Source organism: Eretmochelys imbricata, chromosome 7, assembly GCF_965152235.1.
Source record: "Eretmochelys imbricata isolate rEreImb1 chromosome 7, rEreImb1.hap1, whole genome shotgun sequence".
NCBI classification, from domain to species: domain Eukaryota; kingdom Metazoa; phylum Chordata; order Testudines; family Cheloniidae; genus Eretmochelys; species Eretmochelys imbricata.
Window position 1 is genome coordinate 121,144,721 of NC_135578.1, and position 104,768 is coordinate 121,249,488.

Genomic DNA, 104,768 nt, shown 5'->3' on the forward strand with positions numbered 1-104,768 from the left:
ACATTCCTGACGGCTCCGTGCTGCCAGATGTTATCTTGTTCTTTGGTTCTCCCATTCTTGAGGCTGTTGGGTGGATTCCAGTCTGCCCTCCGGGGGTCCTCTGGTTATTTCCACTTGACCTCTTCTTCAGCCGATGGACACTGGATTCTTAGGCTGGCACCTCCCTGATCATTCAGTTATTATCCACACCAAGCATCCATCCACATACATCCTCTATCTCTATTTTAATCACAATTGTTAACAAAGCGAGATGAATACAACAAAAGGGCGGGGAGTCTCTGGGTGCTGTTTCTGTTGTTACAGAGTATTGCTTTGAGTCTCTCTCTGTGTGAGTAGTTGTTGTTACAAAGAATTGCTTTGAGAACAGACTCTGTCTTAGAATGTACTAACACAATTAGCAGCTTGCAAGTTTCACACATAGAGGGAGAGAAACAGTACTAAAAACCAAGAGACCTCTTAATTAGTAATACCCTGGAATTTAAACTATGGGGAATCAAACTCATTCTTGATTTTAATACAGAACTTCTTTAATATGATCCAACAACAGCTCACTTCATTGGATGCATGCAGTGGAAAATACAGTAGGGAGCTTTTCTATACACAGGGAACATGAAACAATGAGTGTTACCATACACATTGTAAGGAGAGTGATCAGGTAAGGTGAGCTATTACCAGCAGGAGAGAAAACAAAACTAAAAACCTTTTGCAGTGATAATCAAGATGGGCCATTTCCAGCAGTTGACAAGAACGTGTGAGGAACAGTAGGGGGGAAAAATAAACATGGGGAAATAGTTTTACTTTGCGTAATGACACATCCACTCCCAGTCTTTATTCAAGCCTAAGTTAATGGTGTCCAGTTTGCAAATGAATTCCAATTCAGCAGTCTCTTGTTGGAGTCTGTTTTTGAAGATTTTTTGTTGAAGAATTGCAACTTTTAGGTCTGTAATCGAGTGACCAGAGAGATTGATGTGTTCTCCAACAGGTTTTTGAATGTTATAATTCTTGACGTTTGATTTGTGTCCATTTATTCTTTTACATAGCGACTGTCCAGTTTGACCCATGTACATGGCAGAGGGGCATGGCTGGCACATGATGGCATATATCACATTGGTAGATGTGCAGGTGAATGAGCCTCTGATAGTGTGGCTGATGTGATTAGGCCCTATGATGGTGTCCCCTGAATAGATATGTGGACACAGTTGGCAATGGGCTTTGTTGCAAGGATAGGTTCCTGGGTTAGTGTTTTTGTTGTGTGGTGTGTGGTTGCTGGTGAGCGTTTGCTTCAGGTTGCGGGGCTGTCTGTAAGCAAGGACTGGCCTGTCTCCCAAGATCTGTGAGACTGGTGGGTCGTCCTTCAGGATAGGTTGTAGATCTTTGATGATGCACCAAAAAATCTTCAAAAACAGACTCCAACGATAGACCGCTGAATTGGAATTAATTTGCAAACTGGACATCATTAAATTAGGCTTGAATAAAGACTGGGAGTGGATGTGTCATTACGCAAAGTAAAACTATTTCCCCATGTTTATTTCCTCCCCCTACTGTTCCTCACACGTTCTTGTCAACTGCTGGAAATGGCCCATCTTGATTATCACTGCAAAAGGTTTTTGGTTTTGTTTTCTCTCCTGCTGGTAATAGCTCACCTTACCTGATCACTCTCATTACAGTGTGTATGGTAACGCCCATTGTTTCATGTTCTCTGTGTATAGAAAATCTCCCTACTGTGTTTTCCACTGCATGCATCCGATGAAGTGAGCTGTAGCTCACGAAAGCTTATGGTCAAATAAATTTGTTAGTCTCTAAGGTGACACAAGTACTCCTGTTCTTTTTGCGAATACAGACTAACACAGCTGCTACTCTGGGACCAGAAACGGTGCTCAACAGTGTGCAGCTGCTCTGTGACTGTCAGTAGTAACTGTGAATTGCTTTTTTCAATGGCTTGCAGCAGGGCTGCTTGCAGGACATTGCTATGTTCTGTGCAGCAGACCCTACTTCGGCTCTGGAAACGCTGCAGGAGAAGGCGCAAGATGTTTGAGATGCTCGCAGCAAGAGTGCACAACTGAGCAGGCTCCATGCTTCTGGGGTTCTGGTGCATGCGTTTTAAGGCGTGAAAACCACTGAGTTGTTTGCCATTGAGTGGGATGCCGACACAATGTTCCTATTCTCCCCAGGACAATGTTTTGGTCCTATGAGGCATTGCACAAATTTCCCAAAACACACTGCGGCAAGTTGCACTTTGGGATAGCTACCCACGATGCACTACTTTGTGCATTGATGCAGGCACTGCTACTGAGGACGCACTCCATGGAGACAATGAGCATGGTGTGGCCACGCACAATCGACTTAATTCATTCAGAGGCTCAAGGTCGAATTAGATAAAGTCGACTTAATTTTGTAGCGTACATATGGCCAACCCCATCAACTGCTTCGCTACTTACCCCATGCTACTGTATCATCTGTTCCCCCATAATCACTCCCACACACTGCCGCATTTTTCATCCAGGCCAGAGAACATGCAGCTTTTGATATTTTACAGTATTTACCATGCACAAAAGAACCAACCAGCTCTCCAGCCACTTGGCCAAATGATTGTCCCTGATTCCAGTGCAATGGGGTGGCCAGCCTGGCACCACCAGCCCTCGTTGCAAAGCCATTGGGATGGGGAGACTGGTACCGCCAGCTCTGATTGTTAATGTCACTGAGAAGGGGCACCCTGCACTACCACTCCTGTTGCAGTTTGGGGGGCGGGGGGCGTACATGGCAAGGAGCAAAGACTATGCTGCAGACGCTGAGCGAAAGGCTAATCAAACTGCAGAGGTGTAGCGGCATGGGTTGAATCCGGGCGGAGTGCTCCAAGCACTGTGTGAAGCCAGGGTGTGATTGCTGCAAAGGGCTGAATGCATTACATCCTCTTCTGCACACAGCCCCCAGTCCCCCATTTGCTTTGGGGTTGATCCTGGCGCCACTCCCTAGATCACCCTCCAGGTGTCTCCAGGAGAGGTGCTGGAACAATTTGTATAGTGGGGGTGTTGAAAGCCATTGAACCAAACTGCAGATGCTGTGTATGATGGGAACCAGGAGGTTTAAGCCAGGGGGTGGCAGAATCCGTGTGCGGTTGTATTGGGGGGTTGCACACGCTCCCCGGTCCCTGGCAGGGTCTGTGTGCGGCTGTATTGGGGCGTTGCACACTCTCCCCGGTCCCTGGCAGGGTCTGTGTGCGGCTGCGCTGGCGGAGTGGGTGCTCCCCCCCCCTCCCCGCTCCACGTCCCCTGTCTATTGGCTACGGGGCGGGGCGCACGCCGCGCCTGCGCAGTGCGGCCGCCCCCGTGTTGCGGCTGTGGTGCGGTTTATTTCTTCGCAGAGCGGCTGCAGGTGAGGAAGCTGGGAGTCCGGGACCCCCGCCGCGAGAGACCCCCTCACCTAGGGAGTAGCCGAGGGCGGGACCCCCCCACACGCCCCCCCCTCGCGCGGGCAGCGCCCCAGGGCAGGACCCCCCCACACGCCCCCCCCCCTCGCGCGGGCAGCGCCCCAGGGCAGGACCCCCCCCTCGCCCCCCCCTCGCGCGGGCAGCGCCCCAGGGCAGGACCCCCCCACGCGCCCCCTCCTCGCGCGGGCAGCGCCCCAGGGCAGGACCCCCCCACGCGCCCCCCTGTCCTTGGGGTGCCCCCTTTTGCCCCAGTCGAGCTGCTCCCTTGTGCTATCGCTGAGGGGATCCTTGGGGATCCCTGAGGTGACCCGGGGGGGGGGTTCTCTTCAGCGTGGTTACTGAGGGGTGCCTCCACCTCAGGAGAGGTGCCCCCTTTCCCTGGCAGTGACTGGCTAGAGACCAGCTTGAGGACCTTCCCCCCCCCAAATCGAGTGAGCCCCTGAGGCTCTCTTCCCTGCAGCCTCCAGGCTCACCCTGGCTTCTGGGTGGAGAGGGGGCCGCTTGGCTGAGCCCGGGAACCCCTTGTCGTTTATTTCCTCTCATGGATGTTGGGCTGAGCGCCCCAGCAAACCAAACTGCAGCTGGACAGTTCATCCCTGCTTCCCCCTGGGGCTGGGGATTGAGGGAGGGGTGATGCCCTGTATAGAGGAAAGCAATTGACTTGGCAGGATGGGAAGTGTTTTCAGGGTAGCCTTGCATCAGAAGGTGGTTCAGTGTCACTTGCTTTATTTGAACTGAGTTGGCCTTGGCAAATGGGTCCCTGTCAGGCTTGAACTGATAACCCAGAGAGGACAGGTGGGAACCAAATAAATATCAGGTGTGCTTTCATTTTACTTGTCTTTTTTTAATGCCTCTACTTCTGGCAATGTTGTGTTGCAAAATGTACACCAGTTCTGCATTAGCTACTGATATATTAAGGGATTTAATAGGTCCCTTCCATCTCTCTTTTATCTGGTTCAGGCTCTTGTAAAAATGTGGAGGTGATGAATTCCTCTAAAGGTGTTTACATTTAATTGACTCTAATGTGGATGCTCCAGGATGGTACTTGGCCTGTTGGTTCTGGGTTTCATATTCATGACTATGTAAAAATGGCACCTTCTTCCTCAACCCCCTGTGAAGTGAAAAATATATCTTGTCATTAACTAAAATATATTTTGCTGCTTCTTACACCTGTTAGCTCTGGGAGACGGAGCTGTGTTCTATTCTGGGTCACGTATTATCATGCTCCTCTTACTAGAATTGTTAACTAGGGGCCTGATCCTTCAAATACTTATTCACATTACTCATATGAGTAATATGAGTAATGTTAAATGTGTATAAATGTTTGCAGATCTTTGTTGTTTGTGATATTGTAAGCCAGAAAGAGGACGTAGCTTTTTTTTTTTTTTTACTTCCATATTGAGTTTGCAGTGGTGGCAGTTAGAAAAAACGTACACACATTTTCAACTTGTCCACTGAGCACTTTTGCTCTGGAAATATTTGAGAAACAATCCTAATAGTCATGTTCTAGAGCAGAACTCCATTGTAGCTAGTCTCGAGGTCAAAAGATCAGTTGGGAACTTATAACAACAGTTGGAGTTGTCAAGCATAAATGTAGTTTTGTTATATACTACAATACAATTTTTATTTGTATCCTGTCACCTAAATGTACTGTATTCCAAAATGCTCCATGGAGTAACATACAGTTACAGATATAAACAGGGGTGAAAAATTTTGAGAGCGAGAGAACCTTTTCAGCTGAGGTTTGAGATCAGAAATTGTGCCAATATATTTGCTTTTCTAGCATTACTATTATAAGGCATTTGCTAAAGATCAGTTTGAGGTGAAATTTGTCAGGCAGCTTTTCAGTTTAAAGCAATTTTTTAAAATAAAGCTTGTTTAAATAAAGTGTGAAGGATGTCTCCAAATTTAGGTTTTGGAAAAATAAGCTTTATAAAAGCTAAAACCACTAGAAATATTTACACTGGGCTATTTTCAAATGTCAACTTAAAGTTTTCTTTAAAAAAAAAAAAAAAAGTCTCCCTTAATGTTTGGAACCTGAACCTTGAAACATTATTCTCTTTGGGAAAATCTCAAAAGTAACCTTTATTTAAAAAATGAGAAGAAACAAAAGTGAAAATAAATACATTTTCATGTCTGTGCTGAGAGAAATGAAGTGTTTGTGCGGGAGACAATCTCAAATACCATGGAAAAGGAAATATGGGCTTGTTAAATATGATTTTTAATCTGATTAATAAAATGTAGTTTGTAATAGAAACTATTGTCTAGGGAAGAGACGGCTCAGAGGATTGGTTATAGTGATAGCTCTCAACCTTCCAGATTACTGTTTTCAGGGGTCTGATTTGTCTTGCGTACCCCCAACTTTCACCTCACTTAAAAACTACTTACTTACTTTTGCATTTTTATTTCTGATTTTGTATCACAGCACACTTTTACTGTAAAATTGCTTACTTTCTCACTGTTACCATATAATTATAAAATAAATGGCTTGGAATATAAATATTGTACTTACATTTCAGTGTATAGAACAGTATAGACAAGTCATTGTTTGAAATTTTAATTTGTACTGACTTTGCTAGTGCTTTTTATGTAGTCTGTTGTAAAACTAGGCAAATATCAACATGAGTTGATGTACCCCCTGGAAGACCTCTGTGTACCCCCAAGGGGTATGTGTACCCCTGGCTGAGAACCACCGGGTTATAGATTAGGCTCATAGTGCTCACAAGTTAGTTTGCAGGTTCAGGCTCAGCTTAAGTTTTGAGATCCCCAGGAGTAACACAAACTGCTCCAGAATATGTACGTGGGAGGAAGGTTGACTGTTGGCAGCTCCTCCCAGATAATCCTACATAGGTAGAATCAGATGGATGATGTGCAATGGAAGCTAAACTGCCTAGCCAGTTCTGCAGACTTGGAATCAGAGAGTGCTGTGGGACATCGGTGATCTGATATAGCAGAGCTTTCTGCTACTTGGCCATTGGTTAAAATCTAGCAGAGCTCTGTAATGATCCAAAGCTGTTATCTGTCTCAGCTGTTTGGCCTTCTGGGAAGTGAATGAGTGGTTCTAGCTCAATTCCTCATGGAAAGTTCCACATCCTAACAGGCTCCCTGTTTGGCTGTCTTAAAGAGAACAAGGATTGAATGGCCTTTGGGACTGATCTCCTGTCGCACTCTTCTATGTCTTCACTCTCTGTTAGATCTGAGACACATCAGTAAGGCAGCGTGGGGGAGTTTCCACTTTGTATACCCTGTTATCTGTTCTTCCCCCAGTTTGTAGTGGTGTGAATCATCAGCATAAAGCTCACTTGAAAAATACTTGAATTATTGGCATCTTTTAAGAAGACCAAAGTATTAATCTTTGATACTTGGCTACTCTGTGTCTAGGCGTAACTTGTTCTTTGGATATCTCCATATTATGAATTTTCATGTTAATTGTTCTCAGTGTAACAGACCCATTCTGTGCTACTGAAGAAACCGTTATTATGTATTGTGGGTAAGATCCATGTATTAGTGGTTTGTATTATTTTAATATTATGGATCATCATTCATTGGAATGATTCCTAAAATGTTAGGCTGTTTCCTGCCAATAGAGAGCACTCAACACAAGTTTATTTTTCTTTTCCTTTATTACCACAAAGGAAGTTCAGAATGTACAATAAACAGAATGGATGCAATATCTGGAAAAAAATTCAGTGTTTAAGGTGGCTGCCATGAGCAGTATATTATCTAAATATGACTAAATTAGGGTAACCACTCTGCCCCAAACTCCTCACTTTCAGACTGTATGTTGAAGGGTCAGGCCAGTGCTATGAAAAACTTTAGCATTTACGGTATTGAAGCACAACGGGGTAAGTTAAAGACCGTACATATATGGGCAATGATATCTTGCCTCAGATGATAGGCGGGGCAAGAAGGAGCATAAGTCATTCTGCCCGTCTGAGAAGCACAATAATCCCTTAAATATAGACAGTCTTATGACTACCATATTATGTAGTAGAATGTATACTTTATAATATATTCAGTAGTAGATTTGCTGTGCATTGTCCTGAGTATTAGTTCCCTGACACTTAGCCACTGCACCCACTTATTTAAGTGTAGTACTGAATGTCTCTGTGCCTGGGTAAAGCCTTCTGCTGCTATGTCACTTGTTAAAATCTGACATAGATTGGCAGTGACTAAAAGTTCTTGCTAGTTGGCAATCTTAGTCCAGTTTCTTTTGCGTAGGTACATCTGTTGCAAAACTCACTGTCACAATTGCTGATATATAGCTCCCTGTTTTGGTAGAGACCAAGGACTAAAGGGGCCATTAATCCCTTCTCCCCTATATTTGTTTATACGGTGCTGCTATGCACACATAGGCCATTAAAATTAATAGGTCCTTGGCTTGTGGATCTTACCAGCTAGATCAAACTTAACACAGCAGAGATACAAATAAACAAAGGTGGAGGAAGAAATATGGGGGAGTGAGGGTTACAGTAGTGAAATATCGGTAGATGTAATATTGCTGTTTGCACATCTTGTTTGGGTTTTTAAATCAAACGTATGAATGTTTGAGCATAGCATCTCTAACTTTGGGTGGGAGTCAGGTAGAAGGCAAAGGCACAAGCTTTGAAGAGCCCTGAAGATATTCTTTCCAGAACCAGGATGAAGCACTTTAGCAGGGTCTAGTGTGTGGAGTCTTGCCCTAATGCTGCCTGTGCTGTACCCATTCTGTGGCTAAACAGAGGGCTTCAGCCTGCAAACCTGCCAGTCTGGCTCCTTTCACCAGTACAAATTCATCTGAAAAAAGAGAAGGGGATGGGGTGCTCCACTGTGCCCAGCTGTGTCCTGAAGTCATTTCACAGTCCAGGTATAATTTAGTTGTCTAACCACAGGAATAATATTTACAGCTCCCAGTTATGCTCTGAATGTTTCAAAACAAAGATTTATTATACTGAGTGTGTACTTAATAAGCAGATTGTAGGGTTGGCCTGAGGGAAAGGAAAAAATAGAGATTTAGCTTTCCTTAGGCGCTCCTACAAAGTGCTGTGAAATAGTCTAATTTTTCACTGTTTGCTTAAGAAAGCAAAAAGAGTAGGCCCTTGAATTAGCTGGCTTTGGCCCAGATGTTTGTAGCTCTCCACACTGACATCTGTGTAATGTGTGGAACACTTTATATATAAAAACATTCCTACAGGGTTTAATGAAGTGGAACAAAGTTGAACCCTCAAGTGAAGACATGCTGTGAAAGTGCTATCCATAGCAATCACGGTGAGGTAATTGATCCATCCAGCTCCATTAATTACTAACAAAAATAACTCAGTTTTGTGGTCAGTTTTTTAAGTATTAAGAGTTGGAAGTATCTGAGGGAGATCAACTCTACTGATAGCTTAGGATATATCATAATCCCTAAACCCAGTTGAGTCTAGCTGCTGTGTTCTGGGTTGACTCAGTCAGCTAACCAGCCCCAGAAGTTCCCAGGGAAAAGGGGCAGAGCAGATCATGTGACAGTCCAGCCCACCGCTGACTGAAAAAACAGGTCAGAAAATAAATTAACGGTGCTCTCTTTATCTAGAGAAACAACATGCTGTAACTGCAGTTAAATACAGATATGAATGTCATATTACCTGTTTCCTCATCTTCCTGCTTGTTCAACCGATAGGTCAGTGTGGCTTTTTTATCACATGTAAAGTGCTGCAGGGTTACCAGATTGGATTGAGCAATTAAGGCCAGAGCACAGTTCAGGAGATGTATTTTATCTAAATTCACCGTTAGCATATAATGAATGATAAGTAAGCTACATAGATACTTTAATCATTCACACTTCATTTGGGGAGAGGGGGGATGAAAAAAGTGGATTATGTCTATGGGTCGTATCTTGAGACCCTCAGTCTGATAGGCTGGGAGTACTGCAGAGGCAACATGCTCACTCCCTTGGCTAAGGGAGCATTTCAGGTTCTCAAAGGCTAACTGAGGAGTGGTATTGAACTTAGGGTGGATGCAGCTGGTTCCTGCCATTGTCAGTTGAAAGGCTGGGGCCATCTAATACAGAGCTTTTGGGAGAGTGGGGTGGGGGGAAGAGTTACAATAAAAAATAAGGGCAAAAAAGGAGAAGCCCAGAAGACTCATGGTAAGCTAAGTGCCTGTTGTGCTCTTGGTGCTATATGAATAATAGTACCCCTTAAAAAGAGATCCAGCAGGCACCCCTTTGATATCTGGTTACTATACTATGTATGGATTTATCTTCACAACACCCCTGTGAGGTAGGGCAGCATTATCTCTGTTCAAGAAGAGAGGCACAAGAGATTAAGTGACCTGCCCAGGATCACACAGGAAGTCTGTGACAGAGCTGGTTATTGAGCCCAGGTCTCTTGAGTTCTAGGCCAGTGTCTTAACCACAAGTCCACCCTTTCTCCATTGGACAAATGATGTCCTTGTCAAAAATTCAGTGCCCCGGACCATTTACTAAAGTGTGCGAGGTCACAATATATACATCCTTTGAGACTCCCAAAAAGTCCTCTAGTAAAACCAGGAAAGACCAGAGCTAGTATTTTGATATCTTTGGTAAAATACAAACAGAAAAAAAAATCCTTTTAAATACAAAATTAACTTGGCAGTGCAGATCTCAGGATTATTTGATCAGCTTGGGATGCTGACCACTGATAATACATGAAGACTGCTCTTTGTATAGTACATGTTAAAAGATATTGCAGTCATTTATAGAGCTTATTACTAAAGAGCGGCCACATGAATGTGTAGGGAGCTGTCCTGTATTTTTTCCAGGACAAAGTTGGTGTATAACAAAACCTGTAGCATAGAAAAGTAAAAGTCTGCCAGTTTACGAGACGACTGATGGATAGCTAATATAACACCGATTTTTAAAAAAGGCTCCCGAGGTGATCCTGGCAATTACAGGCTGGTAAGTCTAACCTCAGTACCTGGCAGATTGGTTGAAACTATAGTAAAGAATGCAATTATCACACACATAGAACACGGTATTTTGAGGAAGAGTCAACACAGCTTTTGTAAAGGGAAATCATGCCTCATCAATCTGTTAGAATTCTTTGAGGTGTCAACAAACATGGACAAGAGTGATCAAGTGGATATAGTGTACTTGGACTTTCAGAAAGCCTTTGACAAAGTCCCTCACCAAGAGCTCTTAAGCAAAGTAAGCAGTCATGGGATAAGAGGGAAGGTCTTCTCATGGATCAGTAATTGGTTAAAAATAGGAAACAAAGGGTAGGAATAAATGGTCAGTTTTCACAATGAAGCCCCAAGGATCTGTACTGCAACCAGTGCTGTTCAACATAGTCACAAATGATCTTAAAAAGAAAAGGAGTACTTGTGGCACCTTAGAGACAAGGTGCCACAAGTACTCCTTTTCTTTTTGCGAATACAGACTAACACGGCTGCTACTCTGAAACAAATGATCTTGTGTCAGCTATAATGTCAAATCAGCCTTTGTAGCTGTTAACCGTTGATATTGCACAGCAGTAGTAAAAACAAGAATAGTTTGTACTGTCTGTGCATTTTCTTTGAGGATCTCAAATCACTTTGCAAAGATGGATAAGTATTATCGTCCCCACTTTCCAAGGCAACTGAGATATGTTGTAGTTCAGGGATTTACCCAAGGTTCCAGGAACAAATCAGTGACAGAGGATGGAATCACACTTTTTATTATTTACATTATTGTAGCATCTAGGGCTCCCAGTCAGGGATATGGGTCTGGCTGTGGTAGGTACTTCGATCAAAAATCAATTCCTGGTCTTCAGCTAAAACAATTAAATCCGTGGTTCTCAAATTTTTTCATAGGGTGGAATACATTTTAGCAGAAAGATTAACTTAGTCTCTTGTTCCTAATCACATAGTCACCCCTGTGGCAATTAGAGCAATTGCTTGCATGGAGAATAATAAGCAAGGTTTCAGAGTAACAGCCGTGTTAGTCTGTATTCGCAAAAAGAAAAGGAGTACTTGTGCCACCTTAGAGACTAACCAATTTATTTGAGCATAAGCTTTTGTGAGCTACAGCTCACTTCATCGGATGCATACTGTAGAAAGTGTAGAAGATCTTTTTATATACACACAAAGCATGAAAAAATACCTCCTCCCACCTCTCTCTCCTGCTGCTAATAGCTTATCTAAAGTGATCAATAATAAGCAAGTATTTAATGAGTTTTAGGTATGTCCTTATGTAATTTAGCAGCTGGAAACAAGGAGCAAAGACGGCACAGTGTGACTGGCCAGACTACCAGAAAGCACTCAGTGCATCACAATTTGGATAACTCTGCACTAAATCATGCTGTACATTTTTAGGGTGTCCTTTTCTGTGCAAGACTTTTTTAGGAGTTGAGCATTATTCTAACAGCAGCATACTGTAAAGAGGGAGATTTTAATGGACTTCAGTGCAGTCTTCATAGATTTCAAAGCCAGAAGGGATCATCTAGTGGAACCTCTTGTATAACACAGGCCAAGAGGCCATAGAACTTCTCCAAAATATTTCCTAGAGCATATATTTTAGAAACACTTCTAGTCATGTTTTAAAAATAGTCTGTGATAGAGAATTCACTGCAACCCTTAGCAAATTGTTCCAGTGGTTAATTACTCTCATCATTAAAAATTTACACCTGATTTCCAGTCTGAATTTGTTTAGCTTCAACTTCCCCTCACTGGATTGTGTTATACCTTTCTCTGCTACATTGAAGATCCTATTATCAAATATTTGTTCCCCATGTAGATTCTTATAAACTGTAATCAAGTCTCTCCTTGACCTTTTCTTTGTTATGCTAAATAGATTGAGCTCCTTGAGTTTATCATAAGACATGTTTTCTTTTAGAATCCTTTAGTCAGTCTCGAGGCTCTTCTCTGAACCTTCTCCAATTTATCAACATCCTTCTTGAGTTGTGGACAGCGGAACTGGACACCTTATTCTAGTAGTTGTTACACCAGGGCCTAATAGAGAGGTAAAATAATGTCTCTACTCTTACTTAGGGTTCCCGTGTTTTTGCATCCCAGGGTTGCATTAGCTCTTAATAGAAGGAGTCTTAATAGAGTGAGTAGAATAGGTGCAATATTGAGGACTCTTAAGTCTTGTCTTGTACTGTATTCATTCATTTACAATGAGCGGAAGCTTTTTGTGCACAGTACACTTTGAGATTCCCCAGAAGCAACCTTTTGTCCATACACTGACCTTGTATTAACAACTTCAAAGCATTTTCTTGGTTTTGTGGTCAATTAGTATCATTGTAGAGGGCAAGAGTCCCCTTTATTCGTAGATTAGAAAGCCAGAAGGAACCATTATGATCAACTAGCCTGATTAACACAGGTCATAGCACGTCCCCAGTTCATTCCTATTTCAACTAAAGCATATCTTTAGAAAAACATCCATTCTTGAGTAACAAAATTCTAGTGATGGAGAGTCCACCACAACCTGTGATAAGTTGTTCCAATGGCTAATTACCCTCACTGTTAGAAATTTGCATTTTATTTCTAGTCTGAATGTGTTTTGCTTCAACTTTCATCCATTGAATATTATTATACCATTGTTTTGTAGACTGAAGAGCCCTCTATTATCAAATTTCTGTTCCCTACGTAGGTACTTATGGATTGTGATCAAGTCACCCCTTAATCTTCTCTTTGTTAAGATAAGCAGATTGAGCTTCTTACGTTTTTCATTATAAAGTATGTTTTCCAATCCTTTAATCATTTTTGTAGTTTTTTCTGAACCCTCTCCAGTTTATCAACATCTTTCTTGAATTGTGGAAACCAGAACTAGACACAGTATTCCAGTAGCGGCTGCACCAGTGCCAAATACAAAAGAAATATAATTTCCTACTTGATATTCCTCTGTTTATACAGTACAGAAACATATTTACCCTTTTGGCCACAGCATCACACTTAGCCATCGTGGTCTGTGAGGCCTTCTCAGAGTCACTGCTTCCCAGGATAGAGTCTCCCGTCTTGCAAGTATGGCCCCTATTCTTTGTTTCTAGATATATGACAGTACTGTGCACGCGTGGTAGAGAAAGCAGAAAATTAGTGTTACATTAACAGTACACTGGGGGTAAGAGGCATAAATTTGTCAGTTGGGAATGATAAAGCCAGAACTGATGTTAGAGTACAGCAGCTCTGCAGAGGATATAGAGATGCAGAAGCTCCATGGACACTGGGAAATATATTAATTAACTTATCAGAGGTTTACGGCTCCTGTTTCAAGACAGACAAAGCTGTTACAACTATCTGAGGGAGGATGGGTGGTCTTGTGGTTCAGACACAGGACCTGGAGTCAGGAGATCTGAGTTCTGTTCCTGGCTGGACTCATTAGGTCACGCTGTGACCTCACATTTATCACTTTGTGTCTTTCTGCCTCATTTTCCACATCTGTAGAATGGAGATAATAATACGTGCCTACTCCACAGGACTGTTGGAAGCCTTGAAAGTTCCTTGGCTAGGCATTGCTGAAGAAATGCTAAATATTATTATTAGCAAGCAAAGAATGTTAGTTTTTATCCGTGCATCATATGTAGTATTAAAAAATCAAAATCTCTTAGGTTAATAATAAACCCTTTGATTTGATTGATATCTTTGATGCTATGAAGAATTATCTCCACAAAGGCAGCATAAAAGAAACACAAGCAGCATTTATTAAAAATATGCCAGAATGTTATAATAATAACTAGTAGGGATGTTATTAATACTCTTTGCTTATAGTGCCTTCTCTGTGAGGATCTCAAAACGTATTATGGACATTTAGTTAATCAAGCATCACAGCACTTTGTGTTGTAGGGATTAATTACAAAAAATAATTGTGTGTGTTGGTACAGATGTATAGACTTTTGCCTGGCTCAACAATAGGTGACAGCTCACCTCTAATTTTCTCTTTTTTCCTGGGTGGGAGTTCCATGACCGATATTTTAAAGGTTACGTATATATGGTGCAAGGCTGGCTCTATGTTTATGGGGCCTTATTCATAATAAGTCATGTAGGGTCACCATCAGAATTCCTTCTTTTCTGTGACCAGATCCTCTCTTCTTAATGGCTTGGCCAGTGGTACTGTTAGAAGCACCATGGCTGGGTGGTCAGATGTATGGAGCACGGGGTCCTATGTTACTTTCTAGCATGATGACCTTCAGGTCATCACTGATAGATTTTCTGAAGCATCCCAGCTCTTTGGCCTCACCATCGGTCTCAGGAAGACAGAGGTCTTGTTCCAACCAGCACCTCATTCTACTGCCCCAGTGCCGGCCATCTTCATCCAAGGCACACAGCTGAAAAGTGTGGATCAATTCAAATATTTGGGCAGCACCACCTTGAGTGTCAGTTCCCTTGCTAAGGAAATTTCCTCCAGAATTAGTAAAGCCAGCCAGGCCCTTAGCTGTCTCTGAACATAAATCCTTAACCTACACAACATTCGTCTCTCCACCAAATTGAAGATCTACAGTACAGTGGTTCTAACATCTCTCCTGTATGGATCTGAGACGTGGACTCTTTATAGACATCACATTGAACAGCTCAAACAATTTCACACATGCTCTCTCTGCTCAATAATGAGCATTCACTGGCAGGATAGAGTGACTAATATTAAGGTCCCTGAGAGAGCAAATACAACCAGCATTGAGGAAATGTTACTGAGAAGACAACTTAGGTGGATTGGACATGTCATCAGAATGGAAGACCACCATCTCCCAAAACGGATCTTGTATGGGGAGCTGAGTCAGGGCAAAAGAAAGAAGTCATCTGAATAAGCGCTTCAAAGATAATCTGAAGAGCAGTCTCCAGTGGCTGGCATCAATCCCAAAGAGCTTGAGCAAATGTCTCACTGGTGGTCTCTGACAAGATCAGCATGTAACAGATTTCAGCGGGATCGACAAAACCGTCTCCACGCTGCACGTGAAAGGCGCCCCAGAGCTGCATCATCAAACATCACAGATACAGACTTCCCATGCCCTCAGTGCGACCGACTCTTTGCATCAGGGTTCGGACTTCAGAGTCATATGTGTAGCCACAGATGAGAACTGCGACAATATCCTCCTCCTCCTCGTCGTCAGCGGTGGACTACCAACAGTATATCTAAACAATAAAAAATGCTATCGCTGGTACTGATGGAGAGAGCCAAGGCAATCTGTAAGGCTGCAGGGTCTAGAGGACTGAACAAGGAACTCCTGAATTTTATTCCCATCTGAGACATGTTTCACTCTTTGACCCTATGCAAATTGCTTAACTTCTCTGGGAGACAGAAGAATATAAAATGTGATGGTAAAAATGTAAATAATGGCTGCTCCTCATCTCCCCTTCAACTTCCTGCGTGGATTCCACAGAGCTCTGTCCTTGGTCCCCTTCTCATCACCCTGTACACCTTATCTCTGTGTAATCTCGCCCATGAACACCAATTCAACTACCAGCTCTGTGCTGATAACTCACAGATCTAACTCTCTGCTCCACACCTCTCTCATTCTGATCCAAGTAAAATTTCAGCTGGTCTCTTTCATATCTCCTTGTGGATAGCTAGCCGTCAGCTCAAACTCAACATGGCTAAAACAGAGCTTTTAATCTTCCTCCCACAGGCTCTCCCCCCACCTCCTTTTTTGATCACTGTGGTCAACACCACTGTCCTGCCTTTCACTCAGAGGTGTAACCTGTTTGTTATCTTTTACTCAGACCTCTCTCTAGGTCCTCACATTCAGGCTATGTCTTGATCTTGCTGATTGTTTCTGCATAACTTCTCTGATATGGCCTTTTTTAGCCATCCACACAGTAAAAGTGTTGTCCACGTTCTCATCATCGTGCGTCTCTATTACTGCAGCGCCCTTTTCTCTAGCTTTGATAAATACAATCTTGCCCCACTCAAACCATTCTGAATGTGGCTGCAAAGATTATGTTCTTAGCCTATAGCTTTGACCATGTCACCCCTCTTTTTGCATCCATCCACTGGCTCCTGCTTCTCTGTCACATAAAAGTGAAGACAAGAAGCTTGTTTCAACACCCTCTCCTCCTTCACCCATCTCTCAACTCCTACCTCTGTCAGTGAAGCCAGCCTTCATCTCCCATCTGTTACATGTTAAAACAAGCAACTTCATGCTTTCTCCCATGTTGCTTCTCAAGCTTAGGAAGAGGTCCTTTTTAAACATCTGCAAAGCCTCCTCATTATCTTCCTGCAAATCCCTCTTCAAAACTCTCCTTTCCCATGATGAATAAAAAAACGTGACAAGGGTTAGGCTGCTGGTGTGCTGAGACCATTGCCTGTCCTGCTGATCAGTGTTGTCTCCTTATTTCATTGTACTCCCCCGTCTGTCTCCATTTCCATGTGTTCTCTCTTTTCTTACACTTAGATTGTAAGCACTTGGAGGCAGGAATGGTCTTTTGTTCTGGGTCTGTACAGTCCTAGCAAAGTGGGTGTTGGTTCATGACTATAGTGATACAAGTAATTAATAATATTTTGCGTAAGTGTGTCAGTACTCCATTGTGTCTGGAAAAGACATGTAAGTTAACAAAAACTGGTTTGTTTAATTAATGTAATAGTTAATTATGCAGCAATACCATAGCACCTGTGTGCACTACACAGAGGATATTTGGCCAGAAATTAAATCACTGTCCATAATAGACTCTGTAAACAGCTTTTTCCCTCTGCTACCACACCTATCCAGAAATAACCCGCTAGAGACTATAGTCTGTAAACCAAGCTATAACGAATATATAATGCATGACTGAGAAATGTTTGACCAGTTCCCTATGGACTGTTGGCTAAGCAGTCTCAGCCACTGCAGTGGTGCACAGGGAGAGAGAGAGGCCCTGTGGCAGACATGATCCAAACCACATCGGTCTTTATAGATCTTAAATAACACCAAGAAATGGATGGGAAGCCAGTGCAATGAATGGGGCCCAGGTGTAGTGTTATGAATCCAATTATATCTTTTAGTATAACTTACAAACTACAGGGCATATTTTCAATTCAATTCATGCACATCTCCAGTTAATGTGAACAAGAATTCAACAGCAAATTCCTTCCTGTTAATAGTATTTAGCTGTTATATTGCACTTTTCATGCTCAGAGCCATCTAAAAACATTAACTAATCGCTGTGAGTTGAGACTATGCTACCTGTATCCCATGAAAATAATTATTGTTCCAGGAAGAGGATCTTATTTGCTGTCATCAAAAGAATAAAAAAATGCTCTCAAAGAGGCAGCCCTTTAGGAGTAAAACTATTTAAAATGAGGAATTTACACCAGGCACAAGGCAGAGAAAATAACAAAATAACAATTTTTCTGGTTTAGAGAAAGGTGAGTGAGGTAGTATCTTTTACTGGACCAACTTCTGTTGGTGAGAGAGACAAGCTTTCGAGCTACACTGAGTTCTTCAAGTTTAGGTCATTTACAGTCTTCTCTACCTACATTTGGAAATTTTGGGCTTTCACAAAATTGCTAGCGTTTTAAAGTAATTGATGTTCTATTTTTTCAAAAGTATCAGTAATTAAAACGCCCTTCAGAAATGATTTTGTGATTGGCTACTAAACAAAATTAGTGTCTGATAAGCTGAGAATGATTTGAATTGGCACAAAAAAACCCAAGAAATGTGTAAATGAAGAGTTAAGGGAATTAGTTTAATCCTTCCAAAACAGTGAAATTGAGACTGGGAATTGGAACTCCATTTTTTATCCATGCAGTTCTTTCTAGTGCAAATGACAGGTCAACTGTGTATTGTTTGGCAAAAATGAATGGGTAAAAATAAGTTTCAGACCCATTTTTAGATTTTGTTGTTTTCATTGGCATAAGTCAGTGCTGACATTATTAGACCATCATACTTTGGGAGGTAGTTTGTTTTTAATTTTTATGATCATATTTTAAAAAATAAAATATAGGTACCATCGACAAGGTGAAAGATCCAGGTGATAGTGGTCCTAATACCATTATTTATTTATTTATTTATTTACAATAGCACCTGTGTTAGGTGCACCCCAAACTTTCAAAAATAGTGGTTCCTGCTCTAAGGAACTAGCAATCTAGAGAGAGAAATTAGGGAGAAGGGAATAACAATAGGCATTTGGGTATGTCTACATTGTAATTAAACACCAGTGGCTGTTCCGTGTCAGCTGACTCGAGCTAAGGGGCTCAGCTGAGGGGCTGTTTGTTCAATTGCAGTGTAGACATTTGGGCTCAGGCTGCAGCATCTACACTGTGATTAAACAGCCCCTTAGCCTGAGCGCCCGTCAGCTGACACAGGCCAGCTGTGGCTGTTTGACTGCAGTGTGTAGACATACTGTGACTCAAGGTAACGTATACATATTGGGTAAGTAATGCGGCAGAGGTGGGCCTTTAAAAAAGAGGACTTCAGTGTGCATGAGTTCAATGTAGTCATACCACACTCTGCATTGAAGGGACTGAGGTGATAGAAGCTGACAAACAAGTAGGGAAAGCTGGGAGCACTGTTGAAACAGAGGGGATAACAAAAGGTCAGTGCAGAGTTTGGGAAGAAAAGTAGGGAGCACTAGAGTTGTGTGGAGATTAAAAGATGCCTTGTTAATGAACCTGCTAAGACTGAGTCAATCTAAATATTATTCTGGCAAGCAGCACTCCATAGCTGTAGAAGTTTGAGTATTTATTTAATATGATCTGGCACTTTCTTAAGACATTGAACTTCCATACAATACAACCAATGCTAAATATTAAAATCAGAATACGTGTATGTTTGAATACATATTAAAATATCTCACACATCCTTGAACACACATTATAATGTCACACAATGTGTATTAGAGGTGTTTAGCCCCACTTTGGGTATTACAACACCCACAGTGGGAGTGCAGTATAGTGATTAGTGCAGAGGACCAGGAGTCAGGACTCCTGGATTCAGGTGACACCTCTGCTGTTGACTTGCTTTATGACCTCAGTTAACTTCAGTGACATGCGGTTCACCTCTCTGTGCCCCAAGGTCTCCAGCCTGTGAAATGGGGATAACAACACCAATTGTCTCAGAAGGGTGTTATGATACTTAAGGTTTGTAAAGGGCTTTGGGATCCAGAGATGCCAGGTGCTCAAGAGAATCAAGGTTAGGTATTATTATTCTGTCCATGGTGTGAATGCCTAACAGTAGTATTAACAATTATATTATGGCTTTCAAAACTGAACACAGGAGCCCAGAACAGTGCTTGGTAAACTTCTTGTGAATATATTGAAACATAGAGGTTTAGTGCTGGTTTTGTTTTCTGTTTATAGACTCTCTGAGAATGTACTATAAAAGTGGGATTGTCACTGCTGTTGTTTATACTTTTTTGGCATGTAATCCTATGAACTGACTTGTTCAAAGTATTAAAAACAAAATCAATTGAACCAAGGACAGTGTACCAAAGCCAAATAAATATATATATATATATTACATATTACATATTACTCTGGGATGCAGAAATTTCTAATGATCTGCTAGAAAATGAAGGAATGAAAAATAGCCAGTAAAAGTCCCCCTGAAGGGGAAAATGTCAGTGGCATGCCAACACTTGCAAAACTTTTCCATGGGTAATTCTCTAAATAAGGTATGGTCTAACAAAGAGGGAAATCAGTTTATTTCAAAATTTGTGTTAAAAATCCCATGTTCTTCTGCAGAGACTCTTGTGTGTCATGTGCTAGCCTGGGTCAAAGTTTCACAGGAAGCTTTTTTTAAATACCTCTCAGAAATGAGCTCTGTATCAGAAACACTAAGGTGCTTAATTATGACTGGATTAGCAGGAGCTACAATTATAATAAATCATAGGGAGATATTTCTAAAACATCTTATCTAGGCAAAGGTTTCTATTTTTTGTGGCGCTATTTACAGATGATTAATCTCAAAAATAGATTTGTAACTAAAGAAAGATGGATCATATTTCATTTGCTCAGAGTTGAAAGTCTTGACTGGCCAGCTGCCCACTCAGCTAGATATTTATCCCAGTAACTTACAAATGGATGGAGCAGATTAGCCCATTTTATTTTTAGTCACTATCCTTGGCATCAATTTAAAGAGGGATGAAAACCTAGGGCGGCATCTTTTCACTCTTATTCACACAGGTAATCTGAATCTACAACTCTGATTTACCATCTAATCCATAGATGCAAGATAACTGCTTTAAGATTAATCCAGGAAAGACAGAGGTCATGCTGATAGGTTAGGTATGTTGAAGCCACTTGAAGAATTGATGGGCATGTCATCTTAGTCTTTGTGGTTTGCAGTCTTGGGGTCTAAATTTGATCCATCATTACTCCTAAGGTCCCAGAGCACCTTCTAAACATCAGCTGACCTGGAGTTTGCAATCCTTCCTTTCTCTCCACAGATATGTTTGCTTTTTGTCTCTTCCTTCCTGGACTACTGCAATTATTATTGTTGTTTATTATTTCTATTACCATGGTGCCTAGGAGCCCAAGACATGCAATGCTATCTGCTTATGAGTATTCAGTACTTGTGATTACTCAGCTTCAGCTAGTGCAGAGTGCCTTGCCGTTTAAGCAGACCAGGTTGGTAATTGAATGCCCTGTGTTCTGTACTGCCATCCATTTGTCTTTGGGTGGAATTTAAGTTGTTGGTAATTTTTTATAAAGCCCTAAATGGCCTGGAAATGGGCTATTGCAGAAACATTTTCCCCCTGTGTACCTTGTTGTGGAAGGTTTCAGAGTAACAGCCGTGTTAGTCTGTATTCGCAAAAAGAAAAGGAGTACTTGTGGCACCTTAGAGACTAACCAATTTATTTGAGCATGAGCTTTCGTGAGCTACAGCTGATCTGATCTGATGAAGTGAGCTGTAGCTCACGAAAGCTCATGCTCAAATAAATTGGTTAGTCTCTAAGGTGCCACAAGTACTCCTTTTCTTGTTGTGGAAGTTGCAGTTGGCTGGAATGTTCCTGCTGTCTGTTCCTCGGAGTTTGACCTCCCGGGTGTGTAGCAGGGAATTCTTGGTAGAGAGCTCTCAGCTCTGGAATACCTTTCCTCAGGCTGTCTGCCAAAGCCTGAATCTCGGAGGGTTCAGGATGTGGTGCAAGATTTACTTGTTAAATCTTGTTTTTTAGTAACTGGAAAGTCGTCACAAAGTGCTGAGTGTGGGACATATTTTTGTAGCCAAATTGTCCATGGTTTGATTTTTATATCGTTTTTTCATGGCCATCAATAAAATCTAGATACAAAACACACACACACACAAATTAACATTCAAAACTGTTCTCTTCAGTTTTAAAACTATAGATCTGGTGTAACCTAACTGATAATCACCCCTGTTTGTGACCTTGTGAAAGTCATTTAACTTCTCTGTGCATTAGCTTCCCATTTGTAAAAGGAGGGCAGTAAATACCTACTTTACCGGAGAGTTGAGATGGTTAATATTTGACTCATTAATATTGCATACATTGCAAATGTGCCTCATATATTACCGGAGTGAAGCTGAAAAATGATACCAGTGTAAATTATTACAGTTATTTCTTTCTACTCCTCTCCCCATTCCCTCTGCTTGCACTGTGCCCCTCTTTCCTGTGGCCTTGTCTTCACTGCTAAAATGTGTATTTGTACCTTGGGGTAACTAAAGTGTGTGAGCTATCCCAAGGTATAAACACAAGGTAAAACTTCTAGGCAAGATCAGCACTAGACCCCCACCTGTGGTTGACCTCACCTCATTTACCTCTCTGTAAAACTACAGTGCCTCGTCTTCTGTGTGTTTTTTACCCTGTGATAGTTCATGCGTTAGTTACCCTGAGGTAAAACAATTCTGATTTCTTTTTGTAGCAGCAAAAAAAAGGCCTATGTCTCTAAACACACCTATGAAAACCTCTGGAATTCCAGCCATCTGGAATAGCAACACTGCATCTCTCTGCTTTATTGATTCTACATCTCATTTGAAATCTCAGCTGAAAACATCTGTTTTCTCCCTTCCCCGTATGTTTTAGCTTCTATCCCCATCGGATAATATTTATTATTTACATCTGAAACTGCATTATTTAACTCTGGGGAAACATTTTGGGGTGCAGTTTGTATGAAAGATGCTATATATGGTAAAGTTAAATTGGTATTTCAAAGACATTTGGAGCGGATACTGGGCCTGATATTTTTAGTTTGTGTTTGGTGATGGCATCCAGAGCAAAAGTTTGTTTTCTGGGATTCATGTGATTGGAAGTGCAAACACTTCTTAGTGTTTAGACATCGCCGGTCACTTCCTTTACAAGTTTGACCTATAAACACAAGTTACAGCAGGCATCTTGTCAAATTTTCTTAGTACTGTAAGATCCTTTTGTAATCAGAAAACAGCTGTACAATACTCTTGTGAAACATGTTGCAGGTTAAGCAAATTTCTCTCTTTTCTCTTCCAGAATTAAGTGACCATTTAAAAATGACAACTTCATGGAGTGACAGACTCCAGAATGCAGCAGATCTTCCTGCGAACATGGATGGGCACGCTCTGAAAAAGTACCGTCGGGAAGCCTATCACCGGTATGTTGTTCATGTAATGTAAACTGTGCCCATATTTTGTAGGGTTAGGGAAATGAAATGTAAAGCAAATTTTTGATTCCATCTTGCTCACTGGTAGAAACTTGAAAAAGACTTCCCCGTACCTATTCAGGAGTTATTTACTGAGCACCAATAGACTGCTCAGTGGTATACAACACATAAGTCAACATGAAACCTACCTGCAGGAATTTACAGATTAGACAGTTGAGCTACATGTGGTAAACTCTCAGTGGAAAGGTTAATCACAGGTCAAATTTTGCAGTGGAAACTATCATTCATTTTTTTCAAGTTGATAAATACCCAGTAGCAAAAATGTCATAGTAATTGTTCCAATTCTTCCATATTATTCCAGTGCGAAGTGGGAAAGCATAGACACTATTTAGACAGTGAAGGTTATAAATATAAGTATGGGGGAAGTGAAATACAAAAACAGAGGTTATTTTAGTATTACATCTTATAATATTAGTATCCGTATTACAGTAACACTTAGAATCCCAAACCCAGATCAGGTAGACACATTGTGGTAGACACTGTACAAACATAGTAAGAGACAGCCTCTGCCCCGAGGAGTTTATACGCTAACTAAACAAGACAGTGAAATAAAGAAAATATTATCCCCATTTTATAGATGGGGAACTGAGGCACAGAGAGATTAGGTGACTTTCCCAAGACCACACTGGACATCTGGAAGAGCTAAGAATTGAATCCTGATCTCCTGAGGCCAAGTTCAGTTCCTGGACCTCAAGATCATCCTTCCTTTCTAGAGGAAGATGCGTTGTGTGCTAATAAAAGACTTAACTGGAAGCAGTAAAATTATAGGTGTTTTTAAAAGATGTAATGACTGACAAATTTTGTTGTTTGAGGGAGGTATGTGTAAAAGTTTTAACTGTAATTTTAATAAGTAATGTAATTATTTTATCGTATTCAAAGAGGCTATATGTACCCCTTTTGCACAACTGAAATCAGTTGTTTTTTCAAATTCTAGTAAAAGAATCAGAATTTGAAAATAAAACAAATGTTGTGACAGTGTCTTGGAGGGAGATATAGATCTGATAAAGGAAATGCAAATACCAAGTTTCCCAATTGATATTTTACACCCGAATGTCCTATTTCACTTGTGGTTCATGTAGGGTGTTACTTCCTAGAAGGTGTTTTACAGGTTATACATCTTTGATTCTCTAAATAGAGGAAAATATCTTACCGTGCTATGATAGGCAAAGTTGTGCTAGGTGAGACATGTAAAGGCAAAATCGTGAAGCCCAAGGTGAATTTCTGAAACTTTGCATTTTACTATTTAATATATTTTGGTGTCTGGCTGAGTCGGAGGTAAGGGCGGCCCATCCATATAAGCGAACTAGGCGGTCGCCTAGGGTGCCAAGTAAAATGGGGCGCCAAATTCGAGGAAAAATGAAAAAGATGAAAAAAATACAAATAAAATAACAAAGACATCATTATTTCAATTCCGGTGTGCGTACGGAGGGAATATGAATTATAATTAATTTCTCTGCATTTCTGAGGATTTATTAATATGTCAAATCCTTTATTTACTGCAAAAATAAATAATATTTTAGCTAATTTTTTTTTCCAGTTTGCAACGTAGGGTCAAGATGACCCACTCAGCAATTTTGATAAGCAATAACTCAGCCACAGTGAAACACATCCGCCAACGGCAAGAGCTGCAGTGCTAGTGACACCTAACTCGAATATACATCAAGGTCACATAGCTGGAAATTCATGTAGAGCAGAGATATCGCGAGTTGATACATGTCAAACGGTCATTTTAACACACATCACAGGTAGATGGTTAAGAATTGAGTGAATACTGTGGAAAATTATGTTTCTTGGTGCCAAAGAATAATGTCTTTCAGCATTATAAATCCAAAATGTGAGTATCTTTAAGCGTTATTAAACCATAGCGTTATTATTGGGCTGTATAATTATGAACTTTTCTTTGTTATAACTGGTTCACATATAATAAGGTTTCAGAGTAGCAGCCGTGTTAGTCTGTATTCGCAAAAAGAAAAGGAGTACTTGTGGCACCTTAGAGACTAACCAATTTATTTGAGCATAAGCTTTCGTGAGCTACAGCTCACTTCATTGGATGCATTCAGTGGAAAATACAGTGGGGAGACTTATATACACAGAGAACATGAAACAATGGGTGTTACCATACACACTGTAAGGAGAGTGATCACTTAAGATGAGCTAATACCAGCAGGAGAGCGGGGGGCTGGGGGCGGGAGAATCTTTTGTATTGATAATCAAGGTGGGCCATTACCAGCAGTTGACAAGAACGTCTGAGGAACTGTGGGGGCGGGAAATAAACATGGGGAAATAGTTTTACTTTGTGTAATGACCCATCCACTCCCAGTCTCTATTCAAGCCTAAGTTAATTGTATCCAGTTTGCAAATGAATTCCAATTCAGCAGTCTCTCGTTGGAGTCTGTTTTTGAAGTTTTTTTTTTTGTTGAAGAATTGTCACTTTTAGGTCTCTAATCGAGTGACTAGAGTGAAGTGTTCTCCAACTGGTTTTTGAATGTTATAATTCTTGACGTCTGATTTGTGTCAGTTTATTCTTTTACGTAGAGACTGTCCAGTTTGACCCATGTACATGGCAGAGGGGCATGGCTGGCACATGATGGCATATATCACATTGGTAGATGCGCAGATGAACGAGGCTCTGATAGTGTGGCTAATGTGATTAGGCCCTATGATGGTGTCCCCTGAATAGATATGTGGACACAGTTGGCAACGGGCTTTGTTGCAAGGATAGGTTCCTGGGTTAGTGGTTCTGTTGTGTGGTGTGTGGTTGCTGGTGAGTGTTTGCTTCAGGTTGGGGGGCTGTCTGTAAGCAAGGAATGGCCTGCCTCCCAAGATCTGTGAGAGTGTTGGGTCATCCTTCAGGATAAGTTGTAGATCCTTGATGGTGTGTTGGAGAGGTTTTAGTTGGGGGCTGAAGGTGATGGCTAGTGGCGTTCTGTTATTTTCTTTGTTGGGCCTGTCCTGTAGTAGGTGACTTCTGGGTACTTTTCTGGCTCTGTCAATCTGTTTCTTCACTTCCGCAGGTGGGTATTGTAGTTGTAAGAATGCTTGATAGAGATCTTGTAGGTTTTTGTCTCTGTCTGAGGGGTTGGAGCAAATACGGTTGTATTGTAGAGCTTGGCTGTAGACAATGGATCGTGTGGTGTGATCTGGGTGAAAGCTGGAGGCATGTAGGTAGGAATAGCGGTCAGTAGGTTTCCGGTATAGGGTGGTGTTTATGTGACCATCGTGTCCAGGTGTTTATTAGCACCATAGTGTCCAGGAAGTGGATCTCTTGTGTGGACTGGTCCAGGCTAAGGTTGATGGTGGGATGGAAATCGTTGAAATCATGGTGGAATTCCTCAAGGGCTTCTTTTCCATGGGTCCAGATGATGAAGATGTCATCAATGTAGCGCAAGTAAAGTAGGGGCATTAGGGCACGAGAGCTGAGGAAGCGTTGTTCTAAGTCAGCCATAAAAATGTTGGCCATACTGTGGGGCCATGCGGGTACCCATAGCAGTGCCGCTGATCTGAAGGTATACATTGTCCCCAAATGTGAAATAGTTATGGGTGAGGACAAAGTCACAAAGTTCATCCACCAGGTTTGCCGTGACATTATTGGGAATACTGTTCCTGATGACTTGTAGTCGATCTTTGTGTGGAATGTTTGTGTAGAGGGCTTCTACATCCATAGTGGCCAGGATGTTGTTTTCAGGAAGATCACCGATGGATTGTAGTTTCCTCAGGAAGTCAATGGTGTCTCGAAGATAGCTGGGAGTGCTGGTAGCGTAGGACCTGAGGAGGGAGTCTACATAGCCAGACAATCCTGCTGTCAGGGTGCCAATGCCTGAGATGATGGGGCGTGCAGGATTTCCAGGTTTATGGATCTTGGGTAGCAGATAGAATACCCCAGGTCGGTGTTCCAGGGGTATGTCTGTGCGGATTTGTTCTTGTGCTTTTTCAGGGAGTTTCTTGAGCAAATGTTGTAGTTTCTTTAGGTAACCCTCAGTGGGATCAGAGGGTAATGGCTTGTAGAAAGTGGTTTTGGAGAGCTGCCTAGCAGCCTCTTGTTCATATTCCAACCTATTCATGATGACGACAGCACGTCCTTTGTCAGCCTTTTTGATTATGATGTCAGAGCAAAAAAACTTCAAAAACAGACTCCAACGAGAGACTGCTGAATTGGAATTAATTTGCAAACTGGATACAATTAACTTAGGCTTGAATAGAGACTGGGAGTGGATGGGTCATTACACAAAGTAAAACTATTTCCCCATGTTTATTTCGCCCCCCCACCCTCCACAGTTCCTCAGACGTTCTTGTCAACTGCTGGAAATGGCCCACTTTGATTATCACTACAAAAGGTCCCCCCCGCTCTCCTGCTGGTATTAGCTCATCTTAAGTGATCACTCTCCTTACAGTGTGTATGGTAATACACATTGTTTCATGTTCTCTGTATATATAAATCTCCCCACTGTATTTTCCACTGAATGCATCCAATGAAGTGAGCTGTAGCTCATGAAAGCTTATGCTCAAATAAATTGGTTAGTCTCTAAGGTGCCACAAGTCCTCCTTTTCTTTATATAATAAATAAGGTCCATAAAAGAAAAGTAACAGCATTAATGCTTTATAGGCTACGAAAGTGATGACGTCACACTCCAAGTGAGTAACCGTGAGGAAGGGGATTACTTTCCAAACAACCAGTGTCGGGTTATAACGTCAAAAAAGGTCATTTTGTTTCAGAGTAAACGCTGTAACTAACTGTTTTAATAGGTAAGTGAGTGTATGTTACAAATCATTGAACCTCTAAGCAGTGAAAAGATGTGTTGGGGTGGCTGCAATGTGGTTTATATCACCAACCATGTGGTGGGTGTGTCAGCCATCCTTAACGCTGTAATGCTTGCAGTCGGGAGCACAGTACATAACAATATTCAAATACCCCATGGCAGAAAGAGGAAAAAGAAAACCCTCAGGAGCGGAGTATCGTAAATGAAAGGCTGAGAAGGAAAAGGACCAAGCAAAACAGCATGGATCCTTCCTGAAATATCTTCTCTTTAATACAAATAAAGATGGAAGCAGTTCACAGCATCCAGATGAAGGAATTTTACTTGGAGAGGAGGTTAGCTCACATCTGCATGGAAGCAGTTTGGAACTTCGAGATGATGGTAGCTCACATCCACAAAAAAGCAGTTTGGAAACTCAAAATGATGGAAACTTACTTCTAGATGAAGGCAGATCACAGCATCAGACTGATATGGCAGTGGAGAAAATTTATTCACCTTCAGAGAGACATGCAGAAGTTGAAGTAAATGAATTAGAAGGAAGAAAGGATGAGGAAGTTACGAACAAGTTACAGTATGGGGACCTAGCTTCATGGCCCAGATGTGATGACTGTGCAGCAAATTCTCGTGGAACATGGACCCAAACAAGTTCATGACTTTCCCTTCCCTAAGAATGGAAATAAAAGAAAATTCTCTGCTCAGCGTTACAAGAGGAAACTCATTAATGGGGAAGAAATTCATCGATACTGGTTACAATATTCAGTGTCGAAGGACTCTGTGTTTTGCTTTTGCTGCAAGTTGTTTAGAAATCAAGCAGTTGGTAAATCACCTACTGAAAATGGTTTGAAGGACTGGAAAAACATCTTCAGTTCTCTCTTCACATGAAAGAAGTACAGAACATTTGGAATGTTTTCAAAATTGGAAAGAACTTAAATTACGATTGGGGAAAAAAAAACTATCGATGAAGAAAATTTGTGTGATCAAGGAAAAAAGAATATTAGCAACAAATATTAGAGCATCTGATTGCTTTTATGAGAGTTCTCGGTGGGCAAAATTTAGTATTCCGTGGCTGTGGTAGAAATGAAAAATTATAGACTCCAGGTAATGGAAACTTTTTAAAATTTGTTGAATACCTAGCTTTGTTTGATCCAGTCATGAAGGAGCATCTACGTAAAATAACTGATCATGAAACACACATTCATTATTTAGGAAAAAATATGCAGAATGAACTGATTCAAATCCTAGCAAATGCCATTAAAAAGAAAATTGTAGAAGCTGCCCATTCTGCAAAATGATTTTCAATAAAACTGGACTGTACACCAGATGTGAGTCATGTTGAATAAATGACTATCATTTGTTTTGTGGATATGGAAAAGTCTGCAGATGAAGCTAATGTTGAAGTGCTCATAAAGGAACGTTTTTTGGGTTTCGTACCACTGAAGGAGACAACTGGAGCATTTATGACTGAAGCTATTCTACAAGAGCTTGAAACAATGTCATTATCTGTTGAAAACTTACGTGGCCAAGGCTATGATAATGGGAGTAATATGAAGGGTAAAGACAATGGTGTGAAAGGGAGAGTGATGGAAATCAATCCTAGGGCCTTTTTTGTTCCTTGCAGTGTGCATTCTCTGAATTTGGTTGTCAATGATGCTGCTAGATGCTGTTTGGAGGCAAGCAGTTTCTTTGACCCGGTGCAACATGTTTGTGTTTTTCTCAGGCTCAATACGCCGTTGGGAGATTCTGACTCGCCATGTGGATTCTCTAACTGTGAAACCACTTAGTCAGACAAGATGGGAGAGTCACACTGATGCTTTGAAGCCTCTTCGCTATGAACTCGGAAACATTTATGATGCTCTATTTGAAATTTCTGACGATACTACCTTTACTGGATCATCTGGCAATATGGCACATTCAGATGCCGAAGCTCTTGCAAATGGCCTTTCCAAGTTCAAATATGTGACTTCACTCATTTTGTGGTATAATATCCTTTTTGAGTTTAACCTCACTAGTAAGCAACTTCAGGAAAAGAACTTGAACATATATTCTGCTATTCAAAAACTGCAGCAAACTAAAAATATTCTGGAGGAATTCAGATGTGATGAAGGGTTCGAAAGAACACTGGTAGATTCTCTCAAGCTTGCTGAAGAAATAGACTTTCCGACAATTTGAACCAGAGGCAGTTCCCATTCGGCAAAAGAAAGAGAAGTTTTCTTATGAAAGACGAGACACACCCATTCAGAACCCAAAACAAAGGTTCAAAGTGAATTTCTGCTTCGCAGTCCTTGATACTGCTATTCACTTTGTTGATGAAAGATTTCAACGGCTGCAGCAGCTAGAGTCAGTATTTGGCTTTCTATATGATATCCACAGCTTGCAAAAGAAAACAGCAAAACAGATAAGAGAATTTTGTATAAAACTGGAGTTGGCATTGACTCATGAAAATTCAATAGACATTGATGCTACAGATTTGTGTAGTGAGCTTCAGTATGTTTCAAGACTACTTAAGAAACATCCACACCTGAAGAAGTACTGAAGTTTGTTTGTGAAAATAAACTCAGACAATTTTCCAAACATTTTTATAGCTCTGCGCATTCTTTTAACTTTGCCAGTTTCCATAGCTAGTGGGGAACGTAGCTTCTCAAAGTTAAAATTGATAAAAACGTATCTGCGTTCAACAATGATGCAAGAGAGACTCGTTGGACTTGCCACAATGTCAATAGAGCATGAAATAGCTGGAAAACTGGATCTAAAAGAACTAGTGACTGAATTTTCAAAACTTAAAGCAAGAAAAGTCATGTTTTAAGAGTAGAGTGTTTTTTTTATTTGGAGTGTTTTGTAAATACAGGTTAAAGTTCATTGAAGAGTTTTCTTATTTCTTTCTGTACTGGATGTGGTGGTAATGGCTGTTAAAGCAGGATAGCGTAATGGATGATTTTGGATTTGTAATAAAAAATTATAATTAACATTTTTAATGCATTTTTATTTGAAATCGGACTGATATCATCTAGCTGTGTACAAATCAGTTCTGAATATTCGTGTCTCTATTTTATCTGATCTCAGAAACATTGGTTGGATGGATGGACAAACTGAACAATTAAGCCTCTGTTTAAAAAAAACCAAAAAACGCTTAAAAAACATTAGAAGGAAAAAAACGGTCAAAATGTTTCCCAGTTTACCAAAAACCTCAGCCTAGATCTGCCCTTGGGGTTTGGGAGTGTGGGCGCCCACTGCATGATTTGCCTAGGGCGCCAGTTGCTGGCAGCTAGTCTAGGGCCCCCCCCCGGTCGGAGGTATTTCAATTTAGTTAGGACTCCCCGTGCAAGCTGGTTGGTCAAGGTGTGAGGGAGTCTCTTCTGGGCTGCCTATGGACAGTATGAAATCACTGTATCATAATCAAACTTCTAATAAATGTAACTAAATCATGATGGTGCAAATATAGCTCTAGGGCCTGGTGCTCCTTTTCACCAGATTTATAGCTGCATAACTTCATGGGGTGAAATCCTGGCCCTGTTGAAGTCACTGGGAGTTTTGACATTGGCTTCAGTGGGGCCAGGATTTCACCCATTGACTACTGGAGTTATTCCTGGTTTAAATTCGTGTAAATGGAATCCATATCAGACTTGTATATTTTTCTGGTGGTTTCTTTGTACTGTATAAATGAAGTGTGTTTATCACAATTGTTTGCAGTGTTGTTGCCGCCATTGTCAGTTCCAGTTGTTTAAAATTATTTTAGCATTGACCCACTTTGCTTTTCACTCTTGAAAAACATCTGCACTATTGGCAAATTCCTAAAAGATAAATATCAAGAATAAAGTATGAATCCTTAAGTTCTTCATTCCTTTTTAAATGCATTGTACCAAATCTCACAATTTTGTTGTGAATCTTGTGATATTTGGTGTTTGTTGTAAAGACCCAGTTGCTGGAGGGATGTGACTGTTAAAAAGAAAGCTGAGATACTATAAATATGACAAGCCTGCCAACCTGGAGCTCAGTATGATAACTGATATTAAGTTTTGATCCAGCATGAAGATTCCATATTGGGTTAAAAGTACACTCGTAAAAACAACAACAAAAAAGAACTCTGTTTTTTTTTACCTGTTACTAATTATACCTGATTTTATTAAATCTGAAAGAATGTTAAAAATCAAATTTGCATATCACCACTTACATTGTTTGTTTACTTCATGCATTTCCTACATCTTGGACAAAAGAAATAGACTAGGTAAACTTTCTGGTTCTCACGCACTAGGACAAAGCTACAATATTTGAGTTGCAAACATTCCAATTCAAACAAAATCATTGATGTAAAAATTCATTTTTTATTAATATTGGACTTTGTAAAAATTAGTTTTTAAAATTAAGCCTACAGTTTCATTGTAACTCGAAGTTGTCCCTTTTAAATTATATCTTACCATAACATTTGGAATCAACTATTCCAGATGCTGCACTTTTTGGGTTATATCACTCTGGTTGATGGCTGCAATATTTAACATTATTGACAGAAATTCCACTCTTGAGACTGGTTTAACTGGTGCAGTATCTATGACTCGGAGCCTGATGACTAGAAGATTGTGGGCCTAAATTCCACAGACAAAAATGCTCAAAAATCAAACTTCTAGAGTTGGCTCCCCTCCACCTAAAAGTTTGCTTAGTTATTAAATTGATTTGTACAGCTGTTCAAGGAATTACAATCCTCTGGATGATGTTACCACATAATTTTTACAGAGTACACTGAGAAAAGCTTGAAAATATTAAACCCTAAAGGAACCTGAAGGAAAATAAACCCCCCCAAAACCTCTGAGTCTTAGCCAAAATATGAGGAATCTGTATGAAATGTTAGTTTTAGTTTCATAGATGGTTGTATCTAAGACATCAGGCACTTCCTCATTCTCTGCACTCATAAAAGTCCACAAGAATAAAACAACAGCATAGAGAACGATCAAAGCCAATAGTGGTTTTTCATCTTCAGAATAAAAGTTTACTTCCTATGTGCAGCTTTAAATGGACCACCTTTGTTAGTGTTAATATCAATTACAAGCCTTGTTATATGATGATGTTGGAGCCTGTTAATAGGCGGTGCCTTGAGATGAGTTAACACAGAGACAGAATTACATCTAGCTTCTGACTGAAGTCATTGGTAAGAAGAAACTGCATTACTGTAAGCTAGTATTGGTACCATAAGTTTGAATGTGAAAATAAAATTGATGTGTCAATATCAGGAAGCTCTTCTTCAGTGTGTGCATGTTTAAGGCCTCCTCCCCTATCCAGTATTTGGTGACTTATCCGGGTTGAGGATAACCTCTAGGCCAGTCCCTCTGTAGGAGTACTATCATTTAGCATGATTGCAATTAGACAGGAACTAGATTGACTGACTGTGAGCCACCAAATTGCCCTAGTGTCTTTTTTTTTATTACACTTGGAGCGGACACTTCTGGATTAGCACATATAGTTCTTGGGAGTTTTCAACAACGTCCACAACTAGCTGAAGTTGAATAATGGAAAAAATTGGGGTTTCATCCACTCTTGTCACTGACAGTTACCAAGAAACAGCAATCAGGTATTTGCTACTGTTCTATTTTATGTTTCAGAGTAGCAGCCGTGTTAGTCTGTATTCGCAAAAAGAAAAGGAGTACTTGTGGCACCTTAGAGACTAACCAATTTATTTGAGCATAAGCTTTCGTGAGCTACAGCTCACTTCATTGGATGCATTCAGTAGAAAATACAGTGGGGAGATTTATATACACAGAGAACATGAAACAATGGGTGTTACCATACACACTGTAAGGAGAGTGATCACTTAAGATGAGCTAATACAAGCAGGAGAGCCGGGGGAGGTGGGGGGGGGGGGGAAGACCTTTTGTATTGATAATCAAGGTGGGCCATTACCAGCAGTTGACAAGAACATCTGAGGAACGGTGGGGTGGGGGGGAAATAAACATGGGGAAATAGTTTTACTTTGTGTAATGACCCATCCACTCCCAGTCTCTATTCAAGCCTTTTATTTTATATAATTTTGGCTGTGGTTTACCTGGGCAGTAAGACTGCGGTGGCTCTTTCATTAGAAATATGGATGTTGGGAGTTCAATATCTTTTGCCATTTTGAATCACACTGGGTTGTCGTTTGGTTTGAAAGTTGTCAGCCAGGGTATAGTTGGTTTATTTTAAGTTAGTGGTTAAGGCAGGGAACTGGCAGTCAAGATTTTCTGAATTCCACATCTCACCTGTGCCACTGACTTACAATATAATCTTAGACAAGTCACTTCATTTTTCTTTGCCTCAGTTTACCTGTATAATATCTCACAGAAGTCGTATGAGTTAAGTCAGTGGTTCTCATCCTGTGGTCTGTGGATCCCTAGGGGTCTGCAAACTATATCTAAGATTTCCAAAGGGGTCCCCACTCCATTCAAAAAATTTTAGGTGTCCACAAATGAAAAAAGATTGAGAAACACTGAACTAAATAATTTATGCTGGTAACACACTTCAAGATCCTCAACTAGAGAGTACTGTATCATAATAATAATATGACAAAACAGTGCAACTGCCAAATTAATAATAAAGAAACTCAATTTGAAAATGTTCCATGATGCCCAACTTTAATAGTTCCATGGAGCAGATGGATGTTATTTTGGGATTGAATCCATATGTGAGCTGCTCAGCATCTTGCTGTCACTTGGGAAGGAAACCTGAACAATGGGAATAGAAATGAACAAAACTAGAATCTTGACTCTGAATTCCTTTGAATTTCAGAGGAAAGAGTTCATATTCATTTCTGGCTCTTAACCTTACCCCGCTGTGACCTACCAGGGTTTGGATTCAAGTGGGATCCAAATTTTCCAGTTTGCAACAACAGTCAGCTGTCTGAGATTTCAAACCCGGATATTGGAAATGTTGCAAGAACAGTTTGTGAGATTTTGGTGCTGTCCAGTTTGACTCTTTCATCAACCTCGTATCTGACCCCTTCCCTCCACCTAAACCTGACCCAAGTCCAAACGCTGTCTCCAGAAGGAATGATTAAAAACATGGAAACCAGTTATAAAGACTTTGTTAGGTTGAAGATGGAGTAAAATAAAACTCTGCTAATTTAAGTGTGCCAAAAGAAAAAAAGTTAAATGTAAGAAAATAAGTTACTTGATGTGTGGAATGGTCAATACCTGCCAAAAGGGACAAAAATGAGCAAAACCCAATATGACTCCACTGATTTTATGCTGTGTTGTTGTAGCCATGGTGGTCCCAGCATGTTAGCGAGGCAAGATGGGTGAGGTCATATCTTTTATTGGACCAACTTCTGTTGTTGTTGTGAGACAAGCTTTCAAGCTTATGCAGAGCTGAAGAAGAGCTCTGTGTAATCGCGAAAGCTTCTCTCTGTCACCAACAGAAGTTGGTCCAATAAAGGCTATTACCTCACCCGCCTTGTCTCTCTCTGACAGTAGTAGTTTTAAAGTTTTCCATTAACCCTTTTAAGGCAGGTGCCAAGGCATCCAGCATTCCAAAGAGAAGACAGGCTGGTGTCACATAAATGTTCTTTTCAGGGAACCTGCATATTTCCATGAAATATGTCTGACCTCAGTCACAGGTTAATCCAGTTTCACTGTGGCTTCTGGAGGTCACAGTTTTTGCTGAGACAGAATGCTATCTGGTAACTTCTGACAGCAGCACGCATCATTTTTATGTCTCCACCAGCTACAGTATACCGGGGGACTAGCTTTCCAGCAGTAAAAGCACACCAAGGTCACAAAAAGCAATGGTGCAGCAGGCACTAAGTTTATCAGTGTCGTCACCCCTTTTAAGCTAAGGAGGGGGAGGCTGTTAGACTTGATACACTGAAAAAGACAAATCCATTCAGCTGCTGCTTGTCTCTCCTTAACTTTCCTTGCCACTTCTGCTGATCATTGAAGATATTTTGTATTTAAACTTTGAGGAAATTGAAATCTGGATCCAGTTTTCTGGCTAGCCTCTGTTTCTGGGATGGGTTGAGCCAAAACTAATCGCTACAGTCTTTCTTTAAAGTAGAAATATAAAATGTGCCCCCCTCCCGCCACTCGCCATAAGTGTAATCCCAGTAAAAGGCACTACTTTAAATACACATTGCTTAAAAAGAATACCTATCCTTCGCTTTGCTTATTTTCTGGAATGGCTTAAAAACAAGGTTATGCAAGTAGACTACCTCCCTGCCCCCACTGTGTTAATTCTCTTCTGTTGCTCCTAGGCATTGGAAGACATGCCAAGTTCCTGCCTCAGTTGTGCAATCCATGTATATTTCACTGGTCATGGTACAGGAATGCTGCATATGTTTATTTCATGAATGCTTCTGAGCTTTTGGTTAAACAAAATAAACAGGATTCTTCTTAGTTGTCTAAGCATTCCTTTTCTAGTGTAATGAGGCCATTTCTGAATTTCTTCTCTAGTAAGCAGAGCTTCTCTTCAAATATGATATGAGAGTTTGTATTCAGACACGCTACTCACAAATCATTAATTAATTTCTTGCAAAAACCAGATCACCTTCTTTGTAACGGTATACAGCACAGCGAATTGCAGCTATGATGAAAATCAGGTCATTGTAGATTCACCTTCGTGTACTGTGCTTCCTTTCCCCCCTATTATGCAGTGTATTTTTCTGTTATCCAGGGTAAATCTTAAAGCTTAAAAGGGAAACAAACAGTACGGTCACTGTGCTAAAGGATATTCTACTGTAACAAAACTTCAGGGTTTAATCAACGAAAAATTGCTGGTTAAGGGTAAATTTGCCCCTTCTGTGTTTTCTGGCTAGCAATTTTTCCCTTTTGTTTTTTACAACAGCCTCCAGCTCATTTTGAGCCCACTTTTCTAAGCTAACCAAGCTTTTCTCAGTCTGTTGCCTTAAACAGTTATAGGCTTCAGTTTCTCCTCTGCTGTTGCCCATCTTTTAAACGCTCATAGCTCAGAAACCAAGTAGCTCAGACGGTGGTCTCCAGTTAAGTGCTGTTCCGGGACTTGTGTGGCCCTTATGTCTTTGCTCCGGCAGATGACCTACAGTTCTCAAGTGGATCAGGGTAATTAGCTGATTCTGTACTGTCATCTAGTAGAAGTAAACACTTTAATGTGTATAAAGAGGGGTTAAGTGAATTTAATTTTCTCTTCTTCCCCTTTCATGACACCTCAATGTATCATCAGAAAAGGTGGCCTTGACTATTAGACCTTCCATCACATGAGGAAGCTGTGCATTTCAGACAAGAGTGGAAACAGTGGTTGAAGGGAGCTCAGTTCCAGTCATCATCTTCTCTATTGGTGCTGTCTTATTACAGAGAAAGAAAGATAAGCTCCTCATGTTAATGTCCTTTAAAAGGACAACTGGGGGCTATTTAAAGTGATGGGGACACCATCATCCTATAAGACAGGTGGGTGCATTTAGCTGCTCCCTTCAGGGTGTACAAAACTACAGAAAACATTCACAGTAATATCCCTGGAGAAAGGAAAGAAGTAAGACAAGAGTGTTATATTTATGAAAATGCACTCCTGGAGTGGAGAGGTGGAGCTAGGGAGTCAATAATAATAACCCCTGCAAGTCAACTCAGAGGATGATTTTCAGTTGTTGCTGCTCTGGTACAGAAGGTGTTTTTATGCTGTATGATCTGATTTGATTTGTTACCCAGTGTTATTACACTTCCATATCTTATTGATTTTTAACACCAGTGCTCTGGTGAAAAACAAAAAAACATCATTTGCTTAATGGAAAAGGCCAAAATTGATGGAGGTGAAATCAAGATTTTCTGTCTGATCTGAGCAAGAAGAAAGGTGTTCGTTACAACCTCAGACCTCTTGGCATGAAAAAGTTTTCAGTTAGTTTATTTTCAGACTTACTTCTTGACTGTTTAGGCTAGAGGATTCAAACTGGGGGTGGGTGGGTATCCCCCATGGGGGCACGAAGAAACGTTTGGGGGGGGCAGCCCCATGCGGTGGGATGCAGGGTGGGAGCGCCATTTCCATCCTCTGACTCACCTCAGCAGGCCATCCAGCCTGTGGGTCATGGTCAACATCCGCTGCCCCCAGAGACTGTTGCACGTGCCTTCCCCCATGCTGAAAACCCAAGGGGGGGAGGGGCAGTTGTGTCTATTTTTGTTTGGGTTGGAGGGGGAATGCAGCCAAAAATTGTAACTCAAAGGGGGGCTGAGCTCGAAGTTTGAAAACTGCTTTTGTAGGCAGTCCTGCTAACAATACACATACTTTCTGTTTTATACTCCCAGAACTTCTTTGATACCTTATTTACCTAGCTTCAAAGGAATATTTAGAAAATATGTCAATGCTCCCTTCTCTTCAGATAGCAAAGGATCATTCTTCTCATGTGTTTTGGGATGAAAAGAACGGTCTCTGTTGCTGCTGTACAGCTTTTAGATCAAAGGTGCGTTTATCCCGTCTCTCCAGACGGTATCGCATGGAAAGATTTTGAAATCTGTTTTTTTAGCCAGTAAGTGTATTTGGTCAGTATTCTTGAAGCTGAAGCTGGTCTTTCTTCATCAGCCATGACTCTTTGGACTGTGATCTCAACAGATTGCTCAAGTGAAGGGCTTGGGTCTGGTCAGCAAGCTCTAGGGGTTGCAGGAAATGGTAGAGATAATTCAGTGGGTAGGACTTTTCTCTCTAGGTTCTGGATACTGCAGATGTTTACTACTTTGAGTAGTCCCTTTTGAATAGAAATAGGACTATTTAAAGTGGTAAGAGCTACTTCTGATAGTAGACATTCATAGGATTGGGCCCTGAATGGATATGTACCCAGCATGGGCCACCAGGGCCTGATGAAATGCATCCTAGAATACTCAAGGAGCTGGCTGAGGAGATATCTGAGCCATTAGCGGTGTTATCTCTGAAAAGTCATGGAAGATGGGAGAGACTCCAGAAGACTGGAAAAGGGCAAATATAGTGCCAGTCTATAAAAAGGAAAATAAGGACAACCCGGGGAATTACAGACCAGTCAGCTTAACTTCTGTACCCGAAAAGATAATGGACCTCTCGAGGTCCTTTCCAGTCCTATGCTTCTATGGTATTAAGGTGATCTCCATGAACGGGAGATGTTATGTTTTAATTGGGATTTAAAATGAAGGTATTGAGCATTTGTAGAGTCATTAAAGGTCTTTAGTGGCTTTCACAAGAATAGAGTTAATTCTGGTTTCCTGGCCAGCGTTGGTAACTGCAGGTAGGAAAACCTGCTATATCTCCAGTACCAACATGAGGTTTTATTTTAAACCCACTGTGCCATTTGTTAATATTTTGTTGAGCATTCTTAAGCAGATTAATGAAAAGAATGTTGAAGGCTGAAAGGAATTTTCCATCATTTCTGGTCAATTCCATTGTAACCATAGTTGAAACCCTCTTCAGAATTGTGAGGCTCTTCTAATTTTCTTTCGTAATCCTTCCCTCCTCTGCAATGTGGCAGATATTCAGTCCTCTTTCTCTGCAGGCAAACTCTCCTCCAGGGAGTGAGGCTTAAAGAATGTACAAAATCAAGCCCTCTTACTGGGTGTGACGGGGTTGCTCCACTCACCGCTGGATGGCGCCACCTTCTGGCGGTCCTGGGGATTAGCTCGGTGAGGCCGATGCCTCTTCCAGCAGTCATTACATCTGTTCAGTTTCTCCTCTGCTGCCCCTCTCTCACTCTCAGGTGCTGCAGCTATCATCTTTGTGACTCAGCCCTCCGGCTAGGCCACTATTGGGGTTTCACCTTCCGGGGACAGGAGTATCAAAGTTCCTGCTCTCCACTCCAGCGGTCTCAGGCAGTCATTTGTTTCACTTTCTCATGTTGCCACTCCCGCAGTGGCTGGCAGGGGAACCTGAGCCCACCGCTACTCTGGGTTCTGGTCAGCGACCCTCTGCACAGCCGCCCAGGTCCATTCCCTGCACCTTGCTACTTTTCCCTGAGCTGCTTCCATACCCATGCCCTCCCCACTTTTCTGGGTTTGCCAGTCTCCTTACTCTCTCCTTCCAGGGAGTAACTTCAGGCAACTCAGCTCTGCAGTCCCCCAGACCCACTTCCCTCTTCACAGAGAGTGACCACAGACTTCTTCCTTGCAGTCCCCTCTTCTTCCAGATTTCTTGTCTTTCATAGAAGCCCTGCCTGTCCCTCTAATTAGCTGCCTCCAGACTAAAGCTCCCCTGTTTGCAGCCTAATTAGCTGATTGGGCCCACCTGACCCAATTCAGCTCTTGCAGGGCCATCACACTTGGGCAAAAACTGTTTCTAATTTTTCCCAGAAATGTGTTATCCCCTCTACACATCTCTTCCTCCTTGTTTAGAAAGCAAACTGAACAAACTTCAGTTCAGAAATATTTTCTGCTTACCAATGTACTTGAATTAGATAGTTAGTAGCATTTCTTGGTATCAGAAGCAATAGAACGTAGCATCTCCTTCACACAAAGGCTTCTTTCTTCATGTAGTGTCTAGCATTGGCCTGTTCTAAATCTGAGATATCTAAACTTCGGTTTAAAAAACACCCAAGGTTCATGCTGCTGATTCAGACCCTATCTCACCACAGCCCAGGAGCTGAGCTCTTTATTTCAAGAGTGAAGCTTGAGTGGTTTATGATCTCCTCTGATATTTTCAAAAGGGATTTCTATACTTATTCACAGTTTTTTTTTTCCCTGAATATATCATCTTGTTCAGATATTACATACATCTGTCAGCAAAGATGGTCATTATTAACTCCTCAGTCCTATTACATGCCAGAGGTGGGCAGTTTGCCAGGAAACTGTGAGTCCCAGAGCGAGCATGGAAGGTTAGGGATGAAGTATACTAGTGCCAAAGAAACTCTATGCCAAGTGGATCTGTGTGGAACAACAATGATATCCAATGACTAGTTAAGTTAGCCACAGATGTGTTTTCCATAACACTATTTAAGAAGACATACAGTATCTTAGGGCTTGGTTCAGACATAATGATGTTCTAAAGTCAAATCAGATTCAAGCAAAATTGCATTTGTACTAGAGAAGCCTTTAAGGACTTGCGTAGTGTGATTCAGATGAATAGATGAATCAGATTGCTACACATTTTGCAAGAAGAACGTCTATGAGAGATGAGGTAAGGCTGCTGGCATTGAAGTGTGATAGTTTGATCTTGACAAGTTTGCTGTTTAAATTTTAGCTTTATTAGATTGACACACAGTTAACTGACTGCCTGACAGGCCATAAGTCTGAAGAAGAATCTCAGGATCTCCTGAAACTAGAAGCTTCACGGAATTGGTGTCTGTATGTTTTTGCACTTACTGTTATTGCTTATGGTATCCTCCCCGTTACATTGCCTTCACAAAGAAGTGTTTCTGAATTAGCCTCAGAGAAGGCTAATTATGTTGGCCTCCTGCTGAGGGCAGTGTGCTTGTATCCAGACAAAACCTTACTGGGTCTAGAATGCAGCTGAATGCTTGGGTACTATTACCCTTTCTCAGAAATTTCTAGGCAGGTTTTTTTTTCTTGGCATGATATCTCTAGCAATTCTTGGAATTTCTGGCCAACGTCAGCCTTGTTGACGACAAGCTGAGATTCCTCCCTACAGTGGAATCCTTGGCTTTGCTGTTTGTAAATCTGATTTTTAGTTCTCAGATGAGACCAATCCTGGCTAGAAATCAGGAGGAATGACAGATCAGTTACATGGTGGAAATTATGTGGGAAACTTAACTGGATTAGTTAATGTAATAGCTGAAGTAGAATGCACTTTCTTTTGTGTTTTTCTGACCTATTTCTTTATCTTGGGTTGGTTTGTTTGTGTTTTGTTTGTTTTTTGGATTACATGAATGCAGTGCATTGAAATCAAAGTATCAGAACAATATACAGAATAGATCCTCATTGCAACAAGATTTTGATAGTAAAAATAAAAACTGGAAAATAACACTGTTACAAATAATGTAAAAAACTTCCCCTATGCTTTTCGGGGTGGGAATGTATTTTACTGTGTGTTTTGTTGTGTTATATTAAGTGATTAATAATAGTATTGGTCAAATTTTGGTGAGAGGTCATTTTAAATTTTCCTTGAGTTTTCTGATTCATTCAAAACAGGGCTCAGATAGTAAATGTTTATCCAGGAAACTGCTAATCTCATTCCCTCTCTTCTTGCTTCTCTGTCATATATTTTATTTTAATCAGGCAAACTTCATCATTCCTCCCCATCCAGTTTCCTTTTGTATGTGAGCCTGGGTTCAAGAGATCTTGCATTCCTGTATTTAGGAATTTTTACAGGACTTGTACCAGGGTGTGTGTATATTTATACACACACAGATTTTGAGAATAACCATGAAAAATCATGGCTTTGTTGGAAGCATAGTTACAGGTAAAGCTGATCTGTGCATTCATTTTTCAGGTACGTTCTGATTTTTACACATTTAGGATAGTCTGGGTATGTTAGATCACATCACTTGATAAGAAGAGAAATAAGTTTACTCTCAAATAATTTTATTCCAGAAATGCTTATCCCTATGGATTTATTTCCTCTCTTCTTTACAGGGTTTTTGTGAACAGAAGTTTAGCAATGGAAAAGATAAAGTGCTTTGGTTTTGATATGGATTACACACTTGCTGGTGAGTTCCTTCTTGATTTTTATACCTGATTCTGATCAGTGCTTTGTCTCTTGCTTGTTAAGAGAAAAATAGAGATTGGTTGCTCCACTCCAGCTAGGAGGTGCTTGCTCAGTAGGCTGAAGTGCCGCCTAATCAGAGTATTTTCATTTCAGATGTTTCAATTACATCAACTATCTTGAAACCGTATTTGGTCCCAAAATATGTTGCCCTAGTCAATTTCAAATGATCTGGGGTCTCAGACAGAGCAAAGCTTACACTGAATGTAATTGGTGTCCTAGATCAGTGGTTCTGCATACCTGGTTGAGAGGTCTTCTGGGGGTCCATCAACTCATCTAGATATTTGCCTAGTTTTACAACAGGCTGCATAAAAAGCACTAGAAAAGTCGGTAAACACTAAAATTTCATACAGACAATGGCTTGTTTATACTGCTCTGTATACTATGCACTGAAATGTACGTACAATATTTATATTTAAATTGATTTTTAATTATATGGTAAAAATGAGAGAGTCAGTAATAGACATAAAAATACAGAAGTGTCACAGCACACTGATTTTGTAAGCAAGTAGTTTTTAAGTGAGGTGAAACTTGGGGTACGCAAGACAAATCAGACTCCTGAAAGGGGTACAGTACTCTGGAAAGGTTGAGAGCCATTGTCCTAGATGCCTGTTTGATTAAAATTACACCGTGATGTGAACCTGGCTGTAAGTGGTAAGCTGATTTTGTTTTTTATGCTGTGAGGATGTTAAGACTGTACATTTACCCAGCCTGGTGGGAGATATGCCTGTGAGAACCACTATCAAAGGGATCTTAATTCAATTGTGACTAAGCTTCCTTGTCTCCCACTCCTCAATTGGCTGAGCCTGTGTAATAAAGGTCAAAGGATAGGGAATATTTTATGTTTGTGTTAAACAAGTTAGTTGGAAAGCTTTGTACATTTCTGTACAGATGTACATTGTGCAGGGGCTATAAATGACCTTTTAGCTTTTTACATTTTTCATGCTTTACTTCTCCATCGCCCAAGTACAAGGAATGCAAATGCTCTGAAACTTAAGGTGGAAGATTGGAAATAAAACTGTTTGTCAAATAAATATATAATATATTCTCTGCATGTTATGCAAGATAAAGATTAAAAAGCCCATTGTTCATTTCCCAGGTTTGTATTGCAGTGTATATATTGTAATAATCACTGCACAAATTTCTATCCTCCCTTCCCACCACCATCAATGCCTTTGATATAAGGTATCTGATGTTTCTACTACACTGGATATTTTAATTTAATTTATAATTGCTATCTATACCCCTGTTCAAGATGAGAAATGTAAGCTAAAATGTCAAGGTTGGTTGATAAATGGGTCAGTGCAGGGGGTCAAGTCTGGTAATTTAGTTATTCGAGTGATTGCACATGTCCATTCCATTTCAGGTGTGCACGTGCCTAGTGCACAGTTGTTGGAGATTTTTCCCTCAACGGCACCTGTCAGGGTGGCACATGCACCTTCTGCTGCCTTGCGCCATAGCTTGAAGGTATGAAGGGCAGAGCCGACCCTTCCCCTCCCTCAGTTCCTTCTTACTGCCTGTGATGGTGGATGGAACGTGTGATCTAGCTATTGAAATCTCTCCCTCTCCCCCCGCCCCCCCCCCCCACAAATATTTGTAGCTAGTTGGTACTTGTTTCAGAAGTTTTAATGCCATATACTGTTCGTTAGTTACAGAAATAAGTTTTATTTTAAAGTGTTTTTAAACACTTCAGTTCCTGTTGCTGGGTACTGTTGACAGGGCGTGCCTTGGTCACTGGGTTTCAATCCCTGTCATTCCTGCAAGAAGCCAGTGTCAGTGGGTGACCTGCACTCCAGTTGCCTGAAGTGTCACGGGGAGACTCATGTCAGGTATTGGTCTCAAATTTGCAAGAACTTTAAGCCAAGAACCAAGAAAGGGAGGCTGGGCTTAAGTTTCTTCTGCTGGAGATGGTCCTGTATTCCCCCTTGGAGACTTTCCACTCGGAGAAGGTACTGAGCATGTCAGTATCCATCAGAATTGCTCCTCTGGTTTTTGATTGACCCTCAGGGCTAGTCACCCTCCCTGCTACAGAGGAAGAGGCACTGAAAGATAGCATCTAAGGGATCAGTATCCGATAGATCCGGGGTAGGCAAACTATGGCCTGCGGGCTGGATCTGGCTCGTCAGGGCTTTGGATCTGGCCCGCGGGATTGCGGGCCTCGTGCTGCTCCCGGAAGCGGCTGGCACCATGTCCCTATGGCCCAAGGGGGAGGGAGGGCAGAGGGCTCCATGCGCTACCCTTGCCTGTAGGCACCGCCCCCCGCAGCTCCCATTGTCCGGGAATGGGAAATGTCCGGGAACTGCGGCCAATCGAAGCTTCAGGGAAGGTACCGACAGGCGTGGGGAGCCCGCGGAGTCCTCTGCCCCTACTCTCCCCCTTCCCCCCCCCAGGACTGCACGGATGTGGTGCCCGCCTCTTCTGGGAGCAGTGTGGGGCCAGAGCAGGCAGGCAGGGAGCCGCTCCAGGTAAGTGGTGCCGGGCTGGAGCCTGCACCCCGCACCCCAACTCCCTGCCCTGAGCCCCCTCCCGCACTCAGCACTCCCTCCTGCACCCCAACCCCCTGCCTTGAGCCCCATCGTACACCCCACACTCCCTCCTGCACCCCAACCCCCTGCCCCAGCCCTACATGCATGGCCCTGCATGCAATTTCCCTACCCAGATATGGCCCTCGGGCCAAAAAGTTCGCCCACCCCAGCAATAGATCAAGGTCCCTGGCAACAAAGTCCAGCAAGCATGTGGACAAGGATGCAAGAGCGTGCATGAGGCTGAGGAGGTCTCTGAGGTAATCATCTGCTCAGGAGGGACTGTCGACTCTGGCATCAGCACTGGCATCATTGAGACCAGCCCCTGAAGTGGCTCCATGTAGTTAACGGTAGAGGAGACTATCCTAGTACCATCTATTCTGGAGGCTTATGCTGCAGCACAGGATCTGTGAGTCCTACTCATAGCTCCAGCATGGCCTCAGCAACATTGGTTTTCTGCTCTGCTGACCCTCTCATACACACCTCCATTGCCACTACTATGGTATGCAGACCTGATCTCTCAGGACCACGGTCGCCCTCCGACCGCAACCTGAGGCTCTCCTCCTGACTGCCTGGGTGCTCCAGGCTAAGGCTTCAAGAGGAGGTTTGTTCAAAGCGGGTTCCAGATGCACTTATAAATAGTAGAATGCCCTCTATTAGGTTTACTTACCCGGCAAAGTGGGAGTCACCATTTTGTCCCAGCAGAAAAGTGTTCCCCCAGTCCACGCTCCAATCCATCGTGTTTTGGACTATTTGTTATACCCAAAACAGTGAGGTCTTACCATTAGCTTCATCAAGCAGCTCTCAGCTTTCCCACCTGCCAATTGATAATCACTCATTTTCTCCAATCCTATGCCAGTTAGATTTCTGAAGGCTTTGAACTGGTTATACCCGCAAGGACAAGATCCTGGTTTCCCTTGAGACTTAAATATGGTGTTAACAGAGCTAGTGGGTCCTCCTCTTGAACCATTGGCTACCTGTTCATTACTCCATCTTTCCATGAAGACAGACTTTTTGGTCACAACTACCTCAGCCAGGAGACTAGGCGAATTACAAGCACTAGTTTCTGGACTCCGTATACGGTCTCTTGCAAGGACAGGGTATTCCTACGCCCTTATCCGAAGTTTCTCAGTAAGGTGGTATCTCACGTCCACATCAATCAGGCAATATCTTGATCAACTTCCTTTCCTAATCCTTACCGTTTTACCTGGACAGGACTAAACCTTTTAGGTCATCATCTCTATTGTTCGTAGCAATTGCAGACAGAGTCTCTTCCAGTCTCTCCTCGTGGATCTCCTGTTGTATTCATTTGTGCTACAACAGGGCTGATGTATCGCCGCTGAATAGAGAGCTAGTGCATTTGACCAGATCTCTCACAGTCTCTGTGGCTTTTCTGGCCCAGCTGGCTATTTTGGACATTTGCAAAGTGGCAACTTGGTCTTCAGTGTATACTTTTGCCTCCCATTATGCTATCTCTGAGGAAAATTGGGATGATGCCAGATTTAGATGTGTGGTCCTTCAGTCATTATTCAGGTAGACTCCGACCTCCAGATTGAACTGCTTGTGAGTCACCTGAAATGGAATAGACATGCAATCATTTGAAGAAGTAAAAATGGTTACTATCCTGTTCTGTGACTGTTGTTCTTCGTTGCACATGTCCATTCCATGACCCACCCTCCTTCCCTTCTCTATCAGAGTCTAACAGTAAGAAAGAACTTATGGGGGTTGAAGGTAGCTTTGCCTTTTATACCTTTGTGTTGTGGTGTGAGGCAGGAGAGTGTGCATATGCTGCCCTGACAGGTATTGCTCAGGTTAAATCTGACAACTGTGCACGGAGCACACACACACCTGAAATGGAATGGACATGTGCCACACATCTCAAAGAACATTCGTTACAGAATAGGTTGGTAACCATTTTTTACTGTATCAGCAGGTGAGTAGTGTGGCAGGGAAGGCCGCAGGGACAGCACTGAGGATCAGAGAAGCCAAGGGCCAGCAGCCACATTGAGGTCAGGAAAGCCTCCAGAGGCTCCTGGATAATCTATATTGGGTCTGGCCATAATCCTTGAGTGTCACATCTTAAGGTGATCAAATTTTCAAAATAAAAAATTGTGGCAATGTTGTTTTAGGATTGCAAAATAGTCACTCAAAAAACAAAAGTAGTTTTTTTTTAAAAAGTTTGTGGGTGCCACTTTTGCCAATTTCTGTCTCAGTAGCAACAGATACAAATTTCTCAGTGTGGAGGATTTTCCCAGCAACTCACATGTTCTGAATGAGGTTAGTATGAAACACTGAATGAGTGGTGTTAGCATTTATGGTGAACAAAAAGAACAATTTCGATAATCTCTATGCTCCTTCAACTGATCTCTCTAAACACTGTTTATCCCACAGAACATTCATTCCACTGGGCTGTTCCTGGTAAATGCAGAGCAAATTCTACTTGGCACAGCAAAATGACTTGAATGAACATGTACTTATTTAAAAAAAAAAAAAAGTTTTGATCGATGAAAATGAAAAATATGAACATTTTAAATGTCCTCAAAGAATTTTCTGGGGCATGATATGGAAAACTGAGACTATCCTAGCAAAGCCAGGATATAAGGACACTTTAAGCATGCTATGTCTAGTGCAGCTGGGGTGGATGTGATGCTATATAGTATGGAAAACAGAGAAGCATGGTCTGACCTGATGACTGGGAGCCAGAGACATTTTTGTTTCAACTTTGACATTGATGATGGCTCCCTCTGTGATTTTAGGCAAGTCACTCTGCTGCATTTTCTCCAACTCTACAAAGTGGATAATAATCCTTACTGTTCTCCCTGACCTGTGTGTTGTGAGAATCTGTTTAATGTTTGTAAACCACTTTGACAATGAAAAGTGCTATGAATGTCAATTTCTAAGTAGTATTTTCCTCCTTTTTCCTTAACTCAGGCAGACAAACTAATATAATCTATTCATCTTTTTGTATTTCAGCATCCTTTGTTCCCCACATGGCTAAACATTTTTTGAGTATTACTTGCAATAAATAGTGGAATCCACTATCCAGCTTATGGCACATAAGTAGACTTTGTTATTGTTTGCAGCAGGAGCTTTAAATGATGCATTCATTGTTAACTGATGTTGCATTTTCTTGGGGATTATATTAATATCTTGTTGTGCATAGCCTCGGAGCTAATATATTCCTGCTAAGAAAAGTTAGCCACTTGCATAAATCCATGCCTCTTCACATGGGCTTGGAAGCAACCACCAGCTTCTGTTTTGTGTATAGAGAGAGAGAATGTAAAAAGTTGTTTTTTAGCTGAGATTCAGCATCAGTAAATGACATCTTCATGCCAGTATGCTGGCTTGTGACCAGAATCCCAATTGGTGCATCTTCAAAGCCTGTACAGGGAAAGAAGTTGACCGAAGTGAAGGAGAAGGGTGTGGCATCTTGAAGTCCATCAGCCACTCAACTAGTCTTCTGCCTCTGCAGTCCCAGAAGAGACCACGGGCCTTGTTAAGCTACCTTTTATCATTAAATTTGCTTTAAAAAATCCCAAACACCCTCATCAGTGTGTTAGATGCCACTAAGACACTGAAAGCCTATACTTATGCTCAGACTTTGATTTTGGAAGGTGTACTGATTGCAGAGTCCTTTTCCCATTCTGTATCCTTGAGGACCATGATGTCAGAAGTAAATTGGTGACATTCATTCCTGGTTGGCAATCATTGCCTTTGATAGCTGAGACCTCAGGATTCTTCAGCCAGAGAACAGAGTTCTTTTTTTAGAACACCTCCAAATTGTCCAACTTGTGAAGGGGAGGAGGCAGCATTAGCAGCAGAAAGAACCCTATACACTATTTTCTTCTTTCCTTCTCCAAAAGCAGCGGCTTTGAGCCTGTACCAGCAAAATGAGGAAAGAGGGCTTTAGGCAAGATGCTTCCTACTACCAAAAAAGTCAGGAGAGCTTAACCCTTCTTGAACTTAGTTCCTTAAACAGCTTTGCCATCAAGATGAAAATAGTGCGTCTGTGGCCAGCTCCTTTACTCCAACTATGAATGTCAAGTATACAAGTATATGCGTGGGATACAGCTCATTTTACTGGAAACACAGCACTTCCATTTCAATTAGTAGTAGCTGTTGCAATATACTTACACTGCAGAGAGTATGTGTTCCCTAACCAGGATGATTGCCTGATCAGGAACAACACTTGGGAGATGACCGTAATTGACACACATTTGTCACCAATAGTCATGGTATCATCATGCCACATTATACTAAAATATGATTCCACCCAGTGTGTTCCTCTAAGGGGCTGCATTGGCAAATAACATCTTCCTTCCTTCAGGCAAGATGCTTGATGATTTCAGCCTTCACCACAGAGAAAAAACTGGTGTTATTGTACATGAAACTGTATATTTGCCTTCCCTTCTCATCTCAAAAATGTGTGGTCACTGTGTTTATGGCCCATGTTAATTTGCCTGCTAGGAGTGTAAATCAAAACAAAATAACTGTTGATGCACTTATACTCGCTTTCTTGCCCACTGAGGCTCAATGTAGTACCCTCCCATGCTAAGATGAAGGGTTCCCACATTTCTGGAAACTCAGAGAATCTTCCTAAGTTCATAAGTGTGTGACATGGAGTATCTAGAAGCACATACCTGTGTAGGATTCTAACTTTACAGGCTATTTATTTACACTTCCTTTCACTGCATTAGTTTTTGTTTGTATTGATGAACTGCATTATAATATGCAGCAGAAGGCTTTATTCAGGCTAGAGAGATAGTGTTTAGAATAAATTCCTAGACTTCTGGGACAATAGTGTGGTTATTTTTGTGGCTTGTGTATATAACATGGGGATCAAGTAGCAGCTTTTGGAAGCCTTGATGGGTTTGGGCCAAGCATGAGCTATGGGTAATTTCAGTGGTTACTTCTAGAGAAGATTAACAGAAGTCCATGTGATCAGTTATGTAATCAGCCCCACAGAAATCACTAGTTTTTTCTCCTGACCTTTCTGAATCTCAGTAGGGAGCCTAGGGCACTGTTTCTGAATTCTGCAATAGAAACTATTCTATTTGCTTCCTTCCTAACAAGGAGATAACATTACACAAGCATCAGGATCTATTATCTCCAAATAGACTTGAAGGGCAGCCATTCAATGAGAGCATATGGTGCAAAAACTAGTAATTTTGCAAGATCTTTATGTTTAAATCCTTAAATTAGGGAGATTTGAGGATTTATGTTTATAGCGCCTTTTTGTTTTGTAAATTGCAGTTTCTTTTATCCATCTTAATGATTCATCTCTGCTTATACAATCCAGCTCTATTAGAAGAACACTAATAAGTAGTAATGTTACACTGTTCCTGCCTTCCTTCCTGTTTGTTTTGTAGTGTCAAAACCATCTCGACCTGTCGTTAATGGAAATGCTGTTGGTGGTCTAAGCCAAAGATGCACAACCTTTCTCTGCTGTGGCTTCTAAAATCAGATCTGTCCTATGAAAGAGCAGCTGCAAATGGATTGCCAGACTTTCATTAGCATGGCATTTAAGTGAGCCTAAATAGTACAGTGAAGGGCACTTAGAAATGTGAGAAAGAGAGATCAAATTTAAGACAGGCAGAACTTTACTTGGCTATTTTCTTCTGAGGGTGAGCTAAACATTTAATGAGCAATATTGTCAGCTCTGGATCCAAGTAATCCAGGAGGCCTTGGCATCCCTAGGTCTTAAACAGGGCAAGTTGCATGATGAGGTTACAGAAAAGTGTCCCTTGATAGAACTTGACGTAAACAAGTGAGGATTTTAAACAGATTGTAATTTCATACAAAGTCACTGGCAGATGGAGAGGGAATTAGTAAAGACCAGTTACTCAGTCGCTAACCACCTTCTACAATAGTTAGTCTTGTTGAAAGTTTTATCATACCTATGAGATAAATTATACAGTAGGCAAGATGGTTTCATTCGGGAAAACTGTCCCCGTACTTCAGTCACTTCTGCCCCTATATTGGGTGGGAATTGATAAGAAAGTCATCAATAGTGAAACCTGTTTCAGTGAGAAAATGAATGGTAAATGAGACTTACATCATTTGTGCAGTATGTTGAAAAGAATTAATACTGTACTACTGTAATGGAGTTAAGTTTGTGTCCCAGAAGCATTACAAGCTTAAAAGTAAATGCTAAGATTTGTTATATTGCAGACTAGTTACAGAGAGGTTCTCACACTGTAACTTATAGGTATATCAACACTTCCATTCTCATAGCATCACAGATGTTAGAGATGGAAAAGACTTCTTAGGTTGTTGTGAGAAGTTGCCTTTCCCAACCTGATCTAAAACACAATTATGTGTAGAGTCAGTACTCATCTCTTTCCTAGGGTTAGGCTTTATTAACAAAGAATTTAAAATTAATGAAGTCCTTCATCAGGACTGTTCAACTTACAGCTCTAGAGAGCTATTCCTACTTTCCTGATATCCAGCTGTAGTCCTGAGCCACCTGACTCAGCAAATCAGGAGCCCCACTTAACCCTTTACCAGCAGGATCAACTCCTGTTAACAAGACGCAGTGTTTCAGGTAAACGTTGCCAAATGGTTTGTCATTTAATCTATCCAGTCAGCGTGGGACTGTTTCCTATGGTGTATTCATTTTCCTGGAGCTTGTGAATTTGCAGTATAAAACTCCTACAAGGTGAATACTTGATATCAGATCCTTCCCATTTGATCACCCACCAACCACTCCGGAATTGGCACATCAGAGCAACTGCCTCTTTTACTGGATGTGAATTCCGATAGAGCCCGTCTACACCCAGCAGGTGGGGATAGCAACTTTCTGTGCTCCGTGTAAGACTGACTGACTGCTGCCTCTTCAGCACAATAACTATTTTGCGGGTGTAGCTTATACCCGTTCCCTGAACGAAATATGCTGTACCCGCAAAAGGACTGTTTGGCTGGCATAACTGCAGCTACAGTGGGGCTTTTGCCGACATAACAATATCAATTAGGGGAGTGATTTGTTCACACACCTAACTGGTGTAGTTATGCCAACAAAACTTCTACGTGTAGTTCAGGCCCCAGTCTAGCCCAGGGAGTGGAGGCTCTTAGTCATTTGAATGGACTTGCCTTTTAAAATGTCACAAGCACTGGAGACTGGTAACATCTGAGACTGTAAAAAGGGGCACTCGAAACCAGTTTACAGCAGCTGGTTCAGAATATAATGTATCTGATTTAAAGCAGGTTAAATGATATTTTCTCTCTCTCACACACACACACACCCTGAGAAAGACCCTCTGACGCTAAAAGGGTCTCACTTACATAATAGGCTAATGTTCTGTAAAGTTTCATATGTTTAAATCAAACTCTCGTTGCATTACACATAAACCGGTGTCTATTTTTCTTTTTCCCTTTTTTTTTTTTTTTACATTTATGTAACTCAGTCAAATTGGGTTTGTTTTTTAAATTGATATGCAACTGGGGTATGCATAGATGAGCAATTCCAAACCCACTTTCAAAATACATTAAAGTTAATGGAGTTTGAAACATCTTCTGTGTACACATGTAGAATAGAGTTTTCCAATGAACTTTGATAATGTTTTTTATAAATACATTCAAACTATAATATTACACAGTAAGCTGGAAGGATGAAGAAAGGAAACTGTCTGGTTGTATATTTAATATATGTAAATACCCATAATAAAGATTTTTTACATGCAGGAGAACCTATCTCTAGAGAGAGACTCCACTAACAGTATAGCATAAAAAGTCCCAATCTGTTTGTAAGGGACACCAGATAAAACCTTCAAAAGCACCTAAGTAATTTAAGAGCCTAAGAATTTTGACTCTTAATGGGACTTTGGCTCTTAAGTCCCTTAGGCACTTTTGAAAATGCTGCCCTCAGTCAATTTGAAATCTGTTCATTTTTAAATGAATTAAAAATAATTTTAAGTCCTACACCTGCCCCAGATTCCCCTTCAATTTTTTGTGGTTTTACAACCACATCTTATATTTTAAATGTTTTTCTCTCCCCCATGTTGGCTATGTCAAAGACCCATACAAATGAAGAAACAGATTCACTATACAGTGTATATGGTGCTGGATTGGGACTCAGGACATTGTGTTCTATTCCTGGCTCTGCTGCTGGCCTAAATGCTTAACCTTAGCCAAGTCACACCACCACTCTGTGCTGCAGTTTCCCCATCTATAAAATGGGGCTAATGATACTTGCCTCTTTGGTAAAGTGCTTTGAGATCTACAGATGAAAAGTGATATATAAGAGCTGCATGGTGTTGCTATTACATAGGGAAGACAGTGAACTGGCTAGTTACAGTGTGCTTCTGAGTACACATGCTAAACGAAAGAGTTGCAGACAAATTTTTTCCCTCTAATCTCTTCCAAATGTAGTAATTTTAGGTGGTGTGTGTAACAATCATAAGTAAAAATATTCAGACAAAAGTGTGATATTTAGGTTGATGGTTTCCCTTTAGTTCATCATGTTGTAACAATGGAAAATAGTGAAGTTGTTTTTTGGTGGTGTTCAGTTGCTTTTCTAAATAATGGCCATTGCTTTTTGTAACCAGCTCTCTACAGGTATGTACAACTTCATTTCAGGGTTGTGCTACCTGGATTCTTTTTCAGAGATTATTAAAAATGGAAAAGAAACGGGGGCTCCTAGGGAGGCTGGCTGACTGCAACTGAAACTAATCTGGCAAAATTGCATCTACAAAATCAGCTGAATATCTGTTGTGTGCATGTAATCAGGTAATTGCACGTCAGCTACCTGTTTGTGTATTCACACTGGTGCACATGCAGCTTGGCAGGCACAGGTTTTGAGGCTATTTTTAATAAAGTAGCATCTCGTGATTTGAAACTAGAAGCAGGTCAAAGCTCTGATATTTCTAGTCTACTTTGGGATGGTTGGTTGGTTGAATACAGGCAGCATTTCAATAGCCGTTTTATCAGGGTTGTTTCCATTGCTGCTTTTAAGAGTTGACTGCTTAAAGTTGTGTAAAACTGCACACTGAGATTGGAAGCTGTGGATTGTAATGTGTTGGCACCGAGAATGGGGCATGGGAAAAGCACGTGTTGCTTGTCATGGTGTCCAAATAAATCACCAACTGACAAAGTGCTAATCTGCAAGGTGTCGTTTCTTCAAGAATCAGAATGTCAGAGTGAAGCTGTTGAAAGGGTAGCACTTCACTAATAATGTGCTTAAAAAGTTGCAATAGTTTGCTCCTTGTTCTCCCAGTCTGAATATAGCTGAAGACCTACATTGATCAGCAGCTTCTCAATACCCAAATAGTTAGGGTCTTATTCTTGCTGGTCTGATAGAAATTACGATGATGATACTTTCCACGTGCAATAGAGTCTTTTATCTGGGATCTAAAGCACTTTACAAGCTTTAATTGTGCTTCAAACACACCGTGGTGTAGGGCACATATTGTCATTTGTACAATGGAGAAGCCAGAGGCGCAAGTACACTGAAGGCTTGACTTTCACAAGTGTATGTGCACAATTTCCCTGATTATGCTTTGCAAATCACTTATTTTAGCAGACAGTTGACCAGTTATATATGTAACTACTTCTCAACATGTGCAAAGTTCTGATTTGTGTGTGCCATTGTGCTGATTGTACACACACAAAGGCATGTGTTTTGTGCACATGCAATTGTGAAAATCAAGCTCGAAGTGAGTTGCCCCCAAATCAAACGATGAATCTGACTGAGCCAGGTGTAGAACCTAGAACTCGAAGTTTACTGTCCTGTACATTACCAACTAGACATTTGTTTCCTTCCAATTTAAAATCCGTGTCCAGAGAGAGATTGAGCAATGCCTCAAGACGGCCGAGGGATGGTGTGGAAAATAACACATTCAGGTGCTAACGCATGTGAATGGTACCGTAGGGTATTGGATTTGGATGGCAGTTACATCTTAAGTTGTTTTCCTTGCTATTTTTGGATATTATTGAGTTGCATTTGAACATGAGCTTTCTGTGCAACCATTTCTTCCCCTGGCTTAACTCCTTATTGAAGAGCTAAGCCCATATTTTAGTAAGGTGGTTTATTTCCATGGATACGCTGTGAGGTTTCCAGTTTGGGAGTATGATTCTCAGTAGGCTGTAGTTGGATAGGGTGGTTTGTAAGGAAAGTCTGCAGTTAAACACAAAACATTTCCATGATGTCGGAATAAACACAAACACTCATAAAAGCCAAGGTGAATATTCATTTGACTCTTTGAAAGTGATAAATTATTCCAGTTCAAAGAAATGCTCCTCAGACTGTTAAAATGACCAGTTAAAAGGAAGATTCACTAGAAGTGCAGAGGTGCCACAGAGTAGCAGCCACTAAGAAGCTGCTTTTGCCCATATGCAAATCTGTACATATTCAGACTTTATTATTGTTGATGTAGCCTCAAGCCTGGCATTTTTATTCAGGAGAAGAAATCTTTCCACCATAAAGTGCTGAGTCTGTTACCGAGCTCTGACTCTGCGAGACATAGCCAGGAAGCCCAAACCTTTATCAGGCCTAAGGGAAACAAAACTCAGTGACATTAGGCCCTTTGATAGGACCATTACCAAGATTACTTCAATAGATTCATAGATTCAAAGGCCAGAAGGGGCCATTGTGATCTTGTAGTTTGGCTGGCCTATATATCACAGGCCATAGAATTTCCCTGAAATAATTGGGGAAGGAGTGTCGGGACAATAACACTTTGCAAGAGCATTGTTTTGGTGGGGTTTTGTTAAGTAGAAATGCACAGCACTCAAACAAAACAGACATGGAACAATGCAAAGCCCTGCTGTGTATATGATACCACATTGCTTCTTAATGGACGGGGAGGGTTGGTACAAGATTTTCCTGTACCTGCACGGCAAAGAGGCATGCATGTGGGTATTAGAAAACACCCTGTGATTCAGCAGAAGGCCTGTTTGTTAATGGATAAAAATGTATACACCCTAGAGGAAAATAAAGGTACATATTGAGCAATAAAGTAAAATATACTTAACAGACCTTTAGTCACTTGTTGACTGGCTCTGCAGTGTGCGAAAAGGTTTCCTTCCTGTTAAAGAAAGAAAATGATGATAAATAACCCTGCAGTTTCTTCTCATTTGGGAATGAAAATTCCGGATAGTTAAAGAAAAAAACAAAACAAAATATGATTTCATTACTCATTTAAAGATTTAAATCTGAGAACTAGATTTAATGTAGGCTGAAATCAGAGACCCTGCTCTGTACAGCTTCATGTGAGTAATAAAATAAGGATTATTATGGTCTTGTGGTTAAGATGGAAAACTAAGAGTCAAGAGAACAGGGTTCTGCCCCTGGCTTTTCCTCAGACTCCCTGTGTGACCTTCGACAAGTCACTTAGGCCCTGATTCAGTAGGGTCCTTAAACGTGTGCCTAATTTTAATAAGTTAGATTGAAGCATATGCTTAGGGTTAAGCAGATTAAGATGATATGCTTTGCTGAACAGGTATGTACATAAACACATGGGTAAGTGCTTTGCTGAATTGTGGCCTTAAATGAGAGCAGCCTGGTTTTCAAAGGTTCTGAGCATCCACTGCTTCAGCAGGATTTTTGGATGCTCAGCATCTCTGAAAATTTCTTTTAGGTGCCTAAATAGGGATTAGGCTGCATGTGAGTTTACATTGATATTCTTCACTGAAGCCCCACACTTGCAAACACACAAGCTATTATTCTGCTAATTTTTCATTTATTATTATTATTGTTCTATTTTATTTGCTGATGGTTTCTTTTCAGCTGATATTTTAGTGATTTATTCAAGTTAAAGCCCAGATCCTTGCATTAATGCTTCCACACAAGAGCAGTTCTCCCTTCTGCAGTCACCTGTTGCAGAGTCTTGGTCTGTTGGACTACATATTTCAAGCGTAGCTTAATGCGCAGTCAGAGGGCCAATTTTGCCCTCTAACCCCATTGACTTCAGCAGGAGGTACACCTGGGCCAAGCACGTTTAGAAAACTTGTCAACTGTAATGCATCTCACATGCAGAACGAGCACCCTTTCTCACACTCCCACAGCCTGAATGGAGTGTTGTGCATTCAGCTATGTTCTGGGAAGCAGGAGTGCTTGAGCTGTAGGTGTTATTCCTGGTTGGTGGGGGCTGCTGTGGCACCTGCTGAGCAGGCAGCCTGGGACCTGTCTGCCTCTTCCCCAGGCTGCTCTTTACTTCCCCTGAGAGTTCCCCGCCAACATGGAGCAGTGGGGAAGAGTTAACAAAGTTTAATACCACATCATAGCAACCCCACCTCATCATTCACTCCAGTAGCCCCAGGCTCTTATCTTCACAGTGGTTCAGCAATTGCACTATCCTCAAGCTCCCACATTTAGTCCTGAGTTCACTCAGAGATGCCTTTGCCTCCCCACAAGCCATATACTCCTATTCTGAGGGTGTGAGGAATAAGGACCTTCTTCCTTGCAGCTATTCCCACTGCTCCGGAGAACCCTGTATGGGAAATCAAGGACTTGTCGTTCCTGCTGTTCGTACAACACCTTTCACCAACACCAAACCGACACAATCATTTTTAAACAGAACTTTATGGTTTTACACAAATTGTTTACAAGTATGCAAATTAATTCATTAAATAATTTTTAGAATATGGCACACATGGAGTGGCACCAAATGTCGAGGTTTTGCACTGGCAAGGGAGAAAGCATTTTTTCCCTGTTCTCACATGATCATCTCTGACCAACCCATGAGGAGTGTTGACAAACTCTGGCAGAAACCATGTCACACCTTTAATGAAAGGATACCTTGGTCTCAACGTGGAATCTTTGAGAGTGCAATTGGGGAATAAAGAAGGAAATGTGCAGGTCTTGAAGAGCTTTCTCCTCCTCCCCAAAACCAAACCCAATCACACCCCAAACTTTCTTAACCATGCAAAATGGTTATTTAACGATTATTTTTAAAAAGCATTAGAGGTAATGGTATGTACTTTACTGCTCTGTTGGGCCCTCTTTGAAACCTATTCAAAAGCATTCAGGTTAGTGTTTAGTTTGAATTTCTTTAAAAGTTGTTTCTCATTCTTTTGTGCATATTTGTAAGTTGCAGAATAGTTCTCATTCTCTTTACCATGTGTGCTTGTTAACCAGTACTGTACAATGCCGTGTATGGTTGCATGGCACCTTTCATGAACACATTCTAAAAAGATTTGCACAGAAAAGCCCAAACTTGCCAGATAAGTCTAGGTGTAAAGAGTAAGTTTTAAGCTTTAATGTACATGAGTCAGACTGACTCCATATTTTAGGTTCTTGATGGGAGCAGATTCCAGATTTAGGGCAAAATTCTGTTCTCAAATCCACACAGTGACTCTTGACGTATATTCTTCCGTGATGACATGTAGACGTGTGGTGGGTGTGAGGGAATGGAATATCTTGAAAGGAAAGAGATGACATCAGGCTACATAGTAACCTGCCACCGGATCCGGTATGGTCACTAATGACAGAACCCTAAACACAGTGTGAAGGCTGTTCCTGAGTAGATTATACCAACTTCTGATAGAAACTCGAGGGATCTGTCTCTCAAACACTTTGGCAATGCTTGGGTAGCTTGTCATGCCAATAAAATATTGCTGGATTGATCTGAGACTGGTTTGTGAAGTTAAGGCCAGAATTTTGCCTGTAGGATGTACCACTACTAACCGTACCTCCTCTGTAAATCAGTTTTGAGCGGTGTTGTGAATAGCCAGCAGACTGGTTTTCGAGCTCTTCGGAGGCAGCAGCTCCAGCAAACACGCAAGTCCCAAATGATGCAGCGCTGTCGCGGTTTTAAAAACAGTTTGATTTTTTTTTTTAACAGGGGAGCCCAGTGTAACTCCTTCAAGACTGGAGTGACACTCTGCATCTGCATCTGCCTCATGTGAGTCAAAATCCTGGCAGCAGCATTTTGCACAAGCTGGAGTCTCTGTAGAGATTTTTTTTTCTTTCCCAGGAAGGCTATAAAATTGCTACCGTATGTGTCTTGGCAGCAAAGGTAAAAAAAAACAAAAATACCCCAACCACCCAAAATCCACAATAAAGTGCATGAGAATTCCATACCTTACTGTGCAACTCCTGCTCATTCCAACACATTCTAACACATGCCGTGGAAGTCATCACGGACTTAGAGCCTGCAACATTCACTTCTGTGGTACCACTTTTTAATTCTCCACAATGTAATTTGATGGCAAATTATGATGTTAAGGGGAAGCTGTAAGTGCTGTCAGCTGGCTTCTGTTTTCAAAGCTTTGGTTGTTCTTTCGCAATCCATAGTTACATAACCCCTGAACACTGTGTACTGACTGCCCTGAGCTGCTGAAGCATTTGTCTGTTGCAGAGCACAAACCTTTAAAATAACTTGTCCTTTTGTCATTGGGGACCAACATGTTTGTGGAGGGATGGGGGTCAACTTAAAAAAAGATAGAAAAAGTTGTAATATGTGCTTATATTTGCTGTAATTTTGTTAGAAGTAGGGCTAAGAGACCAACAAAAACATACTGAAGATTGAATGGTTGTGTTTTTGTGGCTGTGCATATTTCACCTGTCACACACTTGCGGGCGCTTTGAGGCAGGGGCACTGTCAGCTGTGTGGGAGCTCACAGCACAACGGATTCTGCATGGCAAGCATCTAAATCTATGACATCCACAGTATCCTACACAAAGTCTATAGCTGTGACCACAGTGGCTAGGGCTTTGGGGGGTTTCCAGGAAAGTATTTAATTACTTTTTTCTTTTTTTAGTCATCCAGCTGTAGATCTCTCCTTACTGCTAAATTCCTGCACAGATGACTGACCAGAACAAGATATAAAAACACATCAGCCCTGAGTACACGAATATATTGCCACGTTTCCACAGGATCGGTACTATGCCCTAACTTTCAAACAGCTTCTTGGAGGACCCCCTTCAGTGTAGCGGAGCCCCACTTTTTAGCTTAAGGGTAGGCTTCCCAGCCTCACCGCCTCCTAGGCTGAACCTCTGGGCTCCAGCACTCCTGGCTTCACACCGTGAGCTCTGCCCAGCAAGTCCCATTGAGACAGACTCCTAGTTAGAGACTTGTCCACTCTGCAGGGATTAACGCAACTGAGCAAGTTTTTCCAGTGACACCAAAAACACTTTTCAGAAGAGAGTAGGATTTATTAGTCAGCTGGAACACAGCATTGGAAGTTCTTAGGTTAGCACAGAGAAATAAAGGTTAAAGCATAGCCCATTCTGGTCAAGCCAGAGCAAACCACCAGCCATGCTGTAGTGGATTCCATTTTAGGCTCTCTGTCTCTCTCTGCCAGTCCCAGGAGAGAGCAACCAGCTTCCTCCAGTATCCCATACTTTATTCTCTGCTGATTGTGTCTCAGTCGTTTGTTCTCGAGCTGGGTCTCTGCTTAGCTGCCCTGCTGGGGTGAGAGGAGATGGGGGGCTCCTTCCTCTTGGTCATTGTTTGCTAGGTGTCAATATTCTGGTCATTGGGCTTTCTTTGGATTCTGCACTGATATGGGGTCACTTTCAGCAGGTTCCAACCAGTTCCTTAATGATCCTATTCACTGTGGCCCAGACCACAAGGTGACACCTGAACCTCATGTCCTGTCCTGCTTCCATGAGCAGACTTAACACTTTTCCCTCCACTGGGTAACAATATGAAGTGCAGAGGGAAACTGAGGCACACAGAGGTTTCATTAAAATATTACAGAAAATTCCCAGTTTGTCACGTGTATGTGTGTATGTAGATAGAGGTTATATAATGTGGCCATTGCAGCATCACAATCCTGTTCACACTGTTTATCTCAAGTAGGTGGATCACTTGCCTGAAGCTCATGTTACTGAAATGAGCATTTGCACAGCTTGTGCGAAAATGTCAGTAGCTTGTAGCTCATGCTGATTAATATAGTCCGTACCGTGGTGTAGTGTGTTGTCAAAATGGGGCGTGGGCGAGGTGAACTCTGAAACCATTCCCAGTTGTCTAATTAAAGGAAAGTATATCTTGGATAACATCACAGTAACTGGAGAATACTATTTATAGTCTATTTCCATCCTCCAAGAGTCTGATTTCCAGTGTGTCTGTTGATTTCTTACACTAGGAAGAAGACTCTTCTTTTCCAGGTGTCTTTAGTGATGACACCCAAACAGACTCTTTGAATGAGCTAGTGGCTTGCGTTTTAAAAAAGGGCTGGGGCAAGGAGGCAAGCAAAGTCCGAAGTTTATAGGTGAGAATATGAATTTTGCGAATGTTCAGGGACAGCCTTGTGGTTGTGCCACCCCTAATCAGGGATCTGGATTTGATTCCTTGTATAGGTATGGCCTGGGAATACCAGATAGTCTTTTGCAACAACCTTTCTTTTTGGCTTTTCAGCTGCTTTCATAGGCTAGAAGGGAGGTCTTAGAATCATAGAATATCAGGGTGGGAAGGGACCTCAGGAGGTCATCTAGTCCAACCCCCTGCTCAAAACAGGACCAATCCCCAACTAAATCAGTGATGGATGTAGATTGGAGAGGGGAGTGCAATGCATAAAAAATGGAATAAGGGTATTTTATGGGTTGCATGATGCACATAGAAAATATGAATCCACTGCCCTTTCCCCTGAAAGATTGTTAGAGAAGTAAGGGTGTTATTTGAAAGATAGCATTGTATTAGCTACAGCCATGCTTTCTTGGTGGTGTACCATGTGGATTGATCGTAAATCCCTTCTGTTTGTCTAAAAGGGATCCCAAAGTACTCTTCAGATTGTCCATGTGTGTGTAGGGGTCACTACAGCTGTCTCTGGGCTCCAGAAATGACCATGGCTCATGTCTGAAGTGCTGTTATAGCCGTATCAGTCCCAGGATATTAGAGACACAAAGTTGGTGAGGTGATATCTCTGTTGGTGAGAGAGAAGCTTTCAACAAACTGTTCCCATAGAAGCAACATAATGCAACAGGGTTTTTAGAAGAAGGGGAATGGTGAAGTTCTGTATAGAGAAAGAAATTACAGTTTCCTTGGGAATTTGGCCAGATTACCAAGGTGAAATCGCACAGCAGTGTTAAAAAATGTATATGGTCTGTCTGAAGAACTAGGATGGCTCCAGCTTCTTCTGGTGGTGGTGGGGGCTGAGGCGGGCTAGACAGAAAATGGGGGGGAGGCGGCGCTATACATCTTGTGGGCGCACCCATTTATTTTTTAACAATACGCACTTAAATGTGTGATTTATCTGTTATCCTCAAAAGAGGAATAAAAACATATACAGACACATCGGGTTTAAACTTTGTCTAGCCTGTGAAGTGAGCAAAGTAGGATATTTGGAAGATTTGGAGACTCGGAGCCGTAATGCAGCAACTCACACTGCGGTCAGTCTGGAGCAGGGTGCCTCAGTGCTAGAGGGTTAACTGAACACAGGTGCTGTGGGAAGTGTTACTCAGACACCGCTCTGTCCTGCATGTGCAGCTGCAGCGGGCACTGTGGCAGGGAGCTGCACGCTGGGGATGGAAACCAGGCACGGAGGAAGGCCCTTGACTCATCAGATAAATCCATCCCCACAAGGCAAGCTGGACATCCCGGACCTGAGCTTGCTCCCCACCCAGGGCTGGATGGCTGCAGCCGGACAATGCTCTGACAAGCCTCCCCACCAGTCAGCAACCTCCCTGCCCCTGCCTCAGGGGTGCCATTTAGGGAGGTGCTCCCCCTCCCAAGTTTCATACCACAGTATAATTTTACAATTTGTGTGTGTGTATGTGTGTGTTCGGAGAGTGTGCGAGGGAGACTCTGTGGGTGTTGGTATGTGTTGAGGGAGTGTGTTCAGGAGTGTGTATTTGTTGGGGGTAGCATGTGAGAGAGACTGAGCGTGTGTGTGTTGGGGGTAGTGTGTGTGGGAGATTGTGTTGAGGGAGTGTATTGGGGGAGTGTGTATTTGTTGTGGATAGCATGTGACAGACACGGTGCATGTGTGTGTTGGGGGAGTGTACGTGGGAGACTCTGTGTGTGTGTGTGTTGGGGGAGCTTGTGTGGGAGACTGCACGGGCCTGAGTGAGAGTGTCAGCATGCTGTCTCTTTAAGCCGAGCATTCAGGAGCCTGACGCTTATTCAGTGCTGCAGCAGCTCCCACTCCTGAGCCAGAGACACCAGCAAACAGGCTCCCTGTCCCCCGACCCCAGCTCAGTGGAGACCCACTCAGGCACGGCCACCTCTAGCATCAGGCAAGCTCCCCCAGTGCCCTGCCAGCCGTGGATCAGCTTCCCAAAGAAGGGAAGACTTAAGTGTAAACATGGGGCTCACAGCCTCTGTACTGCCTGCTGCTGAGGAGCCATGTCACACCTCTAGCCAAGGCTGGCTTCAGCAGAGGAGTTGACTGTGCGGATCTCTGCAGCGCAGCCAGGGCTGCAAATCTGTCAGAGGATCCCTGAGCACAAAGGGACTGAATGGAAGAAGAAGACGATTTTCCTCCAGTCTAGGCCAGCGGCTAAAGCCTCCTCTCTGTAGATCAGGTGTGTGTGAGGTCTTCAGGAACCAGTCCGCTTCCCCTGGCTGCCTCAGTTTGCAGGCCGGAGTGAGCAGCAGGTGGGAAGTGAGAGCGAGTGAATTTGGGGAAGGAGAAGTGAGTGTGTCTGCTGTGGGGAGCCTGGCCAGCAGCCACAGCTCTTTCCGCTGTGCCTTCACGGGCGGCCAGAGAGCAGCGGCTGCTGGCCAGGTGCCCAGCTCTGAAGCCACTGCCACAGCCAGCAGCTGGGAGAGGTGGCTACGGGGGGGGGCGGCTAAGGCAAATTTTGGGATGGCTGTAGCCCCCCCCAAGCCCCCTCTAGCACCGCCCCTGTGAATAACTCAGCATGTCCTTGTCCCATGCTACTTTAATAAACGGGGAAATCTGGGCATCTGTCTTACCCATCTACAGAACATGAAGGTATATTTCTTATTGTTCCCTTCAGTAATTTGCCTTTAGCAGCCCTTCATCAAGGGAATTCATTTTTTCTAGACTCTGTTCTTTCATGATCTTCACTGTGCTCTTTCTATTCTGACCTCCTTTTGCTCACTAGCGCACTAGATCACACCCCAGAATTTCCGTCACAATCCTGTGCTCTCTTATTTATATTAGTTATTTCTGCCCCTCATTCTCACCCACAACACAATCAATCTCTCTCTTCCTATTGCACAGAGAAGGTCCCATGCAGCAAATGTCATATAACTTTATTATATGTTTACCATTAGTATAGTAAAAGCTTGAAGATTTTGTTAACCACATTATTACTTTTAGGTATCCTTTACTATTAAGTAAGTTAGTATTATAAGTGTGTTCAAGCTTACAATGAATTGTTGCTTTTCTAAGTGATAATAGGCCTTTGTTAAAAATAATAATGAACCCTTAGATATCTGTCAGCCAAATAATACGCTGGAGGACCCATGTTACTGTAGAGCTGGGCAAAATCTTTTTGGCAAATAGTAAATTCATTGGCAAATGCAGTATTGGGGGGAACTGAAACTATTTGAAAATTTGGGTTGAATTTGGCAATAGGTTTGGCCAAGTAAAAGCTGAAAACAGAAATTTTGGAAGTATAATAACTCATTTTGAAAATGTCAGATCCACTCCGCATTTTATTTTGAAAATGTTGGTTTGAATTAGCATTTAATTAGCATTTAATTTGACCAGAACAAATTTTTGGCGGGTTTTCATGTAGTCAAGAAAAAAAATTCATTTTTGGTTAGAAACTGACCAGTTTTTTTTCCTGGAAACCAAAAATCACTTTGCTCAGTTCTATATATGAGATTCCTCATGACAGTCACCATAATCTATAATCTGTCCCTGTCTAACATCCCTGATTTTCCTTCATGAGCTTCTTCCTTTTCCATCTTTTTTCAGTAGTTTCACATATGAGTTTTCTCCTCTTTGACTTGGTCTCTCTTTTCCACAGCACATTTTCTTACCTGTAGTAATTCTTTGGGGACTGTAGATATATTTATTATTGTTAGCATTTTTTATGACTCCCGCAGCGGTGCTAGGCACTTCACAGAAAAGCATGTCTGTGTTCTGAAGAGTTTACCATTCAAATAGCGCATGTGTATATGACACATACATCTGCTGCCTCCAAATCATTAATACAGTGGGGCCCACTTAAATATATATCTCAACTGTGATGGGAATTATTTGACCTCAGTGCATCTTAGGGGCAGATTCTGTAAGAGTGACAGTTTCCAGGCAGCAAAACTCAACATACTGTCCACAGAAATACAGTGAAGCCATCAAATGATCCTTGAATGAACTTGTTGTATAAGGTTCGTTAAGTACATTTTCTCTGCGCTGAGCTAAGGTATATTTTATAAATGAAATATTAAAATAATAAACTGGTTTAAAAGAATAACATTTTGATGCAAGAAGGTAACATCTCACAGGTTTCTACGGTACCATATAGTTTTATTAATAAATTATATGCTGACCTGATTACTGTATCTTCTGTGGAAGCCATCACAGCCCACAGCACTTATAAACACCTCCTAGCTGAATTCCTGACACTAATATTAGGCTACGGAATTGTGTCCAGAGTAACAGCTGTAACAGTAGTAAAGAATTTCAGACTCTCTGCTTCTAATAATGTGTATAGCGGGAGAGGGGGAGGAGAGGGAGATGCTGTTTGGAATATATTTCCTCTGAGGCAAAGAGCTCTGATGGACTGACTTATATTTCATCTGGTGCGTTCTGCTTCTGAAATATGAACTGCATTTCCATTCTGCAAAAGGCCTCTAGCATGATCTAATTCCATGATCACTGTAAGCACCAGAGCAAGTGAACCTGAAATAGAGAAGGAAAATAATGACGGAACCTAGTGTGGAAGAGGGAGGAGGGAGAATGGAAAAATTATTTTTAACTGCCTTGTTTTACCATGAGCTGTTTTTGTATTTTCTAACTGGAATCTTATCTTGGTACAGTGTATAAATCCCCTGAATATGAATCTCTTGGATTTGACCTGACCGTAGAAAGATTGGTTTCTATTGGATACCCTCAGGAGCTGCTCAGTTTTGTCTATGATCCTTCTTTCCCTACCAGGTAAATGACTAAGAGATACTGATCTAGTCTACTTGTGGCTTTGAATGTTTGTTCTGTGAAGTTCATAGACGTGAAATTTCAAGTTTTCAGAAGACACCTTTTAAGCCTTTAGTTGTGCACAGAACTTTGTTGAACATACCCGATTGACTTGCAGTGACTGACTTCACTTGTGCAGAATTTTTGCACAAACAGACAGCCTCCTTCCTTTCATTCCTCCCACATTGAGTTGCACTGAGCCTACTGCCACAGGTTACCATGACCATAATAGGAAGATGGGTTGTAATGAAGCTGTCAGGACGGTTACACTGAGCATGTTCAGTGAATTCACTACCCCCATCATGGGGAGGACAAAGAAGGGTTGCCTATGTGAGGACAACTGGCAGCAGCCTTACTACCAATCAGTCTTGAAGAAGCTCATTGTTTTCAGCAGTCATGGAATCTCCTTTTCCCAAAGGCTAGTGACTAGATAAATGAGCCGAAACTTGTAATGTGGTTTTGCCAGAAAAGATGTAGATCTCAAATCGGTAGCAGGGAATGACATGGCATTTTTTTGCAGCTGTCACATGCCACGTCTGGCTCTCCTAAATGCAATGGAGAGATGCACAGGACTGGAGAGGTTCCTTCCCCCAATCAGCTCTCCATTGCATCCCAGTAGAATTCTCAGGGAATCACTAGGGCAGGCGTGAGAGCCAAATTCTTGACCTTGTGTAGAAAGCTACACATCTTCCCCGATGAACGTATAGCTAAGCTTTTTTTAAGTATAATGATCCTGTTTTAAGATCCATAGAGAGCAGGTCAATTTTACATTTCAACCTGGCAATGCAGGGGGTGGGGAGGGTGGTTACACAGCCAGACAGAGGGATACGTTAGAAGTGGATCAGCACAACCCTGCCCCCAGTGTTCAATTCTGTTTTGGATGGGACATGTAAGAATTGGCTCAAATATTCTACTTCAAATAAGCACACTCAAGAGCTGATTTTGATTCTTGCTCTGAGTATGGTGCATTTGGCCACTCCTCAGTGTGTTTCTGATTTCACATCTTAAATTCCTTCCTTGACAGAGGCCTGGTATTTGATACACTGTATGGAAACCTGTTGAAAGTCGATGCCTATGGGAACCTCCTAGTGTGTGCACATGGCTTTAACTTCGTGAGAGGGTGAGTACTGACAACTTGGCCATTCACTGGTCATTGGCTCTGGTTTGATAAATGGCTTAATAAACCATAAGGAATAGCGGACAATTTGTTGATAAAGAGAGGCTGCTTTTATATTTTTATAGGTTTGGTTCGGTTTACATATAAGAAATTGTGAGTGTTCTGAAGTTAATGATATTTCAAAGTCTAGGAAAAACATCAGTACAGTACAAAGAGGCCTATATTTTCTAGAGCAGTGGAAATAGGATAGGACATGGCGTGGGGAAGAGTTTAGGATAGGACAGTGTGTGGGGCTTTTTACCTGTGCTGGCATAATTCAGTTTCAGCACCCTGTCATCAGGTAAAATGATTCAGTTGTGTCAGCCCTTTCTGGAACAGGCAGAAGTCTGCATCGCATGAACAACTGCCAGTGGTTCAGCTCACCAGTCTTTCCTTGAGAGAGGTGAAGGATTGAACTAGCCTAGGAGCTAAATTATTGTAGCTTATGGTTTAGGTCAATGGGAAGAAAGGAGAGCAGCAGAATACGGACCCTGGACTTCAGAAAACCAGACTTTGACTCCCTCAGGGAACTGATAGGCAGGATCCCCTAGGAGGCTAATATGAAGGGGAGGAGGAAAACAACGAGGAGTCCTTGTGGCACCTTAGAGACTAATAAATTTATTTGGGCATAAGCTTTCGTGGGCTAGAACCCACTTCATCAGATGCATGGAGTGGAAAATACTGTAGCAGGTATATTTATATATAGTACATGAAAAGATGGGAGTTGCCTTACCAGGTGGAGGGGTCAGTCTAACGAGACAATTCAATTAACAGTAGAATACCAAGGGAAGAAGAATCACTTTTGTAGTGGTAATGAGGGTGGCCCATTTCAAACAGTTGACAAGAAGGTGTGAGTAACAGTAGGGGGAAATTAGTATGGTAAAATTAGGTTTTGTAATGACTCATCCACTCCCAGTCTTTATTCAGGCATAATTTGATGGTGTCCAGTTTACAAATTAATTCCAGTTCTGCAGTTTCATGTTGGTGTCTGTTTTTGAAATGAGGGGGAAAGGAGTCCTGGAGAGCTGGCTGTATTTTAAAGAAGCCTTATTGAGGGCGCAGGAACAAACCATCCCGATGTGCAGAAAGACTAGCAAATATGGCAGGCTACCAGCTTGGCTTAACAGAGAAATCTTCGGTGAGCTTAAACACAAAAAGGAAGTTTACAAGAAGTGGAAACTTGGACAAATGACTAGGGAGGAGTATAGAAATATTGCTCGAGCATGCAGGAGTGTAATCAGGAAGGCCAAAGTACAATTGGAGTTGCAGCTAGCAAGGGATGTGAAGGGTAGCAAGAAGGCTTTCTACAGGTTAGCAATAAGAAGAAGGTCACCTCTATGAGTGGGACCCTTATTGAATGAGGGAGGCAACCTAGTGACAGATGATGTGGGAAAAGCTGAAGTACTCAATGCTTTTTTTGCCTCAGTCTTCACAGACAAGTTCAGCTCCCAGACTGCTGCACTGGGCAGCACAGTTTGGGGAGGAGGTGAGCAGCCTTCAGTGGTGAGAGAACAGGTTACGGACTATTTAGAAAAGCTGGACATACACAAGTCCATGGGGCTGGATGCAATGCATCCGAGGGTGCTGAGGGAGTTAGCTGATGTGATTGGAGAGCCATTGGCTATTATCTTTGAAAACTTGTGGCAGTCAGGGGAGGTCCTGGACAATTGGAAAAAGGCAAATATAGTGCCCATCTTTAAAAAAGGGAAGGAGGAGAATCCAGGGAACTACAGACTGGTCAGCCTCACCTCAGTCCCCGGAAAAATCATGGAGCAGATCCTTAAGGAAGCCATTTTGAAGCACTTGGAGGAGAGGAAGGTGATCAGGAACAGTCAACGTGGATTCACCAAGGGCAAGTCATTCCTGACCAACCTGATTGCCTTCTATGATGAGGTAACTGGCTCTGTGGATATGGGGAAAGCGGTGGACGTGATATACCTTGACTTCAGCAAAGCTTTTGATATGGTGTCCCACAATATTCTTGCCAGCAAGTTAAAGAAGTATGGATTGGATGAATGGACTGTAAGGTAGATAGAAAGCTGGCTAGATCGTCGGGCTCCACGGGTCGTGATCAACGGCTCAATGTCTAGTTGGCAGCCGATATCAAGCGGAGTGCCCCAGGGGTCGGTCCTGGGGCCGGTTTTGTCAACATCTTCATTAATGATCTGGATGATGGGATGGATTGCACCCTCAGCAAGTTCACAGATGATACTAAGCTGGGGGGAGAGGTAGATATGCTGGAGGGTAGGGATAGGGTCCAGAGTGACCTAGACAAATTGGAGGATTGGGCCAAAAGAAATCTGATGAGGTTCAACGAGGAGAAGTCCAGAGTCCTGCACTTCGGATGGAAGAATCCCATGCACCGCTACAGGCTGGGGACCGACTGGCTAAGCAGCAGTTCTGCAGAAAAGGACCTGGGATTACAGTGGATGAGAAGCCGGATATGAGTCAACAGTGTGCCCTTGTTGCCAAGAAAGCTAATGGCATACTGGGCTGCATTATTTAGTAGGAGCGTTGTCAGCCCATCAAGGGAAGTGATTATTTCCCTCTATTTGGCAGTGATGAGGCCACATCTGGAGTACTGCATCCAGTTTTGGGGCCCCCGCTACAGAAAGGATGTGGACAAATTGGAGAGAGTCCAGCAGAAGGCAACAAAAATGATTAGGGGGCTGGGGCATGCGCCTTATGAGGAGAGGCTGCGGGAACTGGGGTTATTTAGTTTGCAGAAGAGAAGAGTGAGAGGGAATTTGATAGCAGCCTTCAACTACCTGAAGGGGGGGTTCCAAGGAGGATGGAGCTAGGCTGTTCTCAGTGGTGGCAGATGACAGAACAAGGAGCAATGGTCTCAAGTTGCAGTGGGGGAGGTCTAGGTTGGATATTAGGAAAAACTATTTCGCTAGGAGGGTGGTGAAGCCCTGGAATGGGTTACCTAGGGAGGTGGTGGAATCTCCATCCTTTAGAGGTTTTTAAGGCTCGGCTTGACAAAGCCCTGTCTGGGATGATTTAGTTGGTGTTGGTCCTGCTTTGAGCAGGGAGTTGGACTAGATGACTTCCTGAGGTCTCTTCCAACCGTAATCTTCTATGATTCCAATAGTAAAGCAGTGTGAAAACTGTGTGTGTGATGTTCTGCAATCCCTGTTGGCTGTTAGCATTCTTCTTACCTCTATGAATAGAAAGTTTAAATAAGAAAAGGGGGGAGTGCAGGGCTTGATGCAAAATGTGTCCAAATAAGTTCCCAAATCCATAATATGAGGCTAGAGTTGATGGAATGGAGGAACAGTTAAATTCAGTAGCAACTGAACAAAAATCCCAAAGAGGCCATCACACAGGCCTTCTGATAAGCTCATCTCAAGCTAACGAGTCTCTGCAGTAGGAAGTAGAAACCTTAAAAAATGAAAGATCAAATGTGTGCTCAAGGCTCTCATATGTATATGTAGTCTTCACAGACTCCAGTGGGGTTGGATAGGTGTAAATGTGCCCTGAGTTTGGTCCTGCTATGTATATAATGAATCCTTTGAATGCAAATAGCATAATTCTGCCAGTGATCACTTAAAAATGATTTTTTTAAGAGAATGAGAATAGTTACTTTTTTTAACATTGCCAGAAATGTTTAATTGCAAAGAGCCTCATAGACTCCAGCAGAACAACCTTGCACATTGCTGATGAAAGCTGCATGTGGGTGTTTAAAAAAAAAAAAACCACATGAAAACTAGGGGAAAGATTAATTATCTTAAACAAAAAATGAAAATGCAGTGGATTTAAGTATCCCCTGCCTATGAACTCAGGGATTAAGGTAAGGCTGTGGTCACTCAACCATTCTGCTTCCCTGTGTCAGACTTTATTCATCTGATGAAGTGAGCTGTAGCTCACGAAAGCTCATGCTCAAATAAATTGGTTAGTCTCTAAGGTGCCACAAGTACTCCTTTTCTTTTTGTGTCAGACTTGTTCATTTTGCTGACCAACCATGGATATTTTTGCCAGGCTAGAGCCAGCACAGCTATGGAGTGTGAAGTGGATTCTGTTCTTACTTTTGTGTCACCAACACACTGTTAATTTCCCCCTCAGCATGGTAAAACTAGGTGTTGATTAACGCTTGAGGGAATCTTGAGTTAATTGGCCCTTTTATGATCATATTCTAAGAACTATAGAGTATGCTATTGTTTTTTTCAGTTTTTCCCTTTACCATCTTGTTTTTCAGGCCAGAAACTCGGGAGCAGTATCCAAATAAATTTATTCAGAGGGATGACACAGAGAGGTTTTACATTCTGAACACGCTGTTCAATCTACCAGGTAAATCCCTAATTAGATACTGTAGGGCTTGATCCTTCATCACGGAAATGAATGGGAGTTTTGCCATTGACTTCCTGACAGCAGATTCAGACCTGTGCAGGTGTGCTTTGAGTTACATGAACACCTCTCTTCCTCCAGACTCCTACCCCAAAAGTTATTTTAATTTATGATGTTTCTCTTGTTTTAAAATTCTGCTTTGTTTCTTTGCAGAGACCTACCTGTTGGCTTGCCTAATAGATTTCTTTACTAACTGTGACAGATATTCTAGGTACGTTTATTGCCTGATTTTATAAAACTAATAGTATAGTGCAGTCTTGAATATATGTTTTAAATAATAGATGCACGGTACAGCACAAAGCTGCTCTACCGAGGTCCAATCTCCCACTAATGTCAATGCGAATCTTTCCATTGACATCACTGGGACTAAGATCAATCCTCTTTAGCTGTTTAATATAAAAGTGAATTCCATGCTGATGTGAAGTGTCTATTAACATCTCTGGAGACTGAAAGCCTAGACCAATTGGATGCAGTAAAGACATTGGCAATGCAGCTCTTCCCTCACACTGTGTCCCTGTCTCAATGCACTGGTTGCCACAACTTTGCTGTGGAGAGACAACCTCTAGATATGAACCTTGTAAATGGTCAGTTTCCATTTCCACTCTGTTCTTGGCGCCTCAGCTAGGACTCCAACGAATAATGCTAAATGAGTTGGAGGTTTGATGACGTGGAAGTTTGTGATCTGAGACCACAAACTTACTACAAACACAGTGGCCCCCAAACAGCCCTCAGATGTCTGTTTTCAATGCCTACCAGTTAGAACTGTATTTGAGCCAGTAACCGAGAGGCGAAACTCCCAAGGCCAATTACCAGAGCCACTTAGATTTCCCATATAGTAGTTTTAACATTTTCATGGCAAAGAACCTTGCTCACTCAAAAGTGAAATATGCTAATGACATGGGTTTGATTAAAAAAACAGATTCACTTAATGAGAGAATTGTCTAAAATATTAAGCCTGGTTTTAATAACTTTAAAGGATACATTTTCCAAACATTTACAGTAATTTTTGATTTACTGTTCATAGCAAGCTTTTTGAAGCAGGAAATGTACATGTTTTCTTTTTCCTCCATCATGTACATGCATCAGCACCTGTTATCGTGGGGTTGCTCATGAGTGCTGTGCTGTCCATGCTTTTTGGTTTAGAAAAGGAACATTGAGACATATGGGATGGGGGGAGATAAAAATCAATATTTACATGGGCTTGCAAAGAGGTGCATGTTTAAAATGGTAGGTTACATTTTGAGCTTGCAAACCTGGATGCAGCTGCATGAATGATTCACGTGATATGAAGTGATACCAGGTATTACATTCTTGGAAAGTAAAGGTTAAACACATATGCAGTTTTTCCCAAGAACACAGGAATTGCCATTCTGGATCAGATCAGTGGTCCAGCTGGTCCAGTATCCTATCTCTGAAAATGGCCAGTACCCTCTAGTGGACAATTATGGAATAATTTGCCCATAATAGAGTTTCTTCTTAATACGCGTCTGTTAATGGAATACGCATCTGTTAATGGTTGGCTTATGCCCAAAAGCATAAGGTTTAATATCCAATATATAGTATAAAATCCTCTTTTGAATCTTACTTATGTAAAATCTTGGCCTTAGTGGTATCTTGTGGTGGTGAGTTCCACAGGATAATTATGCACTGTGATATAAAAAAGCAACGTTACCTTTAATCAGTGTTAAATGTGTTGACTTTGAATTTCATTGAATATCTCCTTTTTCTTGGGTTATGAAAGAGGATAGTCAGCAACACTTAATTTACTTTATTACGTTAATCTTTTTGTATACCTGTATCCTGTCCTCTCTTATTTATCACCTGTTTAAACTATAGTCCCAGTCTATCAATCACTCCTGAAATGGAAATATTTCCATGTCCGTAATCATTATGTACTTACTATTCCATTAGTGTCAGGAGGGAGAAACTAGAGTCGCAGTCACAAAAGCCTGAAATACCACATTACTGGTGCATGGTCCAGAGACGGGAATCTGCTTCCTGAAGTTCTGAATGAATACCATGTTTGGGTAACACACATCTCTAATGCTGCTGTATATACCAAGTCTGTGCAGATAGACTCCATTAACTGGAAACTATTTACAGGGGCATTCTCTCAATCCCAGCACCCATGACGGAATAAAAGAGGAAATCGTGAATACAAATTGGGAATACAAGCTTTGTCTGTCAGATATATTGCGCTATCTTGTCTCCCTGGTTGCTCCTTAATCACAGAGGTCCTGTGGTATATGCACACTTCTTACTGGCTGCTGTTCTTTATCTGACATATCTGATCTCTCTTCTTTCCTCATAGCTGTGAAACAGGGTTTAAAGATGGAGACCTCTTTATGTCGTTCAGGAGTATGTTCCAGGATGTCAGAGATGCTGTTGACTGGGTTCATTACCAGGTGATTGGAACTCCTTGGGATTTTTTATTAGTCATTAATTGAACTACACCTGTCTTTAACTCTTGAATGGAAGCAGTTAATATGTGACTATATCCCTGTAAAAGAAACCTATTTTGCCATTTAGTGACCAAATATGTGAATGGTACAGGACTACACCCTTGGGGATAATGATTACCTCTCTCATTACACAAGAGAATCCCTCTGTCCTTCTATCTCATCCAATCCTCATTTTCCTTACCTATAATTAACAAGCGATGTAAAGATTGCACCATGAACCATATTTGCATTTTATACCATGTATTGAAGTTATGGACTGTTAATTTTTGCAGTATTGATTTTATTGTACATCTACTCTAGAGTGTTAATTGCTTTATGCTGCTAGGAAGCTGTTTGTGCTGGATGGAGAATTTCATAAGTTTTGATCCTCTGCTTAGTGCAGCGGGCAACCCAATTTTATATACACAAACATATATACTTATGCTATTTGGGTTTCCTGATCAATAACATTTGTAAATATGGCAGCTGAGTGCCTGATTCTGCTTCCTTTACTCCCAGGAAGAGTCCCATAATGAGTAGGATGGAGCACTTTCGTATTATTTGATCACATTTTATGCTTCAGGTTGTCGTCTGATTTCTACAAGATTCAGAAGGGAATTTTTCATATAGAGTTTTGCACAATTGACCAGATGCTTTGTGGTGGGTTTTACCTTCTACTGAAGCTCTAGATCACTGCTGGAGACAGGAGATCAATGGTCTGATCTGGTATGGCAATCTATATTAGTTTCTGTTTCTATCACATTCCTTCCTGAAAGGGTTGAAATGATGTTAAAGTGGATTATTCACCTCTAAGATTACCACCAGAGTAGGGGACTGCATGGCTCATAGGATTTGTGCTTTGTCTCTGAGTCACCCATTCAGATTCATTCCTGGTTTGTATTTTTACAGGGCTTTGACAGTGTGGAAGTTGGAGATAAACTGATGTGTGTAAGATCATTAAGTCCAGCATCTCATGGAGTTCTGTTATTTCTATTTCAGGGAACCCTCAAGGAAAAGACACTTGAGAATCTGGAGAAGTATGTGGTGAAAGATGTAAGTGTGGGGTTACTTTGCTGTGCTGTGGGACATACTGTATTGAGAACACAAGCAGGAAGTGTGGGGAAAGGAATAAACCTGTTGATTTGTTTTACTGAATTAGAAAACTGGTAAGCCTGGTTTCCATTGTAACAACCAAAGACAAAGTGGAAAGTGCAGATCCGGCCTGGGTCCCAACCCAATAATCCACATGGCTAGGTTTCATCCACACATCTATTGAACAGATTACAAAAGCTAGAGGAGAATTTAACACATGATGGAGGTGAGGATGTTGGTGAGGCACATGCAGACTCCACGGGTGGGGAAGGGGACTGTTCCTTTTACCTGGCTGTTCTTTTAGCACCATAAACCACAGAGATGCAGCTCTGTTGACCTCAGCTTCAGAAGAGACTGAGAGCTTTTCCAGACAGAAGTATTGATATAGCCAGCCCCTGAAAGAGGCATGAGGGGGAGGGGAAATTCCAAGAAACCTTCCAATCTCTCAAACTTCCCTCTAAAGTGAGTGCAATGTCTATCCTAGGAAAGCCGAAACTGTTCACGCCTTCCTGCTTTCGGACTGCCTTTGAAGGAAGTGTGAGAGCTGCAAGTGAGCATTCTGCAGCCAGTCTCCATGAGTAGGCCCCATGTCCAGGAACTCCTCGCTTAACGTTGTAGTTCTGTTCTTGAAAAATGCGACTTTAAGCGAAACGATGTTAAGCGAATCCAATTCCCCCATAAGAATTAATGTAAATGGGGTGGGGGGGTTAGGTTCCAGGGAAATTTTTTTCACCAGACAAAAGACTATATTATGTGTTTCTACACACACAGTATCAGTTTATTATGTATACACACACAGTGTAAGTTTTAAAGAAACAATTTAATACTGGTACACAGTGATGATGATTTTGAAGCTTGGTTGAGGTGAAGTCAGAGGGTGGGATATTTCCCAGGGAATGCCTTACTGCTAAATGATGAACTAGCAATTGGCTGAGCCCTCAAGGGTTAACTCGTTGTTAATGTAGACTCACACTCTACAAGGCAGCATGAATGGAGGGAGGGAAGACAGCATGGCAGACAGAGACATACACCCTGTGCGTGTGAGAGAGAGAGATGCACATTGCTCCTTTAAGTACGCTGACCCCACTCTTAAGTACACTGCCTTTTTAAGTTAATCAGCAAGCTGAGATGGCAGCTGCTGCAACGAAGCTCCCTCTGTCCTGAGCCCTGTCCTGTGTCCCCCCGCTCTATGGAAGATGGGGTAAGCGGGATGCAGGAGCAGGGGGGAGGGGGACACCCTGACATTAGCCCCCCTCTTCCCCTCCCCCCCCCCGCACAGCAAGCAGGAGGCTCTGGAGAGCAGCTCCAAGGCAGCGGGCAGGAGCAGCACATGGCAATGGGGGAACGTACAGCTGAACTGCTGGCAATTGGTAGCCTGTTGGGTAGCTGCCGCACAAGGAACTTAGGGGAGTGGGGAGCTGATCGGGGGGCTGCCGGCCCACCCTGGTTCCAAGCCCCCACCAGCTCACTACAATGGGCTGCTCTTCCTGTAAGCAGTGGACAAAGCAGGTGGCTTTGCACAACTTCAAAAGAGCTTGTTCCCTAATTGATTAGCAACGTAACAACAAAACAACGTTAACTGGGACGACTTTAAGTGAGGAGTTCCTGTATAGTAAAAACTTATCTGAATGTCATTTGGTTTAAAGTACTGATACCAGCCAGTCCACATTATGGAGTCATTGCCTGCCTGCAATGTTTCATTTTAAAGTAATTAACCAGTCTAGTTACCTGTCTGCAAGCTGCTTTGGAAACTTCTGTTTTGGGGTAGTTGATCACTTGTAATTTACACATGGCTGAATTAGGATTTATAACTTGTTAATAAAAACAGCTCCAGACTCAAACTCACTCTAACTTTGGTGTTCGAATTATGGCACATCCCTACCTGTAGACTTGGGTGTTCAAACCTTCTACCGAAGGGCTCATTTTGGTAATTTACCAGGAGCCCAAGGGCCACATCCAGTTTGTCTGAAGTGGAGCTGGTAGTGGGTGAGCATGCTACAGTGTGTGAAGTGCCACTGAACTGTTTAATATCATCAAGGGGAGCTCAGGGTCTGTGAGCACCTGTGGACACAGTTAAAGATACCCATTTACATTTCTTCCACTCTTTTCATTTCTGCATGCAAGGAAGTTTTCCTGATGCTGTTGCCAGTTTCAATGTATTGTCTTGCAAGCATGATTTTAATTAAGGCTTGTTTTTCCCAGTGGTAAAGTGTCTGTAATCCTTGCGTGTCATTTTAGGGGAAAATGCCATTACTGCTCCGCCGCATGAATGAGGTTGGAAAGGTGTTTCTTGCCACAAACAGTGACTATAAATACACAGATGTAAGTGCTGCTGAAATACTTGGATTTGCGTAGAACTTAATGAAGAAAAACTGGATATTCATTTTCATACATTTTCTGGTTTTAGTATGACAACTTTGAGTGTATTCTATATAGTTCCTGAGTGAGAGGTAGTGTGATTTAGGGATTAAAACAGAGGACTGGATTTCAGAACTCTTGGGTTTTATTCCAGGCTCTGATACTAATTTATAGCGTGACCTGGGGCAAATCAGTTACCTCCTCTGTGTCTCAATCTCTCAGCAGATGAAAAGTGCTGGATAAATGCAATGTATTTTTATTTTTAAAACTAGTAGCCTCCAAAATGCAAAACTTTCCCTATAATCAAACTGTTCTGATGCATACATGAAGGCATCAGACAATCCTGAATCTGTGATCAAGTGACAGTCCAATAACTTTTGAACCATCAAGGCTAGAGGGCTAGAAATTGGTGCTTTATCTGGGTGGAGAGAAGCTGGAAATTACCTCTTTTTAGCGGTGCAAGGCGTTTCTTTAAAGCCCTGGGAAATCGCAATATATCACAGCATTATTATGCATAAAAAGCTTACAGATCATTTTAAAGGTCTCTAAAATATAGATTCATAGATACTAAGGTCAAAAGGGACCATTATGATCATCTAGTCTGACCTCCTGCACCACGCAGGCCACAGAATTTCACCCACCCACTCCTGCGAAAAAGTTCTCACCTATGTCTGAGCTATTGAAGTCCTCAAATCGTGATTTAAAGACTTCAAAGAGCAGAGAATCCTCCATCAAGTGACCCGTGCCCCATGCTACAGAGGCAGGTGAAAAACCTCCAGGGCCTCTTCCAATCTGCCCTGGAGGAAAATTCCTTCCCGACCCCAAATATGGCGATCAGCTAAACCCTGAGCATTTGGGCAAGATTCACCAGCCAGATACTACAGAAAATTCTTTCCTGGGTAACTCAGATCCCACCCCATCTAACATCCCATCACAGGCCATTAGGCCTATTTACCATGAATATTTAATTACCAAAACCATGTTATCCCATCATACCATCTCCTCCATAAACTTATCGAGTTTAATCTTAAAGCCAGATAGATCTTTTGCCCCCACTATTTCCCTTGGAAGGCTATTCCAAAAATTCACTCCTCTGATGGTTAGAAACCGTCGTCTAATTTCAAGTCTAAACTTCCTGGTGGCCAGTTTATATCCATTTGTTCTTGTGTCCACATTGGTACTGAGCTTAAATAATTCCTCTCCCTCTCCGGTATTTATCCCTCTGATATATTTATAGAGAGCAATCATATCTCCCCTCAACCTTCTTTTAGTTAGGCTAAACTAGCCAAGCTCCTTGAGTCTCCTTTCATAAGACAAGTTTTCCATTCCTCGGATCATCCTAGTAGCCCTTCTCTGTAGTGTGCAGATTTTGAAGGCAAATCTATTCTTTGATTATAAAAATTACTGTTTTATCTCCAACTGATGTGTTTTATTAACTTTGTTCCCAAATTGTAATAAATCTAATGCTAAAATTGACAGTAAATTGTAAAACTAAAAAAGTTATGTAATCTGAAAAGGTGGAGGAGACTGAGAAGTATGCTGTTACAAACTACACAAATGTATATTTTAAAATCCTAATTTTGTCTTTCAGAAAATTATGACTTATTTGTTTGATTTTCCACATGGACCAAAGGTATGTGACTCTAGGACTGCTGTTTTACTAGAAATTAATGCACGTAATTATCTCTGTGTAGCATAATAGGATTGTAATCCTGGTTCATGGACTGCATGGGGATTAGCAGGTATAATTAAAACACAGTTGCTGTTTAGTTTCCTTATTTACACAGACTCAAATCCAAATATAAATAGAACATTTAGAGAGCTATTGTCAGCTGTTTTAAAACAAGAATCCTTAATAACAACATATTTCAGAGTAGCAGCTGTGTTAGTCTGTATCCGCAAAAAGAAAAGGAGTACTCGTGGCACCTTAGAGACTAACAAATTTATTTGAGCATAAGCTTTCGCGAGCTACAGCTCACTTCATTGGATGCATCTTCATCCGATGAAGTGAGCTGTAGCTCACAAAAACTTATGATCAAATAAATTTGTTAGCCTCTAAGGTGCCACAAGTCCTCCTTTTCTTTTTAATAATAACATAATAATGTTGCAGTCAAGATCAGTATGAAACTGACAAAGTTTAGATTCCAATAAGAAATCTTATTGGAGAGCAAAAGGGCTTTGTAAATGGAAAGGAATATCTAGGGCCTAATACTGATCTCACTGGCATGACTAAACTAACTTTAGTCATGTTAGTCCTGATTTACACTGGTATAAGTTAGGGCAGAGGTAGGCCCTGAAATGTTTAAATGTAAAGCAGCTAGGAGCTCCAAACCTTTGTCTGCTTAGTACATTCAGCATAATCGATTACTTCATCAGTCACACAATGCATGGCTCAGCTCCTGTTTCATGGAGTTACTTAATTATTTTCATGTGCCTGTCAACACTGCACCTGGGCACATGTCACAGTATCAGTATCAGCCCCAGTCAGATTCCACTGGGGTTTATTTATAATCTGCTTTCCTAAATTTCTCTACAGTGGAATTTCTCTTGGATGTAGTATTTTTCGCTTTCTCCTGTAAACTGTAGTGTTTCTTGGTGATGTTAAATACCTGTCATGTTGGACCCAGAGGTGGCTGCATTTCTGCAGTGTATGGAGTGATTCCTCGACATATAGTTTATGAAAGCGTTCTGGGATCCTTCAGGATGAAAGGTGCAATAAATATAGCAGCTTGTATCCTAAAGTGTATCAGTGATTTGAGAAGAAGAGGCTGAAGGCAACGGACGCTTTTATGGTTCTTGTTTCTTCCTTTCCTAGCCTGGAAGCTCTCATCAGCCATGGCAGTCCTACTTTGACCTAATCCTAGTGGATGCACGAAAACCCCTATTTTTTGGAGAAGGCACAGTATTGCGACAAGTGGACACTGTAAGTACTGCATACGGAGCACACTTACCCACGTGGTTTCTTTAGGCAGCTTGGAACAGGAACTGGACCTTTTTTAGACTGGACTCTGCATTGAAATTCATGGAAGGCATTGGGCTGGAGTTTGCTTTTAGTTACACCCGGTCAGCCTCATTGCTGTCGGAGATGTGTGTCTCACGGGCAAACCTGAGTCCTTCCTAGCTAAATTAGAATACAGCAAACTGTGTATTGAGAAGAGTGAAACACAAAACCCCTCCATGTGAGTGAAAGCTGCCTCCAGTCTCCCAGGGAGAGACAGGGGTCCAAGAGAAGGAAGAATTAGGAAAAACCAGACAGAAAAGATCCACCACACCAGTTGCCCGTCACTAAAGTGATTTATTTCCTCTTCTGTACAGGTTACTGGCAAGTTGAAGATTGGTACCTACACAGGGCCTCTGCAGCATGGCATTGTCTATTCAGGCGGTAAAGCGAGAACAATCTCATGTATATTGTATAATGAGCATAAACAGAGATTTAGCTTCTCAGCCTACTGGCATAATCTGGGGTTGTCAGGTTAATCTCTGGTAGTGTTTCTGATAGGCAAGCCCTTCAGTGTAACCTGCTGGACCTGCTCATCATCCAGTATTGTGCAAGGATTTTAAAGGGCATGGGAGTGCTCTGGCTACTTTAGCACACTTGGGACTCAGCTGTTTTCATACTGCAATGCCATGTTCAGCCACTTGCCAGGTGCCCCCAGAATCCTCTGCCCAGTTTGCATGTTGCTTCAAAGGAAGGGCAATGGGAATGAGGGTGATGGCTTACACAGCTCTTCTGACACATGAAAAGGATCTGGCTCATTCATTTCAGTGGAAGATGAGAGCCAGCACTGACCACCCTAGATACTGCCCACAGTCTGGGAACCACAGCACTGAGTACTTTGTGAAGGCATTCCTGTAGTGCAAATAGCTGCAAGTGCTTGGCTACTGTTGTGATGTGCTAATATGGAGCAGACTGGGGCTTTGGGGAGACCCCAAAGGATGCTGCTTTCTGGGCCAGTGGAGATAATACACTTGGCAAAGATGGTTTCTGGGAAGAGATGGCCAACTTGCTGTGTCTGTAGCCCACAGCTCCCTGTGTCTTGGCTGTCAGTGTATGCTCTGTGAGTAGCTGCAATTACTGGACACTTGTGTTTTTGCACTGTAGTGACAGGCATGTGCCTGAGTTGTGAGCTTCTGAAATGTGAGAAATCTTTCCCTTCATTTCACAATTGCTGACCCATCCTGTTTTCATTCCCTCTCAGGTTCCTCGGATACTATCTGTGACCTGCTGGGGGCTAAGGGCAAAGACATTTTGTACATTGGAGACCACATCTTTGGAGACATCCTAAAGTCCAAGAAACGTCAGGGCTGGAGGACCTTCCTGGTGATTCCCGAACTAGCCCAGGAGCTGCATGTCTGGACTGACAAAAGCTGTACGAAACTAGGCAACCACTGGCCAGGTTTTGCTGTCACTTCACTTGTGCAGCAACATTGACCTCACTGCGGCTGGTCTATTGTAACTGAGGGGAGATTTTAGCACTATTTCTCAAGATTGCATTGTTTGTATGGTGTCGAGGGGAAAAGCTGGGGCAGGGTTTAGAGGGGCTCTATGACAGTATGCATCTGCCTTTGTTTCTTTTTTTCCTGAGATCTTCCCCTTGCTTTTGGCATCTGTGTTAGGGGCTGATGCAGTCCTGTTACCCAAGGGAAAGGATTGGACTACTTGCTCAGCCTCTCAGACCACAGTCCTGGCTGTTGCTGACACTGGCATCTCTTTGCGAGGATGGATCTAGGCCTTTGCACTTGGGCACAGTGGAGGGGACTTAAATTTCCAGTTGCATTGTGTATTAAAATGAGCTCTACATGGCATGGATAGAAGTTGTGATCTGATGGGCTAAAGTGTTCCAAACCCATGTAATTTTTTCTAATAAGCCACACCTCTTTCACTGACTGGATCAGTATGTCCCTGAAGTGACCAAATGGTCACTTCTCAAAAATCTTGTTAGAAAATGGTTTGTTGTTCATTAAAAAGTATGTTAGCAGATTATGTTCTTCTTATCATGGTGTCTGATTTCCTGACGCTGTCCCTCTCTGGAGGAAGTTCCAGTTAATTAAGAGGGAGGGCTGCTTTCTCAGCTCACCCCCTCACGCCACTACTCTCCCCCTTCTCTTCCTCCATTGGCATCTCAGTCAAAGTGGTGCCTGAATCCCCTCCTGAGCCTCAAGCACTAACAGATCTCTGCTGTCACTGGGCTAGCTCCTTTGCTGGTGAGGTGCTTGCAGGGCAGAAGCAATGAGGATCTCATTTGTTGTGTTTAATTGTGTAGCTGCGGAGTAACAGTGGAACAGCAGTGCTCTTAAAAAGCTTAAAAACTCATTGTTTACTTATCCATGATGTAAAGTTGCAGGGCAGATTAGGACAAGGAAGGCAGGGGATCGGGGAGGTGTGAGGTCAAAGCAGGGGGAAGTCTGAGGTGAAAGCAGCTCCCATGTTTAATTCCTAGGATAAGCAAAGATCCCATTCTCCCATGGGTGGAACACAGCAGCTCAGCAGTATTATAGAGGAACTAGCGTAGCATTAGTCACAGTATTGGACTAGCGGGGTCACCATGCTGCTCTCCTTACACCTCAATTTATTTGGGACCCAGCTTCGTTCCGTTCAGCTGCAGACAGCAGCAGGACTCACAACACAGAACAGAACTGCCTTCAGTGTAGAACCATTTCAATGGCCCTGTCCTGCAGCCCTGCTCAGACGCATTGCCCTGTTGATGTCAAAGGAATTACTTATATAAAACTGCAGGTGTGGGCCCTAAAGCAGCAGGGATCAGTCCCAGAAAGCAAGTCCTGAGCCCTGCCAGGCCTGCACGGTGTGCATTCAACTCTTTAGCTGAACCCATCTACATTAGACACCTGTTTCTCGCCATGTCAGCCCGAGCAATTGCGCACTCTGTTTTATTTTCCATTCCTGGCCACAGCTGCCTCCTATGAGAAGCGCTGGAAATGTGATGCTTTTGGCACTTTCAGGTTTAGCCCTCTGACCCTCTTTCTTCTCTTTTATGGAATTATTCAGCCCTTTTTGAAGAGCTGCAGAGTCTGGACATTTTCTTGGCGGAGCTGTACAAGTGAGTATTCCAACATTTGTATAATAATTTCCTACCCCACATAGCAGCTGTCATTTGAAGATCTTAATGCACTTTTGTAAATATTAGATAATGAATCCCAGCAAGTCCCCTCTAAGTTAGGTAAGCAGTATCCTCTTTTTACACATGGGGAAACTGAGGCACACAATGGTTATGACTTGCTCAAGGTCACACAATGAGTCTGTGGCACAGCCAGGAGTTGATCTCAGGAGTCCTGACTCCTAATAATCCTGGGTTCTACCCACAAAGCTAGCCTTCTTTCCTCTATAGACCATACTTCCTAACTGAAAAATACCCTAAACCTCCTAGTTTTCTAAATGTTTTCAAACAACGTTGTGTAATTTTTCTTCTATAACCAGGCATTTGGACAGTAGCAGCAATGAACGGCCTGACATCAGTTCCATCCAAAAACGTATTAAGGTATCAGTTATAAAAACACCTTTTCACACTGTATACTGGGATCACTTCCCTCAGCACTAAAATGCAACAGCATTACACAATAGCTTTCATAGGCAGGGAAGTATATCACGTTCAACTGAAATAAAAAAGGAGCTTTAGGTAGACAGAAGGTTGTTACCCCAGTTGGAATTTGGCCAGGTCATTGGGGTAGCACCTGCCCTGTTAGGGAGAATGCCCTGGTCAAGACCTTGGTTTTATGCCTGATCTAAGAAGCATAGTGCCACTTGGTACCATTCTGGGGCACTGATTCCATATTGACTCAGATGGGCCGCCTGTTGGCTGTCTGTCACCACCTCCTACAGCATTCTTGGTGTTCCCTGGAAGTTTCCCATCTACTGATCAGGCAAACCTTGTTCAGATGACATCACAGCCTGGTGGGATGGCTGCAGCTATGATGAAATGTCATTGATTCCAGTACAGCTTTCCCCTCCATTAGATGTGAATATGGATGCAGTGTGGTCTCGCTATTAGAACACACACCGCCTGTTAAGTGCCCCTCTATTCTGAGACCCCTGCAGAAACTGAGCAGCCCAGGAACTCAGAATGTCCCAATTACGTGACGATCTTTTCCCAGTCTCTCTGCTGGAGTTTGCGTTGCTCTCTGGCCAGAGCATTGAATCTGCCTTTTGCTTGTAGAAAGTGACTCATGACATGGACATGTGCTATGGGATGATGGGAAGCCTGTTCCGTAGTGGCTCACGACAGACCCTCTTTGCCAGCCAGGTGATGCGTTATGCAGATCTCTATGCAGCATCTTTCATCAACCTCCTGTACTATCCGTTCAGCTACCTCTTCAGAGCCGCCCACGTACTGGTGAGTTGTAACCCACTGAGAAATCAGCAGCAGTCCTGACAGGCAAATGCCATCAGAACTGTCTAGTGTGTGATGTTGGCAGAACCAGATAAACACTATTAAGGACTTGGGGACATCACTACTGTAGTGCAGAAGAGATAGGAAACTCAAATTCTCATATTATGGCTTGGAGGCACTTAAGCTTGTTATGGAGGTGTCTGAGCTCTTTAGTGGAGGGTGATCGACTCCTGCTTGTTAGGATGGCATTGGCCACCCCGAAAGCTGTCCACCTTCCCAGCCAGAGACAGTAATGTGGGCTGCTCAGTGGGGATAGAGGAACTATAAAAGAAAAATACTGGTGCTTAGAATAAAGGACCTGGGGATCATCCTCAGAATCACATCTAGAGCAGCATAGAGTTGGGGATGCATGCAGTGATGCGACAAGACGTACAGAGGGATAACACTGGATCTAGTTACCAGTTTTGCTGTTCTCCACACTGGCTTTCCTATGGGAGAGTACCATAGGCTGTAATTAGGCTAATTATTGGCCCTCAGTATTGATGATGTTGATGATATTAAGGTCAATGTCATGGGCTTGTGCTGTCTTATGAATGATAACGGGCCAATTTGTTCTGAATGGATAGCATGAAAAGTCATTGGCCTTCATCTGTAAGGAGCTAAGTGCTTCAAAGAGTAGTGAAAACGATTTCACTAGGTTCAGGTTTCAGAGTAGCAGCTGTGTTAGTCTGTATTCTCAAAAAGAAAAGGAGGACTTGTGGCACCTTAGAGACTAACTAATTTGGTTATAAATTGGTTAGTCTCTAAGGTGCCACTAGTACTCCTTTTCTTTTCACTAGGTTCACTTTCAGCCCAAAGCCCTCATGCATACCTGTGTTTTAGTATTAGTTCTGTAATGCTACAAGCATACACAGCATGGTGGGGCCTGCTTTCTGGTCACAATCCCAAGGGTACAGCATATTTAACAAACTTCAGGTGCTTGTTTTTCATTAGTATCTGCATATATTGGAGAAATAATGAGAGCATCTGCATGGCTGATCACAGCATTCCTCCTGGGACAATAAGACAGGTCCACTCCTCTCTGTTGTTTTTGTATAGATGCCACATGAATCGACGGTGGAGCACATTCATGTGGACATCAATGAAAAGGAGTCACCTCTGGCCACCCGCAACCGCACCTCAGTGGATTTCAAAGATTCCGACTACAAACGGCATCAACTGACCCGGTCAGTCAGTGAAATTAAACCACCTAACCTCTTCCCCCAGACTCCTCAGGAAATCACACATTGCCATGATGAGGATGATGATGAAGAGGAGGAGGAGGAGGAAGAGGAATAGGAAGGAAAAATGGAAGCCTCTCTGAAGACAAAACATGATTGCGGCAGTGATGAGCGGGAGTGGATTCCCTTGTTTGGTTCCAGGGGGAATGGGCATGATTCTTTCAAAGGCACATTTTGAAAGTTTCCAAAAACTTTTTAAAATTAACACTAATCAGGAGGTGCCCCTTGTTTTTAATTTTGCGAATCTGCTCTTTGCAGACAGTTTGAAATGCCAATGAATTCTGCACTACAGGAGATTCTAACAGTGCATTCAGACTGGACTTCACACAAGTGTTATCTACAATGCCTCCCCTGTTACGTATTTGGGATGCTGCATGTTTCCCCCTTTTTCTTCCCATGGGTGCAATTCATTTGGTTTTCATTGAACAGTGTCTTATGAACGGTTTGGAATTTGTACAGTCTCCACAGAGAAGGAAGGATGCAATGGGCCCAGTAGCAGACAAAATGATCTGACAAGAATCCTCCTACTGCAAGTTGTACCACTCTTCTTAATTCTCAGCTTTTTTGGATATAAATTCTCCCCCTACTAAATACTGTATTGTATCCAGGGAAACGTTATGGCTTCCAGCATTGAATTTACCCTCTGCTAAGCACAAGTTTCCCCTTATAAGCTGTTTAATGTTCTAAATTACTCTGGCAATATCTGATTTCACTGGGATTCCGGTACTCACTAGCATTCAGTAGTTTTGGGTTTGTCAGGAAGTCTGTTGTCCTCCCCTTGGTGGATAAAGACTTAATTCTTTCATCATTGACATGGAGTGCATGATTTCGGCTACGTTTATCAAACACGCTCTCGCCTGCCCCCGCCCGGCTGTATTTTCAACTGGAGCTTGAAATCACATCTGTACATCATATGTCAGTTATTTCTCCCCCCAATTTCTGTTCTCTCTCTCTCTCGGCTTAGCTTTAGGAAAGGAAAGCGTCAAAGTGTCCCAAAGATATAAAAGCCAAACAGCCTCTGGAGTGGAAGTGTGTGCTTGGGCCACCCATCCTAGCTTGAACTTGGCCCACACTATAGAATCATAGGACCGGAAGGGACCTCGAGAGGGCATCTAGTCCAGTCCCCTACACTCATGGCAGGACTAAGTATAATCTAGCCCATCCCTGACAGGCTGGGGGTGTGTGTGTGTGTGTGTGTGTGTATATATATATATGACCCATACAATTCCACAATACAGCTTGCAGCTGCCCCATCTTTCACATGGAGCTGTAGCACATAGAAACTACAGGTCCCAGCATGAAAGAGATCTGGCTCAAGATAGCTGTAGTCTCCAGGCTCCTGTGCTAGAACCTGCAGTTGTTGGTACCTCCGTTTCAGAAATGAATATGATGCAGTCTGCTTCATTTGTCCTGCAAACAGTTCTCAGTGTCCTGTCTCTGCCCTTTGGGCCTCCACCTGGTGTTAACTTAAACACAGATCCCTCCTATGTTACCATTCCCTGTAAGGTGTGGTGGGCAGTACAGCTGTGTTAACCGTGCATTGCCATTTACTACCTGTCATGGGTGTGGTGTAGCTTATTCCAAACTGCCATTCATTTGTGAAAGGTACAGAACAGGGGGCCTGATTTTAAAGAATTAGACCTTTTGGTTCAATCTCATAACTGCATTTGATCTTATGCCAGTGTAACATACGCTGAAAAACAAATCAGCAGGAGGTGCTGGTATGGATGGCCTACAAGTCAATAAACCATGATGGTTCTAGTGTTACTGGCCTATCACGTTGTTTATGCATCACTGCTGGAAGGTGTCCTTGTCGCATCACAGCTGAATGGGGTGAAGGGGAGCGACTTTGCTAGGTACAGAGTTGGCGAGCCAGGAAACCATCAGAGAGTTTGGATTTTCAGGAGGAGATGTCCAGCGCTTTTGTCACTAAGTTTTAAGGAGGGCAGTATACAGCCTCCTTCTGAAAGGGACTCAGAAGAAGTGTTAAGGGAAAGAAGATGGCAACTTGATTGATGAAAGGGCCCCAAAGAGGTGGGAAATGAGTTTTGGTTTAATTATATTTTTTCAGACCCTAGGGTGTAAGCCAGTAGCAAGTCCTTGTGTACAAAGGGGATGGATTCTGGGCTCATCCACCATTGCACCTGTGCATAAATCAACTATCCTATACAGGGCACACCAGTCAGAACAAGGATGAAAATCAACACTAAGCCATTGCATTCAGTAATGGAGATGTGATATTGTGTGAAACTGTCAGGTCAGGTTTTTTTGCCCTGGTTGCAGGGGTGGAACAGGTTCACAGTGAATGGATTCAGAAACTACTTTTAAAGACTTGTGAGATAATTGCTCCCCCACCAGCAGCTACACGCAGACCACCCCTTCCTGCAACTGGGTCAGACATTTCTATGGCACTGGTTCCCCTCCATCTGCCACGGTTTCACATGTTATGGTGAGTATGAGAGGGAGGAGAACACACCTCTACCTCCTCCCACCGCCACTGCTAAACACTCCCCAGTGTTTGTCTAATACCAGGGAAAGGCCATCAGAGCTGGTGCAGAACCTCCCACAGTGTCTCTTGAAGCCACATGATATTTAAGGGAAAACAGGGATGTTTTGGTGGGGTGGAAAGGTGGGGATAAATGTTTCGGTTGGAAAAGCTGGGGCAGGGTTAGGGGAGTTTTTCCCCAATTGCGCCATCAGAGATAGGGATTTTACCCACATTTTAATGTAGCACAGATCAAAGGTGTTTTAGGTAAATTTTCAAGTTAAACCTTTCCTGAGGCAAGTGCCCTAGTAACGACACTGTTTTGTCTTGGTTTGTAGGAATGAGGATGATACCATATGGCTTCAGAACAAATCAGCAACCTGCCCGTTGATAGGAAATAAATATCCTACCGGTGCAGATTACCTGCTGCTTTCTTTTCCTCTTCTGAAACAGAATTCAAAACTTAGCCTCAATGAAAGCAAAAAGGCTGTTTGAACTCTGGATTCAGGAATCATCACATCACTGCACAAGATTAGCTGATCTGCCCTTGGAGTTCAATGATGGTCTCCCTGAGAAGTGCAACATCTACATTTCCTGGAGGGGGCGAAGTTTCGTAATTATTTGTATTGCTGAGCCCTGCAACACTAGAACATATATTCTGGAGGTTTTTATGATAACATTACCAGTTCATTTAACTATACAAGTTGCTTTAAATTGAGCAACATGAAGCCTCTTTCATGTAAACCCTATTGATGCTGGTTTTTTCTCTTTGCGTGACCAGACTCCATTGCAAGCAAGCCCTGAAATCTTCCTAGAGTAGTAGTAGCTACTGACAGGTTTCAGAGTAGCAGCCGTGTTAGTCTGTCTTTGCAAAAAGAAAAGGAGGACTTGTGGCACCTTAGAGACTAACCAATTTATTTGAGCATAAGCTTTCGTGAGCTACAGCTCACTTCATCGGATGCATGCTGTGGAAAGTGTAGAGGATCTTTATATACACACAAAGCATGAAAAAAATACCTCCTCCCACCCCACTCTCCTGCTGGTAATAGCTTATCTAAAGTGATCAATGTGTATGATAACCTGGATTTGTGCTGGAAATGGCCCAACTTGATTATCATACACATTGATCACTTTAGATAAGCTATTACCAGCAGGAGAGTGGGGTGGGAGGAGGTATTTTTTTCATGCTTTGTGTGTATATAAAGATCCTCTACACTTTCCACAGCATGCATCCGATGAAGTGAGCTGTAGCTCAGGAAAGCTTATGCTCAAATAAATTGGTTAGTCTCTAAGGTGCCACAAGTCCTCCTTTTCTAGGAGCTACTGAGTAACTGTAAAAAGTACACCTGGATCGAGTAGTGTAGATAGAACTCACCCTATGCCCGTAAAGAGTTTTCTATGCACACGCATATCGATTGAGCATATATAAACTTATACCCTAAAGAGTCTGTTCACAGAAGAAGGTTGTGAACCAAACCCACACTAGAATTTTCCTGCTTCCTACCATTACTGTTGGTATCCTGCTATGTTTTTGGTTGCACTTTCCCCCTCACCTTCTTACCTGTGCACTCCCTGTCTGTGGCCCCACAAAGTCATGGGACCTCCTGGCCCTGGCTAAAATGGCCACCTAGAGGAGGTTGGCTGATGGGGGTCTCCTGTGACTGTTGGGCCTATTTCAGATCCTCCAGCCGCTCACACAGCCGGGCAGCGTTCCTCTGGGGGGCGTCCACTGGCTCCCTTGATGCCTTTGAGGAGCCCCATCAGGTTCCCTTTGTTTGACCCTTTGACCTCACTCCTGTCCCTGTTATTTCATTAGTTGTCCCACAGAATTATTTGGTTTCCAGGTCTTGTGGACACTCCCTTTAGGCAAGGGGAGGTCCTTTAGCAGTGGGCAGGATCCCAATAGGATCACTTGCCTATAGCCATCTGGCCTGACCCTGTCACACAACACTATTACTGTTGGTTCAGTTCCAGCGCTGAAAGCAGCATGGCCACCAGCTGTGAAGCAGATTAACAAAAGCTTCCCCCTGACTCTACTTCTGCATGAGCCTCTCTCCTTGTCAGACCTTTCTGAGGAGCACGCCAAGCCTGTAGCCAGCTGAAAAGGAGCAAGACATCCAGGAGTTACTCTCATTTATTGTAGCTCAGGAAGAGCAAAGGACTAAAGCCACAAAGAGGATGTAGGCTCAGTGTTTCAACACCTAACTTTAGGTGCCCTGCCCTGTGGTTTGTACTGGCTGCCATGACAGCAGGTGCCTTCCTTTAGCTGCCCATAAACTAGGGCCTGGCTATTCTCAAGTCAGCTGTACAAACGAGATGCCTAGTGCAGCTGTTTTATGTGCATGCTTTGGGTGCCAGACAACAACTAGATTTCCCTATTGGGGATCGTGTTCCCACCCGTTGTCCCTGCAAACTGGTCAAAGCTCTCGCTGCGCTGCAGGGAGAGAGTTCGGTACCGAAGAAAGGGCTCCACAGCACGCTGAGGAAGGTACCACCTCACCTAGCCAACAGGAAAGGCCAAGGGTGGGTGTGGTCCAAATCCCTCTCCTGCAAGACAATTAGGTGCCTATGTCCAGGCCAGAGGGAGGCAGCTGGCTCTGCCTGGGATTCGCAGGCATGAACCAGCTCCTGGAACGGTGGTGCCTGAGCCCTTCTGTGACAGACAGGAGGTGGCCGTTCCCCTTCGCCCAGAGGTTAGAACAGTAACCCCTCAGGGGGAGATGCAGGTTCAAGTCCCACCTCTACCCTGTGGAACAGCCCTGAACACACGTTCCCCACCTCCCTGGTAAGCGCCCTAGGCGTTGGGCTAGTCAGTCCCACACTGATTCAAAGCCTTACGCCAAGTGGAACAGGAGCGACAGCAGGACAGACCTGCTGAAGAATACCCCAAGGCCCGGTGTGCAAGAGCCCAGCGTTCAAGCCCTGCACAGCAGGCAGTGGAAGGAGGTGAACCGGGGGGTGGGGAGGGGGGGTGCCAATCCCTGAGCTGTTACAAGGCAGGAGTGAAGCCAGTGCAACTAGGGGTATTCTGGGCAGCACCCACGCTCTGAAAACAGGGGCTCGGCCCCAGCTGTTAAGACCAGCGTGGCTGTGAGCATGCTCACTGCCAGCCCCTTAGCAGCCCTGGGGACGTTAGTGACAGGAACGGCAGGCTCGGCAGCAGCTGAGCAGGGAGTCTGAGGCTCAACATTCTGAACGTAGGCCTGTAACGGTGCTGGTACCTCAGGTCCGTTGGGGTTTGAGCCGCAAGGGAATTGGAGCAGCCTGTGTTAATTGTTCCTCTTCCTGGGGCAATGGCTCCCGGGGGGGGGGGGGGGGGGCGCGCAGGGGCACAGAACGGCCAGGCAGAGGTACAATTCTATCCACAGCAGAGAGCAGTATAATCCCGCTCATATAATTTACATCATCCTCCTCAGCACACAGATAAAAAGGCAAATAAGGATGACAAAACTAAGACATCACCAAATTCCTTCTAAATACATCCCAAGTCACTTCAGGATGCAATCAAAGCAGCCGCAGAAGTACTACAGGCCAACACTCCCCTTCTCCCCAGACCGGGGTGACCTTATCTTGCTCAACCAACAGATGCAGCAAGAGCAGCCCTGCTACAACACCAGCTCTTCCTGTTGAAGTAACTTCCTGACTAAGGTGTTTACTCACCATTATATGGACTCATAACAACAGAAAATCAAAACTGAGGCCCCCAGGCTCATTCAGCTACTTTGCCAAAGCAATTCTTGCACAGAAACCCCTTGCTTGCAGCTTGCAAGGAGCGACATGGGGAAGAAGCAGTTACTACGGGGTCCCACGCTACCAGAACATGGTACAGCGTGATCCCATGAATGGAAGTTGAAACTAGACCAATTCAGATGGGAGCCAAGGCACCCATTTTTGAGAGAGGGTGTAATTAATCCTTGGACCAAGGTGGATTTGCCATCACTGGCACCTGGTAAATCAAGCTTGGCTGTTTTGCTAAAAGAGCTGCTCTAGGAATTAGTTTGGGGCAGTTCTATGGGCTGGGGTATGCAGGAGGTAAGAGCTGATGATCACAATGGTCCCGTCTGGCCTTGGAATCTAGTGGCCAGTCTTCCAGCCAAAAAGGAGTTGGGGGAAGGAGATTGGCCGGACAGAAAGTGTTCCTGCTCATGCAAGCACAGACATGGCCCAGCTGCTTTTCAGGGTTGGTCCCTCTTTGTGCCATGGCTGGATCATGGTCCCATGCTGCACGTCTCACACTTTGTGCCCTGATCCTGCCATCCCACGGAGCACTTTCTTTGTCCAAACCGGTCTTAGCCGGACAAAGGTCATCCCCGCCTCCCTGCTCGCTGACTTTGCTCAGCCTTGTTTCAGACCATCAGTTCAATGCCCCTTGAAAAGTCAGGGGATATTAGCACAGGTAGGCACTTTATTTAGAAAAACCACTGCCCACCCCCCGCCCTAGGAATGGTCGAAGAGAAGCCAAGTCCTGCCTGAGCTGTGGTAACTGCCATTCTCTCATCTTTAGACATTGCCCCCCCAGCAGGGGTGAAGTATGTGAGGAAGCAGCTAGTGAATGTGTTTCAGAGTAACAGCCGTGTTAGTCTGTATTCGCGAAAAGAAAAGGAGGACTTGTGACACAAATAAATTGGTTAGTCTCTAAGGTGCCACAAGTCCTCCTTTTCTTTATAGTGAATGTGGCAGCCTCTCACCCTTCAGCCCCACAGCCAGCTCATTAATAAAGAATCAGTCACTCCGCTGCCAGGTCCAGTCACAGGCCCATGGGCTTAGCAAGTGACTTTAGCCTGCCCTTCACATTGGCTGCGTGGAAGTTTAAGAGCGTTGTTTGGGTTTTGGCCGTAGGCATGTGGCTGAGGGGTGCGTAGCTGCCACTGCCCAAGCACTGGGGCTGTGTGAATTCATTGAACGAGGAAGAGCTGGGATAGCTGAGTGGGGTGGGAAGTGACACTATCCCTCTGCTGAAAAGAAATGGCTTGTAGGCGGAGTCCTAGGACAGAATAGCTGTCAGCAGCCTCCGTGTCCCTGTTCACAAGATCGCTCTGTTAACACTAGCTGGCCCTGTCCTTCCACAGGCTGCAGCGGACAGGAGTTTAGGCCAGATTCATCTCCAGCAGCCACAGTGGGAAGAGGGGTCTCCTGAAAACAGTTTGACCATTCCTCTCTCCTTTCCATCTGCCCCGTTCACCGTGGGGCAGGGGCTTCCATTCACTATTGGCAGAGTTGCCCTTGGCTTCCTCTTTGACCATACATGGATGACTTTCAGTTTTGGTCCCTCTCGTCCCACTTCGCACTGTGTAGGGCTTAGGGTGGGTTCTTTGGCTTGTGCTGCCCCCTGCTGGAATTCCACTGGTCCTGTTCTAAGCCAGAGTCACTTTCATCTCCAGTTCTTCCATCTCTCATTTATAACTCTCCTGCCAAGAGGCTGCAGATACCGAACACCGAGAAGTCTCTTGAAGGACAGAATATGGCACTGTATGGCAGCTCAGGGCTTATGAAAGTCACAGCCTATGCACCCACACCTGGTGTGTTGGAAGAGAGGGGTAGGATACATTACAATGCATTGGGCCATGCAGGAGAGTGGGCCTAGCCAGCTGGTCAGTTCATGAGTAATAAAGTGGAGAGTGAGTGAATTATGGCCTTCAGACAGCTCACAGAGTTAACAACCAGGCTGCTGGGGAAATGACAGTATTGGAATGGTCACTTGAGAAGAAACTATTCTGTCTTTCTATGCCATAGGTCATGTGTCTGGCCTAGAGGATCTAGGCTTGCTTGCCCTGATGTTTGTCTAGTAGTCTATCGTGTAGAAGATATGATATCCCACTGCTTCAGCACTTTACTACCCCACGCCAAATTAGGGCTTCACGTGCAGCAGATTGAGGGGCCAATCCAAACAGCAGCTGATCTTTCAACAGCTTCTGTCTCAAAGGAGGCTCTTCACTGTGATAAGTTTAACCTGTGGTGCTGTGTGTATTCTGGAGCGAGGGTCACTTAGTAAAGCCAAAAGGTAGTGCAGTAGGATTTCTCCAGCACCTACAGCATCTCCCCCTCCTTTTCATACTACACTAAGGAAAGCCAAAGATATTTACATTTTCATCCTACTCACCACTCCTTTTGCTTCTCAACGTAAATCCTATAGGCGAGAGCAATGCTTGATCACACTCACACTCTCTTTAGGACCGCTGGCTGGCTAATCATATAGCTTTAAAAAAAAAAAATCCAAGGTGTGCATTCGTGTGTGAACACTCCCTAGCTCACACAATGGGCTTAGCCCAAGTTCTTGGCTCACTTTTCTAGCCAATGGTTCTCAATCATTTTTGGGCTCAAGACCCATTTGCAAAACTTGAGGGCCTGTTGCCACCCAGTAAATGGCTTTAGAGACTTAAAGCCTCACTAAATATGTCTTACCCATGCTATATATTAGACACATTAACATACTAAATAAGTACCCCGTGCATACCCCAGTGGTGGCTCCTGTCCCATGGCACTGGCTGGGCTTAGCTCCCTGCTCCAGTGTTGCGACCTCCAAGTTTGCAGTAACGCTCAGGTTTGACTGGCCCCCCACATGGGATGCTGGTCAGGTCAAATTTGAGAGAGAGACTCTTTAACCTGGCACATGGGGGCACAGTGCCACACTTCAAATTTAGCCTGGCTGGAATGACTCTGTCATATTCCAGCACCCCAAATTTTGGGACATGACCCTTGGGTTGAGAGACTATGTTCTAGCCTCTACTGTCCTTGCAGAATGGTTGAAACAGCTACAGTGCTGTAAGCAATGGAGGTTTTGCTCTGTATTTCAGTGACAGGCCCATACCCCACTCAGCTCATGTCACCATTATCTTGGCCTTGTTCAGCATGATTTCCAGGTTCCTCACCTGTTTACCTACCTGACACCAATGGCCATTTAAGTAGCTGACTGATGTTAATGCAACAGTACAATTCACCGTGGCATTGTTTTGGGTGGGGAGTAGCCCCTGCATTTTGAACAGCGTTTCCTTTTTAAAGCAGCTGCTGTCTCACGGCGACACTAACAGGAAGCCCAGGTGCAAGTCCCGTGAATTGTGCTGCACAGCCGGCAGAGGAAGTAGGAGCGAAGAAACACAGTCCGAGCCGTGTTGCTGCCACTGATCAAGCTGGGACAAACTGACAAGGTAGCTTAGTTTCAGGGGGCACGAGGCTGGGACAGGGGAAATCGCAATCTGTCCCATGAAAAGAAGCAGTGAGAAGGGAGACTCCTTATGTTCAAGTTTCACAGATGCTGTTTTGCAAACTGCTTGGATGGAGCATTTCCAGCATGGCAGGCTGGGGGTGGAGATGTTGCAGCACCTGCAGTTACTAAGCAATGATGCTTCCGGAATACTGCAGTCCAGTCACGGGTTCCAGCAGCTTTTCTATTCAACTAAACAAAGCCAAGCCCCCTTTCTGTACCCTGTGTGGCACCTTCAAGTCTCACTTTGTCAGGTATTTCTTGGGTATAAAGTGACTCAAGATCAAATCTGGGGCTGAGCCCAAGGTTGCGGGGGCAAAGACGCAAGTAGAAATTCACCTGGAGAGATCAGAGCAGCAGGGGCTGCAGGCCACCTGGGGAGATTTGGTACCAAGATTTCTTTCCTCCAACTCTGTATACAGAGTTGGAGGAAAGAAACAGGCATGCCATATGGGGAATGTACCCAAATCGCCACTGAACTGAAGTGAGCTTATTTTCACCTTGTCCCTTAACATGACCTTAAGTGAAACCTTAACACCCGCACCAGGGTCGAAGTTGGACCAGATCTGACTTTGGGGCTGGTCTGTAGCTGCAGAATAGGTCTAACAAAAACTATGGAGCTTGCATCGCTCCCCTTTGGGTTTTGGGCCTGTGTAGCTTAGACCCATCAAGACTCCTAACAGTCCTTTCCCAGTTGCTGTGGGAATCAGGAGAAGTCTGGGAGGGGCTCTTCCTTGTACCCCACTCTGACAGATCCAGTAATTCCCAAGCTCGAAGAGGTTATTACAAAAAATGAAGGGTGAACAAGAAGGATTCGAAAGGTCACTGGCCCTTTCAAGATGAGGCCACGGCAGGATTTACTATGTTTAAAAGTTGTTCTCCAAGTTTAGACATTTGAATTTTTTAAGCTTTAGCTCAGCAGATTGAGAGTCCCTTAAGTTTTCCTGGGGATGATGGAACAGCTTAAAATATTCTGCCTTTCAAAATGCTCTCCACAAATAGCCTACTTCCAAACAACTGGCTATTTATGACTATGTGATGCGGAGAAGCCTCCTCTAGGAGCTGGAGTTATGGAAACTATTTGACCCTAACTTGCTGCTGGGAAAGTGGCAGGAAGAGTCAGATGAACACCCACAAAGTTACTGCAGTGCAGATCCCTCCCCGTGCCACAAGAAGTTCTGCTCTGCTCCTGCACATGCCATAAAGTTCCAAACTGGCTCCAGAAGCTTTTCATAAACCCAGGAAACGAGCAACTCTTTACTCTTGCTCTTCAAGCCCTTGTTTGCTTGATGCAGTTTGGCATTCCAGCAGCAAGCCCAACTCTTGCCTTAGCATGTCAACCCTCTCCCACGTAGACTAGCTCCCGGAATCTGTCTATTCCAAACTCCCCTCGCTCTGGCCTTGTTCGGAGATTAAGATGCAAGATTGAATTCTTGCCTGAAAAGCATTCGCTAGAATTTCCTGTGATGAAGCTGGGCTGGAGTTGATAGATCCTACTTTTGAAAGCGGGCCTTGCCACAGCTCAAGTCCAGAGCCTGGGCAGGGGTCAGCCAGAAAAGCAGATGAACAGCTTTCCCCAGGAGGGCGATCTGATGGCTGGTGTGATGTGCTGCAGGAACATGAACAGGCCCCTAAGGAATGGACATGAACTACAGCCCGATAGGGTCAAGATGCCCTGAACATGGTCTCTCCCACCTCCCCACAGCCAGAGTGGGAACATTTCTCCTGATACATATGAATGCTACAGTGGGCACCGTTCAAAACTCAACATTAACATTGCAAAGGGAAATAGTCCTCTCTCTCAGCTACCATTGGGTGGGAACTACTGCACATGGGCCAGGAACCCCTCTGCCACAGTCTGTGGCCTCTAACACGTGTAACTAGGGTATCTTAGCTCCACAAAACTATTAAGCAGCATTGAATATGCATTGAAGCAGGGCCTCCCAAAGCACAGGTGAGGATCCAGAATATTCATATTCCATGACCAATAAAGAACAAGCCCCCGATAGGTTTCTGCCATCTTTGGTTTTATGACAACGGGGCAGCTGATACTTCAATTCTCTCCTTCAAAACTACACCTCTTGCTGGTGCCACGATCACTGCCTCCAGACAAACTCAAGACACACATAGGGGAGACTGTAGCAAGATGCCCCAAAGCGGCCATTCAAATCAGAGGCCACTGTGGATGCCAGAGCCACCTCACGATCCTGCAGCATTAGCATTAAGCCAGATGCTATAGGGCAGAGGAGACAACATCTCTAAACACAAAAGGGAGACAATGTCCTTACTGCAGGTGAAAGAGCATTCAGATTAACTTAAAACCAACAATAGTGGATTGTTCCCCCCCAGAACATTTGTCAGTTTTCATTTCACTACAATGCTGGCTATAAATAACTCAATTGGGTGCTTGCTCCTCAGTCAGCTCCACAGTGAACTTCCTGCAGCTCCAGCCCACAGTAATGTCTAGACTAAGCTAGTGTGTTAGCATTTTACTGCACACAGCTGCGACAAGAACCCGAAACAGCTGTGTGACTTTCCAGGCTTTGACTCAAGTGACATTACAATGCAGGCATCATGGGAAGAATGTGATGTCGCAATATAAGTCTCCCTCCCCCACAGATACTTGGAAACAAGATTTGCCAAGCAAACTTTCCTGGGGGTGCGAAAATGACTGTGGCCATCTTCCAAGCCACAGTAACACCTACATACGTGATCCATTAAGGCTACAGCCAGCAAAGCTCTTTGGACCTTGTTGAGGGTAACCAGAGATGCTCTCAGAACATAATCATTTCCAGGAACAAGGAAACTACAATACCGCTGCTACACTACAAAGAAAAGGTGATGCTGACCTGTGTTAGGAGCCCAGGCCCAGATCCACAAGTGTATTTAAGCACCTAACTTCCACTGAGATCAATGGAAGTGAGGAGCCTAAGTACCTTTATGTGGACCTGGGCCCCAGTGTCTATGCCACACATTGTTCCACCACCCGGATGCTGCTCACAGAGATGGCTGGAAACCACAGACCTGCTGTCTTAGGGGATGCCACTTCTCCACTAGTAGATGTGAGTTGAACACTGCCATTGCAAGACAGTCTGGCTCCTGTGCGTTTGACTGTCATGAAAAGCCCCTTGATTAAAAGCCAACAACTGGCTGTCACCCCGTGTTCTGGATAAAGTACCCTTCTCTTAACAATCAGAGCATGTATGATTCTGGCCAGTCCCTGTTTCACCAGAGCAGAAAGCTGAATGCAAAGCAGTCCTTTGTTTAGAAGTTCTTGTGCTTGTTCCCTCTTTGGGGCAATTAGTGTCCTCCCTCCCACATGTGCCCTTGGGGATGCTCAGCAGAAAGTGACGCATGGGGGCACACAAAGGAATGGAAGGCCTATCGGTTATGAAGACCAATGGAGAAAGGAAGTTCTGAAACCAGCCTAACTGCGTTTAGCAGCCATTAAGCAACAGTCAGCTGGCTTTTCCACTGGGGTTTAATTGTAACTCATGGCTATTAAAGTCATTCCTTTTCTAGAGTATAAAATGACAGTTACCAGAAACCAATTCCAGGCCCCGCAACACAAGCCTGCTTGTTTAAACCATAGAAACTCCGCGGATGATTTTGATACCATCAGTTGCAGTGCCAAGGGGGAGGGAGGGTGAGAAGTAAAGCAGCGATATCCGAAGAGAAGAATGGACGCACATCATCAAGATAATGCTTAGGGATGGACTGACAATTCAGTGCACTGAAAAACAGTAAAAGCAACTCCGGGGCAGGGTTACACTCCTTCCAGTTCAGTAGCCCACAAGCAGGTGAGGGATATTGCCCTCGGAGAATTAAAACAGCCTCCACTAAAGAGAAGACAATCCAAATGGGGCTGATTGAGAATTTCTGTCCTGGTCAGTTTTATTTTGATGTTATTAAAAAAAAAATGCTTCTGGGAGGTAAGAGGGACAGCCCTAAATAGTAGAACTTGGCTAAATGATTTGGGGTGTGGGGCACAGGGAGATGAGAGGCATGAGAACAAGTCACAAATATTAGCACTCACCAAGAGCAAACACCAAAGCTGGGAGAGAGACTGGCGTGGGCCAACTTTCACCTGGACATCGTCTGATAAATCAGTATGATGGCTCCAGAGAAGAAGCCAAACAAATGTCACCTTCTTCAGCAAACAGAGTCCAAGTAAAAGCCATTTTCAGAGCAGAGCAGTCTGGAAAGAGAGTTGGAGTGTGGGCAGGGACAGTACCCACATGCACCATCTACCGCAACTCGAGACCTGGGTTTACACAGCTGAAGCTTCTGTGGAATTCTACCATCAAACCTCGTTCTGCAACCTAGGTAGAGATAACGTGAATGAAGTCTGTGAGGTATAACAGGAAAGTAACATGGTAATTCATTACTTTACATACACACATCTGACTGAGCAGCTGTGCAACCCATCCCAAGTCCCTCGGCTGGCTTTCCAGATGACATTAATGCACAGCCTACAATAAACACAGTGCAAGGGACACATTACACATCACTTCTATTTAATGGCAAACAAATCTGTGATATTGGAAGAAAAGGGCGTAAAGAAGGGATTTTACTAGAGGAAGAAAAAGGAGACTCCTACTAGAAGTGTCCTGATGGAACATTCCACCAGGAGCTAGTCAACCTGTGTTCAGTGCCGTCAACTCCTCAATGTTCTGACAGACAGGAATGGACTAGTGGGAGTCTTTTTTGTCCCTAACATATATAGCTCTGGGCCCCATCCAGTCCCACAAGAGCCAGTGGCAAGACTGACTTCAATGGGAGTGAGATCAGGCTCTCTGACACTCTTGGCAACGTAAGAGGGCAGCAACAAGCTGGGGAAGTATTCATCATGATCTGTGATCAACAAGGAACCCTGATCTGCTGCCATCACTGGATTCCTTCTCATGAGGAGGAAATTATCAATCTGTCCTTTAAATAAAATAAAGATGAAACATGGAAAAGGGAAAATGCATAAATTGGAATGTTCAACAGAAAAATCATCATTTATCTAAAAAGAGCAGAAATAAACAAAATGTTTTTAAACAAAATCACAAAATATACAAATAAATCAGGTACAAAATAAATAGGAGAGATTGGAAATCTACAACACAATTGGAATAATTATAACATTCATTCGTACGACAATCGGTTTATGAAACGTATACACTTCGTTCATGGATTTCATTTGTGCTTATTCAGGTTTATGTACACAATTTGAAATACTGTAGTCAGAATACTACATCTCTGATAAAAAATGGAGTAATGTACAATATGATACAATTAGTGAAGACCACATATGAAGGAATATAAGACATAGTGAAAAGGCCTAGGAATAGCAGCATAATCTAAAGACAATTGTGTAAGTTTAAACAGTTGTGAACATACATTTTAAAGGTGAACTTCAAAGCTTTTTGGTGGAGAAAAAGGAAAAGTTTTACGAATAGAAGTCAAAGAAAAACTGTACAGACTTCAATACGTAGTCGTACAGGTTTTAAAGGTAAGGTTTAAATGTAGGGGAACGGCTTGATTTTAGGGATTAGGTGATGTAGCTGCTGTTACAGAGAGACAGCTGAATGTAGAACCAGAGGTCTTTGACTGTTAAGTGACAGAGGGGCATATTTGCCAACAATGTGGCTTCCAGATTAAATTAATTTGGCATCAACACATCTGCACCTTGAGTTAGTTACTAGTCTGGGATCTCAAGTAGCGTTAAGAGCAAACAAAAGCTTTGCAGTTCACCCCCTAGGGCCCAACCCTACAATCCTTGTGCCCTTTAAAATCAGCAGGAGTTCGGAGGACAGGAAATGCAGGATCGGACTTGAAGGGTACACCCGCACAGTGTTTCGGAGCCTACGGCAGCGAGCCTCCCAGCCTGGGACAACAGTCTTGGGCTTGCTGGCGCTCTAAAAGTAGCTGTGTAGACAGCACTTTGAAGTTGCAGCTTGGGCTAGAGCTCAGACCCTGAACTCCACCATGGCTATTTTTAGAGTGTTAGCACAAGGCCCACTCGCCTAAGTCCATCAACCCAGGCAGGGCGGATCGCTCCCATGGGCTCCAAAATGCTGCGGAGACGTGCCTTTAGTGTCGGAGGGGCAGGTCCTGAGATTTTCCCACTATCCAAACGCCATGTGAGTGTGCAGCAAAGCTAAGACAGCAAATCTTTGAGTGATGTCCCCTCCCTCTTTAATAGCCACAGTTATTACGGGTGGAGGATCAGAACAGTACAGTCAATTACTGCCTTCTGCAACTGCATGTGGCTAGATGTGCAGCGTTTCTTCTCCTTCCCCCTAACTCAACCAAAGCAGTGGGAGGATGGCAGGGAACTAGACACAGTCAGAGCAGCAGCAGTGTCAGAATGTTGCATCCACGTACCAAGAGACTATTATCCAGAATGACAGAATGCATTAGCTAAGCGAGACTCCAGCAACGAAAAACTTCCCAGCCCAACCATGGAACATGGACCCTAGCAAGTAGGAACTGTGTTGGAGATTATCGAGCTACCACATGTCTGTTGCCTTTGTGAACACGGGCTCACAAACCTAATTAACTTCTTAGTGATGGAGGCACTAACCTATGGATGGGCCCAGAAGGCATTAATGCAAGTATCTACACTTTCAGTGACAGGTGTAAAACCCAGGTTACCCATCTACCTGGGTTCTGCACTCACTCCAGATTCAGAACGTGCCCCGCGTGCTGACACACTTCTGCACAGAATGGGGCACTTGAGATCTGCAGCACAGAAGAAACCAAATTTTTGCTCCAAGAGGAGCAAATCAACCAAATGCTGCTCGTCAACCAGATTCCACTTGCCCTATGTCCAAACACTGCCTTACAAAGGACAGAGACCTCTAGAGATACCAGCACATCCCAGTAACTCCTTGAGCGTCACAGCAGCTTACAATCTCAGATTTCGTTCATGTAGACTCTTTGCTGTTGCTGATGTTATGGCTCTGACTTTCCATTACTAGTGTCTATAAAATCTCAACCACCACACTGCAACAGACAGGTTCTCTTCATAACCCTCCAAATCATTTAGAGAAGAGGAAAAAGATTGACTCAACAGCAAGCACGTGTCTAAAATGGAATTAGATTTTCTTAATAGCATTTTCACGGCAGCTGGGAAGGCACTTTACTCTGCAGGATTCCAGCCGCCAGCCCTGTTCAAAGGTAGAAGTCTCAGGAGAAATCACGAACAATAGGTTTGGGGTGGGGAAGGTGAGTCAGAAATCCCAAGAATCTTATCTCAATGTGAAGAAATATTATAATGGAATCAGACCTGAGGGACGCAAACATGACTAATTAACAGTCATCTTGGCTTGCAGATGAAGATATGACAAGAACAAAACCAGGCAATGGAATTTAATCCACTAATATACACACACTGTAGGTTTTTAAGGGTTTGATCCCATCCATAGGTGAGACTTTAAAGCAGCATGTGAATGGGGGTGGGTAGGATGGAAGAGAGGGCTCCATGTGACTCACAGAAACTAGGTGTTCAGACGACATCTAATGTGTCTCACACGTGCACCAGAAGTCAATGCTAACGACAATTAAACATCTCAAACCAGGCTTCTTCACTGGGCAAGAGGCTGACAGCATCATTTTATTTCCATGCCTCCTACATTCACCTTCCCCAGCTCAGGAGGAAAGAAGCTGGGATTTCCTGCATTACCGAGGTCTTCCCCCTTCTATCCTAAGGTATGCTCTAGCCACCCCAGCCCAGTTTCCCAGGTGTTAATGTAGAAAAGCAATAAACACATGAAATCCAAACTGAAAATCTAACCCGTGCTATTTAGGAGAGGGAAGTACCATTGCCATAATGCGCCTCGTGCTGAACATGCCCTCATGGTGTGGGCAGCTAGCACTGTAGGGAAGCAAAAGGTGGAGAGATTAAACAGAACATGAAGAGTGGTCTTCTGGAGGAGAAGGGCAGAGCAGGACAAGGAGGCGAAACCCTGATAATAATTTGGAGGGGGTGGCAAGCCTAGGTTTTGCTCTTAGGCTTCTCAGTGCCAGTCCTCACTTGCTATATGTCAGCTGCCGCATCATGTCGGCGTGCCGTTGGGGTAGCAACACTTCAGAAGCAACTCTCCCCAGAGAGACCACAAAGGGAGGTGCACTGGGACTAACGCGCAGACACACAGCATAGCAGTTCCGCTAGTTACTCATTTAAGATCTCCCACACACGGGCTCGCTTTGCCCCCTAGTCAGAACCAGGATGAGGGTTACTTTCTGCAATAATTCAGCCAGGATAAACCACCTGGCCTTTGGCATCCCTCATCAAGATGATTATTTCCCTGTCAGAAGAGGCCAACCCCCTATTGTTCTTTCAATCCAAGGGTCAAGTACTTCTTTAGATCCTTTTGAAGCCACAGGATGGACAGCCTAAAAAAAGAACACCACACACAAAGCCAAAGCAGCATGAGGTACAGCAAGTCCACAGTGCTATTGAGCATACCCCAGGTATGGCATCAAAGTCTACAATATACACATTTCTATACAACATATTAATGCCAGTTAGACACCTTCAGTATAAAGTCTCAAGTTATAATGTTAACAAAGATACTGTAATGGTAACACCCACCCCTCCCCAAGTTTGCTAGTTCTAAACTAATCCAGACACTGGATAACGTAACAACTGGTACACAGGTACTAGTTTTAAACCAATGATTTGTGTATTCAATATCCTATCACATATGGTACGTATATCACATGGGAATGATCTGTGTGTCTATTCTATATCAGCACGAGGAAGATGCATTTCCCAGCAGGTCCTGGAGAACTGGGTCACCCCCTCTGTCATCCTTACCTGGGATGCTAGCGAGAAGACAATGCTGCCATCTGCCACTCACAAACAACTCCCTTTTGGCGGAGCTCCACAGAGATCACGTGAAGCACCACTGCACCCAAAGGGGGTGGAGCACTGGTGCTGTCCAATCAGCCACTCCTTTTTCCTTTCAGCCGCTTTCAAACAGAACACAGCAGCAGCTCCCTGCATCACCTCCTCCAAGGCCAAATCCCAGCCTGTTTAAATGCCTGCCCATTGAGGGGTTAGGAGCAGCAATGGGGAGATATTAGCGGGTCTCTCAGGTGCCACTCACTTTTTCCCCTTCCCACATGCCTTCTCCCCAGTCATCTTTCTCCCCAGGAGAGGTGAACGCCAAGGGAACATTAACAGGAATATGAGTAAGGAGGAAGTGTGTGTGTATGGCATTACCACCACACTGCTAAATCTGGCGCCAGGTTAGACTTTGACTGCCACATATGGAAACAATACAGGGCACCACACGGAGCTCAGTATAGGA

At 43.0% G+C, this 104,768-nt stretch overlaps 1 protein-coding gene across 3 annotated transcripts; it reads left to right on the forward strand.

Moving 5' to 3' along the window:
* The first annotated feature begins 3,321 nt into the window (after positions 1-3,321).
* NT5C2 (5'-nucleotidase, cytosolic II) lies at positions 3,322-87,544 on the forward strand. 3 transcript variants are annotated; one of them, XM_077823250.1, is made up of 18 exons: positions 3,322-3,372; positions 22,715-22,835; positions 42,118-42,191; positions 65,604-65,721; positions 66,782-66,877; positions 71,112-71,203; positions 71,414-71,471; positions 73,572-73,665; positions 74,701-74,754; positions 77,032-77,115; positions 78,743-78,784; positions 79,967-80,074; positions 80,467-80,533; positions 81,351-81,521; positions 83,159-83,210; positions 83,588-83,648; positions 84,324-84,500; positions 85,596-87,544. In XM_077823250.1, exons 2-18 carry the CDS (start codon positions 22,735-22,737, stop codon positions 85,833-85,835), a joined length of 1,689 nt encoding a protein of 562 aa, XP_077679376.1. In that variant the 5' UTR covers positions 3,322-3,372; positions 22,715-22,734; the 3' UTR covers positions 85,836-87,544. The 3 variants fall into 3 exon arrangements, with proteins under 3 accessions (XP_077679376.1, XP_077679378.1, XP_077679377.1); XM_077823252.1 differs by lacking the exon at positions 85,596-87,544 and having other exon boundaries at positions 81,351-81,472; positions 84,324-84,462; XM_077823251.1 differs by lacking the exons at positions 3,322-3,372; positions 22,715-22,835; positions 42,118-42,191 and adding an exon at positions 58,631-58,721.
* Positions 87,545-104,768: the final 17,224 nt, after the last annotated feature.

Excerpts from the sequence above, each read along its gene's own strand:
- NT5C2 (XM_077823250.1), top strand. The coding sequence starts at position 22,735 with ATGACAACTTCATGGAGTGACAGACTCCAGAATGCAGCAGATCTTCCT. Across the intron at positions 66,878-71,111 it reads GGCTTTAACTTCGTGAGAGG|GCCAGAAACTCGGGAGCAGT; the intron begins GTGAGTACTGAC and ends CTTGTTTTTCAG. Across the intron at positions 71,204-71,413 it reads CACGCTGTTCAATCTACCAG|AGACCTACCTGTTGGCTTGC; the intron begins GTAAATCCCTAA and ends GTTTCTTTGCAG.